Here is a 144,179-nt window from a genome sequence, read left to right as displayed (position 1 = left end):
AAATGAAGTGTTAAGAATAACGAATTACAAAAATAAAGAGTGAAAAAAATAAACGAAAATATAGGCAATAATAAAGTATTGGAGGTTTGGGTTTAAGAAAAAAATAATCTAAATACACTTCAGTTAAAAATAGTATAAATTGGAGGCCGAAAAAGAGGAAAGACGGGTATAGGTGGACACATAAGTGGACACGAGGGTCGGGGGGTGTCGCCCCGTAAAGGGTATTAGGAAGGCAGAAGTAGGTAGAAAGTAATATGGTAAAAGTGAAGTTAGTGAAAAGATATTTCTAAACCACAAAACAAGGATTCTAATTATTTAAAGGTCCACTAGTTGGCAGTCAGAGATTATAGAAACATACTGCATGTAGATAATATGTGCAATGTAACTTTTTTTAAGTTAATGTTTAATTATATTTGCATTTAGATGCAATATCAGCATTAAAATCAACTGTAACCCCGATTCCTGTATTCCCACTCCTTTGTTAAAAAATGAATAAAGACCCTTCTCTACACGATTTAGCTTTTTAAAGTAGAGGTATTTATTATCTGCTACTGTGTTCTATTTCTGTCCTGTAAGCAGGGATAGAAATTAATGTTTTTTAAAAAGGTTTAAAATACTGTATGCAGATTTTCTGAAATACTGCATGCCATTTTCAGTAAATGTGCATCAGTTACTGTTGTAACAGTAGTGCGACAATGAGGCGTTTTCCCAGAATTACTGTAATTTTGGGGGGAAATTGGGAAGCCCGCTCGGAGGCACACGTGTGTCTGGGAGGACACCGAAACCTCTCAGGTCTTTGTTTTCCAGTGTGTCTACCAGTGTGTCTGCTTCGATACAGTTCTAACTGGGTGCCTGATGAGCAAATAGAAGTCGGTTTTAAAACGCTACTGCAAAGGAGTCCTTAGTTTGTTTAGAGGTTAGTATTATGAGTGAAACACATAAGAACAAAGTATTCCTGAAAAATGCTGCCGAAGGAGTTAAACAACAAACCACCCCTGCTTTCTGTGCAGCGCATGCCTCAGCACTCCTTCTCATAAAAGTGTACACTACTCTGCACTAATTCACAATGATGTGACCAGGGACAAATCTTGAGATGGCAATTCATGAGCATCAACACTTTGCACCTAATACCTCAAACTTGATTTGCGAAGCCTAAAACTGGTACAAATCTAATGGGTCTAGAGCATGTTTCATAGGCTGAAGTGCAAATGCAATTCACACAGAATTATTCAAGTGTATTTGAGGGATGCCCCAGGCAGCTCTAGATTTGCTCCCACTTCAGGTTTTTTTAATCAGTTATAAGGCAGTTTTTGGATGTCGATCGAGAAGGCTTGTTCCATGGTTCTTTCTTCTTTGGATTTCTGCTGCTCTAATCTGGCCAGATCCTGACCTCTGGCGATGAGCTGACCAAGAAAGATGGTGACCTTGTCTGCCAGATAGACAGTAGCATGCATACCTTAAACATTGCATAGTTTGGCAATAGTTCATGTAAAATACAATTTTGGAACCTGTGCAATCCATCAGTAGCACAGTATGTTATTCTGTCCAATGCCTGCCTTTAGCATTTCTTTGCTAAAATCTAAAAGTTGATTATTTTCTCAACCAAAAGCTCTGACTGTCAAAATAATCAATAGAGTAAACAAAAATCGAAGGTGGCTAATCAAATAATTGTATGATGGATATGTTGGTGTTCTAGAGTTCAAACGTTGATGTGGTAAACTCAGGTGTTATCATTAAAGGTTGATAGCGGGTGTAGTATTTTACATTGATATTATAAGTCACACTTATTGTCATTCAAAAATTTCTTTCGTACTTTGGGACTAAAATCCCCAAATCCCCACATGCCACCTTTGCCATGCAATCAATAATTCTTTTAACAGTGACTTTTCTCTCGCTTTCAATAGGTCCGTCTGGGATTATTACAGTAAAAACAGACTATAATCTGAATTTTACGTATACAAATGTAGTGCAGCTGTCCCCATGTACCTGGCTGTGAGGCATGCAATTTGCTGTTAATACACAAAGCCCAAAATTGACCTTCATTTCCCAGTTTAGTGGTTACACATAGCCATTCACATTATTCAGAACAGTTATGGGCACAGTCATTAAAAGTGGCGAAATGGTGGTATGGAAAGGCATTGCAAGTAATGAAGCACTATCCTGCCTGAATCCCAGGAGACACATGTGTACCTTTTAGGCCCAAGGTTCTAGCTGTTGTTTCTCTCCAGAGATCCCTGACATGCCACAAGGAATATCATTTAAACCCACAGAATAGATACTACTCCCTTCATTGTTAGTCTTGCAGTAATGGAAACCTGATTACAGCTCATGCAGTATTACAGGGTAATAACACACACAATTTATACTGCTTTCTTATGTGCTAAAATGCCCCATCTAACAGACTCAAGTTTTTATATCCAATCAAATGCATGGCGTAAAAATGTTCAAAACACCCAGGTGAAAAACATGTTTTTTTTCCCGTAGAGAAGGGATACACTTGCATAATTCTTCAACTTCTGGGAAGAAAATCTGTAGTGGTCCCCTCAAGGAGGGGGGTGGAGGGAGTTTGTGCTTCTCTGATTCCCGGGAACCAGTGAATATATTGCAGGGAAAAATAGAGACAATAAATGAAGTGTTAAGAATAACGAATTACAAAAATAAAGAGTGAAAAAAATAAACGAAAATATAGGCAATAATAAAGTATTGGAGGTTTGGGTTTAAGAAAAAAATAATCTAAATACACTTCAGTTAAAAATAGTATAAATTGGAGGCCGAAAAAGAGGAAAGACGGGTATAGGTGGACACATAAGTGGACACGAGGGTCGGGGGGTGTCGCCCCGTAAAGGGTATTAGGAAGGCAGAAGTAGGTAGAAAGTAATATGGTAAAAGTGAAGTTAGTGAAAAGATATTTCTAAACCACAAAACAAGGATTCTAATTATTTAAAGGTCCACTAGTTGGCAGTCAGAGATTATAGAAACATACTGCATGTAGATAATATGTGCAATGTAACTTTTTTTAAGTTAATGTTTAATTATATTTGCATTTAGATGCAATATCAGCATTAAAATCAACTGTAACCCCGATTCCTGTATTCCCACTCCTTTGTTAAAAAATGAATAAAGACCCTTCTCTACACGATTTAGCTTTTTAAAGTAGAGGTATTTATTATCTGCTACTGTGTTCTATTTCTGTCCTGTAAGCAGGGATAGAAATTAATGTTTTTTAAAAAGGTTTAAAATACTGTATGCAGATTTTCTGAAATACTGCATGCCATTTTCAGTAAATGTGCATCAGTTACTGTTGTAACAGTAGTGCGACAATGAGGCGTTTTCCCAGAATTACTGTAATTTTGGGGGGAAATTGGGAAGCCCGCTCGGAGGCACACGTGTGTCTGGGAGGACACCGAAACCTCTCAGGTCTTTGTTTTCCAGTGTGTCTACCAGTGTGTCTGCTTCGATACAGTTCTAACTGGGTGCCTGATGAGCAAATAGAAGTCGGTTTTAAAACGCTACTGCAAAGGAGTCCTTAGTTTGTTTAGAGGTTAGTATTATGAGTGAAACACATAAGAACAAAGTATTCCTGAAAAATGCTGCCGAAGGAGTTAAACAACAAACCACCCCTGCTTTCTGTGCAGCGCATGCCTCAGCACTCCTTCTCATAAAAGTGTACACTACTCTGCACTAATTCACAATGGTGTGACCAGGGACAAATCTTGAGATGGCAATTCATGAGCATCAACACTTTGCACCTAATACCTCAAACTTGATTTGCGAAGCCTAAAACTGGTACAAATCTAATGGGTCTAGAGCATGTTTCATAGGCTGAAGTGCAAATGCAATTCACACAGAATTATTCAAGTGTATTTGAGGGATGCCCCAGGCAGCTCTAGATTTGCTCCCACTTCAGGTTTTTTTAATCAGTTATAAGGCAGTTTTTGGATGTCGATCGAGAAGGCTTGTTCCATGGTTCTTTCTTCTTTGGATTTCTGCTGCTCTAATCTGGCCAGATCCTGACCTCTGGCGATGAGCTGACCAAGAAAGATGGTGACCTTGTCTGCCAGATAGACAGTAGCATGCATACCTTAAACATTGCATAGTTTGGCAATAGTTCATGTAAAATACAATTTTGGAACCTGTGCAATCCATCAGTAGCACAGTATGTTATTCTGTCCAATGCCTGCCTTTAGCATTTCTTTGCTAAAATTTAAAAGTTGATTATTTTCTCAACCAAAAGCTCTGACTGTCAAAATAATCAATAGAGTAAACAAAAATCGAAGGTGGCTAATCAAATAATTGTATGATGGATATGTTGGTGTTCTAGAGTTCAAACGTTGATGTGGTAAACTCAGGTGTTATCATTAAAGGTTGATAGCGGGTGTAGTATTTTACATTGATATTATAAGTCACACTTATTGTCATTCAAAAATTTCTTTCGTACTTTGGGACTAAAATCCCCAAATCCCCACATGCCACCTTTGCCATGCAATCAATAATTCTTTTAACAGTGACTTTTCTCTCGCTTTCAATAGGTCCGTCTGGGATTATTACAGTAAAAACAGACTACAATCTGAATTTTACGTATACAAATGTAGTGCAGCTGTCCCCATGTACCTGGCTGTGAGGCATGCAATTTGCTGTTAATACACAAAGCCCAAAATTGACCTTCATTTCCCAGTTTAGTGGTTACACATAGCCATTCACATTATTCAGAACAGTTATGGGCACAGTCATTAAAAGTGGAGAAATGGTGGTATGGAAAGGCATTGCAAGTAATGAAGCACTATCCTGCCTGAATCCCAGGAGACACATGTGTACCTTTTAGGCCCAAGGTTCTAGCTGTTGTTTCTCTCCAGAGATCCCTGACATGCCACAAGGAATATCATTTAAACCCACAGAATAGATACTACTCCCTTCATTGTTAGTCTTGCAGTAATGGAAACCTGATTACAGCTCATGCAGTATAACAGGGTAATAACACACACAATTTATACTGCTTTCTTATGTGCTAAAATGCCCCATCTAACAGACTCAAGTTTTTATATCCAATCAAATGCATGGCGTAAAAATGTTCAAAACACCCAGGTGAAAAACATGTTTTTTTTTCCCGTAGAGAAGGGATACACTTGCATAATTCTTCAACTTCTGGGAAGAAAATCTGTAGTGGTCCCCTCAAGGAGGGGGGTGGAGGGAGTTTGTGCTTCTCTGATTCCCGGGAACCAGTGAATATATTGCAGGGAAAAATAGAGACAATAAATGAAGTGTTAAGAATAACGAATTACAAAAATAAAGAGTGAAAAAAATAAACGAAAATATAGGCAATAATAAAGTATTGGAGGTTTGGGTTTAAGAAAAAAATAATCTAAATACACTTCAGTTAAAAATAGTATAAATTGGAGGCCGAAAAAGAGGAAAGACGGGTATAGGTGGACACATAAGTGGACACGAGGGTCGGGGGGTGTCGCCCCGTAAAGGGTATTAGGAAGGCAGAAGTAGGTAGAAAGTAATATGGTAAAAGTGAAGTTAGTGAAAAGATATTTCTAAACCACAAAACAAGGATTCTAATTATTTAAAGGTCCACTAGTTGGCAGTCAGAGATTATAGAAACATACTGCATGTAGATAATATGTGCAATGTAACTTTTTTTAAGTTAATGTTTAATTATATTTGCATTTAGATGCAATATCAGCATTAAAATCAACTGTAACCCCGATTCCTGTATTCCCACTCCTTTGTTAAAAAATGAATAAAGACCCTTCTCTACACGATTTAGCTTTTTAAAGTAGAGGTATTTATTATCTGCTACTGTGTTCTATTTCTGTCCTGTAAGCAGGGATAGAAATTAATGTTTTTTAAAAAGGTTTAAAATACTGTATGCAGATTTTCTGAAATACTGCATGCCATTTTCAGTAAATGTGCATCAGTTACTGTTGTAACAGTAGTGCGACAATGAGGCGTTTTCCCAGAATTACTGTAATTTTGGGGGGAAATTGGGAAGCCCGCTCGGAGGCACACGTGTGTCTGGGAGGACACCGAAACCTCTCAGGTCTTTGTTTTCCAGTGTGTCTACCAGTGTGTCTGCTTCGATACAGTTCTAACTGGGTGCCTGATGAGCAAATAGAAGTCGGTTTTAAAACGCTACTGCAAAGGAGTCCTTAGTTTGTTTAGAGGTTAGTATTATGAGTGAAACACATAAGAACAAAGTATTCCTGAAAAATGCTGCCGAAGGAGTTAAACAACAAACCACCCCTGCTTTCTGTGCAGCGCATGCCTCAGCACTCCTTCTCATAAAAGTGTACACTACTCTGCACTAATTCACAATGGTGTGACCAGGGACAAATCTTGAGATGGCAATTCATGAGCATCAACACTTTGCACCTAATACCTCAAACTTGATTTGCGAAGCCTAAAACTGGTACAAATCTAATGGGTCTAGAGCATGTTTCATAGGCTGAAGTGCAAATGCAATTCACACAGAATTATTCAAGTGTATTTGAGGGATGCCCCAGGCAGCTCTAGATTTGCTCCCACTTCAGGTTTTTTTAATCAGTTATAAGGCAGTTTTTGGATGTCGATCGAGAAGGCTTGTTCCATGGTTCTTTCTTCTTTGGATTTCTGCTGCTCTAATCTGGCCAGATCCTGACCTCTGGCGATGAGCTGACCAAGAAAGATGGTGACCTTGTCTGCCAGATAGACAGTAGCATGCATACCTTAAACATTGCATAGTTTGGCAATAGTTCATGTAAAATACAATTTTGGAACCTGTGCAATCCATCAGTAGCACAGTATGTTATTCTGTCCAATGCCTGCCTTTAGCATTTCTTTGCTAAAATTTAAAAGTTGATTATTTTCTCAACCAAAAGCTCTGACTGTCAAAATAATCAATAGAGTAAACAAAAATCGAAGGTGGCTAATCAAATAATTGTATGATGGATATGTTGGTGTTCTAGAGTTCAAACGTTGATGTGGTAAACTCAGGTGTTATCATTAAAGGTTGATAGCGGGTGTAGTATTTTACATTGATATTATAAGTCACACTTATTGTCATTCAAAAATTTCTTTCGTACTTTGGGACTAAAATCCCCAAATCCCCACATGCCACCTTTGCCATGCAATCAATAATTCTTTTAACAGTGACTTTTCTCTCGCTTTCAATAGGTCCGTCTGGGATTATTACAGTAAAAACAGACTACAATCTGAATTTTACGTATACAAATGTAGTGCAGCTGTCCCCATGTACCTGGCTGTGAGGCATGCAATTTGCTGTTAATACACAAAGCCCAAAATTGACCTTCATTTCCCAGTTTAGTGGTTACACATAGCCATTCACATTATTCAGAACAGTTATGGGCACAGTCATTAAAAGTGGAGAAATGGTGGTATGGAAAGGCATTGCAAGTAATGAAGCACTATCCTGCCTGAATCCCAGGAGACACATGTGTACCTTTTAGGCCCAAGGTTCTAGCTGTTGTTTCTCTCCAGAGATCCCTGACATGCCACAAGGAATATCATTTAAACCCACAGAATAGATACTACTCCCTTCATTGTTAGTCTTGCAGTAATGGAAACCTGATTACAGCTCATGCAGTATAACAGGGTAATAACACACACAATTTATACTGCTTTCTTATGTGCTAAAATGCCCCATCTAACAGACTCAAGTTTTTATATCCAATCAAATGCATGGCGTAAAAATGTTCAAAACACCCAGGTGAAAAACATGTTTTTTTTTCCCGTAGAGAAGGGATACACTTGCATAATTCTTCAACTTCTGGGAAGAAAATCTGTAGTGGTCCCCTCAAGGAGGAGGGTGGAGGGAGTTTGTGCTTCTCTGATTCCCGGGAACCAGTGAATATATTGCAGGGAAAAATAGAGACAATAAATGAAGTGTTAAGAATAACGAATTACAAAAATAAAGAGTGAAAAAAATAAACGAAAATATAGGCAATAATAAAGTATTGGAGGTTTGGGTTTAAGAAAAAAATAATCTAAATACACTTCAGTTAAAAATAGTATAAATTGGAGGCCGAAAAAGAGGAAAGACGGGTATAGGTGGACACATAAGTGGACACGAGGGTCGGGGGGTGTCGCCCCGTAAAGGGTATTAGGAAGGCAGAAGTAGGTAGAAAGTAATATGGTAAAAGTGAAGTTAGTGAAAAGATATTTCTAAACCACAAAACAAGGATTCTAATTATTTAAAGGTCCACTAGTTGGCAGTCAGAGATTATAGAAACATACTGCATGTAGATAATATGTGCAATGTAACTTTTTTTAAGTTAATGTTTAATTATATTTGCATTTAGATGCAATATCAGCATTAAAATCAACTGTAACCCCGATTCCTGTATTCCCACTCCTTTGTTAAAAAATGAATAAAGACCCTTCTCTACACGATTTAGCTTTTTAAAGTAGAGGTATTTATTATCTGCTACTGTGTTCTATTTCTGTCCTGTAAGCAGGGATAGAAATTAATGTTTTTTAAAAAGGTTTAAAATACTGTATGCAGATTTTCTGAAATACTGCATGCCATTTTCAGTAAATGTGCATCAGTTACTGTTGTAACAGTAGTGCGACAATGAGGCGTTTTCCCAGAATTACTGTAATTTTGGGGGGAAATTGGGAAGCCCGCTCGGAGGCACACGTGTGTCTGGGAGGACACCGAAACCTCTCAGGTCTTTGTTTTCCAGTGTGTCTACCAGTGTGTCTGCTTCGATACAGTTCTAACTGGGTGCCTGATGAGCAAATAGAAGTCGGTTTTAAAACGCTACTGCAAAGGAGTCCTTAGTTTGTTTAGAGGTTAGTATTATGAGTGAAACACATAAGAACAAAGTATTCCTGAAAAATGCTGCCGAAGGAGTTAAACAACAAACCACCCCTGCTTTCTGTGCAGCGCATGCCTCAGCACTCCTTCTCATAAAAGTGTACACTACTCTGCACTAATTCACAATGATGTGACCAGGGACAAATCTTGAGATGGCAATTCATGAGCATCAACACTTTGCACCTAATACCTCAAACTTGATTTGCGAAGCCTAAAACTGGTACAAATCTAATGGGTCTAGAGCATGTTTCATAGGCTGAAGTGCAAATGCAATTCACACAGATTTATTCAAGTGTATTTGAGGGATGCCCCAGGCAGCTCTAGATTTGCTCCCACTTCAGGTTTTTTTAATCAGTTATAAGGTAGCAGGTCCAAAAACAAGATGCTCAAAGGTATCTCCCAATTGGATGCTCTGCAAATCTTGGGGCCTAACTCATGGAACGTTTAGCATGGTACAAAGTGACTTTGCACTGCACGGTGCAAAGAGTAATTTTGCAGTGCAAAGTGACTTTGCTCTACAAAAATATACGTTGCACCACTATGTACTGTCAACCAATAAGTTGAACTGAGCCTAATTCACAAAGTCACTTTGCACCGTGCTAAACATTTAATGAATTAGGCCCTTAGTGAGTTATGCCCTTGGTCTCTTGAAATACAAAAAAATACACAACAAAACATGAAAAACATGAAGGTTTCTGTAAGTAAGGCACACTCCCTGCAGAGGGTCTTCCGATGTCATGGTGTAGATAACTACCTTGGCTGTACACAAATGATAATATATTTCAACAAAAATGCAAGGTAGCAAGTAATAGTTTATGGGGACTTTAGGCATCACATTTTGGTAAATATACTTAGATCTGAATCTGGTCGGAGCACAGACAGGGAGGAACATTGGAAAGGATACTGTGAGAAACCGAAAGGTGTCTCACCCACTAGTGCACACGAACTTTTCACCCAGGTGGGCAGGACACGGCTATCGCTTTTGGATCCAGTTCATGGGGGTGGACTAGTGCAGGAGTATCACCTGGGTGAGGGATCTTCGGAGAGTGGTGGTGAGACAGCCGATGGTGAGATGCGGTATTCCCCCCTTTTTTGTTCATCTACCCCATCCTCCCAACTCTCCCCCCCTTTTACACAAACACTTGGCTGAGGAAGAGGGTGACTGAGGGTAACCAGACTAACACTCTCACATCGTACTGACATGTCCCGTTAATCTGGTCAGGCAAAATCAGGCACTTTACACATAGTGCATACACCTGATACCAGTTAGCTCTCCTCAGACAAATAAAAGGCAACACCTAAAGACACACAACGAGCAAGGTGGAACACAAGTATGAGCAGAGCAACGGACCAAGAGACGAGAGCAGCGGGCCGAAAACCCCATGGGTTCCCTATTGGAGATCGTTGCCTCCGACAGACAGCGAAAGATACGTACAAAAGGCCAGATCCCACGAGTGAAGATTGCATTGTGTTTCAAGATGCCGGCGACGCTCCTGGGTGAACGGGAGAGCTTGTGGGTCGAGGCCAAGCCTGTGGTACTAACCTTGACTCGTGAATTGACAATAGCAAAACAAGATAGAAGCGCACACTCAGCTGGTGAGTTGGCAAGTGACTTGAGAGACCGGTGTGTGTTAAAACAAATGAAGTAGCAACATTATTTAACAAGTGAAGGCTGCACATGTATGGCTGAGATGCAAAGAAATGCAGACCAGTGAATGAACTTTAAAGTAAAAGGCAGCTGTGAGGTCAGCCACACTAAGTAATGGAGTGGTCCGGCAAAAGGGATGTAGCCCCTTTCGAAAGTCTCTGTGAAAGGTACATTGTTTGAGGCTACAAAGCAGACAAATAGCAAATGTGAATTAAGCGAGAGTAAATGTGAATTTTGAGTTGAAGTGGTACTGCGGTGGTCTGTAAAGAGTCACGTACATTTGAAATTCTTCGACATTCAAAAGGGGTGAGGGCCTGACTGAGGTAGACTTGAAGTAAAATAAGCTTGGGGAAGGGAGCCCCTTGGCAAGTTATGTTGAACTGTGAGGTGAGAGGTCTGAGCCCGACAGAGGGGGACCTACGTGAACCTTACATTGGAATACAATTTTGAAAGTCAAGTAAGACACTTCATGGTGGAAGATCATGCGGGCCTCAATCCATGGTTTGGAACTGCTTAGAGTGTCAAGAAACCGTGCCAGCGTGTGTCAACCTACCTACAGGGACAGCCTTACTCCATGAGGTTTAACGTGAGGAGGAAAGCTGGTTCAACTACCTTTATTCTTTTAAACACTGATTTTTTCCTTTGTATCCATTTGTCCTTTTTACACCTTTTGTACAAGAGGTAGGGCAGGCATTAGGTTTTTGTTAGCATAGCAATACGTTAATAAATAGGTTATTTTGATTTGACATACTCCACTAGGAATGTTTTGTTTATCGTTCGATGGTGGTGAATCCTCTCATCTTAGTTATAGGGCAACATAGTAGTTTCTCCAACCCAACATTTTCAAAGGTTTTGCAAACTGTAGCCATTGTGTCAGTACCATACTAGTGACACCATGCCTTCCCAACATATGGTGTCAGAGATGGGATCTGACTCACTTGATAAAAGTCGAGAACCCATGCTGGTAATTGTCATATTGTCATCCCACCAGAAGGAGAGAATAGGATTATTGAAATCCTTGATTATGATCAAATAGCCATTATTAGGTGACCTTATTCTCCCAACTTCAAATCCCAGTTAGACAACAGGATTTGTTTTAAAAAAAAATGCAGGTACAATTAGACTGCAGGTACTATTGGACATCCTACTGATAGCCCATCATCAAACACAACAGTGGGACTGAATAGTCTTAAAAATAAGACCCTCCCATATATTTATTAGGCCTAGCGCCTTAAACCCACCTTTTCCTGAACATTTTGTTTTTGTTGTCAAACTGCCTTTATAGAAGTCAAGCTGGGAAGGGTCAGAAAACTTCGAAACCTTCTCTGAGGAGGTTGAGACCCTTTTCTTCTCTGAGTCTGAAAGCCCGACAGAGGGAACCCTTACCCCTTCTGAAAATATGACCGATATTGAAGCAGTCATTGCTCAACTGGCTGCCCATCAGATTCAGGCCGAGGTTCCCCTTCAAGAAAATCTGATGACTTTAATACAAGCAAGACCCCCTATTGCCTCAAGGGATATTACAACCCTACCAGGAATTTCTTTTTGAATTTCAAACGATTGGCTGAACAACTGGAATGGGCAGAAAACTTAAAAAATACGATTTGGGACACCTTCTAAAAGGTGAGTTACAAACCGCTCATCAGGTGCTTAATCTAACCTTGGGAGCTACCTGCATATCCATCAAGGAAGGACTCCTTAAAAGAGCAGGTCAGACCAGTAATTTTTAACAACAAAAATTAAGGTCTGTCCCATTAAACCCTGGTGAGACCCTTCTGGAGGTAGGAGAACAAATTAAAAACACAGTCGCACTGTGAGTCAGCAATAAAACACTGGAAGAGTTAGTAGAAATGATCATCTTGGAACAGTTTATCAACTCATTACCTCCTTTCCTACAGAAAGCTGTATTACAATTAAATCAACCAACTCTTAACATGACTATTGAGACTGCCCAAAATCATTCAGATGCAGTAAAACATTTCCATTCATTCCATAAAAATGAAGACAGAAAAGACCAAAAACCACACTACCGTTCTCAAAACCTAACATCAGAATGAGGAGGACTCTCTAAATTTTGAGAGTGGACAACAAAAGAAAAGGTAGAAATAATAGAAACCTGACACTAGGATTAAAGAAGAATTAAGGAGAGAGGAACCCAGAGGTATTAAGCCATCACCACCCATCTGTTTCTCATGTAGCGAAACAGGTAATTTAGCTCAGCATTGTCCCAAAAATCCAAAGGAGGCGCCTATGGAAATAAGATGCCTAAGAGGAGAGGAATGGGAAGAACACGAGGAAGAGCAAGAAACCGTTAGCATATGTTTATGCCGATCCTCGGTGGATTTACGTATTGAAAGGCTCTGGTGAATGGAAGAAAAGTGAAATCATTAGTTGATTCTGGCAGTAAACAGGTAGCCATAAGAGCTGATTTGGTCTCTCCAGAAGATCTAGAACATGCAACCATGGTTAGAGTCACCTCTGTACACAGGGATAACGAGATCTATCCCTGAGTACCGGTGTACATTAAAATCAGAGGAGAGTCATGGCTAGTATCATCAGCCATTATCCATGGACTTCTATAAGAGGTTATTATAGGAATAGATTTTCCAGAATTGTCCATCCTACCTCAAGAGCCTCCTTTCCCACCCAGAAAATGTACGCCACAAAATCAACGGCAGTCTGATTTATATGCCCAGATCTCCCCTGCATGGGAATGGATGGAAGCAGATCCTCATAGAAATATTAGTTGTGTCAAATCTCCTCAATCCCAGTTCATGGGCTACTCACAGGGAACTAAGGTTAACATCCTGGCCCTACAGAACAGCCAAAGAGAAACTACGTGGATATGTGAGAGTCCCTGGTTAACGTTTCCACTTGTCCTCGCCAGAGTCCTCAGACTAGAGAACTTTGGAAAAGAACAAACCTATCCACCTCGCATAGGGGAAGGGTATGTGAGAAACCAAAAGGTGTCTCACCCGCTAGTCCTCAGGGACTTGTCATCCAGGTGGCCAGGACACTGCCATCGCTTTTGGATCCAGTTCCTAGGGTTGGACCAGTACTGGAGGAGAGGGGTCTTCAGGGAGTCGGGGTGAGACAGCCGATGGTGAGATGTGGTATTCCTCCCTTTTTTGTTTATCTACCCCATCCTATTTTGTAGGATTTTCTGAATTTAATTTTTTTCACAAACACTGAGCAGAGGAAGAGGGTAACTGATAGTAACCATACTAACTCTCTTACATCGTAATGGACAGGTCCCGTTAATCGGGTCAGGCACTTTACACTAAGTGCATACACCTGATCCTGATATCAGTTAGCTCTCCTCACACGAATAAAAGGCAACACCTAAAGAAATATTCTGAGCAATGTGCAACACAAATACGAGCAGAACTTCCAGGACAAAGGCACACCTACTGGAGCAGAGCAACAGACCATGGGACGAGAGCAGCAGGCCGAAAACCCCAAGGGTTCCCTGCGGGAGGTCGTTGCCTCCAACAGACTGCGAAAGACATGTGGTGAAGGCCAGATCCCACAAGTGAAGATTGCATTGCGTTTCAAGGAAGCCAGCGACCCTCCCAGGTGCATGGCAGAGTTGGGTAGGCGAGTTTAAGCCTGTGGTACTAACCTTGACTCATGAATTGAAAATGGCAAAACAAGAAAGAAGCGCACAGAGGTGGTGAGTTGCCATGGTAAGTTTTGTGTTAAAATGGATGAAGAAGCAACATATATTACATAACAAGTGAAGGCTGCACGCGTGTGGAAGAGACGTGAAGAAAGGCAGACCTGTGAATGAACTTTGAATAAAAGGCAGCTGTGAGATCAGCGACACTAAGTAATTGAGTGGTCTGATGAAGGAAAGTAGTCTATTCAAAAGTCTCTGTGAAAGGTACATTGTTTGAAGCAATAAAGCGAACAAACAGCAAAAGTGAATTGAATGAGTTTAAACGTGAACTTTGAGTTGAAGTGGTTCTGCAGAGAGCCTTGCACATTCAAAATTTATTCTTTTATTCATTTATTCTTTTGAACAATGATTTTTCCTTTGCATACATTTCTCCTTTTTACACTTTTTGTACAAGAGATAGGGCAGGCATTAGGTTTTTGTTAGCATAGGACATTTTGATTTGACGGACTCCACTAGGACTGTTTTGTTTATCGATTGATGGTCGAGGCTACTCCCATCTTAGTTATAGGGATACATAGGTGTTTCACAAATTGTATCCATTCGGTCAGTGTTATACTTGTGATACCATGCCTTCCTGACAATTCATAATGGAAGTTTTGTTATATAGCTCTTTAAAGCTCATTCTTTTTTTCCCTCTGTTTCTCTCTTCTACCCCCTCTTTTGATGTAATTGTTCATGAGTTTTACATATGCTCATATATAAGGACTAGCTCAATTCTTTTTTTTTTAAAGTGTATGTTACATTGCATTTTATTATATCTTTTATAATGAAAATAAAACTATACGATAAAAAAGGTTTCCCTCGTGTAGATTTTATAGGGGAAAAAGAGACATTTTAAGATCTGTTTGGGTATTGGCAAATGGGAACAGCTCTCTCCTATTGTGGGAAACAGATGAGCATAAACTTTGCTCAAGCGTCCTTTGGGACCCGTTGAGAAAGTTTGAGGCCCATGACTTGCAATTAATTCTATCCGTGTAAAATATCAAGGCCTTTATCAGACGCGTCCCTTTACTTTTAAGCTTTGCAATTAGCTGTTGCTGCTGTGACTTTTCAGTCTGCAGTAGGGAGGAAGATCAAAGCAGAATGCGCTGCATCATGTGCAGGACTCCATGTAGATTTCTTCATTTTTTTTCAATCAATACGGGCATGGAAAAATCCTTTTTTTTAAATGTGCTTCACTGTAACTCTTACTAACTTACATATTGGATGCCATCTGTCACAGACTCGATGAGAAACTAATAAGGCAATGTAGCTGAATGAATGAAAAATTGGAATTGTATTCCTCTTTTTTATCACTTTAATTTGTATGCCATGCAAGCTTGTGCATAGAATATGTAAATGTCTTTCATGACCTTTTTTACAGTGTCTTGCCCTTGTTCATTGAAATGCATTTTTCCTGCGTTTCTAGAAATTGGGCCTCATAACAGGTTAGACAGAACAGCAAAAATGCAGCAGTAACACTATTACAGCTGCATTACCACCCTGTTCAATCCCGAGTTTGGGCGGAAAGCTGAAGATTTACCTCCCGCTCACAGCTGGAGGTAAATCTCCAGCTCTCCGCCCATTTTCAGATCTATTACCGCCAGCGCTATTAATGCTGGCAGTAATGTCACCAAAAAGCCCCATAGAGTCCTATGGACTCTTAACAAAATGAGGAATTACAGCCTTACCACAACTCGGGATCTGGTGCTAATAGCGCTGAACTGAGTTGCGGTAACGCTATTTGCGTTAGCAGTATCTTGGCGCAATTACCGCCGGGATACCACCAAGGCTGTGAGAGGACCATTGCGATTCCCTATCCCAGCATGCAGTCTTGTTTGAAAACATTTCTTAGATATTGGTACTCTCTTTCCTATCATATGACATTTGACAAAAGACAATTGTAAATTTTTGGGACCCTCTTTCCTAGCATGCAGTATTACGTGACATTCAAACAAAAAGCAATGGCTGTTCAGCCCACCCAGGGATTTTATAATTCTCCTTCCCACCAATTTTGTCCAGCAAAGATCGCAGCCTGTCTCAAATGCAAGAGAAGGGTGCATTTTGCATGCATGTGCAAGAATCCTACAGTGAACAATATTGAAAGTATTGCTACTAATGAGAGGCAGAAACAGGAAATACAATATATTGTGCAGAACCAGAGGAGGCACATAGTTGAAATAATGACATTTTCAGAGGAAAAGAAAGACAGTTTTAAGGTGAATAACAAAGCAATGTCAATGAAGTTGGACATTCGGGCTCCATGGACCATACTATGGGCCAGGATGTATGTAGAAACCTTAGAAAGAAGTCTGATCAAGCTGAAGGAGCATGGCATTACACCATATGCCTATGGTGAAGTGGAAATAGACCAATTTGGAAAATCTGTGAGTACAAATGAGAAAAAGTGTTTGGCATGGATATATGTGGCTAATAATGGATCCTCCTTGCTGGGATAGGATGGGCAAGCTGAGTTGGGAATTCACATACAGGCTGGATCGAAAGAACCGGTCACTGTGGTGGAGGTGGGGGACAAACAGGCCAGAGAATTTCCAGAATTATTTTTGTAGGAGTTGGGAGAACCAAACTATTTTTCACATCACATTCGACTTAAGGATAATGCAAACCATTGCTGGTGAAGATGATGGCCCTGCCCAGACTGCTATATCACTTCATCAATGTGCCGTACCTCACCCAAAATAAATTCTTTACAGACCTCAACAAAAAACTGAGCAGCTTTATATGGGGCAAAGGTAGAAGAAGAGTTGCTATGGAGATACTCTGCAAGACTACACAGAAAGTGGAATGCGCCAACCACACTTTGAACTGTCCTATCTAGCGGGCCAGCTGCAACACGTGGCCTGCTGGCTTGAAGACAAAGAGACAGTAGAGCACACCCTCCTGAGCAGCACTGTGTCTCCATACATCCTCAAGGAAGTGCTATGGCTTGACAGAAGCATGATCTCACAACCCTCATACGTTCCTACAACTAGGGAGACAAATATGGAACAAAACCAAAAAATTACTGAAAATAGAAGAACACTATTCTCCCCAGATACCACTAGCAGCACTCAATGGAACCAGCAGAGATCACCTCAAACAAAGCAGAGACTATAGGGAGACGAAAGGAATCAGCACGACCGGAGACATAGCCTCAGAAGGAGTGAAACTAGACTTTCAAGACCTAGCTGAGTCCCATGAATTACAACATGGCCAATATATAACCCATGAAAGACTCATCAAACAACTGGATACAAAATGGCCATCTCCAACAGCAATGCAAACAGAACATCCAGTCCTAGGCCTGCTCTACAATGTCGCAGAGGGAGGACATATATTATCCAGGATATACCAAGCGATCACAGAAGAGCTCCCCAAAGGCACGGACAAGGGACGGCAGACATGGGAAAAAATATTAGACAGGACAATCACGGACAAGGAATGGGCGAAGGTGAAATTCTACCCCAATAAAATATCCAGAAATGCCAGACTAAAACAATTGCAGTTCTGCATACTCCACGGAGCATACCTAACCCCTGAAAAAGTATGACACTTCCGAGGTGCCACTGTACAGAGCTGCTCAAAATACGGAGAGGAAAAAGCAAACCTGGGACACATGTTCTGGCACTGTCCAAAAATCCAGGAATACTGGCAAGAAACTGAGCAGCGCTTAAGAGAGAAAGGGATGAAAGGCCAGGCGTGGACCATCGAAGCCTGTCTCTTGGGCCTCTTCAGTTTCCCAAAAAAAAAAAAGCAATGGAAAAGAAAATTAATCTAGCATGGGCACTAGCTAAGTGACATATAGCGATGAAATGGAAGGCCAGAGATGGACCCAAAATAGAGATGAGGGGGAAAGATTTACAAAGATGGACCATAGCAGAGACGGCAGTCTGGCACGAAGCACTACGAACAGGAAGAAGGGAAAGCTCAATAGACATAGCAACATGGAACACAATAATACAAGAACTGTTCACCACTCCGGATGACAGGCCCCCCTAAAAGCATGGCACTGAACAGAAAGCCAAGTTGCAATGGAAAAAAAAGACTCTGAGAAGTGCAATGATTGTCAAACACACACCACCTCCAGAGATATTGGCGTGGGCACTCACAACCTCGACAGCAACACCCTGTGTCCAAGTTTTCTGTTAAAAAGTTGGGGTAAGGGAGGTACTGAGCGAGGGGCGGCTAAGGGTATTCGAAGAAGCATTAACACACATCATATTGTAATCGATTTTAATGTGCACTGGAAAACCAATAAAACATATATTTTTAAAAAAGGATAGTGCAAACCCAATACTATACAAATTGAGGTCTGTGCATCATCACATGAGGGAAAGCTTAAAGAAAGAGATCACTGCCATGCTTCAGAAGGGGATAGTTGAAAGAATAGAGAGTTCAGAATGGTTGTCTCCGGAGGTTCTTGTAACTAAGAGTAACAGCAAACTCAGGGTCTGTGTGGATCTGAGAGATTTAAATAAAAGCATATGGGTGGCTAGAAATCCGTTGCCCATTATATCAGAGGTATTATATACTTTGGGTAAACCCGTGTTTTTCATTGTTATAGATCTATCGGCTGTGGATCATCAAGTGCTTGTTTAGGGAAATTTAAATGAGGTCATACCATGTTAACAGTGAATTCTAGCAAACTCAAATTGGAGGCTACTTTGTCTCAATATACCATGGGTGGTGGGGAACATGTAGAGGTGTTTGCTTTCAGGCTTTTGAGGGGGGCTGAGAGGAATTACTCTGTGGTGAAAAGGGAGGCATTGGCTGTAAATTGGTCAATTCTGTATTTTAAGTTATTTTGCTTTACAGTGAGATCTGATCAGAAACCTCTTATTTAAATGTTTCCAAGTGTTGAGTGGTGGAATGCATCACCAAGAATTTCAAGATGGTTCTTGGGATTGCAGTTGTTTGATTTCCAGGTATTTTACTTACCAGGGGGAAAGAATGCAGTGGCTGATTGTCTGTCGCATCTATCATTGGACACAGGAGCATTTAGTGAAGAAGGAATAACTACCTTTGAAGAAAACCATCTGTTGCTTCCTCAAGCAAACTAAATATATATTTGGAAGGAAAGCTTTAGGCAAGTCACCAGGCCCTTGTTTTTCAGCTGGCCAAGCCACTACAGAAGGGAGAAAGACCATATGAAAATCATGCTTGGTCCCACCCCAAAAGGGGCAATCCAGCCCGAACTGCTAGGTCACATCCCTTCTGTACAAGATCACAAGCATCCCCAGACATGTTCCACACTCATTATGGAGTCATGAGTGCAGAGTAGCCTAGGTCTTCAGGCCCAGCAGGATTTTCTAGGGGTGATGTTGTGGAGCTGCTGCTTACATTTTAAAATAAAAAATCCTGCAATTACTGTGACCTGCAAAACATTCTCCAAAACGTTCCCCATCTAACAAAAAGAAATGTGGGTTACTTACCAAATAAGCAAAACAGAAAGGTGATGGCTGGACGGTTTAAAATAATTCATAACACTGGCATGGTTCTGGCCAACCATCCAGATCACTGTTTTTCTGCCTCACAAGCCACCACTGGAGGGGAAAGACCTAATGCAAATCCGGCTTGATCGCACAATGAAAGGGGCAGTTCAGCCTGAACTGCTAGGCCACATCCCTTCTGCATGAGACCAGAAGCATAGGTCTATAGGCCCAGTAGGCCTTTCTAGGGGCGATTTTGTGGACCTGCTGCTGCTGTTTAAATTTTAAAATTAAAAATACTGAAATTACTAGAACTAGAACTAGACCTGAGGTTTCTGGTGGGTTGATAGTGTGTGAGCTTATCCTGGAGGAATTCTGGTCCTGTGTTATGGAGGGCGTGATGAGTGATGCACATGGCTTTAAAGGAAGTCTGTCAGCTGACAAGGAGCCAGGGTAGTACTCTGAGTGTGGGGTTTATATGTTCTCTTGGTCAGAGGACAAGGAGGAGACGGGTAGCAGAGTCTTGTATTCTTTGGAGCTTCCTGAGCTGGCAAGCCAGAGTGCCTAGGTAACAGCAGTTTGCATAGTTTAATAGTTTATGCAGGAGAGGATGATGGCAAGGCTTGTAGAGACAGTGTGAGTAGGAGAGGTACGTGAAGATTTGCCTCAGGGTGGGTAGGTGGAAGAGAATGTACTTGATTATTTAGTTGATGAAAATTTAGAATCCGAAAATCACTAAATCAAAATGCCTGTCATGAAATAATCATGTACATTACCCCTGCCTGCTATCCCCCCACCCTCCAACCGCTACCCTTAAACCCTACTTCCTGAGGCACACCTGCCTGCTGTTCCTCTCCACAGCTCTTTCATTGCGACGCAAGCTACGCCTCCCCATTGAGGGGCGGAACTCCTGCCACAGGGTCCATTTGATATATATATTTTTTAAAATCTTTCTTTGACCCGTGTTTTCCTTTTTAGGGAAGCAGGGGACACCCCTGCCACCCCCGAATCCCTTTAATGTCGATCAAGGGGAGCGGGTGACACCCCCCACAACCGCTGCTCCCCTTGTTCGACATTTTGGCTTTTTGTTTTTTTACCATGCCGAATTCGGCATTTTCTCCCATTCGGTTTTTTATTTTTGAGATTTTCTACGGATACTGCTGGAAGAGTCAGGTACTGTGCACACAGTTGATGTGGTGGCAGAGTGATGGATTGGAGTCCAGCATGCATCAGAGGATTTTTGTAGAGGTGGATGTGGCAGGAATGGGTCCTACAGAGTGTGTGGGCAGGGGATCGGTTACGGAAGGAAAGGATTTGCTGGTTTTTGCCAGGGTTGTGGAGGAGGTGGTTTGCCGTCATTCAGAGGTCGATTTCAGAAAGGCAGGAGGAGAAATCTGGGTGGGGGGAGGCTGGTGTCTTAGGGATTTTGAGAATTATCTTGGGAGTCATCTGAATAATTGTAGCAGATAAAGTTATGTTAGCGGATGAGAGCAGGGAGTGGGCTAAGGTAGATATTGAAGAAGAGGGAAGACAGGGAGCCTCCCTGTGGGAACCCTTTCGGAACAGGGTGAGAGAGGGAAGCAAAAGGGGGAGGAACATAATTTGCAAATTGTACCTAACTTATGCTTTGCATTTAGGGAATTTTACTTTACTTGTTCCATTAGTAGGTTATATTGGCTATAACAACTATGCTCTCTGATGATGACATGCATGACTTGGGGTCACTTGATTCATATGTGCATGTATATGGATGTATTTTACTCTCATGCTGCCATAGTGCATGACCTTTTCCACATCTCTGCAATCATACACATGATTTTATTATATCACTGTAAGCCTTAGGAGAGAGTAGTTTGACAAAGATGTTGGTTTGCTAACTGTGCTAACATGGATTAGCTAATTTGTTCCCCTGCCAGCCCCATGGCCTCCAGCCTTCCCTCGTTCAAGCGCTGGTCCCTTACACCCTGCCCACTCCCAGGTTTTCCTGTAAAAAACGTGACAATGGGACATTTTTCATTGTTTGAATTGTGTAATTGAGAAGAAAAGGTTTAGCCAACCACGGTTGTATGTTTTGAATTTTTGTTTCAGCAAAAGTAAGTTTACTTGCATGTAGCAGCTGGGAAAAGGGGGTCAGGAATGGGTTCTGACTCAACCCAGCCATGAGTTGCGGAGTGTGGAACAGACTACTCTCTGCAAGCGAAAAAGAAGGTTTGGAGTAGAATACAGCCACAATTTATCATATGATGTGCTGAAACCTACGCTGTAAATTGAGAAAAGAGCAGTAATAAAGAACATCAAATATTTAAGCTTTACTGGTGGTGAGCACCTCTGTGACCTGGATTTTCCCATCATAGGGAGAACGCAGAAACATGTCTCTAGCCTAGGGACGAGGACACACTTGGCACTGTCCGTATATATCCAGACACAGTTTACCCCTCACTCACAGCCTTCTTCCTCTTTCAAAGGACCCTACATGCCTTCCCTAATTCTGCTCCTTCCTTAAGCCTCTTCTAAGGAGAGCTCAATCGCAGACCGGATGCAGCCATTCTGGGAATGAGGGGGCCGCTATACTAGTCCATCCATCCACCCACCAATCTTTCCAATGACTCACTGGTGAGGTGGAACTGTGCCAAAAGCAAGTAGGGGTAACCCAGCCCCCAAAGAACGCAGGGCAGGCTGAGGCAGCAACATGCCAGTCTCAGACACGGCTGTGGGGGTGACCTGTCTGCAGTGTCATTGTTAGGCAGTATCCTGTGCAGTTCCCTTAGGGAGCGCTACAGAAGATTAGGACTATAGGTGAGAGCAATAAATCCCCTTTGGTATCAGTCTGTACCACAAAGATTTAGTTGGTAGCTGTGGCTGAGCAGTCAGACTTATCTCAAGAGGGAGATGAGCAGTATTCAGAGTTTACAAAATAGGCCTACAGTACTATGGCACAAGGAAACACTGACCAAAGCTTTGTATTAAAAAGTAGATATATATTTATTTTATACACTTCTAGTAAAACACATTTATCACAGTCATCAAGCAAGTTAAAATAAGTCAACGAAAAATATACACACTCCCTAGTTAAATTGTAGACCAAGTGAAACGGAGTGAAAACTGAGCAAAACGGCACAGTAAAAACCACACACAAGGGATACTCTAGCAATTTCTCACAAGGGAGGGAAAGCACAAGTTATACGGAAATATCTTCTTATACACCCTAGCAACACTTCCCATAAGTTTGTGAACCAGTTTAAGCAAGACAGTGCATCAGTATAGAATATACTTAAATGAAAACGGAGCAAAATGGCACTACACAAGGTTTAGAAAGGGGAAGAAAAAGGGGGTTATAAGAAGTAGGTGCACCAATACAGTTCTAGTTGAGAAGCAATGTAGCCAGATTCAAAAGGCCTCTGCCAGAGTCAGTGGTATAGGGCAACGGACCAGGAGCAAAATGTTCTTATAGCTGCAGTCAGGTCTTTGGTTAACGATTTTGAAAAGGTGGATGCAGAAGGTGAAAGACAATGTTAAGAGAGAGGGGTGGCCAACCCAACAGGTAGGTAAAGGATTTAAAACCCCTACCGCGACGAAAGGGTGGCCTGGCGGAACAATGTACCTTTACAATGAAGAAGTGGCTCCTGCGGTGGCGGTTGTTCCTGGTAGTTCCTGCAGTTCGGGGGATCCAGCAGAGGAAGAGAGGCTCTCATCGTGGAGGAATGTTCGAGTTACTGCGCTACCCAGGGATGAAACCAGCCATGGTGCTGCCCGACGAATAAAAGGTACGCTCCTCTAAATCGCGGTCCGGGTGGACTGGTGCCTGGCTATCCGGCCTCAGAGTACAGGGTACTGGCGATTCGACCAAGGCAGATCCAGGAAGGCGATTGGCAAACTGGTTGGCCCCACCAGCTCAAGGGAAGAAGGCTTTTGCAGATGAAGATCTTCCCTCGTCGTGTGGAGAAAAGTGGTGAGACGGTGCAGCAGGGCTTCACCGGTGGTTCAGTCGTTGCAGATGTCTTTGGCTTCTCTCCTCTTCGGCTTCTTAGTTTCACTGGCGACATCTTGCTCTTCCAGTCCTCAGGACCCTGCTTTTATGCAAAAAGAGCCCCATTCATACAGCCTAGCTGTCACTCACACAGTGGAGTGGTCATCCTTGGCGGGAGACCCTCCAGCCTATCAGGATAGAGTGTGACATGGGTTGCTGAGGCAACCCTGTCCAGGGGTCCTACTCCCCCTCCCACACAATGGACCCACCCCAGACTCAGTGGCGCCGAAAGGAGGGCTTCTTGGCAGAAGCCCACCAAAAGGACAAACAAAGGATCCCCGACCTGGGTTAGGAGTTTAGAGAAAGACATGAGAAAGAATTTATATTAAAGTTCTGGAAAATAAAACCTACCGGACTAAAGTTAATATAAAAATAAACCGGCGTTATGTTAGAGGCTGTCAGAAAAAGTGGTAGCCTCGAACAATGGGAAAATCCCATAGGGAAATATTCACGGTCGAATATTTACGGGAGTAACCGCTGCCACCAGCCAGAAACTTTAGAGAGAGGGACTGTACGGTACCCCCTCGAAAATGAACATAGGGGAAAAACTATTAACCCTTTCCAGTACCTCCATAGTAAGATGGGTTGTACTGGTTTAGTTCATAAAACTTGACTAGTAAAGTCAATGGGGACCGTACATGCCCTGGGAGACAGTAGTCAGTCCTAGGGTATGGGGTCTATGTTTGCGGGTCACTACGACACCCCTGTGTCACTGCACAGAGGGTGCTGTGTAACACATGTGAATAAAGATGGTTCCTATGGGGTTGAGAAAATCCCATAGACATTAAACACAATAATAGCCTAGAACACACATAGCAAAAATGCCCAAGAGTCGGAAAAAGAGTCTCACTCTTAGCAGGAGAATAGAAACAAACCCTTCAAATCCAGCAAAGCTGCTGGGGGACTCTATAAGTAAGGGAAATTAACCATGGAATGAGAATTCTCCCTGACAGTCATTTACAGCACAGACATTCACTTCGACAGCTTGCTGCAGAGGGTCTTTCCTGCACTGTAGATGGCAGCACGAGCAAGAATGTGGGGAAAGAGGTGGAAAGGGGGAGGAAGGTGGGCAGAGAAGGGACAGGAGGGGGTGTCAAGGACAACATGGCCCATGCTTGAGGTGAGCATTGCCGGCTGTTGACGGTGGAGGGGAGTGGTGGGTCGAGGACGGGACCTGACAATTTTGTAGGCGGGCAGGGAGGGCAAGTGGGGGTGGGGCTCTCTTCAAGCTACAGAAAGGGGGGGCTAAGTGATTATTTAGTAAGCGAAGCAACCATTCTGCCTTTTGCCTTACTGAAAAGCACACAGAGAGAAGGTTGTCTGGTGTACCTACCTGTGAAGAGAATATTGTTTGAAGATTATAAAAGATACCCATAACGTTTTTAAACCATCTTATTTGGTTTGTGTTGACCCCGCAAATGCTACTTAACACTCTGCTATAATTGCATCTTTGCTTATAGGAGGTTTTTGGGGGATGCTCCCAGCAGCCCAAGTGCAGGCCCCCTTATATGCTCACTATTACGTAACGCCCATTCTGCTCTCAAGTAGAATTCACATACTCATGGCAATTTCCCAAATGGAGAGATTTTATATAATAAATATCCCTAGTTCGCCTAAAATGGGGCCGGGTGTGTGTGTGTGTGATCACTTTTCACCCAAAGTCCCTTACAACTCAGTATATTGCTATCACCCCGTTTTAACACTGAGGGCTACACACCTATGTTTGTATACAGAGGTTTCTTCTCCTGCATGGTTTGCTGCTACACAGTCTGATTGATCGAGCCCCGTAATGTATTGCAGATGTGGGGAATACATTGTAAGGCTTTGGGGTAGAAAGAGCCTTTTTCCTCCCTTTGTTATCCAGAAAGCAATGGGGAGACAGAGTGTTTGGATCAGACCTTGGAGCACACCTGCATAGTCTCCTGGTTAAGCCCGCAGACTCTGGGTTTTTACGCTCTATTCCGGGTCTCTGGGGAAGAGTGAGGAGTCACCAGATTTTTTGGCCCCCCCAGTCACTCTGCCCGTGCCTTCAAGTGATTGGCTGCAAGAAGACTATTAGCGGCACATTACATGGAGATGTGGGCAGGGACACCGTAAGGTGGGCACATCCCACCCATACCTTGCAACTGCCACCATGCAGCAAGTTTGCCTGCTTTTTTAAAACATGTGGGCAGGGCCTGTGGGTAGACTTTGCGAGCATGTGGGCGGGGCATCCAGGGCGAGGCATCCCGTGACGTAGATCTCTGGGTTTTTCATTTTGGTAGAGAGGTCTGCCTTGGAGCTGTGTCTACAGCATTTTGTGAATGCCATCTGAAGACACTGTGAAGACGTTTTTTCCAAAAGTAGAATTGTCCAATCCGGACTTGGGAGACTACTTCATGTGGCTTGTATGTTGTCACACCGCTTGCACTGCCTGAAGTAATTCCACCCCAAAAGCTGCTGACCGCTGCCAGGCAATTTCGTTTATGTGAGGTTCACGACATGGTGGCTATGAATCTTAAGTGGTCTCTGAGGGCTTTTGTGCCTTGATGCCCCTGACCTCACTTGGATTGTCCTTATTTGGGGGGCTAATAATATGAACCCAGTTCAGTTCACGTTGCCCAGGACTTGGAAGCTTCATTCCGTTTCCTGTGTTTCTCCAGAAAAACCTCTTGAAATGGATTCCTCTCACCCGGGATTTGTAGCGAAAGTCAATGAGGGCTTGAGGCTATGAACACGTGTGATCCCTGTATGTTTCAAAGTGCACCAAACTATTTATTTGGTTGCAAAGGCTACCCCGAAACTGATGGGTCTTGGGAGCCTGTGGCTAATGTTCATTCTCATGGTTCGGTGAAATTGTTCCCTGGCAAACCCAAGGCATTGGAAAGGGATAGCCTTGTATTCCCTTCCTTACATGGTGGCCTGCACTGCCAGGGATGCGCAGAGGGTTTGAGTGTACCAGAGTTCCAGAGGTACCCTAGTTTATAGGGCCTGCGATCCTGCTCTCCGTGGTACAGGGATAGTTGGCACAGTGATCATAGTGGTGCTTGGCACCTCCTTATGACTTTCCAGGTGATTCTACTTTTCTAAGCTGGCTGCCATTGTTTATGTTATTTTCTTTTTGGAATTGCGCTGACTGAGATGTTTCCAAAGACATCATGGAGCATGCGTACTTGCTTCCTCTATGTCAGTGGTATTCAAACAATTTTATGCTGAGCCCCCCCTTGAGTACAAATATTGCTGCTGAGCTCCCTTGAGTAAAGATATTGTCGCTCAGCCCCCCAGATACCATATCTGCTATATTTTCTATTATAAGCAGTCACCGCAATCCCTTCTTGATGAGCCCCGTGCCCCCCACCACCCTGGGCAACCTTCGCCCCCCCCCAGGGGGACTATGCCCAGAGTTTGAAGGCCACTCCTCTAGGTGATCACCTGCATCTACAAAAAGAAGCTGGCCAGGGGGAAGTTTCATCATCACTCCTCTTGTTTCCTCACAACTTGGCAAGTTGCATCACTCTCCAGACAAAGAAAGCAAGATGATAAAAACTGGTATAGCATTGTGATGCCTTCTTTAAGATGTGTGTTTGCGCTTTATAAATCCCTTTACCATGCCATACCACCATCATGATGCTGATATGGTGTCTTGCTAGAACTCTTTGCTGTGAGGCATGGGGTGGCGCTGGAAATTCTTCAAAGACCCTACGAGAGGGGTGGCTTGAAGGTCCCTAACTTTGATCTATACTACCTGGCAAGTCAACTTAGGCACGTGATGCAGTGGATGGCAGACGAAACCACCATAGATACTCGACTTCTCCAACCAGCCCTGCCCCGACTGCTACTCCGAGATTTACTATGGGTCGAGAAGGGGGCTCCGCGACATTAACCTTACCTGGTTAGGCTTGGAATCCAGATCTGGAAGCGGGCCTGCAGAACAGTGGGGTCGTCGGACCCTCTCTCTCCGCAGATTCCCATCGCGGCAATCATGGCACTGCACACATGGGGCCAAACAGAAACACATACCCAGTGGGAACCCTGCGGTGTGGCTGTACTGGGTGTCCTTACTCAGGAACAGGAGCTTATGACATTCACCGAACTCAGCGAGGCCACTGGCCTGCCCACAGGTCAATTCTTGCTCCACAGAGCGGTAGTGCAGACCATAAAGAATAGACGGCCAGAGACTGCAGAACAGATCACAGAGAACGAGATCATCGAAACAATGCTTAACACTGCTGAAGGAGGCCATGAAACCTCCAGACTGTATGAAGCCTTGATGCAGGGTACGACCAGGAACGAACTTAAATGCAAAGGGAGGTGGGAGATGGAATTAGGCCTCAAATTCGATGAAAGCATGGGAGGAAATAACCCACTATCACAAGAAAATTTCTAGGAATGCCCATCTGCAACTCATCCAACTATACATCACCAACAGGGTTTACCTTACACCCGAAGCCATATCTAGATTGCGGTGCTGCAACCCAGACTTGCCCCAAATGCAACGTGCCGAAGGCGGTAATGACCCATATGTTCTGGGGCTGTCCGATGATTCGGTGATTTTGGGCCCAGGTGAAGGAAAGAGTGGCGAACGCGGAGATCGAAGTGGAATTTCACGAGCCAGCAACCTGCATACTGGGAAGGTACAAGCGAAGCAGCAAGAACAAGCCCCTAAATAAACCCAGAGACTTGATATACATAACGACGAAAAGACGCATAGCCCTGGGCTGGAAAAGCGCCAGAGGCCCTAGCGTGGCCCTTTGGTGGGGAGACCTCAAAAGATGGATAGCCGCCGAAACTGCTGCATGGGAAACAGCAATCCAGGTACAGAGATTGGACTCCAGCGAGGAACTACTCCGTTGGGTGGTGTTAACTGTGCCATTGCTCCACCCTGTGGCACCAGACAACGCCTCGGACAGCATGGGCAGTCCTGGCCTGGCACATGGCCTAAAAAAGACTGTGGATTCAACTGTGGTCTTGGAGGGAGGGTTGGGAGGGATGGGGACAGTTCTTTGGAATTAAGCATATTGCAATGCTTAACCGATGATTGTTTGTTACACTTTGTTTAAAAACCAATAAAGAGTTTAAAAAAAAATAAAAATATTTGCTGTGGTCTCGTTACTGTAGGCCGCAGGACAGCAGGGCACAGGACTTTTTTTTCTGCTTGGTGCATTTCCGTCAGCGGTTCGCAGTTTTACAGTGGCTAGGCGGAATGGGCACCCATTCCTTTCAGTCGAGAAGGATTCTAGGGTGGGACGGCTCAAAAAGCCTGACAACTAAACCCTTTGCTACTTCTTCAGATTTATTTTCCATTTACTCTTTCATAATCGGGATATAAAGTGATAATCAGCTAAGACAATCATTTCTCATCCTCATACATCAAACTTGTATTTGCATCTTGTAGGAAGAATAGAACCCAATCAGCACGCATAGGACCTACCTGTTCGAGAATATTGCTGATTATCATATTTACAAACTCAATTACCTTTGATCATTTACCAGCCTATAAAAGTCATTTGCACTTTCAAGAGCAGGCACTTGAGCATTTCTGTTTGTCTCATCTTGCTTTGTTTGTCTGGAGAGTGATGTAACTTGCCAAGTACAAACTAATTGCTTTCCTTGAAATATGATGGAAATCCAGTACAGAAATCCACCAATATACATCTCCAGTGCATTCTCTTTGTCAAACTCATTTCTGGGGCGCATGTGCTCTACTTCAGCATAATTATATGTGTCCTTCCTGTATCCTTCCACTACATCGCTTCCGTTGTGTTGCTCTTCAGCGTAAATCCTAAAGTCTTTCCAAATGAATCTGTTATTTCCTATAGTACTTAAATGGTGATTGTTGCAAGCAATCTGTATGAGACTATACGCAGTACCCGGTCAGCTTCCTCGCCACTCTAAACTTCAGGTTAGCTTTGCAGTTCCCCAAGGTCCTTGCGTTCCAGACCAGTAGCTACAATTCAAGACGTTGAGGTCAGATTTTTTTTTTTTTGTAATGCAAGCTCATGGGCTGTGGCCAGCACCATGTGACTCTTTACTTCTGGAGTGGCTGGCTTTCTTAAGGCCCCTTAAAAAAAGAAGAAAAATAAGAAAAGTAGTGCCACAAGTCTAACACTTTCAGCACTGACCCTAAATAAGAAAGGTTAGGAATACCAAATAATGTGTCTTTCTGGAATTCTATACAATACTTGCTAGACTCACCAAAGGTTTATTTCAGGAGCACTTCAGAAGGTGAGTCACTGATTTAGTCTGTTCTTAAACGCCTCAACTCAGCCTTTCATCCTTCTGAGGTCGATAAATGAGTACCATCACAGGTTGGGTGATATTGGGTGTATATTTTTTCTACATAAACCGCTTAAGTGTAAGTGCTATATAGTAATACATCATTATCATTTGGTCATGGACGTCTGCTTGCATTCACAGTAATTTGGTAATATGGGCCTATACACACAGATCTTAACGATACATATGGCGATCCATTCTTGTATGAAATGTACATCACATTATAGTGATATCGTAACTATATTTTTTGTTGTGTACAATGCTATGTGATAGCACTTCCTGTTTTGTCAACGGGTGAAAGGTTGCATTCCATCGCATCCCACAATATCACTTCGGGGTGGGGTCAAATGACATCACTTCCTGTGATGTCACCAGGGGTCAAGGGTCATGTGACGCCACTTCTGCTACCCCTGGCATTTTGGTGCAATGACGTCCCTGTCTGTGCTACATTTACGCAGGCCGGCCCATTCAGAAGGAAATGCTCAATGAAACCTTTCAATATCTCATGGTGAGGTTTTCTCTTTAATTTCCAACCACATCTCCAATGTAGGTTCAAATGTGGCAGCTGCAGTGTTCTGAAGAATTGTGAATGGTACATATCAACAAGTGAGACTATTCAAAGAAATAGGACCAGGAAAAGAACCAGTATACACTTCAGAACCAGGGCTCAAGTCGAGGGTACACACGTCTGAACAGAGTCCCCTGGCTTTTTCCAGGACTCCGCCCACTTTTCTTTCAGAGGGCACCCTGAAATGCACATTTCTGGTGACGCCACATTCAATTGGTATGTTAATGAGTCCCCCTACTTTTCTTTTAGGACTTGGACGCTGTAAGAACCACACAGTCGATGTATTCTTTGTAATTTCCATCGTGTTCAAGTACCCAGACCAGACAGTTCTGACATTGTGGTAGCAGGCAGCTATGATGAAGCCTTTGAAGTGTTCTCAGCAGTCCAGGAGGTGGTGTAATTGTCCACACAGTCTTCAGCTTTGCAGTTCCCCAAAGTCCTTGAATTCCACCAGGCTTAAGTGTAGCTACACACGCTTTGATGCAGCTGTATAGTAGCTACAATTCAAGACTTTGCGGTCAGAAAAAGGAAAAGAAATCATCAAACAGGAGCATTTCCATTCATGAGCAATACGCCAATCTAATGATCATTTTGGTGCTGAACACCGAATGTATCATTTAGACATGACTTTCCCATTTTGTGATAACATACATTTCTTTCATGACTAACATTTGATACTCATTGGATTTCTCAATATCAGTTTTCTTGGGTTTATTTTCTATATAGGGGTGACACTTAGGGAGATCTTGATAAGTGAGCTTCCAGCTCGTGTTTTAGACAGCAGGAAAGCCAACCTAACTCCTGCTTAGACATCCCTGAATTCTCCAGTGGAGATGTGATTTTGGAAAATGAAAAACCCAGGCACACTAGGCTTCAGAAAATGTTGGGTTGTTTCACTTTTATGTGCTGTCTACCAGACAATTGCAAACATTGATGTCTCATGTCCCCTAACGAAGGAGACCTAGAAAATGCAAGTGTTGAAATTTGAACTTCAAATATTGTCTATTTGACTACTTCTACCCATGTACTATATCATGTATACGTTTGATGTTGAATATCCTATGGCTTAATATGTATATGTGTTACCACATATACTGCACACAAATTAAATAACGGCAGTTTTATTGCTCCAAGAATTGTATCAATTCAGATCTTTTGACATTCAGAAGTGACAAGTTCTAATCATTAGTTGGACCACCATGACCTTGCTCATTTGTGTTGTTATACATATCCAGTTTGACCAAAGGGAGTGCCACGGTTTTGTTATTTCCACCAAGTTCCATGAAGGTTTCTTTGGGATTGGCCACCAGGGTATGGATTCCCTTCAGGTCGTTTGTGCTGACCAGGCCAAAAATCTTCTGTCTATCCAGCCTCCTCCCAGCTGCCTAACTCTGTGAGGCGAGAAAGATTTAGGAGGCGCACCAAAGGACAGTTCCACACATAGGGGACAGTTTGCAAGAGCGAGTGAAATGCAGGACCTTGCAACACCTCCCAATTTATTTGGTATGCATAACAACTTGAATCAAGCAGAATGCAATGAAGGCAGTTCCCTCCCCCCTCCACCAGACTGTAGGCCACAGGGACATAAGTTGACAAGAGATCAGATCTGAATGTACGTTATCCCAGGCTGGGCTGTTCAAGATAATGTAATGTGCAAGGACAGCACAGGATGCCTTCCCAGTACAGGACTACGATAGCAAAGGAATCTGGCCTCGGGCCTTCGGGACTGCAGGCAGGTGTAATGTTGACCAGTGGGAGGCACTCATGGAAAGGAGGGGAGCACTGCTGCGGGGCAGAGAAAAAAAAGAGCAGGAGACAGAGTGAGTGAGAAAATAGAAAAGCTTTTCACTGATAGGATGGCAGGAGAAATTACGTTAGGACTCGTGTTTCACCAATCCCTTCCACTGCCTACTGTGCCATCAGATTCCGGGAACAACATCTAAGACTCCTCCATCCGGCCTCCACCTTAACAAGGAATTCGTAGTTACGTTTTTCTAGGATGAACAGAACAATATAAACAGGTTAAATACTACCCTTTGGCAAAAATTGCAGTCGTGGAACACACCTGAAAATGCTTTTTGGGAAGAATTCCAGTACTATCCCGCATGAATGCCTCATCGCTCACTAAATCCCTGCGTACCTGTTACACCTCTGCTTAATTCCAGCTTCAATCTTTCAGTTATTCATTTCCTTCCCTACTATGATTCTTCTTCGTGGCTGAAGCATTCTTCAATCCTTTGACTTTTATTTTGCAGATGTGAGCACTTGTGCTGTGCTAAATAACTTGCACAAATTGCTCAAGATTTTGGCCTCCATTTTTGTTTCGGATTTAATACACCTATTGTGGAATGTTGTCAAGTACCAGATGTGGGCCTCCCCAAAAGCGCACGAATGTCTCTGTTGTTTATTCCTCCTATAGTGAAAGTGGAACACTTTGTCTCCAACTTTGTATTCTCTCCGAGAAGCTCTTTGGTCATTGTAAATTGTTGTACTGTTGGCTGATATTTCCATGTTTGGCTGATATGATATGATAGGTTATTTATAACGGGCTTAATACCCAGAGGTTTCTAAGCGCGGACCCGGGGATCGAACCTGTGTTGCTCCATGTCGTCTTGCTTCCAAGGCGAGCATGTTGCCCCTGAGTTATCCTCCCGAGACATGAGGCTGAGCTGACGCAAATCATGCTGGTGGAGGCTACCCCTGGTGGCTGGGGAGTGGGGGTGGTGGGAGACATGAGTGGGGGCCTGGTGGAGGCTGCCCCTGCACTGCTGGGGGGTGGGGGTGGTGGGAGACATGAGTGGGGGCCTGGTGGAGGCTGCCCCTGGTGGCTGGGGGGTGGGGTGATGGGAGACATGAGTGGGGGCCTGGTGGAGGCTGCCCCTGGTGGCTGGGGGGTGGGGGTGATGGGAGACATGAGTGGGGGCCTGGTGGAGGCTGCCCCTGGTGGCTGGGGGGTGGGGGTGCAGGGAGACATGAGTGGGGGCCTGGTGGAGGCTGCCCCTGCACTGCTGGGGGGTGGGGGTGATAGGGGACATGAGTGGGGGCCTGGTGGAGGCTGCCCCTGGTGGCTGGTGGGTGGGGGTGCAGGGAGACATGAGTGGGGGCCTGGTGGAGGCTGCCCCTGCACTGCTGGGGGGTGGGGGTGATAGGGGACATGAGTGGGGGCCTGGTGGAGGCTGCCCCTGGTGGCTGGGGGGTGGGGGTGATGGGAGACATGAGTGGGGGCCTGGTGGAGGCTGCCCCTGGGGGGTGGGGATGGTGGGAGACATGAGTGGGGGTCTGGTGGAGGCTGCCCCTGGTGGCTGGGGGGTGGGGGTGCAGGGAGACATGAGTTGGACATGAGTGGGGGCCTGGTGGAGGCTGCCCCTGCACTGCTGGGGGGTGGGGGTGATGGTAGACATGAGTGGTGGCCTGGTGGAGGCTGCCCCTGCACTGCTGGGGGGTGAGGGTGGTGGGAGACATGAGTGGGGGCCTGGTGGAGGCTGCCCCTGCACTGCTGGGGGGTGGGGGTGGTGGGAGACATGAGTGGGGGCCTGGTGGAGGCTGCCCCTGGTGGCTGGGAGGTGGGGGTGATGGGAGACATGAGTGGGGGCCTGGTGGAGGCTGCCCCTGGTGGCTGGGGGGTGGGAGTGCAGGGAGACATGAGTGGGGGCCTGGGGGTGGGGGTGCAGGGAGACATGAGTGGGGGCCTGGTGGAGGCTGCCCCTGCACTGCTGGGAGGTGGGGTGATGGTAGACATGAGTGGGGGCCTGGTGGAGGGTGCCCCTGGTGGCTGGGGGGTGGGGGTGGTGGGAGACATGAGTTGGACATGAGTGTGGGCCTGGTGGAGGCTGCCCCTGCACTGCTGGGGGGTGGGGGTGGTGGGAGACATGAGTGGGGGCCTGGTGGAGGCTGCCCCTGCACTGCTGGGGGTTGGGGGTGGTGGGAGACATGAGTTGGACATGAGTGGGGGCCTGGTGGAGGCTGTCCCTGCACTGCTGGGGGGTGGGGGTGGTGGGAGACATGAGTGGGGGCCTGGTGGAGGCTGCCCCTGCACTGCTGGGGGGTGGGGGTGGTGGGAGACATGAGTGGGGGCCTGGTGGAGGCTGCCCCTGGTGGCTGGGGGGTGGGGGTGATGGGAAACATGAGTGGGGGCCTGGTGGAGGTCGGCCCTGGTGGCTGGGGGGTGGGGGTGATGGGAGACATGAGTGGGGGCCTGGTGGAGGCTGCCCCTGGTGGCTGGGGGGTGGGAGTGCAGGGAGACATGAGTGGGGGCCTGGTGGAGGCTGCCCCTGGGGGGTGGGGGTGCAGGGAGACATGAGTGGGGGCCTGGTGGAGGGTGCCCCTGGTGGCTGGGGGGTGGGGGTGGTGGGAGACATGAGTTGGACATGAGTGGGGGCCTGGTGGAGGCTGCCACTGCACTGCTGGGGGGTGGGGGTGGTGGGAGACATGAGTGGGGGCCTGGTGGAGGCTGCCCCTGCACTGCTGGGGGTTGGGGGTGATGGGAGACATGAGTGGGGGCCTGGTGGAGGCTGCCCCTGCACTGCTGGGGGGTGGGGGTGATAGGGGACATGAGTGGGGGCCTGGTGGAGGCTGCCCCTGGTGGCTGGGGGGTGGAGGTGATGGGAGACATGAGTGGGGGCCTGGTGGAGGCTGCCCCTGGTGTCTGGGGGGTGGGGGCGCAGGGAGACATGAGTTGGCCATGAGTGGGGGCCTGGTGGAGGCTGCCCCTGCACTGCTGGGGGGTGGGGGTGATGGTAGACATGAGTTGGACATGAGTGGGGGCCTGGTGGAGGCTGCCCCTGGGGCTGGGGGGTGGAGGTGGTGGGAGACATGAGTTGGGCATGAGTGGGGGCCTGGTGGAGGCTGCCCCTGCACTGCTGGGGGGTGGGGGTGGTGGGAGACATGAGTGGGGGCCTGGTGGAGGCTGAACCTGCACTGCTGGGGGTTGGGGGTGGTGGGAGACATGAGTTGGACATGAGTGGGGGCCTGGTGGAGGCTGCCCCTGGTGGCTGGGGGGTGGGGGTGGTGGGAGACATGAGTTGGACATGAGTGGGGGCCTGGTGGAGGCTGCCCCTGCACTGCTGGGGGGTGGGGGTGGTGGGAGACATGAGTGGGGGCCTGGTGGAGGCTGCCCCTGCACTGCTGGGGGTTGGGGGTGGTGGGAGACATGAGTTGGACATGAGTGGGGGCCTGGTGGAGGCTGCCCCTGCACTGCTGGGGGGTGGGGGTGGTGGGAGACATGAGTGGGGGCCTGGTGGAGGCTGCCCCTGCACTGCTGGGGGGTGGGGGTGGTGGGAGACATGAGTGGGGGCCTGGTGGAGGCTGCCCCTGGTGGCTGGGGGGTGGGGGTGATGGGAGACATGAGTGGGGGCCTGGTGGAGGCTGCCCCTGGTGGCTGGGGGGTGGGGGTGATGGGAGACATGAGTGGGGGCCTGGTGGAGGCTGCCCCTGGTGGCTGGGGGGTGGGAGTGCAGGGAGACATGAGTGGGGGCCTGGTGGAGGCTGCCCCTGGTGGCTGGGGGGTGGGGGTGCAGGGAGACATGAGTGGGGGCCTGGTGGAGGCTGCCCCTGCACTGCTGGGAGTTGGGGTGATGGTAGACATGAGTGGGGGCCTGGTGGAGGGTGCCCCTGGTGGCTGGGGGGTGGGGGTGGTGGGAGACATGAGTTGGACATGAGTGGGGGCCTGGTGGAGGCTGCCCCTGCACTGCTGGGGGGTGGGGGTGGTGGGAGACATGAGTGGGGGCCTGGTGGAGGCTGCCCCTGCACTGCTGGGGGTTGGGGGTGATGGGAGACATGAGTGGGGGCCTGGTGGAGGCTGCCCCTGCACTGCTGGGGGGTGGGGGTGATAGGGGACATGAGTGGGGGCCTGGTGGAGGCTGCCCCTGGTGGCTGGGGGGTGGAGGTGATGGGAGACATGAGTGGGGGCCTGGTGGAGGCTGCCCCTGGTGTCTGGGGGGTGGGGGTGCAGGGAGACATGAGTTGGACATGAGTGGGGGCCTGGTGGAGGCTGCCCCTGCACTGCTGGTGGGGTGGGGGTGATGGTAGACATGAGTTTGACATGAGTGGGGGCCTGGTGGAGGCTGCCCCTGCACTGCTGGGGGGTGGGGGTGGTGGGAGACATGAGTGGGGGCCTGGTGGAGGCTGCCCCTGCACTGCTGGGGGTTGGGGGTGATGGGAGACATGAGTGGGGGCCTGGTGGAGGCTGCCCCTGCACTGCTGGGGGGTGGGGGTGATAGGGGACATGAGTGGGGGCCTGGTGGAGGCTGCCCCTGGTGGCTGGGGGGTGGGGGTGATGGGAGATATGAGTGGGGGCCTGGTGGAGGCTGCCCCTGGTGGCTGGGGGGTGGTGGGAGACATGAGTGGGGGCCTGGTGGAGGCTGCCCCTGGTGGCTGGGGGGTGGGGGTGCAGGGAGACATGAGTTGGACATGAGTGGGGGCCTGGTGGAGGCTGCCCCTACACTGCTGGGGGGTGGGGGTGATGGTAGACATGAGTGGGGGCCTGGTGGAGGCTGCCCCTGCACTGCTGGGGGGTGGGGGTGGTGGGAGACATGAGTGGGGGCCTGGTGGAGGCTGCCCCTGCACTGCTGGGGGGTGGGGGTGGTGGGAGACATGAGTGGGGGCCTGGTGGAGGCTGCCCCTGCACTGCTGGGGGGTGGGGGTGGTGGGAGACATGAGTGGGGGCCTGGTGGAGGCTGCCCCTGGTGGCTGGGGGTGATGGGAGACATGAGTGGGGGCCTGGTGGAGGCTGCCCCTGGTGGCTGGGGGGTGGGGGTGATGGGAGACATGAGTGGGGGCCTGGTGGAGGCTGCCCCTGGTGGCTGGGGGGTGGGGGTGCAGGGAGACATGAGTGGGGGCCTGGTGGAGGCTGCCCCTGCACTGCTGGGAGGTGGGGTGATGGTAGACATGAGTGGGGGCCTGGTGGAGGGTGCCCCTGGTGGCTGGGGGGTGCGGGTGGTGGGAGACATGAGTTGGACATGAGTGGGGGCCTGGTGGAGGCTTCCCCTGCACTGCTGGGGGGTCGGGGTGGTGGGAGACATGAGTGGGGGCCTGGTAGAGGCTGCCCCTGCACTGCTGGGGGTTAGGGGTGATGGTAGACATGAGTGGGGGTCTGGTGGAGGGTGCCCCTGGTGGCTGGGGGGTGGGGGTGGTGGGAGACATGAGTTGGACATGAGTGGGGGCCTGGTGGAGGCTGCCCCTGCACTGCTGGGGGGTGGGGGTGGTGGGAGACATGAGTGGGGGCCTGGTGGAGGCTGCCCCTGCACTGCTGGGGGGTGGGGGTGATGGTAGACATGAGTGGGGGTCTGGTGGAGGGTGCCCTTGGTGGCTGTGGGGTGGGGGTGGTGGGAGACATGAGTTGGACATGAGTGGGGGCCTGGTGGAGGCTGCCCCTGCACTGCTGGGGGGTGGGGGTGGTGGGAGACATGAGTGGGGGCCTGGTGGAGGCTGCCCCTGCACTGCTGGGGGGTGGGGGTGGTGGGAGACATGAGTGGGGGCCTGGTGGAGGCTGCCCTTGCACTGCTGGGGGGTGGGGGTGGTGGGAGACATGACTGGGGCCTGTTGGAGGCTGCCCCTGGTGGCTGGGGGGTGGGGGTGGTGGGAGACATGAGTTGGACATGAGTGGGGGCCTGGTGGAGGCTGCCCCTGCACTGCTGGGGGGTGGGGGTGGTGGGAGACATGAGTGGGGGCCTGGTGGAGGCTGCCCCTGCACTGCTGGGGGGTGGGGGTGATAGGGGACATGAGTGGGGGCCTGGTGGAGGCTGCCCCTGGTGGCTGGGGGGTGGGGGTGGTGGGAGACATGAGTGGGGGCCTGGTGGAGGCTGCCCCTGCACTGCTGGGGTGGTGGGGGTGATAGACATGAGTGGGGGCCTGGTGGAGGCTGTCCCTGCACTGCTGGGGGGTGGGGGTGGTGGGAGACATGAGTGGGGGCCTGGTGAAGGCTGCCCCTGCACTGCTGGGGGGTGGGGGTGGTGGGAGACATGAGTGGGGGCCTGGTGGAGGGTGCCCCTGGTGGCTGGGGGGTGGGGTGGTGGTAGACATGAGTGGGGGCCTGGTGGAGGGTGCCCCTGGTGGCTGGGGGGTGGGGGTGGTGGTAGACATGAGTGGGGGCCTGGTGGAGGCTGCCCCTGCACTGCTGGGGGGTGAGGGTGATAGGGGACATGTGTGGGGGCCTGGTGGAGGCTGCCCCTGGTGGCTGGGGGGTCGGGGTGCAGGGAGACATGAGTTGGACATGAGTGGGGGCCTGGTGGAGGGTGCCCCTGGTGGCTGGGGGGTGGGGGTGGTGGGAGACATGAGTGGGGGCCTGGTGGAAGCTGCCCCTGGTGGCTGGGGGTGATGGGAGACATGAGTGGGGGCCTGGTGGAGGCTGCCCCTGGTGGCTGGGGGGTGGGGGTGATGGGAGACATGAGTGGGGGCCTGGTGGAGGCTGCCCCTGGTGGCTGGGGGGCGGGGGAGCAGGGAGACATGAGTGGGAGCCTGGTGGAGGCTGCCCCTGGTGGCTGGGGGGTGGGGGTGCAGGGAGACGTGAGTGGGGGCCTGGTGGAGGCTGCCCCTGCACTGCTGGGGGGTGGGGGTGATAGGGGACATGAGTGGGGGCCTGGTGGAGGCTGCCCCTGCACTGCTGGGGGGTGGGGGTGATAGGGGACATGAGTGGGGGCCTGGTGGAGGCTGCCCCTGGTGGCTGGGGGGTGGAGGTGGTGGTAGACATGAGTGGGGGCCTGGTGGAGGCTGCCCCTGCACTGCTGGGGGGTGGGGGTGATAGGGGACATGAGTGGGGGCCTGGTGGAGGCTGCCCCTGCACTGCTGGGGGGTGGGGGTGATAGGGGACATGAGTGGGGGCCTGGTGGAGGCTGCCCCTGGTGGCTGGGGGGTGGGGGTGGTGGTAGACATGAGTGGGGGCCTGGTGGAGGGTGCCCCTGGTGGCTGGGAGTGGTGGTAGACATGAGTGGGGGCCTGGTGGAGGGTGCCCCTGGTGGCTGGGGGGTGGGGGTGGTGGGAGACATGAGTGGGGGCCTGGTGGAGGCTGCCCCTGCACTGCTGGGGGGTGGAGGTGATGGTAGACATGAGTGGGGGCCTGGTGGAGGCTGCCCCTCCACTGCTGGGGGGTGGGGGTAGTGGTAGACATGAGTGGGGGCCTGGTGGAGGCTGCCCCTGGTGGCTGGGGGGTGGGGGTGATGGGAGACATGAGTGGGGGCCTGGTGGAGGCTGCCCCTGGTGGCTGGGAGTGGTGGTAGACATGAGTGGGGGCCTGGTGGAGGGTGCCCCTGGTGGCTGGGGGTGGTGGGAGACATGAGTGGGGGCCTGGTGGAGGCTGCCCCTGCACTGCTGGGGGGTGGGGGTGATGGTAGACATGAGTGGGGGCCTGGTGGAGGCTGCCCCTGCACTGCTGGGGGGTGGGGGTGGTGGTAGACATGAGTGGAGGCCTGGTGGAGGCTGCCCCTGGTGGCTGGGGGGTGGGGGTGATGGGAGACATGAGTGGGGGCCTGGTGGAGGCTGCCCCTGGTGGCTGGGGGGTGAAGGTGCAGGGAGACATGAGTGGGGGCCTGGTGGAGGCTGCCCCTGCACTGCTGGGGGTGGTGGTAGACATGAGTGGGGGCCTGGTGGAGGCTGCCCCTGCACTGCTGGGGTGTGGGGGTGATAGGGGACATGAGTGGGGGCCTGGTGGAGGCTGCCCCTGGTGGCTGGGCGTGATGGGAGACATGAGTGGGGGCCTGGTGGAGGGTGCCCCTGGTGGCTGGGGGTGCAGGGGGACATGCGTTGGTGGACAGTAGTGCAAGGTGACATGTGGGTTGGCTGGGGGGCATGGCCATGGTGGATGGGGTGCCTGCAGGACATGTGCAGGGTAGGCCCCTGTGGTGTGGGCCACCTGCAGGGGCCGTGGAGGGTGTAGAGGGAACACCTGGGAGGACCCACACGTGCAATTCACGTGTGGTGCTCCCCGCGCACCCCTGTAATGCACCACACACGTACCCTGATGGAATCGCGTGTGATACTTCCTGCGCAACCCAGAAATACACGTACCCTGCTGCTTTTGCGTGTGATACTTCCCGCGCACCCCTGGAATACACGTACCCTGATGGAATCGCGTGATACTTCCTGCGCACCCCTGAAATACACGTACCCTGCTGCTTTTGCGTGTGATACTTCCCGTGCACCCCTGGAATACACGTACCCTGCTGTTTTTGCATGTGATACTTCCCGCGCACCCCTGGAATACACGTACCCTGATGGAATCGTGTGTGATACTTCCCGCGCACCCCTGAGATACACGTACCCTGCTGCTTTTGCGTGTGATACTTCCCGCGCACCCCTGAAATACACGTACCCTGCTGCTTTTGCGTGTGTTACTTCCCGCGCACCCCTGGAATACACGTACCCTGATGGAATCGCGTGTGATACTTCCCGCGCACCCCTGAAATACACGTACCCCGCTGATTTTGCGTGTGATACTTCCCGCGCACCCCTGAAATACACGTACCCTGCTGCTTTTGCGTGTGATACTTCCCGTGCACCCCTGGAATACACGTACCCTGCTGTTTTTGCGTGTGATACTTCCCGCGCACCCCTGAAATACACGTACCCTGCTGCTTTTGCGTGTGTTACTTCCCACGCACCCCTGATGCACACGTACACAGGACAATCGCGTGTGGAACTTCCCGCGAACCACTGAAATACACGTTCCCAGCTTGGCGTTTGCTGTTTGCCAGCCCTGTGAACTGGTCCAGGGTTAGCGCAGCCCTTTGCGATGATTTGGGGATTTTGAAGGCTTTTCCTTGCGCGAGGGCGTTCTTGGGGGCGTAACTGGCACTGCTGCAGGGTTGCTGCGCCACTCTGCGCCACGGCTGGTTTCAAAGGCTAAAATCCATGAATACGCTGTGCGATGAAAAGGATTTTTTCGCACGCGGCTGGCGCAGTGTATCGCACGGGGACACTGTGCGCCAGCCGCGTGCGCCATTTCTGTGCGTATTTCTATGAATTACCCTGATGGTCTGTCAGGGTAAAAACAAACAAAAATAGTATAAGCTCTAAATGCTGCTAATCTATTCTGGTTCATAGCTTGAACCTTGAACCTAAATTACAGGTGGTGGTTACCTGAAACAGTTTTGTGGAGGCGAACAATACTCGTAGTTATTGTTATAAAGACTTGTCAGTAGTCTTGCTTCTGGCAATCTGCGAAAATAAAGCATAGTTATGATGCCTTTTAGTAGCTATTTCAACTATTGTGCTACTTTTTCTTTACCATCACTCGGTTAAAGACCTAATACTGTTCGGATGGTTTAGAAGTGCATAGTTAGTATGGTGGTGGCGTATTTTTAGGTCCCACTGGTCCCATTGGAATGTATCCGCATGTTCATACTGTTAAAAAAAAATCTTTTTTGTTAAACAATGTTTTATTGGTTATGCATTAGTAAAACTAACCTTGCGCTCTCCCTTGGTCGGCGTGGGGGTGTCTTATTATCGAGTCATCTTTCGTGTAGTTAGCCCTAGAGTTTCTGTTATTACTGGGCTCTCGGTCTTCTAAGCAAGCCCTGTCAAGTGACAGAAAGTATGAAAAATCATACGGTTTGTTGTAGCACGCTAGTGTGGTGTGCGGCAGTATATGCTGCTGCGTTATAAAGTGTGTTACTGTACCTTGGTATGTGGACCATGCATCGAGGTTATCTGTCTCTTCTTAGTGTCTCGATGGAACAATCTGTCCTGTTCTTTCTTGCAGTGAGGATGCGTCTGGTTGCCATAGTAATGCAACTTCTTGGCAATGCGTTAGACTGAGTCTGTTGTTGTTTATCTGTGGTTCTAAGGATTCCGCCATCTTGTCATGGTGTATATCTTCTTGTGTAGCGCTGTTATGTTCACTTTGATTAATGTGTCACAGCCCCTGGTGTGCAGTTTGGTCCAACATTGTAATAATGTGATTACTCACAAACTTGTACCATGGACAAACTCCTGTTACTTCTTCTCTTCAGTCTGCGACGTGAGGATACCGTTTTTTTGGTCTAATTAATGTCCTTGGTTACTAGCAGGCCGATTCATGGAATAATTAGCGCGGCGCAAGTGGCCAAAAACGTGCGATTCGCAGTGGAATAGCGAAAATCGCAGTGGAATAGCGAAAATCGCACGAAAAGCAGCACACATCGATTCATGGAAGGCCGTGCGCGAGAAAACCATCGGACGTGCGATAAGAAAGTGCGCGGCGCACGTTGGCGCACAGGCCATCTAACGGCATGCGCCAGGTCACAGCGAAAATCGCACAGTCCACAGCGAAAATCGCACATAGCGCGGCGCACGCAACAAAAGTAGGCGGAACACGGGGCGTAACACTCGGAATGGGGAACAACTTGCCAAAATGTGGGCGTCACGGGGGAAGCACAGGGTAAAAGTGCGCAGAACGCCCACACGCTCGCCTACAACACGTATTCATGGAATAGAATAGGTCAAAAAAGCGCACGCTCAAACCAGCGCACAGGCACAAACACGACCGCCACAAGAAAGCAGGCGGTAGCGTCTCAGCGGCTGTAAGAAATGTGCGCCAAAAGGTGCGCCAACAAATAGCACCCATATACTGCCATGATGAATGTCCTATACTGTGGCCCTACAGGACAAATGAGGTGCAAAGGGGTACCCACAAACACGGACACGCTGACAAAAAATACGTGTGCGCGGGAAGTCTCACACGCGATTTGGCCGGGTACGTGGATTTCAGGGGTGCGCGGGAAGGTCCACACGCGATTACAGCAGGGTATGTGCATTTCAGGGGTGCGCGGGAATTTCCACACGCGAATAGCCTGGCTGCGTGTATTTCAGGGGTGCGCGGGAAGTTCCACACGCGATTACAGCAGGGTACGTGTATTTCAGGGGTGCGCGGGAATTTCCACACGCGAATAGCCTGGCCGCGTGTATTTCAGGGGTGCGCGGGAAGACCCACACGCGATTACAGCAGGGTACGTGTATTTCAGGGGTGCGCGGGAAGTTCCACACGCGAATAGCCTGGCCGCGTGTATTTCAGGGGTGCGCGGGAAGTCCCACACGCGATTACAGCAGGGTACGTGTATTTCAGGGGTGCGCGGGAAGTTCCACACGCGAATAGCCTGGCCGCGTGTATTTCAGGGGTGCGCGGGAAGTTCCACACGCGAATAGCCTGGGCGCGTGTATTTCAGGGGTGCGCGGGAATTTCCACACGCAAATAGGCTGGGCGCGTGTATTACAGGGGTGCGCGGGAAGTCCCACACGCGATTACAGCAGGGTACGTGTATTTCAGGGGTGCGCGGGAAGTTCCACACGCGAATAGCCTGGCCGCGTGTATTTCAGGGGTGCGCGGGAAGTTCCACACGCGAATAGCCTGGCCGCGTGTATTTCAGGGGTGCGCGGGAGGTTCCACACGCGAATAGCCTGGGCACGTGTATTTCAGGGGTGCGCGGGAATTTCCACACGCGAATAGGCTGGGCGCGTGTATTACAGGGGTGCGCGGGAAGTCCCACACGCGATTACAGCAGGGTACGTGTATTTCAGGGGTGCGCGGGAAGTTCCACACGCGAATAGCCTGGCCGCGTGTATTTCAGGGGTGCGCGGGAAGTTCCACACGCGAATAGCCTGGGCGCGTGTATTTCAGGGGTGCGCGGGAATTTCCACACGCGAATAGGCTGGGCGCGTGTATTACAGGGGTGCGCGGGAAGTCCCACACGCGATTACAGCAGGGTACGTGTATTTCAGGGGTGCGCGGGAATTTCCACACGCGAATAGCCTGGGCGCGTGTATTTCAGGGGTGCGCGGGAATTATCACACGCGATTTGGCTTGGTACGTGTATTACAGGGGTGCGTGCGAAGTTACACACGCGATTAGGCTGGGTGGGTCCTGTCACCCTCGACGGCCCCTGCAGGCAGCCCACAAAACAGGGGACTACCCTGCACACCTGCTCATGTCTCCCACCACCCCCACCCCCCCAGTCACCAGGGGTACCCTCCACCAGGCCCCCACCCATGCCTCCCACCACCCCCCCCCCCCCCCCCCCGCCACCAGGGGCACCCTCCACCAGTCCCCCACTCATGTCACCCACCACCCCCACCCCCCCAGTCACCAGGGGCACCTTCCACCAGGCCCCCACTCATGTCCCCTATCACCCCCACCCCCCAGCAGTGCAGGGGCAGCCTCCACCAGGCCCCCACCCATGTCTCCCACCACCCCCACCCTCCCGCCACCAGGGGCAGCCTCCACCAGGCCCCCACCCATGCCTCCCACCACCCCCACCCCCCCGCCACCAGGGGCACCCTCCACCAGGCCCCCACTCATGTCACCCACCACCCCCACCCCCCCGCCACCAGGGGCACCCTCCACCAGGCCCCCACTCATGTCACCCACCACCCCCACCCCCCCAGTCACCAGGGGCACCCTCCACCAGGCCCCCACTCATGTCCCCTATCACCCCCACCCCCCAGCAGTGCAGGGGCACCCTCCACCAGGCCCCCACTCATGTCTCCCACAACCCCCAGCCCCCACCATCCAGGGGCACCCTCCACTAGGCCCCCACTCATGTCTCCCACCACCCCCACCCCCCAGCAGTGCAGGGGCAGCCTCCACCAGGCCCCCACCCATGTCTCCCACCACCCCCACCCCCCAGCAGTGCAGGGGCACCCTCCACCAGGCCCCCACTCATGTCTCCCACCACCCCCACCCCCCAGCAGTGCAGGGGCAGCCTCCACCAGGCCCCCACCCATGTCTCCCACCACCCCCACCCCCCAGCAGTGCAGGGGCACCCTCCACCAGGCCCCCACTCATGTCTCCCACCACCCCCACCCCCCACCATCCAGGGGCACCCTCCACCAGGCCCCCAATCATGTCACCCACCACCCCCACCCCCCCAGTCACCAGGGGCACCCTCCACCAGGCCCCCACTCATGTCTCCCACCACCCCCACCCCCCCGCCACCAGGGGCACCCTCCACCAGGCCCCCACTCATGTCTCCCACCACCCCCACCCCCCCGCCACCAGGGGCACCCTCCACCAGGCCCCCACTCATGTCTCCCACCACCCCCACCCCCCAGCACTGTGGGGAACCTGCCAGCAGGCCCCCACACATGTCCCCCTGGCCCCAGGTCCTGACGATACACAATCATGGCAGTAATGGCCAGCATACCCAGCACAAACACCCAGGCAAGGATTGCATCCACCCACATAGTGAATGCAATCACATGACACAACCCCAATGCCAAGTATGCAAAAGAACACATGTCCGTCACACACACATACACAATGGGTGCAAGTGAATGTCAAAACCCATATCATGACATGTAACAAACCAATGAGAAAATAACACAAGTGTAAGAAAATATAAAAAATGTATTAAATACCAAAAATAAGTGAACTTTTCAAACATACAACGATGTGGCTAAGTAAATAAATGGTCCATGTCCGAGAACAAAAGTGATAAACAAAAAAACAAAGGAATAAAAAATTAAAATGAATTTGTCCAAAGCAATATCATGTCATAGGAAATTAATGAAAAACCATTACGTCATGGTGAAAACAATAAGAAATTAAAAAAATGTATCTCCCAAAAAAACAAACTATATACAGGAATGTTCCAGGGTCCATGAGCCCAACACCAAAAATGAAACCTACCACTAACTAATGAAAAATATATGTACAAAAAAGTGGCCATTGTCCGAGCGGTCCAAAATAATAAAAATAAATAAAGGAAACTTAGCACTAACTAACTAAATAACTATATACAAAGGCAGCGGGCAAGTCCTGCGGCTCACTTGGTGATGTTGCTGGCCAGGGCATCATCGAACTCCATGTCGATGTCCTGGAGGCGGGACTCTGTCCTGGCCCCGAGGTCTCGCAGGGGCAACCCCATGTCCACCTCAAACTCCCTGCGAGCTTCCTCCAGGCACTCAGCCCGCCTCAATGCCCGACGCATGGAGAACTCCGCCCTGACCATGGCGAGCCGCTCCTCTTCCGCCCGCTGCCGCTCCGCACCTATCCGCTGGCCAAACTCCTCCCACACGGAACACACCACCATCCCAGGGTTGCCCTGCCCTCCGGCCGATGCCTGCCCCTCTGATCTTGATGGCCCCGAGCCATGATGCCTCCCACGTCGAGCCCGCTGCTGCCTCCGACGCCACTGCCTCTGCCAGCACGACGGCATCCAGGCTGATGGAAACCACCGACGCCGTCGTGCACGTGCCCTGCCCGATGATGCCGTCACATCTTCCATCTGCTGGGGTCCACTTGCTGTGTTGTCCACCCCTGCTGGACCTCCCACTCCCAACTGTGGCAGGGATGGGATCCCCACCGAGCTGGCTGCATTGGTCGGGGCAGGTCCACAGGGGGCCCTGGTGGCATCTGGGCCGGAAGACGGCAAGGAGAACGACCGGTGGATAGCCTGCACAGAGGAGGAGAGGGCCGTCAGATTGGCCAACACATGCAGGAAACCCCCGAACATGGCCGATCCCAATTGGGCCACGTCGGCACGGTGCACTTCGTGATGACGTGCGTGCTCCTCCCGGGAAGCACGCACGTCATCACGAATCACAGCCGTGCGCATCGCGACCCCAATCAGGACCTTCTCCACGCGGCCAGGGGTTACCACATCCGCAGGTGGAGGGGAGTCAGGTGACATGGACATCCCCTCTACCTGCGGACGGGCCTGGGACGGGGCATCCCTGCTGGTGCATGGTGGTGCACTCACAGGGTCAGGGACAGTGACATGCACAGGCCCCTCCACGGTGACCTGTGCTGCCTCCTGCCCCTGGCCCTGGACTGCACCACTTGCACCAGCAGGGATGCTCCCACCAGGCCCCATGTGTGCACCAGTGTCGGCCTCCTCCTCCTCTGTGCAAACCACCAACCTGGATGGCTCCTCACCGTCTCCCGCCGTAGCAGGCCCCTGTGGGGGCTCACCCACCCCTTCCGCTGCAGCCGTGGGGGCATCCCCGCCGCCTTGCTCCACAGCGCCGTCTCGGCCCTCTTCTTCACTAGCCGCTGCGTAGAGGGAGACAAAGGACACAAGCATCAGGCTACTGTACAATGGTCCCCTAGACAGGAAGCAATAGCAGATGAGCACCACTGTCAAAGTACACTTCCATCATGTCCCTCCACAACACATGGGTCAGTCCAGGCAAAACACACACAGTAACAGGCATGGTGCATGCCATGGACATTTCCATGCATGTCCAATGGACTCTAGAAACATTCAATGATATGTAACTCACATGCATCATGGCTCATGCATATCACATGCACACACTTCACCTCAGTCACATCCATCTGGCCCCAAACACACCGAACACAGGCGAAACAAGGGTAAGTTGGGTGCGTCACTGAATCTGTGCATTGTCACACACATGTGTCATGCATCCATGGCATGCACAAGTCACAGACACGCAGGTCAGGCACACAGACATGGCTACCATATATGTACCTGGCATCAGCACCCATCCTTCACCCCCATCCATGTCCAGGTACAGAGACTGGCATGCTCTCATGTCCAAAATCTGCATAGGGCTCCCCATGCCGCATTTCAACACATGCAACAACCATGTGGGTCACACATCACTGGTCGCACATGCATTACCATGATGTCCCTGCACACATACATGCATACATGGCCCATGGCACACATACAGGCAAGTATCATAGAACCAGCACACCGCAACATGCCCTGTCTCACACAGTAATGCTTGGACACATACCGCTCAACTCCAGACGGGCCTCCCTCTCAAGGACCTGGGCGTGGAGCGCTGGGCGTACGCGTTCCAGGACCCTCTTCTGGATGGAACTCATGCGGCCCCGGCCCCCCTCCACGAGGCGCCGGGCCTTCACAAGGGTCCTGGACCTCAAGTCCTCCCAGCGCTTCTTGATCTTCTGGACGTTGCGGGTTGCCACCCCCTCCGCGTTGATGGCAACCACACAGTCGGCCCAGATCCTCTCCCGTCCTTCCTTGCTGGCGCGGGACGATCCAAAGAGGGCATCATACTGCCCCAGGACATGCTCTACCAGGACACCAACTTCGGTGGCAGTGAAGCTGGTGCCCCTCTGCCCCTCTGGCCTGGGGTTGCCACTGGTGCCAGATGTGGAAGTGCCCGACATGGCAACCCCAGAGGCAGGTGTGGGTGGGCAACTGGGTCCTGGGGCTGGGCTGTGGAGCGATGTAATCCCAGTTGGGAGTCTTCAGTTCCAGCAGGGGTGGACACAGCAACTGGACCCCTGCAGATGGCTGATGTGCAGGCACCAAATGGCAGGGCACGGTGGCAGCAGGCAGGCAGGCAGGCAGCAGCAGATAGCACGTGGGAGGCTGCGCGGGGCACTGGGGGGCAGTAACTCGGCCTTCTGGGCAGGAGCGTGGTGTTCCGTGTGTTTTCGGGTGGCCAGCTTGATACGGAGTGATTTGGCACGTGAAAATCCTGCACGTCAGCGTGAAATCCGAGGAAAGGCCCTTAGCGCGTAAGCACGCATACGCGATTCTATTGGACCAGAGTCCCTCAGCGCGTAAGCGCGTCTGACGTGACCCGCACGGGCGTTCCCCACTCAGCACGTGATGACGGAACACACGTGGAAATACTGCACGTCAGAGTGTCATCGCGTGATTGGCCTATGTACGTGTATTTCATTGCGTGTAATTGGACAAAAGTGCGCGTACACGCGATTGGCCTATGTACGTGTATTTCAGGGGTGCGCGGGCACTTACACACGCAAGTACGTCAGCGCACTTGTATGGCTGCTGCGTGGGAATTTCCACACGCTATTGGAGTGGGAACTAGATTCCAGGGGTGCGCGGGTCACACGCTCGCCTAGAACACGCGCAAAGCATTAATTTGCGCACTTTTCAAATAACAAGCCAGATGCCAGGATGAACATACCGTTCCTAGCAGCAGTGGCAGTGGGCTACCAAAGGAGGAGGAGGAGGAGAGTCAGGGCCAGAATATTCACACCCGGAACCAGCCTTTTCGGGATGCCTGATGACCAGGTGTATGGAAGGTACAGGTTTCCACCACACATAATACTGGACCTGGTGAGTGAGTGGGAGGATGACCTCACATCACCCACCCTGTGCTCTCAAGCACTCAGCCCCCTGGAGAAGGTCCTCAATGTACTGCACTTCTTAGCCACTGGATCATTTCAGCGGACAAGTGCCATAGTGGGTGGGGTGTCACAGGCCACCCAGTCACGCTGCCTACACCAGGTCTTGGACATCATCACTGCACGCCCATCAGTCTGCAGGCACATATACCTGCCCAGAACACCTGCTGAAAGGCATGCTGCCGCCCTGGATTTTTACGGAGTGGCACGATTCCCCAAAGTGCTAGGTGCCATCGACTGCACCCATGTGGCTCTACGTCCCCCCAGGGCATCAGAGCACATCTATAGGAACCGCAAGCACTGGCATTCCATCAACGTGCAGGTAGTATGTAATGCCAAGGGAATCATCACCTCAGTATATGCCAACTATCCCGGGTCCACCCACGACAGCTTCATTTACCGAATGTCCACCCTATGCCGGGACATAGATGCTGGGCGGCATGGCGATACATGGCTTCTCGGTGAGTATGTATGCCACTGCACATGCATGCATGTTGGATACTGAGCAAGGTCACAACCCCACCAATGATACCAATCACCACCTCCACAGGGGACAGTGCCTACCCTCTCAGCCCCCACATGATGACGCCAATTCGGAACCCCACCACGCCACCCGAGGTAAGATATAACACAGCCCACTTTACAACCCGGGGCATAGTGGAGCGCACATTCGGAGTGCTAAAGTCACGCTTTCGCTCCCTTGACCGTTCTGGCGGGCAGCTGTTATACGCTCCCCCAGTAGTGTGCAGGATCATAGTGGCAACATGTGTCCTGCACAACGTTGCAACACGCCGGGGCCTGCCCGTGGACATGGTGGTGGCCCCACATCCCCAACCACATGCACAGCCGCTGCGCATGGGAGGGGAAAGGGCACGAGGGGAGGCAGCCCGTACACAGCTAGTGGCTAATTACTTCACATAGTATTCACTCCCCTGTGGAGTGCACACTGGCCTGGCACATTCCATCTGACAATCAATGATGACTCAACCTGACACTGATCCTGAATGTCTGGAGATTCAACCGTGAAAAGCATATCAGCCTGAGATTGTTCACCTGGAAGTGTTACAATGTGTGCATCCCTACCCACACACAACACCAATGCAGTTTTGTGAAGGAACACATTCAAGCAGCCAAAATTAATACCCACTTGCTAAATGCAACAAGAGGACAGTGCCATGTCACCCAACCCATCCCCAGCACCGCCACACAACACACCGTGCCATGTCATGCTATGTGCAGGTAAACAAAGTAATCCCCACAACGTGACAAGTGTTGCGATGTACAGTGTCCCCAATTGAAACTTCCTACACCTGAAATGCTCACTGTAATGCAGGAAAAACAACATACTTGAGCACGTACTACCATAAACATGACTTCAGTAATGTAATAAATCAGTTGTCTCACCACCTGGATATGCCTGCACTCCCAACTGAACAGTGTTGGTGCCATGTAGAGTTGTAGGTGCACTGCTGCCAACAAGGACCCCATCTCCAGACTAGAGGGCCTTATGTAGACATGAGGAAGGGACCTGCAAATTGGGAGGCAGACACAGATGATGAGTTACACATCAATGCAACATGCAGTGTACAACACAACAGCAATATGCACTAGGAATGTATACACAGTATTGACTAGACTACCCACACATGTAGTGGGAGTCCAATGTCACCATGTACTTCAATGTCACTTGGGCACACCCTTTGCAAGCCCATGGAAACGGGAAGCTGGAGGGGTGTGTGTGACTCAAACCCAGGCATCTGAACCTAATACATGACAAGCCTGCATGTGCCCAGCCACAATGCAGCGTATGCCCACAGGAACCACGGAAGCCAACAATGTGTCCCCAAAAAATTGGGAAAAATATAAAAATAAAAATAAAAATTTAAAAAATAAAAAATAAAAAGAAAATCAAAAACGGCCATTAAAGGGCCCGGGGGGGTTGGGGAGGCCACCCAGGAGGACCGAGGTCAGGGTGCACACCAGAAACCACCTGTGTGGATCCTGGGAAAAAAAACACCTCCATGGGCTCATGGCCCACACGGCTACCCTATTGTGGGAGTATCACTGCTGCCGCTATTATCACCCTGTGCAGCTGCATCCGGAGGTGGTTGCACTATGGGAGGCAGCCCACGCAAGGCCCTACTCTGTTCCTCCATGGCTGCAAGCATGCGGGTGTGGTAGGTCTCGTTCTGGAGGATGAGGGTGCGGAGGTCCCCATGCAACAACTCACGGGATGCCCGGACCTCCGCCCTCGTTGCTTGCATCTCAGCTGAGAGCGTACGGGTGAGACGCTCCAGCTGCTGTTCTGTCCTTTGGTGTGTTGAAGCCTCTAGCTCAACAAGAGTCGTCCTGAGTTGATGTAGCTCCTGCCTCAGGGCTTCCCTGTGGCCCTGGGACTCTATGGAGATGGCCTCCTGCAGAGTCGCCAGTGCCGCCCGCCTGTCCCTGTTGGACGCCAACATGTCCTCCCTGTGTGACTGGCAGATGGAGTCGGTTGCCTGCTCTAGTCGCTCCATCAGCCTTTCAGGGGGGACAATGGAAGTGGCCACCCTATCCATGGCCTGAGCCATCATCTCGGGTGATGCTGCCTGTTGGATAGCCATACCGTAAATGGATTGCTCCCATACGGTATTGCCAGGTGGCGTACGGCCACCACGTCGGCGGGCACCACACCTGTCTGGGGCAAGGCGGACTGCGCCTTGCTGTGCCGGCACTGCCTGAGGCTGCAGGACTGCATTCCCCCTCTGATCTGCTGGCCCAGGAACAGGACCAGATGTCGCGGAGTGTGACCCTGCATCCGTAACCACCAAAGGCCTAGCTGCCAACACTGACATCCCCATTGAGGGTTCTGACCCTGGTGCAGGTGGGTGGGGCAGAACAGATTCCCTCCCTGGAACACTCACCTGCGACGGCACGTAGGTCTCATCATCCGAGTCAACAGCTGAGTACAGCTCGGGGGAGGTGCAGCCAGAGACACCCCTTGAGAGCACGACCTGCAGCACTTGTGCGTTTTCACCCACCAGCACACCACGTCCCTCACTGGTGGTTGGTCGGCCCTCGGACCCCTCCTGGCTCTGCACCATCTCCACAACCCCAGCAGTATCAGGTGCGTCTTCCCCTGCAATGACATAATGACAAAGAAATGGAAACCCGCATTAGCACCATGGCACACAATGAGGGCTGTGAAACAAGAGAACCAGTACTTGATTGACACATGTCCCACATGACTAAGACCCTCCCATGCATGCACCCTCACTGCGTATGAAGGGCAGGCAAATGGCACACACTCATTACACAAAGATGGAAGATGAACACATTTCATGCATGCTGCCTGGCAGTGGCATCACACATTGCCCTGTGATTGCCAGGTGACACACACATGCCATCACACAGATGGCATGTGCCATTGCTATTGAGTGTAGATGGAGAGGAGGGCAGCACTTATTCATTCTGTCCAGTTCCCACATGCAATAGCTTTTCTAATTCTGACAGGTCTGCTTTATCACCTGGAGCTGCCAGTCCAATATGGTCCAATTGCACAGGGACATGTGTGAACATATGATATCCAGGTAACAAAGTAACTCCACTTTACCATGGCCATGCCATACATGTGACTAGAGGACTGAGGAATGCCTAGTATAAGTGGTGGAATGCATACAATCTGTCTGATTGAACATAGGAAAATAATCAACAATGTAGTGGCAAGGTGACACTTCAAGGCCAACTTGGGTGCTGTTGGGCTAGATGTCTACTGTTGGCAGAAGGGATACTGCAATGGCGAAATGCAGCTGCCCAGGATGTCTTGCATGAAGCACATGGCTGACCCACTCGACTCAGGCGCACACACTCTCACCTGGCACACAAACAGATGCCCTCACACACACACCATGCACATGGATGACACACACATGCATGTGCACTCACCGGACAATGCCTCGTAATCAGGCAGATCTCCCACGCCTTGGATCTGTTCCTCCGTGACGTAGGTCCCAGCGACTGACTTATGTGGAGTGAGTTCCATGTCTTCTACTGGAGACCCACCTCCATTCACTAGAGTTGCGGCATGACTTGAGGCCAGCTTCTTCTTTGCCCTGCGCTTTAGGTCATTCCAGCGCTTGTAGCAATCATTGGCTGTGCGCCTCACGATTCCAATGGCACTTACGATGTCCGCAATGGTCTGCCAGTGTGCCTGGCGTTGTGCAGGTGTGGTCTTGGATCCTGCAACAATGACCATCTCGTTATCATGTCCGGACACATACTCGACAAGTGCATTCAGTTCCACATCCGTGAAGCTGGGCTTCCTCGACGGACCGGACTGTGTAGCCGTGTCGGGGGCATCAGCCTGTGCCGGACGAGCACTCTTCCTCTTCCGCTTGGAAGGTGGTGGTGATCCCGAGTGTCCTGCGCCGCTCTGGACACTAGGGGCAGGAGCCCTGGTGGGCTCTGTATCAGGTGTGTGGGATTGCACACTCAGCATGGGAGTTGATGCAGGCATTGGCTCAAGTGTAATGGTGTCATGGGGAATGTCAGCAGAATGGACTAGGACGGACACTGTCCTGGCTGGGTGTGTGAGAGCTGGGGTGGATGGAGCTGCAGCTGCCCCTGCAGCCTCTCCGCCCTGCCTACTTGGGGCAGCAGATGACCTTGCTGCCCCAGATCCACGTGGCATGATAGCATCAACGTGCACCAGCGCACGTGTCGTAGCCCTGCTGACCTGGAAGTCAGCCATGGAGTCAGCCAGGTCTGGTGCCACAATGGGCTGGTCCAACAAGGGCTGAGCATGGATGGTGTCAGCCACTTCAGCCTCAACGGGAGGGGGGGAGGGGGGGAGGGGGGGGGGGGGATGATAGGTGCCCTTGACTGGTCCTCCACACATGGGGGGACAGGCTCACCCTGCAAGTTACGACCACGTCCCCTACCGGATCCACCACGGCCACCACTTGTGGCTCTTCCACCTTTGCCACCCTTACGGAATCCTCGCCTCCCAGCCATGGCACTGATATTAATTTGCGTATGGGAGTGGCTGTAGACAATTGTCCTGGGCAATTGGGGGTCAAAGGGGTTGGGTACCAGATGGTAATTGTACCCTAGTGCTCTAGCACGGCTGATTGTAACCCCTGGGGAAAGATGACGGGTCACGCAACGCACAGGAGGCCCAAAAAAGGGAGATGACGTGCACGCAACCCCTCCTAGACCACGTGTGCAGAAAGAAAAACCTGCACTACGCTGTGGCACCCAGTAACACAAGAATGAACGTATGCGTGTCACACGCAGCCTAGAATGACCTCTGAAGGGGTAGGCTACACACGGGGCAAGCACAGAAGTTGGATACGTGCGTGACTCACCATCTGCCAGGTAAAAGAGCGTGAAAAATGAGCGCGTTTGGCTGGCTAAACCCCCGCCAAAAGAAGATGTGTACGCTGTCTGAGAAGACAGGACAACAGTAGAAGGGGACACTGTTTGAGGGAACAGGCCCAGGTAAACCAGTACAAGAGGAAAAATAGAGAAAAAGCTGTCAGAGGTAACAGGGAGTACGAACTGGAAACGCGGTGAAGTAAATCGCGTGTGAAACGACAAGAAGTACAGAATTCACCCACTCGCTCTCCACGAAAAGCACGTACAAGGAAATGGTGTTCTACATGTACCTTATATACAGGCCCACACGTACAGCGTCACTTACGCGGCGTGTACGTTCACCAATCACACGCTTTGTCACTCCTGCGTGTAGATCCATTTTCACCAATCACACGCTTTGTCACTTCTGCGTGTAGATCCATTTTCACCAATCACACGCTTTGTCACTTCTGCGTGTAGATCCATTTTCACCAATCACACGCTTTGTCACTTCTGCGTGTAGATCCATTTTCACCAATCACACGCTTTGACACTGGGACGTGTCACGCAACAATTTCCTGCACGTGCAGGCGACTATAGGCGCGCATATGCTGTTGACGGGTTTACGCGCTAAGGGCCTTTCCTCGATTCACACGCTGACGTGTGGGATTTCACTCCCTATCAGGCTGTCCACGCGTTCACACACGAGAGACCACGCTCCTGGCCAGGAGGCCAAATTACTGCCCCCCAGAGCCCTGAGCACGCTCCCACCTGCCATCTGCTGCTGCCTGACTGCCTGCTGGCCACCTGCCCCACAGTGCTGGTGGGTGGGGGTGTTGGGAGACATGGGTGGGGGCCTGGTGGAGGCTGCCCCTGGTGGCGGGGGGGTGGGGGTGGTGGGGGGCATGGGTGGGGGCCTGGTGGAGGCTGCCCCTGCACTGCTGGGGGTTGGGGGTGGTGGGAGGCATGGGTGGGGGCCTGGTGGAGGCTGCCCCTGGTGGCGGGAGGGTGGGGGTGGTGGGAGACATGAGTGGGGGCCTGGTGGAGGCTGCCCCTGGTGGCGGGGGGGTGGGGGTGGTGGGGGGCATGGGTGGGGGCCTGGTGGAGGGTGCCCCTGGTGGCGGGGGGGTGGGGGTGGTGGGAGACATGGGTGGGGGCCTGGTGGAGGCTGCCCCTGCACTGCTGGGGGTTGGGGGTGGTGGGAGGCATGGGGGGGGCCTGGTGGAGGCTGCCCCTGGTGGCGGGGGGGTGGGGGTGGTGGGAGACATGGGTGGGGGCCTGGTGGAGGCTGCCTCTGCACTGCTGGGGGTTGGGGGTGGTGGGAGGCATGGGTGGGGGCCTGGTGGAGGCTGCCCCTGCACTGCCGGGGGTTGGGGGTGGTGGGAGGCATGGGTGGGGGCCTGGTGGAGGCTGCCCCTGCACTGCTGGGGGTTGGGGGTGGTGGGAGGCATGGGTGGGGGCCTGGTGTAGGCTGCCCCTGGTGGCGGGGGGGTGGGGGTGGTGGGAGACATGGGTGGGGGCCTGGTGGAGGCTGCCCCTGGTGGCGGGAGGGTGGGGGTGGTGGGAGACATGGGTGGGGGCCTGGTGGAGGCTGCCCCTGCACTGCTGGGGGTTGGGGGTGGTGGGAGGCATGGGTGGGAGCCTGGTGGAGGCTGCCCCTGCACTGCTGGGGGTTGGGGGTGGTGGGAGGCATGGGTGGGGGCCTGGTGGAGGCTGCCCCTGCACTGCTGGGGGTTGGGGGTGGTGGGAGGCATGGGTGGGGGCCTGGTGGAGGCTGCCCCTGGTGGCAGGGGGGTGGGGGTGGTGGGAGACATGGGTGGGGGCCTGGTGGAGGCTGCCCCTGCACTGCTGGGGGTTGGGGGTGGTGGGAGGCATGGGTGGGGGCCTGGTGGAGGCTGCCCCTGAACTGCTGGGGGTTGGGGGTGGTGGGAGGCATGGGTGGGGGCCTGGTGGAGGCTGCCCCTGGTGGCGGGGGGGTGGGGGTGGTGGGAGACATGGGTGGGGGCCTGGTGGAGGCTGCCCCTGCACTTCTGGGGGTTGGGGGTGGTGGGAGGCATGGGTGGGGGCCTGGTGGAGGCTGCCCCTGCACTGCCGGGGGTTGGGGTGGTGGGAGGCATGGATGGGGGCCTGGTGGAGGCTGCCCCTGCACTGCTGGGGGTTGGGGGTGGTGGGAGGCATGGGTGGGGGCCTGGTGGAGGCTGCCCCTGTTGGCGGGGGGGTTGGGGTGGTGGGAGACATGGGTGGGGGCCTGGTGGAGGCTGCCCCTGCACTGCTGGGGGTTGGGGGTGGTGGGAGGCATGGGTGGGGGCCTGGTGGAGGCTGCCCCTGCACTGCTGGGGGTTGGGGGTGGTGGGAGGCATGGGTGGGGGCCTGGTGGAGGCTGCCCCTGGTGGCGGGGGGGTGGGGGTGGTGGGAGACATGGGTGGGGGCCTGGTGGAGGCTGCCCCTGCACTGCTGGGGGTTGGGGGTGGTGGGAGGCATGGGTGGGGGCCTGGTGGAGGCTGCCCCTGCACTGCTGAGGGTTGGGGGTGGTGGGAGGCATGGGTGGGGGCCTGGTGGAGGCTGCCCCTGCACTGCTGGGGGTTGGGGGTGGTGGGAGGCATGGGTGGGGGCCTGGTGGAGGCTGCCCCTGGTGGCGGGGGGTGGGGGTGGTGGGAGACATGGGTGGGGGCCTGGTGGAGGCTGCCCCTGCACTGCTGGGGGTTGGGGGTGGTGGGAGGCATGGGTGGGGGCCTGGTGGAGGCTGCCCCTGCACTGCTGGGGGTTGGGGGTGGTGGGAGGCATGGGTGGGGGCCTGGTGGAGGCTGCCCCTGCACTGCTGGGGGTTGGGGGTGGTGGGAGGCATGGGTGGGGGCCTGGTGGAGGCTGCCCCTGGTGGCGGGGGGGTGGGGGTGGTGGGAGACATGGGTGGGGGCCTGGTGGAGGCTGCCCCTGCACTGCTGGGGGTTGGGGGTGGTGGGAGGCATGGGTGGGGGCCTGGTGGAGGCTGCCCCTGCACTGCTGGGGGTTGGGGGTGGTGGGAGGCATGGGTGGGGGCCTGGTGGAGGCTGCCCCTGGTGGCGGGAGGGTGGGGGTGGTGGGAGACATGAGTGGGGGCCTGGTGGAGGCTGCCCCTGGTGGCGGGGGGGTGGGGGTGGTGGGGGGCATGGGTGGGGGCCTGGTGGAGGCTGCCCCTGCACTGCTGGGGGTTGGGGGTGGTGGGAGGCATGGGTGGGGGCCTGGTGGAGGCTGCCCCTGGTGGCGGGGGGGTGGGGGTGGTGGGAGACATGGGTGGGGGCCTGGTGGAGGCTGCCCCTGCACTGCTGGGGGTTGGGGGTGGTGGGAGGCATGGGTGGGGGCCTGGTGGAGGCTGCCCCTGCACTGCTGGGGGTTGGGGGTGGTGGGAGGCATGGGTGGGGGCCTGGTGTAGGCTGCCCCTGGTGGCGGGGGGGTGGGGGTGGTGGGAGACATGGGTGGGGGCCTGGTGGAGGCTGCCCCTGGTGGCGGGAGGGTGGGGGTGGTGGGAGACATGGGTGGGGGCCTGGTGGAGGCTGCCCCTGCACTGCCGGGGGTTGGGGGTGGTGGGAGGCATGGGTGGGGGCCTGGTGGAGGCTGCCCCTGCACTGCTGGGGGTTGGGGGTGGTGGGAGGCATGGGTGGGGGCCTGGTGGAGGCTGCCCCTGCACTGCTGGGGGTTGGGGGTGGTGGGAGGCATGGGTGGGGGCCTGGTGGAGGCTGCCCCTGGTGGCAGGGGGGTGGGGGTGGTGGGAGACATGGGTGGGGGCCTGGTGGAGGCTGCCCCTGCACTGCTGGGGGTTGGGGATGGTGGGAGGCATGGGTGGGGGCCTGGTGGAGGCTGCCCCTGAACTGCTGGGGGTTGGGGGTGGTGGGAGGCATGGGTGGGGGCCTGGTGGAGGCTGCCCCTGGTGGCGGGGGGGTGGGGGTGGTGGGAGACATGGGTGGGGGCCTGGTGGAGGCTGCCCCTGCACTTCTGGGGGTTGGGGGTGGTGGGAGGCATGGGTGGGGGCCTGGTGGAGGCTGCCCCTGCACTGCTGGGGGTTGGGGTGGTGGGAGGCATGGATGGGGGCCTGGTGGAGGCTGCCCCTGCACTGCTGGGGGTTGGGGGTGGTGGGAGGCATGGGTGGGGGCCTGGTGGAGGCTGCCCCTGGTGGCGGGGGGGTTGGGGTGGTGGGAGACATGGGTGGGGGCCTGGTGGAGGCTGCCCCTGCACTGCTGGGGGTTGGGGGTGGTGGGAGGCATGGGTGGGGGCCTGGTGGAGGCTGCCCCTGCACTGCTGGGGGTTGGGGGTGGTGGGAGGCATGGGTGGGGGCCTGGTGGAGGCTGCCCCTGGTGGCGGGGGGGTGGGGGTGGTGGGAGACATGGGTGGGGGCCTGGTGGAGGCTGCCCCTGCACTGCTGGGGGTTGGGGGTGGTGGGAGGCATGGGTGGGGGCCTGGTGGAGGCTGCCCCTGCACTGCTGAGGGTTGGGGGTGGTGGGAGGCATGGGTGGGGGCCTGGTGGAGGCTGCCCCTGCACTGCTGGGGGTTGGGGGTGGTGGGAGGCATGGGTGGGGGCCTGGTGGAGGCTGCCCCTGGTGGCGGGGGGTGGGGGTGGTGGGAGACATGGGTGGGGGCCTGGTGGAGGCTGCCCCTGCACTGCTGGGGGTTGGGGGTGGTGGGAGGCATGGGTGGGGGCCTGGTGGAGGCTGCCCCTGCACTGCTGGGGGTTGGGGGTGGTGGGAGGCATGGGTGGGGGCCTGGTGGAGGCTGCCCCTGCACTGCTGGGGGTTGGGGGTGGTGGGAGGCATGGGTGGGGGCCTGGTGGAGGCTGCCCCTGGTGGCGGGGGGGTGGGGGTGGTGGGAGACATGGGTGGGGGCCTGGTGGAGGCTGCCCCTGCACTGCTGGGGGTTGGGGGTGGTGGGAGGCATGGGTGGGGGCCTGGTGGAGGCTGCCCCTGCACTGCTGGGGGTTGGGGGTGGTGGGAGGCATGGGTGGGGGCCTGGTGGAGGCTGCCCCTGGTGGCGGGAGGGTGGGGGTGGTGGGAGACATGAGTGGGGGCCTGGTGGAGGCTGCCCCTGGTGGCGGGGGGGTGGGGGTGGTGGGGGGCATGGGTGGGGGCCTGGTGGAGGCTGCCCCTGCACTGCTGGGGGTTGGGGGTGGTGGGAGGCATGGGTGGGGGCCTGGTGGAGGCTGCCCCTGGTGGCGGGGGGGTGGGGGTGGTGGGAGACATGGGTGGGGGCCTGGTGGAGGCTGCCCCTGCACTGCTGGGGGTTGGGGGTGGTGGGAGGCATGGGTGGGGGCCTGGTGGAGGCTGCCCCTGCACTGCTGGGGGTTGGGGGTGGTGGGAGGCATGGGTGGGGGCCTGGTGGAGGCTGCCCCTGGTGGCGGGAGGGTGGGGGTGGTGGGAGACATGAGTGGGGGCCTGGTGGAGGCTGCCCCTGGTGGCGGGGGGGTGGGGGTGGTGGGGGGCATGGGTGGGGGCCTGGTGGAGGCTGCCCCTGCACTGCTGGGGGTTGGGGGTGGTGGGAGGCATGGGTGGGGGCCTGGTGGAGGCTGCCCCTGGTGGCGGGAGGGTGGGGGTGGTGGGAGACATGAGTGGGGGCCTGGTGGAGGCTGCCCCTGGTGGCGGGGGGGTGGGGGTGGGCATGGGTGGGGGCCTGGTGGAGGCTGCCCCTGGTGGCGGGGGGGGGGTGGGGGTGGTGGGAGACATGGGTGGGGGCCTGGTGGAGGGTGCCCCTGGTGGCGGGGGGGTGGGGGTGGTGGGAGACATGGGTGGGGGCCTGGTGGAGGCTGCCCCTGCACTGCTGGGGGTTGGGGGTGGTGGGAGGCATGGGTGGGGGCCTGGTGGAGGCTGCCCCTGGTGGCGGGGGGGTGGGGGTGGTGGGAGACATGGGTGGGGGCCTGGTGGAGGCTGCCCCTGCACTGCTGGGGGTTGGGGGTGGTGGGAGGCATGGGTGGGGGCCTGGTGGAGGCTGCCCCTGCACTGCTGGGGGTTGGGGGTGGTGGGAGGCATGGGTGGGGGCCTGGTGGAGGCTGCCCCTGCACTGCTGGGGGTTGGGGGTGGTGGGAGGCATGGGTGGGGGCCTGGTGGAGGCTGCCCCTGGTGGCGGGGGGGTGGGGGTGGTGGGATTGGTCCAATTGCACAGGGACATGTGTGAACATATGATATCCAGGTAACAAAGTAACTCCACTTTACCATGGCCATGCCATACATGTGACTAGAGGACTGAGGAATGCCTAGTATAAGTGGTGGAATGCATACAATCTGTCTGATTGAACATAGGAAAATAATCAACAATGTAGTGGCAAGGTGACACTTCAAGGCCAACTTGGGTGCTGTTGGGCTAGATGTCTACTGTTGGCAGAAGGGATACTGCAATGGCGAAATGCAGCTGCCCAGGATGTCTTGCATGAAGCACATGGCTGACCCATTCGACTCAGGCGCACACACTCTCACCTGGCACACAAACAGATGCCCTCACACACACACCATGCACATGGATGACACACACATGCATGTGCACTCACCGGACAATGCCTCGTAATCAGGCAGATCTCCCACGCCTTGGATCTGTTCCTCCGCGTAGGTCCCAGCGACTGACTCATGTGGAGTGAGTTCCATGTCTTCTACTGGAGACCCACCTCCAGTCACTAGAGTTGCGGCATTACTTGAGGCCAGCTTCTTCTTTGCCCTGCGCTTTAGGTCATTCCAGCGCTTGTAGCAATCATTGGCTGTGCGCCTCACGATTCCAAGGGCACTTACGATGTCCGCAATGGTCTGCCAGTGTGCCTGGCGTTGTGCAGGTGTGGTCTTGGATCCTGCAACAATGACCATCTCGTTATCATGTCCGGACACATACTCGACAAGTGCATTCAGTTCCACATCCGTGAAGCTGGGCTTCCTCGACGGACCGGACTGTGTAGCCGTGTCGGGGGCATCAGCCTGTGCCGGACGAGCACTCTTCCTCTTCCGCTTGGAAGGTGGTGGTGATCCTGAGTGTCCTGCGCCGCTCTGGACACTAGGGGCAGGAGCCCTGGTGGGCTCTGTATCAGGTGTGTGGGATTGCACACTCAGCATGGGAGTTGGTGCAGGCATTGGCTCAAGTGTAATGGTGTCATGGGGAATGTCAGCAGAATGGACTAGGACGGACACTGTCCTGGCTGGGTGTGTGAGAGCTGGGGTGGATGGAGCTGCAGCTGCCCCTGCAGCCTCTCCGCCCTGCCTACTTGGGGCAGCAGATGACCTTGCTGCCCCAGATCCACGTGGCATGATAGCATCAACGTGCACCAGCGCACATGTCGTAGCCCTGCAGACCTGGAAGTCAGCCATGGAGTCAGCCAGGTCTGGTGCCACAATGGGCTGGTCCAACAAGGGCTGAGCATGGATGGTGTCAGCCACTTCAGCCTCAACGGGAGGGGGGGAGGGGGGGAGGGGGGGATGATGGGTGCCCTTGACTGGTCCTCCACACATGGGGGGACAGGCTCACCCTGCAAGTTACGACCACGTCCCCTACCGGATCCACCACGGCCACCACTTGTGGCTCTTCCACCTTTGCCACCCTTACGGAATCCTCGCCTCCCAGCCATGGCACTGATATTAATTTGCGTATGGGAGTGGCTGTAGACAATTGTCCTGGGCAATTGGGGGTCAAAGGGGTTGGGTACCAGATGGTAATTGTACCCTAGTGCTCTAGCACGGCTGATTGTAACCCCTGGGGAAAGATGACGGGTCACGCAACGCACAGGAGGCCCAAAAAAGGGAGATGACGTGCACGCAACCCCTCCTAGACCACGTGTGCAGAAAGAAAAACCTGCACTACGCTGTGGCACCCAGTAACACAAGAATGAACGTATGCGTGTCACACGCAGCCTAGAATGACCTCTGAAGGGGTAGGCTACACACGGGGCAAGCACAGAAGTTGGATACGTGCGTGACTCACCATCTGCCAGGTAAAAGAGCGTGAAAAATGAGCGCGTTTGGCTGGCTAAACCCCCGCCAAAAGAAGATGTGTACGCTGTCTGAGAAGACAGGACAACAGTAGAAGGGGACACTGTTTGAGGGAACAGGCCCAGGTAAACCAGTACAAGAGGAAAAATAGAGAAAAAGCTGTCAGAGGTAACAGGGAGTACGAACTGGAAACGCCGTGAAGTAAATCGCGTGTGAAACGACAAGAAGTACAGAATTCACCCACTCGCTCTCCACGAAAAGCACGTACAAGGAAATGGTGTTCTACATGTACCTTATATACAGGCCCACACGTACAGCGTCACTTACGCGGCGTGTACGTTCACCAATCACACGCTTTGTCACTCCTGCGTGTAGATCCATTTTCACCAATCACACGCTTTGTCACTTCTGCGTGTAGATCCATTTTCACCAATCACACGCTTTGTCACTTCTGCGTGTAGATCCATTTTCACCAATCACACGCTTTGTCACTTCTGCGTGTAGATCCATTTTCACCAATCACACGCTTTGACACTGGGACGTGTCACGCAACAATTTCCTGCACGTGCAGGTGACTATAGGCGCGCATATGCTGTTGACGGGTTTACGCGCTAAGGGCCTTTCCTCGATGCACACGCTGACGTGTGGGATTTCACTCCCTATCAGGCTGTCCACGCGTTCACACACGAGAGACAACGCTCCTGGCCAGGAGGCCAAATTACTGCCCCCCAGAGCCCTGAGCACGCTCCCACCTGCCATCTGCTGCTGCCTGACTGCCTGCTGGCCACATGCCCCACAGTGCTGGTGGGTGGGGGTGTTGGGAGACATGGGTGGGGGCCTGGTGGAGGCTGCCCCTGGTGGCGGGGGGGTGGGGGTGGTGGGGGGCATGGGTGGGGGCCTGGTGGAGGCTGCCCCTGCACTGCTGGGGGTTGGGGGTGGTGGGAGGCATGGGTGGGGGCCTGGTGGAGGCTGCCCCTGGTGGCGGGAGGGTGGGGGTGGTGGGAGACATGAGTGGGGGCCTGGTGGAGGCTGCCCCTGGTGGCAGGGGGGTGGTGGGGGGCATGGGTGGGGGCCTGGTGGAGGCTGCCCCTGGTGGCGGGGGGGGTGGGGGTGGTGGGAGACATGGGTGGGGGCCTGGTGGAGGGTGCCCCTGGTGGCGGGGGGGTGGGGGTGGTGGGAGACATGGGTGGGGGCCTGGTGGAGGCTGCCCCTGCACTGCTGGGGGTTGGGGGTGGTGGGAGGCATGGGTGGGGGCCTGGTGGAGGCTGCCCCTAGTGGCGGGGGGGTGGGGGTGGTGGGAGACATGGGTGGGGGCCTGGTGGAGGCTGCCCCTGCACTGCTGGGGGTTGGGGGTGGTGGGAGACATGGGTGGGGGCCTGGTGGAGGCTGCCCCTGCACTGCTGGGGGTTGGGGGTGGTGGGAGGCATGGGTGGGGGCCTGGTGGAGGCTGCCCCTGCACTGCTGGGGGTTGGGGGTGGTGGGAGGCATGGGTGGGGGCCTGGTGGAGGCTGCCCCTGGTGGCGGGGGGTGGGGGTGGTGGGAGACATGGGTGGGGGCCTGGTGGAGGCTGCCCCTGGTGGCGGGAGGGAGGGGGTGGTGGGAGACATGGGTGGGGGCCTGGTGGAGGCTGCCCCTGCACTGCTGGGGGTTGGGGGTGGTGGGAGGCATGGGTGGGGGCCTGGTGGAGGCTGCCCCTGCACTGCTGGGGGTTGGGGGTGGTGGGAGGCATGGGTGGGGGCCTGGTGGAGGCTGCCCCTGCACTGCTGGGGGTTGGGGGTGGTGGGAGGCATGGGTGGGGGCCTGGTGGAGGCTGCCCCTGGTGGCGGGGGGGTGGGGGTGGTGGAAGACATGGGTGGGGGCCTGGTGGAGGCTGCCCCTGCACTGCTGGGGGTTGGGGGTGGTGGGAGGCATGGGTGGGGGCCTGGTGGAGGCTGCCCCTGCACTGCTGGGGGTTGGGGGTGGTGGGAGGCATGGGTGGGGGCCTGGTGGAGGCTGCCCCTGGTGGCAGGGGGGTGGGGGTGGTGGGAGACATGGGTGGGGGCCTGGTGGAGGCTGCCCCTGCACTGCTGGGGGTTGGGGGTGGTGGGAGGCATGGGTGGGGGCCTGGTGGAGGCTGCCCCTGCACTGCTGGGGGTTGGGGGTGGTGGGAGGCATGGGTGGGGGCCTGGTGGAGGCTGCCCCTGCACTGCTGGGGGTGGTGGGAGGCATGGGTGGGGGCCTGGTGGAGGCTGCCCCTGGTGGCGGGGGGTGGGGGTGGTGGGAGACATGGGTGGGGGCCTGGTGGAGGCTGCCCCTGCACTGCTGGGGGTTGGGGGTGGTGGGAGGCATGGGTGGGGGCCTGGTGGAGGCTGCCCCTGCACTGCTGGGGGTTGGGGGTGGTGGGAGGCATGGGTGGGGGCCTGGTGGAGGCTGCCCCTGGTGGCGGGGGGGTGTGGGGGTGGGACGACATGGGTGGGGGCCTGGTGGAGGCTGCCCCTGCACTGCTGGGGGTTGGGGGTGGTGGGAGGCATGGGTGGGGGCCTGGTGGAGGCTGCCCCTGCACTGCTGGGGGTTGGGGGTGGTGGGAGGCATGGGTGGGGGCCTGGTGGAGGCTGCCCCTGCACTGCTGGGGGTTGGGGGTGGTGGGAGGCATGGGTGGGGGCCTGGTGGAGGCTGCCCCTGGTGGCGGGGGGGTGGGGGTGGTGGGAGACATGGGTGGGGGCCTGGTGGAGGCTGACCCTGCACTGCTGGGGGTTGGGGGTGGTGGGAGGCATGGGTGGGGGCCTGGTGGAGGCTGCCCCTGCACTGCTGGGGGTTGGGGGTGGTGGGAGGCATGGGTGGGGGCCTGGTGGAGGCTGCCCCTGCACTGCTGGGGGTTGGGGGTGGTGGGAGGCATGGGTGGGGGCCTGGTGGAGGCTGCCCCTGGTGGCGGGGGGGTGGGGGTGGTGGGAGACATGGGTGGGGGCCTGGTGGAGGCTGCCCCTGCACTGCTGGGGGGTGGGGGTGCAGGGGGACATGAGCAGGTGTGCAGGGTAGTCCCCTGTTTTGTAGGCTGCCTGCAGGGGCCGTGGAGGGTGTACAGGGAACACCTGTGAGGACCCACCCAGCCTAATCGCGTGTGACTTCCCACGCACCCCTGTAATACACGTACCCAGCCAAATCGCATGTGATAATTCCCTGCGTACCCCTGTGATACACGTGCCCTGGCTAATCGCGTGTAAAACTTCCCGCGTACCCCTGTAATACACGTACCCTGGCTAATCGCATGTAAAACTTCCCGCATACCCCTGTAATACACGTACCCTGGCCAATCGCGTGTGAAACTTCCCGCGTACCCCTGTAATACACGTACCCTGGCTAATCGCGTGTATAACTTCCCGCCTACCCCTGTAATACACGTACCCTGGCCAATCGCGTGTTACACTTCCCGCGTACCCCTGTAATACACGTACCCTGGCTAATCGCGTGTATAACTTCACGCGTACCCCTGATATGCACGTTACCCGCTTTGCGTTCCTTGTTTGGCAGCCCTGTAAACTGGTCCAGGGTTAGCGCAGCCCTTTGCGATGATTTTGCGATTTTGATGGCTTTTCCTTGCGCGAGGGCGTTCTTGGGGGCGTTACTGGCGCTGCTGCAGGGTCGCTGCGATACTCTGCGCCACGGCTGGTTTGGGAGCCTAAAATCCATGAATACGCTGTGCGCGGAAATCGGTTTTAGCGCACGTGCCTGGCGAAGTCAATCGCACGCGGACACTCTGCGCCAGCCGCTTGCGACACTTTTCTGCGAAATTCTATGAATTACCCTGTAGATGTGTTAGCCAGTATAGATAAAAGATGGTATTCTGATGTGGTCACCGGTGCTATACCCTCCTCATGGTTTTTCTCTAGCTGTGTCAAACATCATTATATACATTTGTCCTCATCCACTAAAGAGGTCTTACACCTTCACAGGATCAAGATTGATGTATTAATAAACTCGTAATAAAAGGAGGTTGTTGGTTGTTTTTATGTTTATACAGTACTCAAATACCAACAAAGTTGCCTATTGTTTTTTCTAAGGTAACACTCCTAGGATAACAAGAGGCCCTGCTTATTCTACGAAGTAGCATATAAAGGGCTACACAGCCACCTGTAGTCTTTTCAGTAAGCAATTAATGGGCGCTGTTTACTGTAAGACAACCCTGCGTTATATAGTGCCTATAAAAGATGAAATCGCAATCTATGATACTGGGTTCCAGAGATTACGGCTGTCTCAACAGAGGAAGGTATGCATCCCATTTTAACTTGGTGAACCCTTAGGGCCCGTACTTATGGCCGCGGGCGAATTGTGCAGGAAGTACACAACCATTACCAGTTCCATGTGCTGATTGGCAGCTGCCATAACAACATGGTAGTCGTCATTATGAGGATTCCTAACGACTCTCTGCTTTCAGAACATGCTAAAAAGCAGGCGAATCCAACAGGAATGAAACTGGTGAAGTCCTTAGACATGATATCAAATATATTTCAAAAATATCTCTTACCTTACTAACACATTTTACATGAAAAAAATGAAACTCTATGACTTTAAACTTTGGCAAGTATTATCGTAAACATAATAATTCAAATCATTCAAGTTCTTTGAAAATAATTAACAAAAAATAACATATGCATTTTTATATATACCACCAACACGTTTTTCGCGCGTACATAAACGTTTATAAGGCTTTAACACAATGGGACTTCTCTCACTTAAATGAGTGTCCAGTTCTCAAATAAAGTTCTCTGTTGTCATATAACCTTCCCTAATTTTTTTCTTACTGTACTTTTCAAGCGCTAAAATTCTCATTTATGTATTTATCACCGTTGAGTGGCTGAAGTCACAGGGACGTTATTATTTAAGCTGCATGCGCGAAACACTGGTTGGTTGTGCGTATGGAAAATGCAGCTGTTTTTTTTTCTTTCTTTTTTAATCTTGAAAAAAAAATGGAATGATTGGCATGTATTATGCTAAACAAAATAATTCAAAAGTGTATAGTTAGGTAGGTAACGTTTGGTTAGGTAACGTTTGGTTTTGGGGAATTATATTTGTATAGTATATTGAGTGCATACTAAGGACTCGGTCAGTTTCTTTTACAAAAGATGTAGCATCTTCTTGTGTTTAAGACTCCCCAGCTGGAGTCTTAGTCCTGGATTGATATGCAGCTTGCATGTGCACTTTGCATTAATGAGCACAGGGAAACATTCCTTCGGCTGCTTCTTTGTTGTTGGTAAAGTCCATAGGAACCCCAGCCTCTCTGTGGGCATCAGCATGCTGATGGATGCGCAGTGGCATGCTGATTCCCCGCATAAAAAGGAAAAACGCTCCAGAGGAGATTCCCCAGTGGGGTTCTGACTCTCTGCAGGAAGACACAAGTAAACAGTACTTCGGTGCGTTTCCCTCTATCTGCCTCCTTCTGCAGATCAACAAGAAGGTGGCTGTTAGTTTTAACCCTTGGGCAGATTTTCATGGTCTGCTAGTGGACCTGTGAACGGGGACTTGAGGGCTAATCGTGTACAAAATGGTGATACAGTCGTTCTACAGCACCAACCCTTGCAGGGCCATTTGGATTACAATGGTGCGAATACCCAACTATTAATGCCAGTAACTGCCAATGAGGTCGGTGGACACAGGAAGACAAAGATGGATATGTGATGGTAATACCGGCGAGGACCCAGGGCTGTCGCATGGAATAGTGAGGCTGGGGAAAAAATGTGGTGAGGCCCGTTTGGTAGAATTTCCTTTTTGGATGCAATTCTCCCCACTTGTGAGTCCCCCAGCACTTTTTGCTGGACTCTTGGATTTTTATCAGTTCTCCTGAATAAGTGGGATCCTTTTTCCACATTCACTCAGTCTTTTACTTTACATTTGGGAATCTTAGTCAACCCTTTTGGTTGAATTGTTCGGGAATTATGCTTACCTGCAACTTTTTAAGCATCTGTAATTATTGCAGCACACACAAGCAGTGTTGCTTGGAGCTCTTTGAGATGCCCTTTTTATTTATTTTCCTTGTGAAAATGGCCATTACCAAGGACAGAGGGACACTTTTTATCCTACCTGACTTTTATTTTATGGAATCAGCACACCCTACCGTGTGTGGAGCAACGAGGGGACACATTGTGTTGCTTTTTTCAACTTTTCCTGTAACTTTCTAATTACAGGGACAGGTTCATCTGAGTAGCTGGTGGTAGTGGAGGTTTTCTACTGATTTGTGTTAACCTTATAAGCAGGCTGTTGTCGTAGCTGAGGTGAGGGACACATGGGTCACCATTGACCTAAAATGGTGGCTTTACTTTCTTTTTGCCAACTCTACATGATTTGTCCTTTCTTGAGAAAGTGGGGGAAGGAGACCAAAACTCCCCTGGTCTTTGTCCTACAGTGTGTCTGCTTGGATACAGTTTGCACTGGGAGTCTGGCTGTCCTTTTGGACAAGCCAGCCCCCAGATTTGCATGAAGGCTTGAATGGCGATTGGTGAATCCCAATGGTTTTCCTACATAAAAAGGCGATAGTCCTGGAGCAGAAAGCAGAGTTGACCAATGGAAACAAGAAATCAAAGAAGACGAAGATGAAGTATGCCTGAAGCCATTTCCAATGACTGCCAGAGCTGACTGAGTGGCTACTGACACTCCAGCCCTCTATTCTGATCGACAGAGAGGATCTAGACCAGATGACTTCCTGCCATGGACTGGTGAGCCTAACCACACTCGAGACCACCTGTTTCGGGCCAGCCCATGAAGACCTGAGACCGTCCTGGGCTGCAATTTCCCAATACCCTGGAACTTGGACCTTTTTGCTTTGCATCATCACCGGAAGCGCAGTTTCAGCTACAACTTTGTGGGCATCCTTCTGGACCTAGTGACTCTTTCCTGCTCCTAGAAGTCTTCTCAACCAAGATGGTGACCGAGGAAATGGATAGAAATCTGCCGTGTGACATACATTGATGAACCAAAGCCTGTGTAGAGTTCCAACAAACTAGTATCATGAAGAATTTCTGCTGGGCATCCCAACCAAAGACATTGACCATCTGCTCCTGCCAAAAGTTATTTCTTCAGCCTCCAGACCAAGAATCCGAACAGGAGATGCTGTTTCCTCACCTTGGGGACCCGCTGGTGACATCGTTGTTCTTCATCAAAAAAGGTACTGTCCCGCTCCCAGATGATTACCTGCATTCTTAAGGTGTTGAATTGGACTCTTCTTGAGCTTTCTGAGATACTTTGGGGTGGACAATCCAATAGTGTACGCCCAGGCCTAAGGACTGGTCCTTTGGGCTAAAATACTCCAGGGGATCTAGCTGACCTCCCTGAACCTTCTTTTAACTAAATATTTTACCTACTTGCAACTGTGAAGACTCCTACTAAATTTGACAACTGTGACAGTGTCTGGCTTCCTTTGTTCTTCCGTCCATGGGCCCTGGTCACCCATTGTCCCAGCAAACTTTGCGACTCTCATACGCAGATAGGGCTGGAGTTTCTAAAGTGTAGGCTGCCTAAAGGTTACTTATCAGTATTCTTGTTGTGCTGTTGGGTTAAATAATTAATTTGCTAACATGTATGCTACTCTGACTACCTACCGGTATATCATCTAAGAATCTACTATTGTACTGAGTAATGCTTAACAAAGGTCTTACTGTATATAAGTGTACTTACCTGTAACTCTAGCATTGTGTTAGTGATCTTAGTGTTTATAATAAGTAAATATATGGTTTATAAAACAGCAGTGTGTAAGTGTATTCTTGACTATAGGAGTGCCCTGAGGTCTTGTACTTAACTACAGCCCTTCCCTCCTAGACTAAGCATGGCTACTAGACCACAGCTATCAAACCTTTTGGGGAGTTCAGGTCAAACCTAAGAATTGGAGCCCTATACACCTAAGAATGAGTCTTCATCAGTCCTACCAGAGGTGGACTTTAGTAAAACTCCCTAACAAACCCCCTTGCTATTTTCTGTACTGTACCGGTGGCACCACAAATAGGGGATGTGAAAACTCTCCTTTTGAATTTATGTGTGGAGGTCATAGATATGTTGATGTGGCAGACTCTATGTAACTGGGCTAAGCTAAAATCTTGCTGCTGTACCATGCACTTACCATTAAACGGTGTGTTGGGTAACTGTGGAGAATGAAAGCCGCGAAAATCTCACAAAATTCATGTCATGGTCACCGAACATATTTGAACTTCCACCAGTATCTAGTGACATGAACCACGAGCCTCCCTTGTACACTCTAGTCACATAAACTCTGTGCGCTTTGCTCCTAACGTGAGCTGCAGTATGACATTTCCATCAAAATTCCCTGCTGGCAGAATATTCATCATTTCATGTGTGTTTTGGGTTTCTTCAATTTGCAATATTCGCAAAGGTGCAACTGGAGAGTAGTATTTTTCTATATGTGCCAGTGAGACTGGATACCATAGACCCGCAGCTTCTTATTAAGAGTGCACTCTTGATAGTTTTGTTTCAGAGGCCTATAATTTTGTGCAAAAATACTTCACGTTTTGATGTCACTGTGGCCTAGATATTCCTGTATCCAGGTGTAATAGTTGTTATTAAATATTATTATTTACAGCGCTTGATGTCTGACTCCTCCTTCATCTAATCGCTGGACAATAGGTGTGTACTTAATGTATTAGTACTTAATTTATCAACCTCAGAAGAATTAAGGGATGATTTAGTCCAGCTGCAATATGAACTTGGAAAGTGCAGGCTGGTACATGTCAGAGCTGAGCTTTTAACTCGCTGAGCTATCCAATTGCGACACATTTATCCTGCTTATACAACTTTACATTTAAAAAGAAACATTTATTAAGATACATACCTACTAACCTCTTCTGTCCCTTACAGTCCTTTAAAAAAATGCATACAAAACATTGCTATTATCACATTAAGTAATGGGCCATGGGATATTCCTCCTGCTTCTAAGCACTGTAATAAGTGTTTTATTAATAAGAAAGGAAACCCTGAGAGCCAATGCATCATCAAATGCTGTGGTATGCACATTGAAGGTGAATTAGCTGGTAAGATACCTCAGCAGGTTAAGTGCTCACTGCTGGATCTATATGTGATCTGCAAGTCATGGGTTTGAATCCTAGCAAAGTTTAACCCAATCTGTATCCTTCTGAGGTTGACAAATGAGTTAATGTCGGTGGCCAAGTAATAATAATTATAAATGAGTGTTTTATGCAAAATGCTTTGGTGAAAAAGGCTATATAAGACATTAAGACATTATTATGAATACCTAAATTTTAACTTCATTCAATCCAAGCATAGGCTTAGAATATAGTCTTAAATTAGTGGTGTTCTAGTTTTAAGTGTGACTTCTGCGACTCATATTCAACTTTATACATGCCTGTAAAGAAATCATTCCCCATGCTTCTTTGCTTCCTTGAGAGATGTGTGAATCTTATTTTATGATGGCATGTCTGACGCTGAATGACAATGGGTTATAAATGCATTGGCGGTCAGATGATGGTGCCTTCACACAGCTTGCGGGGAACACAAATCTAGTTTATATCATTCACAGCAATGGTCTGTGTAGGCTGCCAAAATAACTCCTCAGGGCAGGCTTCCTCCAGAAAACTTGATAAGGCAGTTAGAGTGGGGGAGGGTCACAGACAGGAAAAAAGCCAGGGATTATGCAGGAGCAGACCCCTGTGGGGGTGAAATAGCCCTAAAATGCCATAACTACAGGCCAAAGTCAGAGGGGGAGATGTGCCCCTCAGCAAAAGACCTGCGCTGTAGTGCATGCAAAATGAGGCCCTTACCCAAACACAAAGGAGAAATGTAGGCATCTAAGCATGGGGATGCATGAAAATATTCCTTGCTACACAGGAGGGGGCAGAACTCATGATACTGTTGAGGAAGGTCTGGAAAGGATGAGACCCCCTTGGCAAAGACGGCGACATCCAGCATGTAAATGAAAGGGCCAAAATGTGTGCAAGCCTGCACAACAGACTGGGGTTTTTACTGTAACAAGAATGATTGTCTTCAAAACTCTGTTTTTCCTTCTCATGTTCAATTAAAGACCTGCTCTTCAAAATATGTGCAGGAATGCCATCAAGGAACTGTAAGTTTGTTCACCATGAGCCCATCACAGAAAATCTTTTGCGTAACCAGAATCTACACAGAAATGTTCAACTACAACAGCATGAAAGGTTTCACGGCTAAAACTGACCCCAGTGACATTGCAATTGGGTCTTCAAAATCAACACATTAAGTATTCAAATGTACAATTAAAGTATTTAAACATATTATGTTGCCTTCTCTATTATGTAAAATACTGGGAAAAGGCAACTCTTAAGTTTCACTTCCTAAGGAAATAAACCCTAGGTGTGAAACCAGCCTTCCCAAGCTGTGTTACCATGGGAATGAGCTGAGGCATTCTGTGGATCTTCAAGTTTTACGAACGAAAGCACTCAGGCTGTCAGAAACTTAGCAATTAGCCTTTGAAGCTGTAGGCTAACCCCAACAAGAGGGTCCCTCTTGAAGTCAGAGCTAAGAACCAGATTTCTGCTTACACAGGGGGCAGAGTGAAGGCGGAGCTTCACACCCATTGCACACAATGAGAGATATGTCATCTTTGGAATAACTTGGGAAGTACTAATAGTACATTTTTCATGTTCAGATTTATGAAAAGCTGTCAGTGAGCTGCTTCTGGTGGGTCCAAAACGATTTTGGTGACACCAACCTATCACAAGTTATCAAACAAATATTAATTGTGTTCTTTGTATAAATCTGACAATCATAAAAATTAGAGAAAAGGTGTAGTAGGTACTCCGGCCATCGAATGCCATATTTTTCAGTAATGTAGTTTGGGCGTAAACGAGAAAATACAATAGCTGTGCCCCAATATGTCCCACAGTCATCAAACGAGGTATATGCGATTCATGAAAGAATGTAATGCCTGAATATGCTGGCATCTGTGGCGTAATCTGAAGAGAAAGCGTATTTTTCAAAATGTGAGATTTCTAGGTACAAAAGCCAGATCCAAGCCCATGCCTGTATCATATGATTGTTGGGGTATACTCCCCTGACTGCTCAAATCACGCATACTTTCTCTGAGCCTACCGGCTTATAGAGGGGGAGGGGAACCCTTGACCATTGCCTAATCAGTTGTGCGAGAAGGATGACACAGTAGTGATATCATTTGGCTTATAAATGGGTTACTCCTCCTCCTCAATGGCGATTCCCTCTACAAAATTCGAGCTGTGCAGCTGACCGGAGATCTGGAACTATACTTGCAGAAATTGGGCCTAATCCTGGAGTGAAGCAGGGATTTTGAGTAACTGGTTGGGATCACAGAGTGAGGTCTTTATTGACACCAGTGATGGTCCTGGCAGTGGAGCCCTGGCGCCACTGATGACTGTAGAATCCTTTTCTTCTCTAAGTAAAGATCTCTCCATAAGGAAAAATCCTCTATTCTGTTTGTGAAATGTAGCCATTATTCTATTGAAAATCATTTTAATTTTTCTGTGCAATTTGGTAACTCTCCCCTTGACAAATACTGCGTTCCTCTGTGCCTTCATTTTTCCTATGGAACAAAATTATCCCTTGTGTATCTGTTGATCATAGTTCTCTTTCCCCTGTAAGGTCCTTTGTTTGTTTGTATTGTTAAGTAATTATTTCCCTAGTATTTGGCTCAGTAAATCAATTAATCCCCCACTGAAATTCACAAAGCAAGATTGTTGCAATTCGAAACCAACCATCTTGTACCCAGTAAGGTTAATTAATTGTTGTAGTCATTAAAGTGTTGCCTCAAAAGAATTATTCCCATTATGAGCTAAAACCCGAATTTGTCCATGTTTAAATTGTGTGTCTAAAACAAATCCCCATTGGCATCTTTCATAATCAACCCAAACTTGTGTTCCCACTGTGAGAATTTCGCTGCCCAAACATCCCTGACGTGGTTTCTATGTGCCTTTCTCATTGTTGAAAGCGTGTGTCTCATTTCCAGCTCCAGCCAAATTCATGGTGATTTACAATTTCGTATTTTCAAAACCTTCTTTTCCTCCTTTAAAAAGTGATTTTCCTACTCAATCCTTCTTTCCCTTTCATGTTCTGAGATCGGATTTAGCATTGCCTTTCCTTTATTTCATGGTTGTGAACTTGCTTGTCACTTCCAGCCCCAGTACAAATTAGCATGATCTGCATTTTCGTTTTTTTAAAATCTTTCTTTTCACCTTTGAAAAATGTTTTCCCTACTCAATCCTTCTTTCCCTATCATACCCTGATCTCGGATTCCAATACTGTTCCCCTTTATTTTTTACTTTTATGTTCATGTGCTGCCTGTATAAAAATCGAATTTCCTATGTGTGCTAGCTAGCCTGTTTTGAAACCCTATTTGTTCTCTAGTGTAAGCAGCCCGAAATACCTTTGTGTGCTGTGCCATGGTAGCAGTATTGAATCATTGAAAAACCCAGTTTTCCATTGTAACATGGGGGAGCGCTTAACCTTCCTGCCATCCGTTGAGGGAAATTAGTTGGCATTGCTTTTCACAACACAAATTTGGTGTGGCATTGAAGTCTATCATAATCTGGTGTTGTTCTCTCATCCTGTGCATTGTGTTGCCACCTCAATAGTGGCTGCTGTCATATTTTGTTCTGATTGAATATTAAAATAATAAATTAATAAAATGTTAATTGACAACACACCAGTCTGGTTCTTGGTCTATTGGGACAAACGGTGCTGGTGGAGGTTGGGTGTGAGACGGGTTGGAGGCCTCCTTAAAAAAACATTTGGGGATTGTAAAATTTAAAAACAGTTTGATAGTGCACACGCCCATTGCAAGGGAATAAGTTCTCTGTCTTGCTTGTGCTGCATAATATATTGTGACACCCTCCAGGTCATTCAAGGCAGCTGCAGAGTCCAGGTGGTAGGCAGAGGATCTTGGAGTGCATAAGACAGCAGAGAAAAGGCCACAATAAGAGCTGCAATTATGCTCCTTTTAAATGCAGCCTACGCCCTGCCATGTGCCTGATGGGAGGGTGAGGAGAGGCGTTAAAGTAGAGGGTGTGGACAGTAGGCTGATGGCGCCAGCAAGTTGACACCTACCTTTGAATGTATCCAAACAAAAAAGCAGAGCTTTTCTGGGCTAGTTGTTAACGAATGTACTGAGGTCCTTTCGCTCTCAGGTCCTCGCTGACCCCTTGCATTTGAGAGTATTGATTTGGTGGGATTTGTATACTTTCTGCTGTAGCCGTTAAAGACCTCTGCTGATTCAATTACTATAATGAGGAACCTTCTCCTCTGAGTGCCTGTAGGTGCTCAGGTTTGCTGCCCATGTCTTGGGTGTTGTTGGAGCATGGGGGACCACCCTGCACAACCTAATTTCCTGCCTATCACTTATATTGGCTAAGCAGCTTCTTGCATATCCTAGAGCTCGGAAGAGCATACCCTCAGCATTGCATCTTTCCATGATTTTGGTATTGATAGGCATAGGTATACTTAAGAAAAAGTGTCTTATGGCTCCATCTATGCAAGCTGTAATGCTCATTGAAAATACATTTTCCTGTGCATGGTTTCGGGGCGTGGAGGAGCTGGTGCGGGGAGGGGGCGGGTCACAAACCTCTATTCAAGTTTTTGTTAATGAGTAGTCCTTCCCTTCCTTCCCTTCCTTCCCTCCCTTCCTTCCTCTGCATTTTCCCAAGAAAAGAAAAAATGCACAGGGAAGAAAGGGAGCGAAAAGGCTGGGAAGACACCAACGGGGCAGAGGAAAAATAAACACAGGTAGGCAGGTCCATGAGAGAAATTAACAGGGTAATTCATGGAATTTCGCAGAAAAGTGTCGCAAGCGGCTGGCGCAGAGTGTCCGCGTGCGATTGTCTGCGCCAGGCGCGTGCGCCAAAACCGATTTCTGCGCACAGCCTATTCATGGATTTCAGGCTCCCAAACCGGCCGTGGCGCAGAGTATCGCAGCGACCCTGCAGCAGCGCCAGTAACGCCCCCAAGAACGCCCTTGCGCAAGGAAAAGCCATCAAAATCGCTAAATCATCGCAAAGGGCTGCGCTAACCCTGGACCAGTTTACAGGGTTGCCAAACAAGGAACGCAAAGCAGGTAACGTTCATATCAGGGGTACGCGGGAAGTCTTACATGCAATTAGCCAGGGTACGTGTATGACAGGGGTACGCGTGAAGTTAAACACGCGATTAGCCTGGGTACGTGTATTACAGGGGTACGCGGGAATTTACACACGCGATTTGGCTGGGTACGTGTATGACAGGGGTACGCGTGAAGTTTTACACGCGATTAGCCAGGGTACGTGTATTACAGGGGTGCGCGGGAATAATCACACGCGATTTGGCTGGGTACGTGTATTACAGGGGTGCGCGGGAATTATCACACGCGATTAGCCAGGGTACGTGTATTACAGGGGTGCGCGGGAATAATCACACGCGATTTGGCTGGGTACGTGTATTACAGGGGTGCGCGGGAATTATCACACGCGATTTGGCTGTGTACATGTATTACAGGGGTGCGCGGGAATAATCACACACGATTAGGCTGGGTGGGTCCTCACAGGTGTTTCCTGTACACCCTCCACGGCCCCTGCAGGCAGCCCAAAAAACAGGGGACTACCCTGCACACCTGCTCATGTCTCCCACCCCCCACCCTCCCCAGCAGTGTGGGGCACCCTCCACCAGGCCCCCACCCATGTCTCCCACCCACCCCCACCCCCCAGCCACCATGGGCAGCCCCCACCAGGCCCCCACTCATGTCTCCCACCCACCCGCACCCCCCATGGGTAGCCCCCACCAGGCCCCCACTCATGTCTCCCACCCACCCCCACCCCCCAGCCACCATGGACAGCCCCCACCAGGCCCCCACTCATGTCCCCTATCACCCCCACCCCCCAGCCACCATGGGCAGCCCCCACCAGGCCCCCACTCATGTCCCCTATCACCCCACCCCCCAGCAGTGCAGGGGCAGCCTCCACCAGGCCCCCACTCATGTCTCCCACCCACCCCCACCCCCCAGCCACCATGGGCAGCCCCCACCAGGCCCGAACTCATGTCCCCTATCACCCCCACCCCCCAGCCACCATGGGCAGCCCCCACCAGGCCCCCACTCATGTCCCCCTATCACCCCACCCCCCAGCAGTGCAGGGGCACCCTCCACCAGGCCCCCACTCATGTCTCCCACCACCCCCACCCCCCAGCCACCATGGGCAGCCTCCACCAGGCCCCCACTCATGTCCCCTATCACCCCCACCCCACAGCCACCATGGGCAGTCCCCACCAGGCCCCCCCTCATGTCTCCCACCCATCCCCCACCCCCCCAGCAGTGTGGGGCACCCTCCACCAGGCCCCCACCCATGTCTCCCACCACCCCCACCCCCCAGCCACCATGGGCATCCACCACCAGGCCCCCACTCATGTCTACCACCACCCCCACCCCCCAGCCACCATGGGCAGCCTCCACCAGGCCCCCACTCATGTCTCCCACCCACCCCCACCCCCCAGCCACCATGGGCAGCCTCCACCAGGCCCCCACACATGTCCCCTATCACCCCCACCCCCCGGCCACCATGGGCAGCCCCCACCAGGACCCCACTCATGTCTCCCACCCACCCCCACCCCCCAGCCACCATGGGCAGCCCCCACCAGGCCCCCACTCATGTCTACCACCGACCCCCACCCCCCCAGCAGTGTGGGGCACCCTCCACCAGGCCCCCACCCATGTCTCCCACCACCCCCACCCCACAGCCACCATGGGCATCCCCCACCAGGCCCCCACTCATGTCTCCCACCCACGCCCACCCCCCAGCCACCATGGGCAGCCCCCACCAGGCCCCCACTCATGTCCCCTATCACCCCCACCCCCCAGCAGTGCAGGGGCAGCCTCCACCAGGCTCCCACCCATGTCCCCTATCACCCCCACCCCCCAGCAGTGCAGGGGCAGCCTCCACCAGGCCCCCACTCATGTCTCCCACCACCCCCACCCCCCAGCCACCATGGGCAGCCTCCACCAGGCCCCCACTCATGTCCCCCATCACCCACACCCCCCAGCCACCATGGGCAGCCCCCACCAGGCCCCGACTCATGTCTCCCACCCACCCCCACCCCCCCAGCAGTGTGGGGCACCCTCCACCAGGCCCCCACCCATGTCTCCCACCACCCCCACCCCCCAGCCACCATGGGCATCCCCCACCAGGCCCCCACTCATGTCTCCCACCCACCCCACCCCCCCAGCCACCATGGGCAGCCCCCACCAGGCCCCCACTCATGTCCCCTATCACCCCCACCCCCCCAGCAGTGTGGGGCACCCTCCGCCAGGCCCCCACCCATGTCTCCGACCACCCCCACCCCCCAGCCACCATGGGAATCCCCCACCAGGCCCCCACTCATGTCTCCCACCCACCCCCACCCCCAGCCACCATGGGCAGCCCCCACCAGGCCCCCACTCATGTCCCCTATCACCCCCACCCCCCAGCCACCATGGGCAGCCCCCACCAGGCCCCCACTCATGTCCCCTATCACCCCCACCCCCAGCAGTGCAGGGGCAGCCTCCACCAGGCTCCCACCCATATCCCCTATCACCCCCACCCCCCAGCAGTGCAGGGGCAGCCTCCACCAGGCCCCCACTCATGTCTCCCACCACCCCCACCCCCCAGCCACCATGGGCAGCCTCCACCAGGCCCCCACCCATGTCTCCCACCACCCCCAGCCACCATGGGCATCTCCCACCAGGCCCCCACTCATGTCTCCCACCACCCCCACCCCCTCAGCAGTGTGGGGCACCCTCCACCAGGCCCCCACTCATGTCCAACTCATGTCTCCCACCACCCCCACCCCCCAGCAGTGCAGGGGCAGCCTCCACCAGGCCCCCACTCATGTCTCCCACCACCCCCATCCCCCAGCCACCATGGGCAGCCTCCACCAGGCCCCCACTCATGTCCCCTATCACCCCCACGCTACCATGGGCAGCCCTCACCAGGCCCCCACTCATGTCTCCCACCCACCCCCACAACAGTGTGGGGCACCCTCCACCAGGCCCCCACCCATGTCTCCCACCACCCCCACCCCCCAGCCACCAGCCACCATGGGCATCCCCCACCAGGCCCCCACTCATGTCTCCCACCACCCCCACCCCCCAGCCACCATGGGCAGCCTCCACCAGGCCCCCACTCATGTCTCCCACCACCCCCACCCCCCATGGGCAGCCTCCACCAGGCCCCCACTCATGTCTCCCACCACCCCCACCCCCCAGCAGTGTGGGGCACCCTCCACCAGGCTCCCACCACCCCCACCCCCCAGCCACCATGGGCAGCCCCCACCAGGCCCCCACTCATGTCTCCCACCCACCCCCACCCCCAGCCACCATGGGCAGCCCCCACCAGGCCCCCACTCATGTCCCCTATCACCCCCACCCCCCAGCCACCATGGGCAGCCCCCACCAGGCCCCCACTCTTGTCCCCCATCACCCCCACCACCAGCAGTGCAGGGGCAGCCTCCACCAGGCTACCACCCATGTCCCCTATCACCCCAACCCACCAGCAGTGCAGGGGCAGCCTCCACCAGGCCCCCACTCATGTCTCCCACCGCCCCCACCCCCCAGCCACCATGGGCAGCCTCCACCAGGCCCCCACCCATGTCTCTCACCACCCCCAACCCCCAGCCACCATGGGCAGCCCCCACCAGGCCCCCACTCATGTCCCCTATCACCCCCACCCCCCAGCAGTGCAGGGGCAGCCTCCACCAGGCTCCCACCCATGTCCCCTATCACCCCCACCCCCCAGCAGTGCAGGGGCACCCTCCACCAGGCCCCCACTCATGTCCCCCTGCACCCCCACCCCCCAGCCACCATGGGCAGCCTCCACCAGGCCCCCACTCATGTCTCCCACCCACCCCCACCCCCCAGCCACCATGGGCAGCCCCCACCAGGCCCCGACTCATGTCTCCCACCCACCCCCACCCCCCCAGCAGTGTGGGGCACCCTCCACCAGGCCCCCACCCATGTCTCCCACCACCCCCACCCCCCAGCCACCATGGGCATCCCCCACCAGGCCCCCACTCATGTCAATCACCCACCCCCACCCCCCAGCCACCATGGGCAGCCCCCACCAGGCCCCCACTCATGTCCCCCATCAGCCCCACCCCCAGCCACCATGGGCATCCCCAACCAGGCCCCCACTCATGTCTCCCACCCACCCCCACCCCCCAGCCACCATGGGCAGCCCCCACCAGGCCCCCACTCATGTCTCCCACCCACCCCCACCCCCCAGCCACCATGGGCAGCCCCCACCAGGCCCCCACTCATGTCCCCTATCGCCCCCACCCACCAGCAGTGCAGGGGCAGCCTCCACCAGGCTCCCACCCATGTCCCCTATCACCCCCACCCCCCAGCAGTGCAGGGGCAGCCTCCACCAGGCCCCCACTCATGTCTCCCACCACCCCCACCCCCCAGCCACCATGGGCAGCCTCCACCAGGCCCCCACTCATGTCTCCTATCACCCCCTCGCTACCATGGGCAGCCCCCACCAGGCCCCCACTCATGTCTCCCACCCACCCCCACCCCCCCACCAGTGTGGGGCACCCTCCACCAGGCCCCCACCCATGTCTCCCACCACCCCCACACCCCAGCCACCATGGGCATCCCAAACCAGGCCCCCACTCATGTCTCCCACCACCCCCACCCCCCAGCCACCATGGGCAGCCTCCACCAGGCCCCCACTCATGTCTCCCACCACCCCCACCCCCCAGCCACCATGGGCAGCCTCCACCAGGCCCCCACTCATGTCTCCCACCCCCCCCCACCCCCCCAGCAGTGTGGGGCACCCTCCACCAGGCTCCCACCCATGTCTCCCACCACCCCCACCCCCCAGCCACCATGGGCAGCCACCACCAGGCCCCCACTCATGTCTCCCACCCACCCCCACCCCCCCCCAGCAGTGTGGGGCACCCTCCACCAGGCCCCCACCCATGTCTCCCAAACACCCCCACCCCAGCCACCATGGGCAGCCCCCACCAGGCCCCCACTCTTGTCCCCTATCACCCCCACCACCAGCAGTGCAGGGGCAGCCTCCACCAGGCTCCCACCCATGTCCCCGATCACCCCCACCCCCCAGCAGTGCAGGGGCAGCCTCCACCCGGCCCCCACTCATGTCTCCCACCGCCCCCACCCCCCAGCCACCATGGGCAGCCTCCACCAGGCCCCCACCCATGTCTCCCACCACCCCCACCCCCCAGCCACCATGGGCATCCCCCACCAGGCCCCCACTCATGTCTCTCACCACCCCCACCCCCCCAAGCAGTGTGGGGCACCCACCACCAGGCCCCCACTCATGTCCAACTCATGTCTCCCACCCCCCAGCAGTGCAGGGGCACCCTCCACCAGGCCCCCACTCATGTCCCCCTGCACCCCCACCCTCCAGCCACCATGGGCAGCCTCCACCAGGCCCCCACTCATGTCTCCCACCCACCCCCACCCCCCCAGCAGTGTGGGGCACCCTCCAACAGGCCCCCACCCATGTCGCCCACCACCCCCACCCCCCAGCCACCATGGGCATCCCCCACCAGGCCCCCACTCATGTCTCCCACCCACCCCCACCCCCCAGCCACCATGGGCAGCCCCCACCAGGCCCCCAACCATGTCCCCTATCACCCCCCCCCAGCCACCATGGGCAGCCCCCACCATGCCCCCACTCATGTCTCCCACCACCCCCACCCCCCAGCAGTGTGGGGCACCCTCCACCAGGCCCCCACTCATGTCTCCCACCACCCCCACCCCCCAGCATCCAGGGGCACCCTCCACCAGGCCCCCACTCATGGCCCCTAGCACCCCCACCTCCCAGCATCCAGGGGCACCCTCCACCAGGCACCCACTCATGTCTCCCACCACCCCCACCCCCCAGGAGTGTGGGACACCCTCCACCAGGCCCCCACCCATGTCTCCCACCACCCCCACCCCCCAGCCACCATGGGCATCCCCCACCAGGCCCCCACTCATGTCTCCCACCACCCCCAGCCCCCCAGCAGTGTGGGGCACCCTCCACCAGGCCCCCACCCATGTCTCCCACCACCCCCACCCACCATGGGCAGCCCCCACCAGGCCCCCACTCATGTCCCCCTGCCCACAGGCCCTGACAATACTCAAGCATGGGCCTCATGGCCAGCCACCACAGCCCAAAGACACAACCAAGTATTACATGCGCCCATGATACTACTCCAATGGAAACAATGTAAATCAACACATGTGTCTCACACACACACAATGGTTGCAAGTGAACCTGAAAACCCATATCATGACATGCATGAAAACAATGAGATGAAACCACACATTGAAGAATGAAAAAATCCAAATAATGTATTAATAACAACAGTAATGGCAAACAAAATTAAACAAAATACACAAGTAAAAAAAAAAAAAATTAAGCTGGCTGTCCCTTTTCAAATTAAAATCAATAAATGATAATCCAAAAAAATGACTTCCAAAGTTCAACTCCATAAAAAGGAAATGAAGGGAAAAAAGAAATAGAAGAAAACCATTGCTCCATGGGAAAAAATATTCATAGTAAAAAAAATGTCCAAATCCAAAGTCCAACTATGTACAAAGTATTCAGGGTCCATCATCCCAACAGAAGAAATGAAACCTACCAAAAAACCTATCTAAAATGGGACTATATACAAAAGATGGAGCAGTAATAAAAATAAACTATAAAGGAAACCTATCACTAAATAACTATATACAATGGCGGCGGGCCAGTCCAGCGGCTCACTTAGTGGTGTTCCGGGCCAGGGCATCATCGAACTCCTCGTCTATGTCCCGGAGGCGGTCCTGTTCCATGGCCCCGAGGGTCCGCAGGGACGCCGACATGTTCACCTCCAACTCCCTGCGGATTGCCTCGAGGCACTCGGCCCGCCTCAGGGCCCTCCGCATGGAGTTCTCCGCCCTGACCATCGTGAGCCGCGCCTCTTCCGTCCGCCGCCGCTCCGCATCTATGGCGTGGCCCAACCGCTGCCACACGGAAGACACATCCCGTTCAGGGTCCTCCTGCCCTCCGGCCGATGCCTGCCCCTCCGATGTTGAAGGCCCGAGCTATCGTGGCTCCCACCTACAGCCTCCTGCTGCTGCAGCTGCTGCTGTCCATGTGCCCTGTCCGATGGTGCCTGCACATCCTCCTCCAGCTGGGGTGCAGTCGTTGATGTGGCCACCCCTGCTGGACGTCCGACTCCCGACTATGGCAGGGATCTTTTGTCCACCAGCCTGGCCGCACGGTCGGAGGCAGCTCCACAGGGCACCCAGGTGACACATGGGTGGGAAGATGGCATGGAGGACAACTGGGGCATAGGGGGTTCCGTGGAGGAGGGGGTCGGAACAAGGTCCAGTAAAACGGAGGAATCCAGCCCTGGTGAGCTGTCCCAGTGGGTCAACGCAGTCAACGAGCCATGCAAGAAGACGTGCAGATTCATCATGAAAAGACTGCAGGTCAGCTCGCATGGCCCGTTGACGCAACGCCACCCCACCCTGGACAGGCTCAACCTGGTGCAGGATAGCCACATCCGCAGGGAGAGGAAGGCCAGGTGTTGTAAGCCAAACCCCTCCCTGAGAACGGGTCTGGAGGTAGGCATCCCCGCTGGTGCAAGATGATGCAGTGACAGGAGCAGGGACAGGATTGCACACAGGCACCTCCGCGGCGGCCTGTGCTGCCTCCTGTCCCAGATCCTGCACTGCACCACTAGCACCAGTGGAATCCCCACCTCCAGACCCCGCCTCTGTCGCTTGCACGGCCTCCTCCTCCTCCAAACCCCCCACCAACCTGGATGACTCCGTGCCATCTTCCTACGTTGGGCCCTGTGGGGTCCCAGCTGCCCCTTCTGCTGCCGAGGAGTCCAACTCCAACCTCCGCCTCTTGGACCTCCCCTCGGCAGCTGCGGCCTGGGACACGGCACCGGACTCCTCACTCCCCGACGAGATCAGAACCTGGGAGGGGATCCGGGCCTTGCGTCTCCGGCTGGTGGTGCGACCCCTGCCGCTGTGCTCCACAGCACCTTCTCCGCCCTCTTCATCAGTTGACGCTGTAGACAGGGAGAAAGAAAACACAGGCATCAGGGCACTGTCCAATGGACTCATACACACATGACAGTCATACATGAGTGGCATTGGTAAACCTCAGACATGGCATCACAATCCCCAACACACATGTCATTTCAACCTGCACACATGAGCCATACCACAGCCATATTGCAACAGCCAGCACCATCCATTCACATACAACAGCATGAGCAGCCAAAGGTCATCCACACATCACATGCAACATAGGGAGTACACTACACATGCACACACACCACCAAACTTGCATGCATGTGTACACCTCCACCAACTGTCGCAGTGTTCCGATCGACATCCATGTCACACCTGACAATCATTCCTCCACATCCTGTGCCATGCAAGCCCACACACACAAGCACCATCCATGTGTCACACATGAGACCCCTCGCATGTGTCACCCTCACGGCCCTGTACGCCCCCCCCTACTTGCCCACATAAAAATACATGTTCAACCTGCACACTCCTGGCACACCACACGCACAGCTTACAATCAGTATGCATGTACACTTACCGCTCGACTCCAGACGGGTCTGCCTCTCAAGGACCTGGGCGTGGAGCGCTGGGGATATGCGTTCCAGGACCCTCATCTGATCTTCCGACAAGTGGCCCCGGCGCCCCTTAGCATCCGCTGCCTTCAGGCGGCGCCGGGCCTTGTTGAGGGTCCTGGACCTGAAGTCCTCCCAGCGCTTCCTGACACGTTCGTAGTCGCGGACTGCCACCTCCTCCACGTTGATGGCAATCACGATGTCCATCCAGATCCGAGTCCGTCCTTCCTTGTCGGCGCGCAACCTTCCGAAGAGGGCATCATACTGCCCCAGGACATGCTCCACCAGGACACCAACTTCGGTGGCAGTGAAGCTGGTGCCCCTCTGCCTCCTTGGCCGGGGGTTGCCACTGGTGCCAGATGTTGCAGTGCCCAACATGGCAACCCCAGAGGCAGGAGTGGGTGGGCAACTGGGTCCTGGGGCTGGGCTGTGGGGCGATGGAAAAGAAGTCGGGAGTCTTCGGTTCCAGCAGGGGTGGTCACAGCAACAGCACCCCTGGCTGATGTGCAGGCAGCAAATGGCAGGGCACGTGGGCAGCAGGCAGGCAGGCAGCAGCAGATGGCAGGTGGGAGCGTGCTCAGGGCTCTGGGGGGCAGTAATTCAGCCTTCTGGGCAGGAGCGCGGTCTTCCGTGTGTGAACGCGTGGCCAGCTTGATACGGAGTGATTTTGCACGTGAAAATCCAGCACGTCTGCGTGTAATTCGAGGAAAGGCCCTTAGCGCGTAAGCGCGTCAGCACACGTCTGTACATTCATTGGCCCAAAGGCCACCAGCGTATGCGCGTCTATGAAGTCACATGCACGTTGAATATGGCACACGTTTGAAATGTTGCGTGTTAAAAAAATGAAAGACACGTCCGAGTGTCAAAGCGTGTAATTGGTGGAAATGGCCTTAGCGCGTACACGCGGAAGTGACAAAGCGTGTAATTGGTGGAAATGGCCCTACATGCGGAAGTGACAAAGCGTGTAATTGGTGGAAATGGCCCTAGCGCGTACACGCGGAAGTGACGCTGGACGTGTGGGCCTGCATAAAAGGTACGTGTAGAACACCATTTCCTTGTACGTGCTTTTCGTGGAGAGCGAGTGGGTGAAATCTGTACTTCTTGTCGTTTCACGCGCGATTTACTTCACGGCGTTTCAAGTTCGTACTCTCTGTTACCTCTGACAGCTTTTTCTCTTTTTTCTCTTTTTCTGGTTTTCCTGGGCCTGTTCCCTCAAACAGCGTTCCCTTCTACTGTTGTCCCGTCTCCTCAGACAGCGTACAATTCTTCTTTTGGCGGGGGTGTTGCCAACGCGCAAACAAGCTTCTTTTTCACGCTCTTTTTGCTGGCAGACGGTGAGTCACGCACGTATCTAACATCTGTGCTTGCCCCGTGTGTAGCCTACCCCTTCAGAGGTCATTCTAGGCTGCGTGTGACACGCATACGTTCATTCTTGTGTTAATGGGTGCCACAGCGTACTGCAGGGGTTTTTTTCCGCACACGTGGTCTAGGAGGGGTTGCGTGCACGTCATCTCCCTTTTTTGGGCTTCCTGTGCGTTGCGTGACCCGTCATCTTTCCCCAGGGGTCACATTTAGCCTTGCTAGAGCACTAGGGTACAATTACCATCTGGTACCCAACCCCTTTGACCCCCAATTGCCCAGGACAATAGTTTACAGCCACTCCCAAATGCACATTAACATCAGTGCCATGGTTGGGAGGCGAGGAATCCGTAAGGGTGGCAAAGGTGGACGAGCCACAAGTGGTGGCCGTGGTGGATCCGGTAGGGGATGTGGTTGTTACTTGCAGGGTGACCCTGTCCCCCCATGTGTGGAGGACCAGTCAAGGGCACCCATAATCCCCCCCACCCCCCCTGGTTGAGGCTGATGTGGCTGACACCATCTATGCTCAGCCCTTGTTAGACCAGCCCATTGTGGCACCAGACCTGGCTGACTCCATGGCTGACTTCCAGGTCAGCAGGCCCATGACACGTGCGCTGGTGCATGTTGATGTCATCAGGCCATGTGGATCAGGGGCAGCAAGGTCATCTGCTGCCCCAAGTAGGCAGGGTGGAGAGGCTGCAGGGGCAGCTGCGGCTCCATCCACGCCAGCTCTCACACACCAAGCCAGGACAGTGTCGGTCCTAGTCCATCCTGCTGACATTCCCCTGACACCATTACACTTGAGCCAATGCCTGCACCAACTCCCATGCTGAGTGTGCAATCCCACACTCCTGATACAGAGTCCACCAGGGCTCCTGCCCCTAGTGTCCAGAGCGGCGTAGGACACTCAGGATCACCACCACCTTCCAAGCTGAAGAGGAAGAGTGCTCGTCGGGCACAGGCTGATGCCCCAGACACGGCTACACAGTCCGGCCCGTCGAGGAAGCCCAGCTTCACGGATGCCGAACTGAATGCACTTGTCGAGTATGTGTCCGCACATGATAACGAGATGGTCATTGTTGCAGGATCCAAGACCACACCTGCACAACGCCAGGCACACTGGCAGACCGTTGCGGACATCGTAAGTGCCCTTGGAATCTTGAGGCGCACAGCCAATGATTGCTATAAGGGCTGGAATGACCTAAAGCGCAGGGCAAAGAATAAGCTGGCCTCAAGTCATGCCGCAACTCTAGTGACTGGAGGTTGGTCTCCAGTAGAAGACATGGAACTCACTCCACATGAGTCAGTCGCTGGGACCTACGTCACGGAGGAACAGATCCAAGGCGTGGGAGATCTGCCTGATTATGAGGCATTGTCCGGTGAGTGCACATGCATGTGTGTGTCATCCATGTGCATGGTGTGTGTGTGAGCACTTCTGTTTGTGTGCCAGTTGAGGGTGTGTGCACCCGAGTCGTTTGGGTCACCCATGTGCTTCATGCAATACATTCTGCGCAGCAGCATTTGGCCATAGCAGTATCCCTTCTGCCAACAGTAGACATCTAGCCCAACAGCACGCCAGTTGCCCTTGAAGTGTCACCTTGCCACAACATTGTTGCTTATTTTTCTCTGTTCATTCAGGCAGATTGTTTGCATTCCACCACTTTTACTAGGCATTTCTCAGTCCTCTAGTCACATGTCTGACATGGCTATGGTATAGTGGAGTGACTTTGTTACCTGGATATCATTTGTTTAGACATGTCCCTGTGCAATCGGACCATTTTGGACTGGCAGCTCCAGGTGAAAAATCAGACCTGTTTGAATTAGAAAAGCTATTACATGAGGGAACTGGACTGAATGAATAAGTGCTGCCCTCCTCTCCATCTTCACTCAATAGCAATGGTACATGCCATTTGTGTGATGGCATGTGTATTTCACCTGGCAATCACAGGCAAATGTGTGATGCCACTGCCAGGCAGCATGCAGAAAATGTGTTCATCTTCCATCTTGGTGTCATCAGTGTGTGCCATTTGCCTGCCCTTCATACGCAGTGAGGGTGCATGCATGGGAGGGTTTTAGTCATGTGGGACATGTGTCAATCAAGTACTGGTTCTGTTGCTTCTCAGCCCTCATTGTGTGCCATGGTGCTAATGCCTGTTTCCATTTGTTTGCTTTTATGTCTTTGCACGGGAAGACGCACCTGATACTGCTGGGGTTGTGGAGATGGTGCAGACCCAGGAGGGGTCTGAGGGCCGACCGACCACCAGTGAGGGACGTGGTGTGGTGGTGGGTGAGAACCCACAACTGCTGCAGGTCGTGCTCTCAAGGGGTGTCTCTGGCTGCACCTCCCCCGAGCTGTACTCAGGTGTTGATTCGGATGATGAGACCTACGTGCCGTCGCAGGTGAGTGTTCCTGGGAGGGATTCTGTTCTGTCCCACCCACCTGCACCAGGGTCAGAACCCTCAATGGGATGTCAGTGTTGGCAGCTACGCCTTTGGTGGTTACGGATGCAGGGTCACACTCCGCGACATCTGATCCTGTTCCTGGGCCAGCAGATCAGAGGGGGAATGTAGTCCTGCAGCCTCAGGCAGTGCCGGCACAGCAAGGCGCAGTTCGCCTTGCCCCAGACAGGTGTGGTGCCCGCCGACGTGGTGGCCGTACGCCACCTGGCAATACCGCATGGGAGCAATCCATTTACGGTATGGCAACCCAACAGGCAGCATCATCAGAGATGATGGCTCAGGCCATGGATAGGGTGGCCACTTCCATTGTCCCCCCCGAAAGGCAGATGGAGCGACTACAGCAGGCAACCGACTCCATCTGCCAGTCACACAGGGAGGACATGTTGGCATCCAACAGGGACAGGCGGGCGGCACTGGCGACTCTGCAGGAAGCCATCTCCATAGAGTCCCAGGGCCACAGGGAAGCCCTGAGGCTGGAACTCCTTCACCTCAGGACGACTCTTGTTGAGCTTGAGGCTTCAACAAACCGAAGGACAGAACAGCAGCTGGAGCGTCTCACCCGTACGCTCTCAGCTGAGATGCAGGCAACTAGGGCGGAGGTCCGGGCATCCCGTGAGTTGTTGCATGGGGACGTCCGCACACTCATCCTCCAGAACGAGACCTACCACACCCGCATGCTTGCAGCCATGGAGGAACAGACTAGGGCCTTGCGTGGGCTGCCTCCCATAGTGCCACCACCTCCGGATGCAGCTGCACAGGGTGATAATAGCGACAGCAGTGATACTCCCACAATAGGGTAGCTGTGTGGGCCATGAGCCCATGGAGGTGTTTTTTTTTCGCAAGATCCACACAGGTGGGTTTTGGTGTGCATCCTGTCCTCGGACCTCCTGGGTGGCCTCCCCAACCCCCCCGGGGCCATTAATGGCCATTTTTTATTTTTTTTTATTTTTTTTGGGACAGTGTGTTGCCTTGTGTGGCTCCCGTGGGCATACGCTGCATTGTGGCTGCGCACATGCAGGCTTGTCATGTATTTGGTTCAGATGCTTGGGTTTTTGTCACACACACCCCTCCTGCTTCCCGTTTCCATGGGCTTGCAAAGGGTGTGCCCAAGTGACATTGACGTACATGGTGACATTGGACTCCCACTACATGTGTGGGTAGTCTAGTCAATACTGTGTATACATTCCTAGTGCATATTGCTGTTGTGTTGTACACTGCATGTTGCATTGATGTGTAACTCATCATCCGTGTCTACCTCCTAATTTGCAGGTCCTTTCCTCATGTCTACACAAGGCCCTCTACTTTGGAGATGGGGTCCATGTTGGCAGCAGTGCACCTACAACTCTACATGGCGGCAACACTGTACAGTTGGAAGTGGTGGGAGTGCAGGCATTTCCAGGTGGTGAGACTACTAATTCCTTACATTCGTAATGTCATGTTAATGGTAGTTTTGAGGGTCAGCAGCTGATAAGTGTTATTGCTAAATACCTGCTCAAGTGTGTTGTTGGTCCTGCATTACTGTGAGCATTTCAGGTGTCGCGAGTTTCAATTAGGGACACTGTACATTGTGACACTTGTGTCATGTTGTGGGGATTACTTTGTTTACCTGCACATAGCATGACATGGCACGGTGTGTCGTGTGGCGGTGCTGGGGATGGGTTGGGTGACATGGCACTGTCCTCATGTTGCATTTTGCAAGTGGGTATTAATTTTAGCTGCATGAATGTGTTTTTTCACGAAACTGCATTGGTGGTGTCTGTGTAGGTAGGGATGCACACATTGTAACACTTCCAGGTGAACAATCTCAGGCTGATATGGTTTTGACGGTTGATTCTCCAGACATTCAGGATCAGTGTCAGGTTGAGTCATCATTGATTGTCAGATGGTATGTGCCAGGGCAGTGTGCACTCCACAGGGGTTGATTTCTATGTGAAGTAATTAGCCACTAGCTGTGTACGGGCTGCCTCCCCCCGTGCCCTTTCCCCTCCCATGCGCAGCGGGTGTGCATGTGGTTGGAGATGTGGGGGCACCACCATGTCCACGGCCAGGCCCCGGTGTGTTGCAACGTTGTGCAGGACACATGCTGCCACTATGATCCTGCACACTACTGGGGGAGCGTATAACAGCTGCCTGCCAGAACGGTCAAGGGAGCGAAAGCGTGACTTAAGCACTCCGAATGTGCGCTCCACTATGCCCCGGGTTGCAATGTGGGCTGTGTTATATCTTACCTCGGGTGGCGTGGTGGGGTTCCGAATTGGCGTCATCATGTGGGGGCTGAGAGGGTAGGCACTGTCCCCTGTGGAGGTGGTGATTGGTATCATTGGTGGGGTTGTGACCTTGCTCAGTATCTGACATGCATGCATGTGCAGTGGCATTCATACTCACCAAGCAGCCATGTATCGCCATGCTGCCCAGCTTCTAGGTCCCGGTTTAGGGTGGACATTCGGTAAATGAAGCTGTCGTGGGTGGACCCGGGATAGTTGGCATATACTGAGGTGATGATTCCCTTGGCATTACATACTACCTGCACGTTGATGGAATGCCAGTGCTTGCGGTTCCTATAGATGGCCTCAGATGCCCTGGGGGGACGTAGAGCCACATGGGTGCAGTCGATGGCACCTAGCACTTTGGGGAATCGTGCCACACCGTAAAAATCCAGGGTGGCAGCATGCCTTTCTGCAGGTGTTCTGGGCAGGTATATGTGCCTGCGGACTGATGGGCATGCAGTGATGATGTTCAAGACCTGGTGTAGGCAGCGTGATTGCGTGGACTGTGACACCCCACCCACTATGGCACTTGTCCGCTGAAATGATCCAGTGGCTAAGATGTGCAGTACATTGAGGACCTTCTCCAGGGGGCTGAGTGCTTGGGAGCACAGGGTGGGTGATGCGAGGTCATCCTCCCACTCACTCACCAGGTCCAGTATTATGTGTGGTGGAAACCTGTACCTCCCATACACCTGGTCATCAAGCATCCCGAAAAGGCTGGTTCTGGGTGTGAATATTCTGGCCCTGACTATCCTCCTCCTCCTCCTTTGGTAGCCCACGGCCACTGCTGCTAGGAACGGTATATTCATCCTGGCGTCTGAGCTTGTTATTTTTTTGCGCGCAAATGTATGCGTTGCGGGTCGACGTATGCCTGCTTCCTACTGGCGTATGTGTTTCTTTGCGTGTGTTGTAGGCGAGCGTGTGAAACTTCCCGCGCACCCCTGAAATCCAGTACCCAGGCCAATAGCGTGTGGAAATTCCCGCGCACCCCGGAATACACGTGCGCTGATGTACTCGCGTGTGAAACTTCCCGCGCACCCCTGAAATCCAGTACCCAGGCCAATAGCGTGTGGAAATTCCTGCGCACCCCGGAATACACGTGCGCTGATGTACTCGCGTGTGTAAGTGCCCGCGCACCCCTGAAATACACGTACATAGGCCAATCGCGTGTACGCGCACTTTTGTCCAATTACACGCAATGACACTCTGACGTGCAGTCTTTCCACGTGTGCTCCGTCATCACGTGCTATGAGGGAAACACCTGTGCGGGTCACGTCACAGACACGCTTACGCGCTGAGGGCCTTTGGTCCAATAGAATCGCGTATGCGTGCTGACGCGCTTACGCGCTAAGGGCCTTTCCTCGAATTTCACGCTGACGTGAAGGATTTTCACGTGCCAAATCACTCCGTATCAAGCTGGCCACGCGAAAACACACGGAAGACCACGCTCCTGCCCAGAAGGCCGAATTACTGCCCCTCAGTGCCCCGAGCAGCCTCCCACGTGCCATCTGCTGCTGCTGCCTGCCTGCCTGCCTGCTGCCACCGTGCCCTGCCATTTGGTACCTGCACATCAGCCATCTGCAGGGGTCCAGTTGCTGTGTCCCCCCCTGCTGGAACAGAAGACTCCCGACTGGGATAACATCGCTCCACAGCCCAGCCCCAGGACCCAGGAGCCCACCCACTCCTGCCTCTGGGGTTGCCATGTCGGGCACTTCCACATCTGGCACCAGTGGCAACCCCGGGGCAGAGAGGCACCAGCTTCACTGCCACCGAAGTTGGTGTCCTGGTGGAGCATGTCCTGGGGCAGTATGATGCCCTCTTTGGATCGTCCCGCGCCAGCAAGGAAGGACGGGAGAGGATCTGGGCCGACTGTGTGGTTGCCATCAACGCGGAGGGGGTGGCAACCTGCGACGTCCAGAAGATCAAGAAGCGCTGGGAGGACTTGAGGTCCAGGACCCTCGTGAAGGCCCGGCGCCTCGTGGAGGGGGGCCAGGGCCGCATGAGTTCCATCCAGATGAGGGTCCTGGAACGCGTACGCCCAGCGCTCCACGTCCAGATCCTTCAGAGGGAGACCCGTCTGGAGTTGAGCGGTAAGTGGCCAAGCATTGCTGTGTGAGACAGGGCATGTTGCGGTGTGCTGGTTGTCTGATACTTGCCTGTATGTGTGACATAGGCCATGTATGCATGTATGTGTGCAGGGACATCATGGTAATGCATGTGCGACCAGTGATGTGTGAACCACATGGTTGTTGCATGTGTTTAAATGCGACATGGGGAGCCCTATGCAGATTTTACACATGAGAGCATGCCAGTCTCTGTTCCTGGACATGGGTGGGGGTGAGGGATGGGTGCTGATGCCAGGTACATACATGGTAGCCATGTCTGTGTGCCTGACCTGCGTGTCTGTGACTTGTGAATGCCATGGATGCATGACACATGTGTGTGACAATGCACAGATTCACTGATGCAGCCTAGTTATCCTTGTATCCGCTGTGTTTGGGGTGTATGAGGCCAGATGGATGTGACTGAGGTGAAGTGTGTGCATGTGATAGGCATGACCCATGATGCATGTGAGTTCCATATCATTGTATGTTTCAAGAGTCCACTGGACATGTATGGAAATGTCCATGGCATGCACCATGCCTGATACTGTGTGTGTTTTGCCTGGACTGACCCATGTGTTGTGGAGGGACATGATGGAAGTGTACTTTGACAGTGGTACTCATCTGCTATTGCTTCCTGTCTAGGGGACCATTGAACAGTACCCTGATGCTTGTGTTCTATGTCTCCCTCTATGCAGCGGCTAGTGAAGAAGAGGGCGGAGACGGCGCTATGGAGCAAGGCGGCGGGGATGCCCCCACGGCTGCAGCAGAAGGGGTGGGTGAGCCCCCACAGGGGCCGGCTATGGCGGAAGACGGTGAGGAGCCATCCAGGTTGGTGGTTTCCACAGAGGAGGAGGAGGCCGCCACTGAGGCACACATGGGGCCTGGTGGGGGCATCCCTGCTGGTGCAAGTGGTGCAGTCCAGGGGCAGGAGGCAGCACAGGTCACCGTGGAGGGGCCTGTGCATGTCGCTGTCCCTGACCCTGTGAGTGCACCACCATGCACCAGCAGGGTTGCCCCGTACCAGGCCAGTCCGCAGGTAGAGGGGATGTCCATGTCACCTGACTCCCCTCCACCTGTGGACGAGGGGACCCGTGGCCGTATGGAGAAGGTCTTGATTGGGGTCGCGATGCGCGCGGGTGCAATTCGTGATGACGTGCGTGCTTCCCGGGAGGAGCACGCACGTCATCACGAAGAGCACCGTGCCGACGTGGCCCAATTGGGATCTTCCATGTTCGGGGGTTTCCTGCATGTGTCGGCCAATCTGGCGGCCCTCTCCTCCTCTGTGGAGGCTATAAGCCGGTCGTTCTCCTTGCCATCTTCCAGCCCAGATGCCACCAGGGCCCCCTGTGGACCTGCCCTGACCAATGCAGCCAGCTCAGTGGGGATCCCATCCCTGCCACAGTCGGGAGTCGGAGGTCCAGCAGGGGTGGAAACCACAGCAACTGTACCCCAGCAGATGGAGGATGTGCCGGCATCATCAGGCAGGGCACGTGCACAACGGCGTCGGTGGATTCCATCAGCCTGAATGCCGTCGTCCTGGCAGAGGCAGTTGCGTCGGAGGCAGCAGCAGAGTCAACGTGGGAGGCATCATGGCTCGGGGCCATCAACATCGGAGGGGCAGGCATCGGCCGGAGGCAGGAGGACCCAGGACAGGAAGTGTCTTCCGTGTGGCTGCGGTTGGGCCAGCAGATAGGTGCGGAGCGGCGGCGGGCGGAAGAGGCGCGGCTCACGATGGTCAGGGCGGAGAACTCCATGCGGAGGGCCCTGAGGCGGGCCGAGTGCCTCGAGGCAATCCGCAAGGGGTTGGAGGAGCAGATGGCGTCGTCCCTGCGGACCCTCGGGGCCATGGAACAGGACCGCCTCCGGGACATAGACGAGGAGTTTGATGATGCCCTGGCCCGGAACACCACGGAGTGAGCCGCTGGACTTGCCCGCCGCCTTTGTATATAGTTCTTTAGTTTTAGGTTTTCTTTGTTTCTTCTTATGATTTGGAGTCGACGGACACTGCTCGACTTTTTGTATATAGTTGCATTTTAGTTAGGGTTTTTTGTAGGTTTCCTTTGTTCAGTTGGGCTCATGGACCCTTGGATGTTTTGTACATAGTTCTTCATTGGATTGTTTTTTTTTATTTATTCACCATGGAGCAATGGTCTTTGCATTTATTTTTCTCTCTCGGATTGATTTTATTTTTAATGTGACTTTGGACAACATTTTTTTGGATTTGGATTTGTAGTTTTGATTTTTTTGGACGGACATGCAGCTTAACTTTTTTTCATTGCCATTGCAGTTTGTTTCATTTCATTTGCATTCAATATTTTTTAATACAATTTTGTTTTCATACTTCACTGTGTGGTATCATCTCATTGGTTTCATGCATGTCATGTTGGGTGTTTTCCCATTCAATTGCAACCATTGTGTGTGACGGACATGGGTTCATTTGCTTTATGAACATTGGGGGTGTAACATGTAATTTCCATTTCCATGTGGGTGAATGGGTTACTTGGTAGGGCCTTTTGGCTGTGGAGGCTGACCATAACGCACATGATTGGGGATTGTGAGGACCTGGGTGCAGGGGGACATGAGTGGGGGCCTGGTGGAGGGTGCCCCACACTGCTGGGGGGTGGGGGTGGTGGGAGACATGAGTGGGGGCCTGGTGGGGGATGCCCATGGTGGCTGGGGGTGGTGGGAGACATGGGTGGGGGCCTGGTGGAGGGTGCCCCACACTGCTGGGGGGTGGGGGTGGTGGGAGACATGAGTGGGGGCCTGGTGGAGGGTGCCCCTGGATGCTGGGGGGTGGGGGTGCAGGGGGCCATGAGTGGGGGCCTGGTGGAGGGTGCCCCTGGATGGTGGGGGTGGGGGTCATAGGGGCCATGAGTGGGGGCCTGGTGGAGGGTGCCCCTGGATGCTGGGGGGTGGGGGTGGTGGGAGACATGAGTTGGACATGAGTGGGGGCCTGGTGGTGCTGCCCCTGCACTGCTGGGGGGTGGGGGTGATAGGGGCCATGAGTGGGGGCCTGGTGGAGGGTGCCCCTGGATGCTGGGGGGTGGGGGTGCAGGGGGACATGAGTGGGGGCCTGGTGGAGGGTGCCCCTGGATGCTGGGGGGTGGGGGTGCAGGGGGACATGAGTGGGGGCCTGGTGGAGGGTGCCCATGGTGGCTGGGGGGTGGGGGTGGGTGGGAGACAAGAGTGGGGGCCTGGTGGGGGCTGGCCATGGTGGCTGGGGGGTGGGGGTGGGTGGGAGACATGAGTGGGGGCCTGGTGGGGGATGCCCATGGTGGCTGGGGGGTGGGGGTGGTGGGAGACATGGGTGGGGGCCTGGTGGAGGGTGCCCCACACTGCTGGGGGGTGGGGGTGGTGGGAGACATGAGTTGGACATGAGTGGGGGCCTGGTGGTGCTGCCCCTGCACTGCTGGGGGGTGGGGGTGATAGGGGCCATGAGTGGGGGCCTCGTGGAGGGTGCCCCTGGATGCTGGGGGGTGGGGGTGATAGGGGCCATGAGTGGGGGCCTGGTGGAGGGTGCCCCTGGATGCTGGGGGGTGGGGGTGCAGGGGGACATGAGTGGGGGCCTGGTGGAGGGTGCCCCTGCACTGCTGGGGGGTGGGGGTGGTGGGAGACATGAGTTGGACATGAGTGGGGGCCTGGTGGTGCTGCCCCTGCACTGCTGGGGGGTGGGGGTGATAGGGGCCATGAGTGGGGGCCTCGTGGAGGGTGCCCCTGGATGCTGGGGGTGATAGGGGCCATGAGTGGGGGCCTGGTGGAGGGTGCCCCTGGATGCTGGGGGGTGGGAGTGCAGGGGGACATGAGTGGGGGCCTGGTGGAGGGTGCCCCTGCACTGCTGGGGGGTGGGGGTGGTGGGAGACATGAGTGGGGGCCTGGTGGAGGGTGCCCCTGGATGCTTGGGGGTGGGGGTGATAGGGGCCATGAGTGGGTGCCTGGTGGAGGGTGCCCCTGGATGCTGGGGGGTGGGGGTGCAGGGGGCCATGAGTGGGGGCCTGGTGGAGGGTGCCCCTGGATGCTGGTGGGTGGGGGTGCAGGGGGACATGAGTGGGGGCCTGGTGGAGGATGCCCCTGGATGCTGGGGGGTGGGGGTGCAGGGGGACATGAGTGGGGGCCTGGTGGAGGGTGCCCCTGGATGCTGGGGGGTGGGGTGGTGGGAGACATGAGTTGGACATGAGTGGGGGCCTGGTGGTGCTGCCCCTGCACTGCTGGGAGGTGGGGGTGATAGGGGCCATGAGTGGGGGCCTGGTGGAGGGTGCCCCTGAATGCTGGAGGGTGGGGGTGCAGGGGGACATGAGTGGGGGCCTGGTGGAGGGTGCCCCTGGATGCTGGGGGGTGGGAGTGCAGGGGGACATGAGTGGGGGCCTGGTGGAGGGTGCCCATGGTGGCTGGGGGGTGGGGGTGGTGGGAGACATGAGTGGGGGCCTGGTGGAGGGTGCCCCTGGATGCTGGGGGGTGGGGGTGATAGGGGCCATGAGTGGGTGCCTGGTGGAGGGTGCCCCTGGATGCTGGGGGGTGGGGGTGCAGGGGGCCATGAGTGGGGGCCTGGTGGAGGGTGCCCCTGGATGCTGGGGGGTGGGGGTGCAGGGGGACATGAGTGGGGGCCTGGTGGAGGGTGCCCCTGGATGCTGGGGGGTGGGGGTGCAGGGGGACATGAGTGGGGGCCTGGTGGAGGGTGCCCATGGTGGCTGGGGGGTGGGGGTGGGTGGGAGACAAGAGTGGGGGCCTGGTGGGGGCTGGCCATGGTGGCTGGGGGGTGGGGGTGGGTGGGAGACATGAGTGGGGGCCTGGTGGGGGATGCCCATGGTGGCTGGGGGGTGGGGGTGGTGGGAGACATGGGTGGGGGCCTGGTGGAGGGTGCCCCACACTGCTGGGGGGTGGGGGTGGTGGGAGACATGAGTTGGACATGAGTGGGGGCCTGGTGGTGCTGCCCCTGCACTGCTGGGGGGTGGGGGTGATAGGGGCCATGAGTGGGGGCCTCGTGGAGGGTGCCCCTGGATGCTGGGGGGTGGGGGTGATAGGGGCCATGAGTGGGGGCCTGGTGGAGGGTGCCCCTGGATGCTGGGGGGTGGGGGTGCAGGGGGACATGAGTGGGGGCCTGGTGGAGGGTGCCCCTGCACTGCTGGGGGGTGGGGGTGGTGGGAGACATGAGTTGGACATGAGTGGGGGCCTGGTGGTGCTGCCCCTGCACTGCTGGGGGGTGGGGGTGATAGGGGCCATGAGTGGGGGCCTCGTGGAGGGTGCCCCTGGATGCTGGGGGTGATAGGGGCCATGAGTGGGGGCCTGGTGGAGGGTGCCCCTGGATGCTGGGGGGTGGGAGTGCAGGGGGACATGAGTGGGGGCCTGGTGGAGGGTGCCCCTGCACTGCTGGGGGGTGGGGGTGGTGGGAGACATGAGTGGGGGCCTGGTGGAGGGTGCCCCTGGATGCTTGGGGGTGGGGGTGATAGGGGCCATGAGTGGGTGCCTGGTGGAGGGTGCCCCTGGATGCTGGGGGGTGGGGGTGCAGGGGGCCATGAGTGGGGGCCTGGTGGAGGGTGCCCCTGGATGCTGGTGGGTGGGGGTGCAGGGGGACATGAGTGGGGGCCTGGTGGAGGATGCCCCTGGATGCTGGGGGGTGGGGGTGCAGGGGGACATGAGTGGGGGCCTGGTGGAGGGTGCCCCTGGATGCTGGGGGGTGGGGGTGGTGGGAGACATGAGTTGGACATGAGTGGGGGCCTGGTGGTGCTGCCCCTGCACTGCTGGGAGGTGGGGGTGATAGGGGCCATGAGTGGGGGCCTGGTGGAGGGTGCCCCTGAATGCTGGAGGGTGGGGGTGCAGGGGGACATGAGTGGGGGCCTGGTGGAGGGTGCCCCTGGATGCTGGGGGGTGGGAGTGCAGGGGGACATGAGTGGGGGCCTGGTGGAGGGTGCCCATGGTGGCTGGGGGGTGGGGGTGGTGGGAGACATGAGTGGGGGCCTGGTGGAGGGTGCCCCTGGATGCTGGGGGGTGGGGGTGATAGGGGCCATGAGTGGGTGCCTGGTGGAGGGTGCCCCTGGATGCTGGGGGGTGGGGGTGCAGGGGGCCATGAGTGGGGGCCTGGTGGAGGGTGCCCCTGGATTCTGGTGGGTGGGGGTGCAGGGGGACATGAGTGGGGGCCTGGTGGAGGGTGCCCCTGGATGCTGGGGGGTGGGGGTGCAGGGGGACATGAGTGGGGGCCTGGTCGAGGGTGCCCCTGGATGCTGGGGGGTGAGGGTGGTGGGAGACATGAGTTGGACATGAGTGGGGGCCTGGTGGTGCTGCCCCTGCACTGCTGGGAGGTGGGGGTGATAGGGGCCATGAGTGGGGGCCTGGTGGAGGGTGCCCCTGAATGCTGGGGGGTGGGGGTGCAGGGGGACATGAGTGGGGGCCTGGTGGAGGGTGCCCCTGGATGCTGGGGGTGGGAGTGCAGGGGGACATGAGTGGGGGCCTGGTGGAGGGTGCCCATGGTGGCTGGGGGGTGGGGGTGGTGGGAGACATGAGTGGGGGCCTGGTGGAGGGTGCCCCTGGATGCTGGGGGGTGGGGGTGATAGGGGCCATGAGTGGGTGCCTGGTGGAGGGTGCCCCTGGATGCTGGGGGGTGGGGGTGCAGGGGGCCATGAGTGGGGGCCTGGTGGAGGGTGCCCCTGGATGCTGGTGGGTGGGGGTGCAGGGGGACATGAGTGGGGGCCTGGTGGAGGGTGCCCCTGGATGCTGGGGGGTGGGGGTGCAGGGGGACATGAGTGGGGGCCTGGTGGAGGGTGCCCCTGGATGCTGGGGGGTGGGGTGGTGGGAGACATGAGTTGGACATGAGTGGGGGCCTGGTGGTGCTGCCCCTGCACTGCTGGGAGGTGGGGGTGATAGGGGCCATGAGTGGGGGCCTGGTGGAGGGTGCCCCTGAATGCTGGGGGGTGGGGGTGCAGGGGGACATGAGTGGGGGCCTGGTGGAGGGTGCCCCTGGATGCTGGGGGGTGGGAGTGCAGGGGGACATGAGTGGGGGCCTGGTGGAGGGTGCCCATGGTGGCTGGGGGTGGGTGGGAGACATGAGTGGGGGCCTGGTGGGGGCTGCCCATGGTGGCTGGGGGTGATGGGAGACATGGGTGGGGGCCTGGTGGAGGGTGCCCCACACTGCTGGGTGGGTGGGTGGGAGACATGAGTGGGGGCCTGGTGGGGGATGCCCATGGTGGCTGGGGGGGGTGGGGGTGGTGGGAGACATGGACGGGGGCCTGGTGGAGGGTGCCCCACACTGCTGGGGGGTGGGGGTGGTGGGAGACATGAGTTGGACATGAGTGGGGGCCTGGTGGAGGGTGCCCCTGGATGCTGGGGGGTGGGGGTGATAGGGGCCATGAGTGGGGGCCTGGTGGAGGGTGCCCCTGGATGCTGGGGGGTGGGGGTGCTGGGTGACATGAGCAGGTGTGCAGGGTAGTCCCCTGTGATGTCGGCTGCCTGCAGGGGCCGTGGAGGGTGTTCAGGGAATACCTGGGAGCACACAGCCAAATCGCGTGTAGAATTTCTCGCGTACCCCTGAAATACACGTACCCAGCCAAATCGTGTGTGGAAATTCACGTGCACGTTCCCGGCCAAATCGCGTGTGGAACTTCCCGCGCACCTCTGAAGTCCACGTACCCTGCCAAATCGCGTGTGGGACTTCCCGCGCACCCCTGAGATCCACGTACCCAGCCAAGTCGTGTGTGGAAATTCCCGCGCACGTACTCGGCCAAATCGCGTGTGGAACTTCCCGCGCACCCCTGAAATCCACGTACCCTGCCAAGTCGCGTTTGGGACTTCCCGCGCACCCATGAGATCCACGTACCCAGCCAAGTCGCGTGTGGAAATTCCCGCGCACGTGCCCGGCCGAATCGCGTGTGGAACTTCCCGCGCACCCCTGAAATCCACGTACCCTGCCAAATCGCGTGTGAGACTTCCCGCGCACTCCGGAATACGTGCACACGTTATTTTTCAGTCAGCGGGTAAATGATCTTAACAAACTAGACTATTTTTCTATACAAGGCATTCATTGGTCAGATTAACTAATTGTACCAATTTAAACAAGAGTAGACTAGAGGTTATGATACCAATTGAACATGGAGAGTTATAAAACAAGTCTGTAAAGAGTAACTAATATGGAGATAAGAATATAAATATGGGGAGACGTACTAGGAGACATATAGGAGACTTACAGGAAACAGGTGGGAAAGGATGAGGGGGAGGGAGAATGGGTATAACAAATTCTTTCATAAAACTGATCTATTCATTTCAGTAATAATATATAACAAGCATTTGAATACACGTATAGTCATCAGGTTAATGCAGTATATGTGAGGATATATGTTCATGAGCAGTTGCGTTGAAACAGTTAAGATAACAGGTGAAATAGTACCATTTAGCATTGTATTTAGGAATTGTATTTTGATTGTTAGCCATGCACATTTCTAATTTATGAGTGTTGAGAGAAAAATTGGGCGGAACCCTCTTTTTTGTGAAGGGGGCCTGACTCCTGAGGGTGGGTATACTAGAAAAAGAGGAAATGGAGTCAAAAAGGCTACCCTGACCCAAGACGGGAAAGGAGGTCACAAGATTTGCAGCGAAGCTGGGTAATGGCTAGCTTATTAAGACAAACACCCTTAAAGACGGCGAGAGTATCAAGAAAAAACAAGTTTATTTAACACTAACACGATAAACATATTTTCAGAAAACGAGACATATTTTCAAAAAGGGTCAGGGTAGCCTTTTTGACTCCATTTCCTCTTTTTCTAATTTATGAGTGTGACAAATAGCGTTCCACCATACTTTAGTAGAGAGAAAGCTGAAGTCTTTCCAGTTAGCTGTGATGCATTTTAAGGCTATGCGTATAATCTGGCTGAGTCAGGTGGAATGTATGTTGTAATAGCCAAGCTTCCTAAAAATATATTCACAGAAGAGAACGGAACATCTACATAGAAGATACATTTAATAAGCTTCCAGATATTATGCCAAAATTTGACAATATATGAACATTCAATGAACATATGCATATATGTGGCGGGAGAAAAGCCACATGACCAACATTTAGCATCATAATTCGGGTTAGCTTTAGCTAATTTAGCCGGAGTAATGAATGCTTTATGAATGAAGAAGTAATAGTGTTGTGTAATATTTGCGGACACCGATAATTGTTTAATTTTAGAAAACAGGTGGAGCCATATGTGATCTTCAAACATATAACCTAAGTCCAATTCCCATTTCAGACGGATTGGGAAAACATTGAATGTTGAGGTGAGCAAATTATATATTTTTGAGGCTCTAACTTCGCTAGTCATGGTTAGCTGCAATAGTCTGAGGGCATCTGGAGTAAGAGTCTCATAAGAAAAGTGACCGAGTGCATCAAGACAGGAGTTGATTAATAAATTGTAAAACTGGAAATCTGTCTTGGGTATGGTAAATATGGTAGAGAATTGCTGAAAGGGGAGAATAGAAGGACCGTCTATAATGTGTTGGATGAATCTGATTCCTTTTTTAATCCATGCTTTGCGATTGAGGATCTTTTTGTTTATTACTATATTCTTGTTATGCCATAGTAACAGGGAAAGATACTTATTAGGAGTTTTAGTATGGGGGAAGAGATAAGTTTGTAGGGCTAAAACGGATGCTTTAATAGGTTCCAAGATGTTTGAGGTATGTTTAAAAATGTATACATAATCAGTAATGTTGTGTGGATGAACTGTGGGTTTTTCTAATGTACACCATGTCGGGGTGTCGACAAATTCAGGATCTGTGAACCTATTAGAAATGCAGAGTGGTATAACTTAGTCAGGGAATCTCACTACTCCCATTTCATAGGGTGCTTTAAGTTTAGTTAGCACAATTCTTTTACTTTTTCTCACTCCCCAAAGAAAATTTAGTAGTATGGAATAAATGGATTTGAAAACGGAAAGGGATAGTGGAACGGAGAGAAGCTGATGGTAATATAAAACTATAGGAGTTAGCATCATTTTAATTGTATCTAAACACCCCCATCAGGAAAGGTAAAGGGGGGCCATTTGGATGTAAGGTCCTTAAGAGTATCCAGTAATGTTTTAGTGTTGAGCTTAATGGTTTCTTGGATTGTGGGGGCAAAACAAAGTCCTAAATATTTGATGGAACCACTGCACCATTTAAGACCAAAAGTGTCGATGTCATGTTTGAGACAGTAGGGATTTAAAGGCATAATTTCTAATTTTTGTCTATTTAGTTTGTATCCTGATACATGACCAAACTGAGTTAGAACATCCAAGAGGTTAGGAATATGAAGTTTGGGGTTTTTGATTAAGATAAGAATATCATCAGCGTATGCGGCTATTTTGGTAATTCAGGCACCTACTTGAATTCCCGGGATATCCTTATTAGTTCTAGTAGCGGTTCAAGTGAAAGGATATATAGTAATGGTGAAAAGAGGCTGACCTGCCGCGTGCCTCTGAGCAAGGGAAAGAATGAGGATGTTTGACCATTTAAGTAGATAGCGGATTTGGGGGCTGAATAAAGGAGTTTAACAAAGGAGATACATTTTTCACCACAACCGTGCCAGCGTAGGGTTTGGAACATAAAATTCCAATCTACACGATCAAAAGCTTTCTCTGCGTCTAATGCAATGGCAGCGTATCCTTGATTGTCTTTTTTGTCTTTGGCTGCTAGGTTAATGGCATTAAGTAGAAGTCTGGCATTAGAAGATGTGTTACGTCCTTTTACATAACCAGTTTGATCTGCTTTAACCAGATTTGGGAGGGGCTAGTATTTTAGCAAAAAGTTTGCTTTCTATGTTGATAAGGGAAATGGGTTGAAGATTACTGGGAAGGGTAGTGTCTTTATCAGGTTTGGGGAAGATGATAAGTAAAGCTTCAGAGAAGGAACCCGAGGAAGATTTTTGTGATATAAAGTATGAAAAAAGTGTTTTAAGTTTTGGGGTTAATACTTGAGATAAATTGATATAGAATTCAGTGGATAGTCCATCGGGGCCGGGTGCCTTGCCTTTACCAATGCTGTGAATAGCTTTAGTGATTTCTGAGGAGGTAATATCATTTTCAAGATGAGACCGGTCTGATCTGGGGCATGAGGTACGACTAATATTATTCAGAAAGGAATCAATATTATCTTTGGGAATAGGGCTTTCTGGAGTATAGAGATCAGTATAAAATGTTCTAAAGCATTCAAGTATTTCATCAGAACGGTGACGAGATATGCCTTCAGTGTCATTGATGTGAGAGATCTGCGTTTTTTCTTTTTTGGTTTTTAAATAAGAAGCAAGCATTTTGCCCGCTTTTCTAGACGTTTGATATATCTTTGTTTTGTATTTAGGTATGGTTCCTGCTGCAAGCTCTGTGATTTCTTTATTGATTTCAAAGCGTATTTTAATTACTTGTTGTAGGTTTGTTGAATTAGTGTCAATATAGTAGCGTTGCTCTGCCAGGGTGAGTTTAGAATAAAGGTCATCTAGGTGTTTTTTCCCGAGTTTTTTATTCATACCTGAAAGGGCCATTATGTGACCTCTTAAGGCAGCTTTGAATGCATCCCAATTGTTAACAACAGAGGTATCACAGTCTTGATTGTTATTGAAATATTGCTGAATGAAAGCTTGAACGGATTGAATAAACTGTGAATCATTTAAAAAGAAAAAGTTTCCATCCGGTAGCAACTTTGTTCACTTCTGTAAGGCCAAAAGATGTGATAACCGGTGTGTGGTCTGATATAATATTAGAGATTTTAGAATCTATAATGGATCCAGAGAGGGTTTTAGTTGCAAACATATAGTCAAGGCGTGATAATGTATTGTGTGGAGGGGAATGGAAGGTATAATCCAATTGTGTGGGATGAGATAGCCTCCATGTGTCAATTAATCCCGTCTCTGCTAGGCAATTAACAAAGGATGTGGGTTTTATTGGATTTAAACATGCAGCTGGATTTGCGGTCTAAAAAAGGATCTAGGACCTGATTGACATCTCCGCACATTATCAAATTGGTAAAGTTATTTTTAAGTATCATTTGTTTTATAGCAATCCAAAAGGGGGGATTTGGTATTGTGGTCCCATAGATGTTTAAAATTGATACTTGTGTGGAATCAATTAAAAGTTTGACCCAAACCCATCTGCCAATGGTGTCAGCGTCTTGGGCAAGAATTTTGAAGGGTTATTTTTTGTTAATTAATATAGCAACTCAATTTTTCTTGGAAATAGCAGGACTGGAGATAACTTCCTTAACCCAGAGAGACTCGAGTTTCATTGTTTCTTTGTAGGATAAATGAGTTTCTTGTAGGCAAGCCACCGTTGGTTTAAATTTGTTCAAATGAGATATAACTTTACATCTTTTGATGGGATTTTTACTTCCCTTGATGTTCCATGTTATGCACTTAAAGATCATTTAGTCAGAAACAAATTGATAGACATGCAATTTATAGCTGTAGTACAATAATAGAAACATATCTTTAGTCATGTGGTTTAAATCACATATACCCAAATAGTTATACAGGAGGATAGAACATTAAGGGTTAGGGAGGGGAGCAAGGGGTCTGATCCAACATTGAGGGGACTCAGACAATGTGATACAAGTGGTTTTAGAGATCAAACAGGACATAGGAGAAGGATCAGGGAAGAAAGATATACAGGGATAGGTAACGCCAACTGGGTCTCCAAAAGGAAAAGAGCGACCATCAGTGGAAGAGGGACACCAAAAGAGCGCCCGCCCCACTTAATTAATGTAACTGGATAATCATTGCATTAGGTAAATAATAAAAAGAATATATAAGTTGTGAAGGCTGGGTTTTAAGTAGTAGGTGATGTTGAGGCCATTACAGGAGAGGGGGTGTCCATAGCGTCATTTTTAATGGATTGTATGAAGGACCTCAAATCAGCTGGATCATCAAAAACTGCTGTACGCCCCTCATGTGTTACTTTAGAGGAGCATGGGTGGAATAAACCATAGCGGATATTTAGTTGTTTTAGAGCAGGACGGGAGGATAGAAAAACTTGTCTTCTTTGCGCCGTGCTTCTGGCCACATCCTGTGAAATAAATAACTTGCTGACATGCCAAATGAGAGATTTGTGTTGTTTTGCTGTGGAGATAATAAGTTGTAGTTCAGAGTATTTCAAAAGGTAAAATATAAGTGTCCTTGGCATCGGACGAGATGTGGAAGAGACTGTAGGTTGCCCAATTCTATGGGCCCGTTGTATGTTAAATGTAGTTTCCAAGGGCAAATGTAGGATGGCTGGTAGGAATTTATTTAGGAAAACAATGGGGTTGGTTCCTTCAGCTCCCTCTGGTGAGCCTGAGATGCTTAGGTTATTGCACCTGCTACGATTTTCCAAATCTTCATTATGATTTTGGAGTTCTTTAATAGATTTTTCTAATTGCGCAACCCTTGGGGATATATCTTCAAGATCGCCAACTCTTTTCTCCACCTCTTCCACTCTATTGTTGACTCCCATCCATCTTTCATCTAATTGCTGTAGTTTACTGTTTGTGGTTTCTATAAAGGGTTTAAGTGCCCTAATTTCGGCAAGCATGGCTTCCATAGCAGGATCTGAAATACCTAGTGGAGGTGGTGAGTCAATTTTAGGTCTTTTAAGATTTGTTGAAGAGGAGGAGGCATCTTTAGTAGAGGAAACATTTTTTTGGTTAGCTTTGTTGGTTGCTATAGTTAAAATTGTTGACTGATGCTTGTTATTCAGGCATTTAACTCTTTGTAGACATTTTCTATGATGTCTCGTAGTGTACAATTATTACATCCATATTATTCTTCATGTTTTACTCTTAGATAAAGAGACCAAGATGGAAAAACTGAATAATAAGGCATACACTACGGAAGCTTAAAAGAATGAAGAGATCCTGTAGGGATTTGCGCTATCCTAAAGTAATCCAAACGCAGTTTTGCAGAGCAGTCTACAATAAAGAGAGGAGCAAGCCTGTAAAACTGAGGAGGAGTGCAGGTTGGGTGTTAAAAGTCCAATCTGTATATTCAGTAGAAAAATATTGCTGGCAAGAAGACGTGGCAATTATTATAATATTTAAAGGAGAGGAGTGTTTATGCAAGAGGAATTCAAAATATAGTGCAGAGTACTTTAATTTCAGCCATATGTCTTTATTATTTTTCCACCCTTCCCCTTCTCTTATCTTGCTATCTGCTCATGTTCTTGAAAACTTATATCGCCATTCCCTTTTTGCAGCCCCCTAGCACTTCCCTCTCACATTTAATACTTGTTGGTGATTTTCTTTCTTCTGTGTTCCTATAAGTGCTGTTAAAATGTTTATTATTTATTTCCTACTTACTTTTCCTTTTTTTCCCCACCTTCTTTTGTCCAGTAGCTGGCGAGTTGGTGTGGAGGAGCCCGTATTCCGGGCCCGAGCTGGCACGTCTCTTAATGCGCGACACCGCACCTCTCCACACGAGGGGCGGCACGCGTTCAGACGTGCTCTCGCTGTTTGTCCTGTGAGAGCGGCCCACTACTGAAGGAGCAGTTCTCTGCGTCGGAGCTGAGCTGAAAATGCAGCGAGCCCTCTCGAGGTGACAGCGACGCAATGTGCACCGGATTCAAGGTACCTTTTTGAAAGAATAAAAAGACCTAATGCACTGTACATTTTTTTATGAGGCGGAGCTGCACCTCTAGGCGGCCATCTTTCCTCAGCGCCTAGCCACGCCCCGGCAGTGTCCATTTCTAACTACTGCCTGTATAAAAGCCTTAACTGTTGACTTTGCCTAGGGCCTCATTAGGAGTTGGTTGTATTCCAGTGGTAAATCCACCAGAATACCACCCAACGCAATTACTGCTACCGCCACTTGGTCTGGTGGATTTATCGCTCCATTACAAGTGGCAGTGGTGATGTTAGTCCCCATTAATTTGGAGTCCATAGGACTCCATGGGGGATTTTGGCAGAATTGCTGCTGCGGTAATTCTGACAATTTTGCTGATTTTTGGCGGAAAGTGGGAGGTTTTACCTCCAATATGATGATGAAGGTGAATTCCCCCATTCCAGGGCCAAACTAGTATGGTGGAGCGGGAAAAGTGGTGGTAATTCTGTTACTGTCAAATTTAACCCTCACCGCCATACTCGTAACAAGTCCATAGAGAACCGGCTAAAAACTTAGAATTAATACCTTGCCGCTTGAAGAACTGAAAAGGAACAGGACTCAGTTTACACACAGGATGCCAATATTTAGAATGCATTAGTAAGAACTGTGAAAACATATAATATACATTACATTAAAACACGAATGGACACGACTGCTCTACCAAAACCTCTTTCCCTAAACATGTTTTGAACGATTGTTGTAAACGAGTTTCAGTTTGCTGGAAACATAATGAAACACTGCCATCTATTGGTTGTTTTAAGTTTTTTTCTGAAATCATCAGAAAAGTCCAATGGCATAACACAGACATAAGTTAATGGCCTAATGTAACTAAGAGATGCAAATTAATTTTGATCCGTCACAAAATGCACCCGTCACGAAATGAAGAACAATCTATACAGAAGTGTTTAATATAATGAATCACAAGTAACACAAATCTATAAAAGTACAAATATTCAATTTACGAAAACTAAATTAAATACTATACTAAATACTAAAATAGATGAATGCGGTAACATCAATACCATTAAGCCAGCGCAGTTGGTGGACTAGTGAACCTGCCGCACCTGCTTCAGAGCTCGACGTCTGACTTGTAGAGATCTATGTGGAAATTGTAGATCACACATTCAAAATTGACCAAAAACAGTACCTCTGAAATGGGCAATAGTATTTTCAATCCACATAATCTTCTTTTCAATGTTCTCATATTGTGACGCCACAGTGTGTGTGTCGATGGATATGCATCCTGCTCCCGGCCCTCACTCCCCAAATCCCAGCAACAGATCAACGTGCCTACCAACATTACAGTGGACACTTGAGCGATGGCGAGGACCAGGTTCCCATTAGCAACTGAAATGCATTTTCTGGGGTAGATTTGTAGGAGGAACAACGTCAATCATAGTGGACCATATTCTCCAAAATGTTTGTGGTGCAAATGACGAGATGCACGAGCACATTACACCATCTGCTCCCAAAAATATGGTCACTAGCCTCAGACGGCACTTTAATGTGCACCTCTGTAGCGGTACAGTAACAACAGGCACTGGGTATGGTTTAAAGGTTTAATGATGTTTCTCACACAATGAGGAAATGTAACCCTGTAACTAGGTGGCAAGGGTCTTTATGAGAAGCACCACAGTTGCTTCACTGCTGCATCTCTCAAGTCAGTATCTTTCTATGCTGGCAGGCCAGAAGCCTACTACAGGAGGAGCGCTGGGGAGCTGCCGTCTTTACTCCTGGAGGCTCCTATCGCTTCAGTCTCCTGAGCATGCGTGCTGAGGCTGTCTTGCGAGGTCACGGCAGGTGCCATGATCTCATGAGGCTGCTCCTCACATACCTCCTTTTGTCAAGCAGCTTGGTCCTGCTCCATCACAAAGTCCTGGTACCTAGCGGGTCTCCTCTTGCTCAGGACGACTCTCAGCGGCCGGTGAGCTCAGAGTTGTGATCTCAGCTTCTCTTGCTCCTTCTTGGACCTGTGGCCACATGACTCTCACTGTGCTGCACTCCTTCTTATTGTGGGATATCTCTGTTGCTGCCCTCTTCTTGACTCTCGGCCATACTGTTCTCCGTTTCTACTGTCTCTTACTCCCTGTATGGTTCTTGGTCTCCATCTCTTGGTTCCTCCCCAGATTGTTCACTCCTTTTAGGTGTGCATCTTTTGAACACAGCGACCCTCTCTAGATTCCACCTCTTTCCATCTCGGGTGTAGATGTGGCTTGCTCCTTTTCTTGCAACTTCTATGGGTTGACCATACTTGGATCTGATCGACAGGGACGATCTAGACCAGATGACTTCCTCCCATGGAATGGTGGACCTAACCAGTCCCAAGACCACCTTTATTTCGGGCCATCCTTTGAAGAGCTGTGACCATCCTGGGCTGCAATCTCCCAATACAATGGGACCTGGACAATTTTGCTGTGCATCATCTCCTGAAGCGCGGTTTCAGCTGCAACTTTATGGGCATACTTCTGGACCTAGAGTGACTCTTTCCTGCTCCTAAAAGTCCGATCAACCAAGATGGTGACTGATAAACAGAGAGAAGTCTGCTGTGTGACTACCATTGCTGAACCAAAACCTGTGTCGAGTCCCAACAAACTAGTATTATGAAGATTGTCTGCTGGGCATCCCATCCAAAGAAGGTGACCATCTGCTCCCGCCAAAAGTTCTTTCTTCAGGGTCCAGGCCAAGAATCAGAACAGGAGCTGCTGTCACCTCAATTGGGGACCCGCTGATGATATTGTTCTTCATCAGACAAGGTAATGTCCCGCTCCTAGATGATTACCTGGGTACTAATTGTGTTGAATTGGACTCTTTTTGAGCTTTCTGAGACACTTTTGGGTGGACAACCCAATAGTGTTCACCCAGGCCTAAGGACATCGGTCCTTAGGGCTAAAATACTCCAGGAGTTCTAGCTGACCTCCCTGAACCTTCTTTTAACTAAACATTTTATCTACTTGCAGAATCCTACTAAATTTCACGACTTTGACAGTGTCTGGCTTCCTTTGTTCTTCTGTCCATGGGCCCTGGTCACCCATTGTCCCAGCAAACTCTGAGACTCTCATCCGCAGATAGAGCTGAACTTTCTAAAGTGTAGGATGCCTAAAAGTTACTTACCATTATTCTTGTTCTGCTACCTTAAGTGTTGGTTAAATAATTGACTTGCTAACTTGTATGCTACTCTGAATACTTACCTGTATATCATCTAAATATATATATATATATATATATATATATATATATATATATATATATATATATATATATATATATATATATATATATATATATATATATAATTAAGTGTACTTACCTGTAACTCTAGCATTGTGTTGCTGATCTTAGTGTTTAAAATAAATAAATATATGGTTTATGAAACAGCAGTGTGCAAGTATATTCTTGACTATAGGTGTGTACTTACCTACAGACCTTCCCTCCTAGACTAATCATGGCTACTCAACCATAGCTATTAAACCTTTTGGGCAGTTCAGGACAAACCTAAGAATTGGAGCCCTATACACCTAGGAATGAGTCGTCATCAGTCCTACTATAGGTGGACTTTAGTAAAACTCCCCAACAAACACCCCTTGCTAGTTTTGCACTGTACCAGTGGCACCACAAATAGGGGACGTGAAAACTCTTGTTTTGAGTTTATGTGTGGAGGTCATAGATATGTTGATGAGGCAGTCTGGATGCAGCTCGGCTAAGCTAAAATCTTTTTGTTGGACCATGCACTTCCCATCAAACGATGTGTTGGTTAAATGTGGAGAATGAACACCCTGAAAATCTCGCAAAATTCATGTCATGGTCACCAAACATATGTCAACTTCCACCAGAGCCTACCTTGTAGACTCTAGTCACATAAACTCTATGCGCATTGCTGCTAATGTGAGCTGCGGTATGACATTTACGTCACAATTCCATGCTGTCAGAATATTAATTATTTCATGTGTGTTTTGGGTTTCTCTAATTTTCTATATTCGCAAAGGTGCAACTGGAGAGAAGTATTTTTCTATATGGGTCAGTCAGACTGGATGTCACAGACCCAGAGCTTCTTATTAAGAGTCCACTCTTGGTAGTTTTATGTTTCTGAGGCCTATAATTTTGTGCAAAAATACTTCCCATTTTGATGTCACTGTGGCCTAGATTTTCCTGTATCCAGTTGTAATAGTTATTATATCATATTAGTATGTACAGTGCTTCATTTCTGACTCCTCCTGCTTCTAATTTGCCCGAACAATAGGGGTGTACTAAATGTAATAGTACTTAATGTATCAACCTCAGAAGAATAAAGGGATGATTCAGTCCAGCTGCAATATTAACTTGGAAAGTGCAGGCTAGTACATATCAGAGCTGAGCTTTTAACTTGCTGAGCTATTCAATTGCGACACATTTATGCTGTTTAATCAACTTTACATTTAAAAAGAAACATTAATTAAGATACCTACCTACTAACATCTGCTGTCCCTTACAGTCCTTTAAAAAAAAATGCATACAAAACATTGCTATTATCCCATTAAGTAGTGGGCCATGGGATATTCCTCCTGCTCCTAAGCACTGTAATAAGTGTTTTATTAATAAGAAATGAAACCCTGAGAGCCAATGCATCACCAAATGCTGTGGTATGCACATTGAAGGTGAATTCGCACGTGAGATACCTCAGCAGGTTAAGTGCTCACTGTTGGATCTATATGTGTTCTGCAAGTCACGGGTTTAAATCCTAGTAAAGTCTAATCAAATTTGTATCCTTCTGAGGTTGACAAATTAGTGTTCATTTTCGGTGGCCAAGTAATAATAATTGTAAACAAGGGTTTTATGCAAGGTTTATGATGGCATATCTGAAGCTGAATGACAATGGGTTATAAATGCATTGGCGGTCAGATGATGGTGCCTTCACACAGCTTGCAGGGAACACAAATCTGGTTTGTATCATTCACAGCAATGGTCTGTCCCTGATCCATCTGGTGCCCATGAAACACACTGGAAATAGCTGCAAAATAACTCTACAGGGCACGCTTCCTCCTGAAGATTGGATAAGGCAGTTCTAGTGGGGGAGGGTCACAGACAGGAAAAAGGCCAGAGATCATGCAGTAACCAGACCCTTCAGGTCGTTCAAGCACGCTGCAGAGTCCAGGTGTTAGGCAGGGGATCTCGGAGTACATAACACAGCGGAGGAAAGGCCACAATAGGAGCTGCAGTTAAGCTCCTTTTAAAGCCAGCCTGCACCCTGCCATGTGCCTGATGGGAGGGTGATGAGGCGTCAAAGCGGAGGGTGTGGACAGTAGCCTGATGGCACTAGCAAGTTGACACCTACCTTTGAATGTATCCAAACCCAAGAGCAGATGCTTTCAGGGGTAGGTGTTAATGCATGTGTGGAGTTCCTTTCACTTTGAGATGTCAATTGCTCCCTATCCGGATCCTCGCTGACCCCTTGCACTCGAGAGTATTGATTTGGTGGGATTTGTATAATTTCTGCTGTAGACGATAATGACCTCTGCTGATTCAATTCCTATAACAAGTAACATTTCTTCTCTGAGTGCCTGTAGGAGCTCAGGTTTGCTGCCCATCTCAGGGTTGGGGGAAGGCGGAAGCACCCTGCACAACCTCATTTCCTGCCTATAACTTTCATAGGCTAAGCAGCTTCTTGCAGATCCTAGAGCTTGGCATAGCGACATTGCATACCCTCAGCATCGTATCGTTCCATCGTTAAATGATTTTGGTAGCAATAGACATAGGTATACATAAGAAAAAGTGTTTTATGGCTCCATGCATGTTCACGAGAAAAGAAAAAATGTACTGGGAAGAAAGGGAGCGAATAGGGTGGGCAGACACTGTAGGGGAGGATTGGTCCAAAAGACCCCCCTTGCCTGCATCCCCTCCCCAGGTGAGGGCCATGACTCATCGGGCGTCCCCTCCTTACCACCAGCGCCCAGGTGGTGGATGGCTCACCTGCTGAAGATATTGCCCAAACGTATTGAATTTAGCTAGGCCCAGAAACCATTTTGTCTAATAAAGATGGTGTGAGCTTGGCGCACTGTAGTGCGGCCCCCACCTTTGGAGAGTTTCAATTATCCCTGTGGCCGCAGCTCCCTGGCAGATCCGCTGTGAGCCCGTTCCCACGAACGAGACGGACATGAGCTAGTGTAAGATACCAACACTGTAACATTTCACCTTCCGCAGTGTATCGCTGCTCCCAGCATGACAGCATGACCCGGCCAGCAGAGCCTGGGTGGAAAGAGAACTGAAAAATGGTCCTTTAATAAAGCAAAAGTTCCCAAATACTAATGCCAAAACTACTTGCAATACGTGCATTTTCTCCACAAACCCCTTTGATTAGAAAATTTGTAAACGTACAGATATGGCAGAATACATGTTCACATGGCATAAGCAATGAAGCACCCCCACCACTGCAGTTGTGTGCAAATAATAAAAGTGTCCCGGGGGGTTATTTGTTATGTGCCTCATTTAAAAGCTTACACCCCACGTCCCGCGCCACAACCGAACTAATGCTGCTAGAGTGCAAAGAAAGACAAATGCAACCATACTGAGGGCTCATGTGAAGGACACGCGAGAATGCACCCTCCATGTGTGTAAGTCCAAGCCCCTTATGTGCCACTACCGTCATGTACGGTGGCAAGTCATTTCCTATGTGCTCCACCAACCTCACTACTACCTCACTAACTGCAAATGTATATGCATATAACACAATGTTGTAGTTGTTAAAACATAGTGTACAAATAATGTGCTCGGACTGGCTAAATTCGAGAGGCATTAGCAATGTTAAGATGTGAGCTTTGAAATGACTCAATCAGTATTGTATGTTATTTGAATGTTTATGATGCTTTCACCGCAAATCAGCAACACACAAGGAAGATGCCTTTGTGAGTTTATGCAAGGCCATTCCCCCTCCCACCCAGTGGAGCCTGCCAGACAAGAGGGCAGAGGCCCGCGCCGCGCTGCTCCACCTCCCCCAACTAGGCTGGAGCCGCTTCAAAGATTTCTAGTCCCCTCTGCAGCACCCAAGGCCACGGCCCACCACCTGCATTATTTACAGCCCAGTAGTAAACCTCCGCCTGAATACACAAATCCAAAGGCGCCCTCTCTTAAACCCCCACAACCCACCGGATCACCTTAGGCTTATGGCCCCTGTAAAATTAGGACACCCAATACTATGGCAACATACAGCAGCACATTCATAACGACTTCTAACAAGACAAAAAGAGATGTACCGCCTGTCCCATGCCCTGAGACCTAGCCCCATGACCTATGGTACCCAGTCAACAGGACACTGGTAACCATGTACTGATGAATCGTCATCAAACCCCTCTCAAGGTGCATTCCTCCTGTGTTGCATTAACCTGTAGAATAACCTATTGAAAGATTTACTAAAGAAGATAATATTGCAATAATTGAATGACTGCGGTGTGCATGGCCTAGGGCAAATAAGTCAGGAAAAGACATTCATCTCTGACACTGGCCACAATTGCACAACAACACCACCCGGATGAACTCAGCCGACCCGCCAGGCCCAGCCCAACCCACGAGGCTGACCAGTGACGTCCTCCAGCCAAGGCCAACCACATCGCAGCAGCGCCTATAGCTAGTCATCACCACCCAATCCCATTGAACTTGTGCCCCTTATAGTATGTAGGTTCTGATGACGTGTTTTGTAAATATATACGCCTGTCTTTGCTATTCTCAGACAGAGCGCTCTCGGAGTTTGCAGAGTTCTTTGCATGCCCTATTCTGATTGATAAACTCCCATTTACGCTCACCCGCACTTTGCCTTGGCCTTATTCCCATCCTGGGAGAGTCCTTCATTGTCTCTCATTGCGGGGAGGATCGTGCTGGTTGGGGACACTTGCCTTCAGTGGTGACCCCGAAAGCGTGATTATTATTTTTCTCCCAACATATCCCTCCGGTCGAAAAGGGATACGCACGGTGCGCCGGCTCCGGGAGGCTACCCGCCAACGGTGACCGGTACGCTCAGAAGTGCGCACTCAACAGAGAGAGGGTACGGGATCCCGGTTGAAAAATCCCCTTTGAGTACCGCTCGCCGCTGTTGAGCATACGGCAGCACTGCCTGGACGGACCCGGTTTCGGAGACTCTCGGTTCAAGACGGGCACGTGAGTATTGAGTGCGAGAGATCATAAAGGGAGTAGAGGGGGAAATTTAGGACAGGGAACAAGGCGGGGTAAAAAGGGGCACATTGGGTCTACTAAGAACCATCTTAAACTTTCTTTGCTTTTTCTATGCATATGGCCATTAGGATTAAGAGGTGATTAAGAGATAAAAAGTGACGGGAACCTAGCTCCGAGAGGGGGTGGAAGGCGGCGCCGCATAGTGCTATCTTGACTAGTACTGGGAATATATGAAGAAGTGGAAAATAAGATAAAGGTGTCTGGCAAAGGGAGACACGGAGAATATATTAGTGACTGCTATTCTTTCTATTCTTTTCTTTAGGGTTACGGGAAAAATAAAAGTGGGTTAGTACAAAACCAAAGAGATAAAGTAAGAGACAGAGTTTTACTGTAAAATTGAAGATCAAACCTATATACATATATACATATATCTGAATAAGACGGACAGGGACAGCCGGCCAGGGAGGTAAGGGAGGGCAAATTGAACTGTGAATAGAGTGTTACAGAGGGGTGTGCGCACATCGTATGTGTCAGGAGATAATTTGGTGTGATGGGTGTGTAAAAATGGTCATAAATGTATAGCCCTTGAGTGGTCATGGTAAGTGTGGCCAGACAAAACATTATAAAGACAAGAGTAATAAGGTGAAGTGAGTGTGTACCTTTCTGATTTCTGGGTTAACATTGTTGAGATTACAATTTAGTTTGCTCTTGTACGTGACCCCCCCCCCCAAAGAGAATAGAATAGAGGCTGTGTGCAGCCATTCTTATGGTGTGCAGGCGGGGGGGAGAAACACGAAGGCCCCCACGATTCAGTAAGACATAAAATACGAGGACTCACATGGCGATACGTTTATATTGAGATATCAAGATACATAGAGACACACAAGTACTAGGAGGGCACAAAGTATGGGGGCAGAAACACCCTTATCACATATTTGTAAGAACCTACCTGGGTACGCGGAGCGGATTAAGAATTATCATGACCAATGGATCACAGAGTTGAAGGGAGAGGGGTTGCCCCAAATATGGCCTGAAGGGGGATCATTTGACAAGAGTGTCCTAGATATGGTAGCCACATGTATTTGTTTGAAATACAAGGGGAAGCAGTTGCATAATAGGAGAGAAATATTAGATCTCTGGAGGCTGTTTGAAGAGATACCGCCGCCTAAGGCAAGAGAATTAAATCCTGATCTACCATCTACCACTGACAATCCACTAATGATACACAAAGATGATAAAGCATTGCCAGACGAAGAGCCACCAATAGAGATAATAAGTTTGTACCCAATACTAAACAAGCCAGTGCCCGCAGAGGGGTACAGTGACCCCACTTATGTGCCTCCCCTGACAACTACTACAACCCAAAGGCCAACGGCACCCCCGCCATACGAGAGTACTAGGGAACGAGCACAGGTGAGCACACCAAGGGTGGACATAGAAAAACTAACAGACGATCTAGAATCAAGGCTCTCTATAGCCAAAGATGAGCTCTCGAGGATAAAAAGCATATGTGAGCGGACCACACTTAATGCGGCCGGTTCAGAGCGTGCGTCTAGAGCACAAAGCCGGAGTAGAACTTTTGAAGAAGGGTGGAAAAAAGGTGAGATACTGTTCAGAATACAGGAAGAACCCACTCGAATAATTGAACTAGAGGAAAGAGAGGGATGTACTGACAATGAAGAGAGGCCTATAGGGGACAGGGAGGAGCTACTATGTGATATAAGGGATGATTTGGAAGAAAGCGAAAGGTTAAGTATGGCAATGGGAGGGGGAAGCGAAGGATTGGATGGTGCATGCTCAATGAGAACACTGGATGAGGAGTGGACAGGGCGATTAAGGAACCGAGTGGGGAAAATGGCATCACTAGGAAAATCGGGAATGAAGGGGAGTACAGATACGACGACAAAGGGCAAGTTGCAGCTCCCACTGATACATAGGGGAGGAGGGAGGCCGAATTACATACCCTGGGCTCAGATGGATAAGGCTAACTTACTAAAGTTATTGCCCCCGTTGTCAGGAGGGGCGAGCAAGTGGATATATGCCTTTGAGAAACACACAGCCGGGGTACCTCTAGCAATAGGGGACGTGAAGAGCTTGCTAGTATCAGCAGTAGGGCATCAGGCTGACAGAGTATGGGTCAAAGCTGGTTTCCCGGGAGTAACGTTAGACTGCGATCGCCATGATGGTGCCTCCTTTAACACAGTGCGTGCAAGGGTATGGGATGCTTTGAGGGAAACGTTTCCAGATACACCAGACTTACAGTCAGTCATGCAGTGTACAATGAATGACGGGGAAGATGCTATGGATTATATTTTTCGGGTCCAAGAGATGTGGAGGGCAGAAACGGGCACGCCCTGGTATCAATCGACATCGTTATTTTACTTCATTATAAAGAGGGTGCTCTCAAAAGAGGTGCAAAAGGCGCTCAACAAGATAGCAGGTATTGAAGCGAAAGGATGGCCTGAAATTCAGAGCATAATAGTTCACCACTGTAAGAGAATAAAAGAAAGAGAAAATGAGGTGGCGCAGAAAAGATTGGCAGACGAAGCGAAACTAGTGCAGACCAAGGTGGTGAAGGTCGCAGCAGCAGTAGCAGCGCTCCCACACAGCAGGGAGGGAGATGAGGAAGAGGAGGGGCTGGTAGCAATACAGGGAAGGATGGCAACTAATTGGGCAGGAGCAGGACAGCGGCAGTGGAACGAGCAGGAGCAGGGCAGAGGTCCGCAGTGGCAAGAGTGGGCCCCTCGAGGGGGACGAGGTGGGTACAGGGGCCGAAGAGGAGGTGGACCGGGGTACGGGGGAATGGGAGGAAATGGATGGCAGGGTCCCAGAGGAGCGCAAGGGAGTTGTTGGAACTGCGGGAGGTGGGGACATTACTCTAGGGAGTGCAGAAGTAGACCAAGCAACGGATTTCCAGAGGCAGAACATTATGGTCATCCCCATCCGGGGAGCCCATATGGTCTCCCAATGGGACGACAACAACAAAGAAACGCCGGCCAGGGGTACAATGAGCAACAACAGGGACACCAATACAGAACACAGAATCACCCACAAAACAATGACAATATGCACTACACACCAGGCAACCCTTTCGCAACAACATCAAATGGAGCACCAGCACCAGCCCCCTATAGTGGCGTGTCAGTGGTTTCAGGGAGCGTGTTCAACCAAGGGGGGGGCAATGAGACACCCCGCATAGGACAGCCCACAGAGAACACTTGCGTGTCCAGTTCTATCTACCACCTACAATGCAGCAGAGGAACCATTGGTAGGGGCGCAGATAGGAGACAAGCAGTTCATATTCATGGTGGATTCGGGAGCGGAGAAATCATGTATTAGAGAGGGCCGGTTCCCGTTATCTAACCGGAAGTTAGAGACGCAGGGGTTCTCTGGGGCTGTAATTGAAGTTCCTTACACAGAAGCAGTGGACGTGACGGTGGGGGGTAAAACTGTAAAAACACCCTTACTGTATTATGAACATGCGCCAATAAATTTACTAGGGAGGGATCTTCTTAGCAAACTCAACATGACGATATCATTTACGGAAAGAGGTATAGTGTGTTCAACACCAGGAATATGCCCATTACGTGTAATGCTGGTAGTACAGGCTCACACAACCACACCAGAAATACCTGGCTTGCCAGTGGACGAGGAAATGTTTATTGAAGGACTAAAGACACTGGCCCTCATAATTCCCGAGTTAAGAAAAATGGATTGGAGGATTCCAGCGGAGTTCCTCTTCCGCCCAATAGTGTACCCTGACACAGCACCAGGATCAGTGGTATCATTAGACTTGCACGCGGTACAGGTATCTGCGAAAAGGATTTCTGTGATTGGAATAGATATAGAAGGATGTGAGTGGCGTACAGTACTGTGTACCAATGCCAATATTGCCATAAGAGACTTGACTGATGAGGATCTCTTTTCAGATTCGGAAGGGGATGGTGAAATAGTAATGGAAATAGCAATGCCCTGTGACATCTTGATTCAAGCTAGAGAAATCCCTGTCCAGCTGATGGCAGTGGTGGGAGCACCACTGTCATTCTTCGATGATGACATGAGGCTCGTACCAAATAATTTGTGGACAACAGGCCCCCATGACGTAGGGTTGTTGCATGGAGTACAGCCAGTGATAATAAAGCTCAAACAAGGAGCAATTCTACCCCGAGTAAAGCAATATCCATTGTCCTGTGAAGCTGAAGAAGGGATAAAAGAGACAATAAATGCGCTACTGGCACAAGGGATAATAGTGCCTTCAAACTCCCCATGTAACACATGCATTTACCCAATTAAAAAAGCAAAAGGAGGGTCTTGGAGGATGATCCAGGATTTACGCCCCCTAAATGATGTAATACAGAAAGAGTTCCCTTTGGTCCCGAACCCTGCATCAATATTATGCAGCGTCCCAAAAACGGCATCCCATTTCACGGTGGTGGATTTGAAAAACGCATTTTTCTCCATCCCCCTGGCTGAAGAGAGCAGGTACCTGACAGCATTTACCCTAGGGGGGAAGAGATATGAACATTGTAGATTACCACAGGGATACTGTGAGAGCCCAAGTATATTCAACCGCATACTACATGAAGACTTAGGAAACTTATCAGTTGAGAGCACAATTATTCAGTACGTAGACGATTTACTCGTCTGTGCACAGGATGAAGAAGCATGCCGAAAAGATTCAATAACACTGCTGACCCTGTTGGCCAATAAGGGGTACAAAGTAGACAAGGAAAAGCTACAATATTGTCTGACAGAAGTTCTATACTTGGGACAGCTTATATCAAAAGATGGAAAAAGAATAATCCTCGACAGGGTAGAAGCAATAAGATCAGTAGGAGAACCCACAACAGTGAAGGAAATGCAGAAATTCCTGGGAATGTGCAACTATTGCTGAGCATGGATATTAGATTATGCAGCATACACCAGACCCTTACTGCAAGCACTCAAGGAGGCCCAACAGGAGAACAAGAAAATAGAATGGTCAGAAGAAATGAGCGCCTCCTTCAAATCATTAAAAGAGTTGATTTCAAGCGCTCCAGTGCTCGCAAATCCTGATTATGGGCGCAAGTTTTACCTGTTCTCACACTACAAGGGGACACTCATGACAGCTGTATTGACACAGAAGACGTCACTAGGACACAAACCTTTGGCTTACTATAGTGGCAGTTTGGATGCTGTCATGCAAGGACACTTCGCGTGCGAGCAATCGCTCGCAGCGGCCGCGTTCGCAATTGAGAAAAGTGCCACAATAGTAATGGGATGCCCTGTGACGTTGTTTGTGGAGCATTCATTATTTGCAATACTGGAAAGGTCAAAAAGCACACTGACAACACAGCGGGCAACCGCCTATGAAATAATATTGTCCAGCGCCAACATCCATGTGGTGCGATGCAGGACAGTGAATCCAGCAACATTCATTACGGAAGCGTGCACACTAGAGGACATGCAGCAACACGATTGTGCAACCTACACAGGAGAAAGAGGGGAGGACACAGTGGTATGCGAGAATGCTCTGAGCGAGGGGGAAGTGTACTTTGTTGACGGGTCAGCATCAATTGACGTGGACACGGGAGAGAAACATGTGGGTATGGCAGTGGTGAGATTAGAAGACGGTGAGTATGAGACACTAGTGCAGTACCGCCTTCCATCACATTACTCAGCACAAGCAGCAGAACTGATTGCCCTAATAGAAGCACTACATGCAGCTAAAGGGTGCGTGGTGACAATTTACACAGATTCAGCTTATATGACGACAACAGTACATGGAGGTCTGGCCAGATGGGGGCGGAGGGGGTTTCGACGAGCAGATGGGACTCCCGTGCAACATGCAGACTTACTGAAAGAGTTAATTGAAGCCCTACGAGCCCCCACAGTGGTAGCAATAGTGAAATGCCAAGCCCATACGTCAAACACAGATGTTGTGTCTTTAGGAAACGCGGCAGCGGACGCGGCGGCCAAAGAAGCCTCTTACTTTCGAAAATATGAAGCAGGTGAGTACATGCTACAGCACAAGACAAACGAGGAGCTTCCAGAAGGGTACAATGTAATGCCGATATCACAAATACTAGAGTTACAGGAAGGAGCAAGTGCAGATGAAAAGGTGATGTGGGTGAAACGAGGGTGCAGCCAATCAGCAACAGACTTACTGTGGCGACAAAATAACTCAGGAAAAGTGGTAATGCCAGTAAAGTTATTGGAAATAGCGTTCCAACAACTACACTTCCCAGCACACAACACGAAACAGCACATTGCAGCAGAGATACAGGAAGAGTGGTTTGTGCCCTGTCTTCAGGAGCACTTATCTCGATTGACACTGGAGTGCACAACATGTCAGATATACAATTCAGGAATGACATTACGTACGTTTAGGGGAACAATTCCAAAACCGATTGGGCCATTCAGAGAGTTACATATCGATTACGCGGACATGGGAGAAAGGCGTAATGGGGCACGTTACATGATTGTGGTTGTATGCCCATTTTCAAGGTGGGTAAAAGCAGGCCCATGTGCACGACCTGATGCTAAAAGCGCTGCGAAGTTCCTAGTGAGGGAAGTCTTTCCGCGCTGGGGAATTTGTGACGTGATTCGCTCAGACAACGGCACTCACTTTGTAAATGAGCTCTTCAAGGAAGTAACAACACTGTTGGGAATAAAGCATAAATTGTGCTTGATTTATCATCCTCAAAGTAATGGCGTAGCGGAGAAGATGAACGGCCTGTTAAAAGGAAGGTTATCGAAACTATGCTTTTCATTAAAAAAGAACTGGATTTACTGTTTACCCCTTGCGCTGTTTGAGCTGAGAAATCAGCCAAGCAAGGACCACCATTTGTCCCCGCACGAAATAGTGACTGGGAGACGAATGCACACAGCACACTCGCCACTGCGCGAACACTCAGATGCACACAGAAGCGCTGCGATATTGGGAGACGAGTTCACAGACTATTTGAAAAAATTAACAAGGGCAGCGCGCGCAATATCAAAGCAGCTCTCTCCACCTTTCACGAGAGAGGAGGGAAACACAACAGGGTCTATTACGGAGCCTGAAACACAGCTACAGCTGATGCCGGGTGAATTCATTTATGTCAGGAGTTTTGTGCGCCGGTGGAACGCACCACGGTTTCATGGCCCATACGAAGTAGTGTTTTCCACGCCCACAGCTGTAAAAGTGAAGGGCCTGAAGTATTGGATACATTTGACAGATGTACGAAAGGCATATAATAATGTGCAGGAAGAGGTGGATGAGGAGGCACAGACAACAGCAAACAATGCAAATGAGGAGAATGTCTGATTATGAACCTGTGTGTGTGGCACAGATGCACCTGAATGAGAAAGTGGCTGACAGGTATACTTGCATTTTAAGGGTATTACAAAAAAAAAAAAAAAACATTTTTCTTTTGTGTACTTATATGTAATTAATGATGCGATAAAATTATGCAGTGTCTACTCCCTTGTCTGTGTATCCCCACCCCTACAACCCTACCCGCTTCCATTCCCTTTCAATATATACTGGCACTGGTAGTGCCAACAAAATGTTTACATTCATGCACTTAATGCACTTTTATATCTCAAACAGGAGCTACCATGGCATCTAACGGGCAGCCTGCAACGGACAGATTTATTAGATATAGAGAGTTGTTAACTGAGAGATGCAGATGTTCGTATGAGTGTGGATTATCTGTGTGCATTACATTGTTTTTTACAATCATGTTTGGCCTGGTTACATATTGGTTCATAGCGTTCATCTCTATCGAGATGAACGAGGGGGGAGGGATTAACAGCACTAATGTGACCAATGCAACAGCAAGTGCAAATACTAAAGAAGGTGATTTTTTGGTATGGGACGGAACTAAACTTGTATGGGGATATTATACCACACCATCCAATGTTGTCATCTCAAAAAATGAAGGGCTAAAGGGTGAAATGCGAAATAACACAGTGTCTCCGCCGAAAATATCTAATTACAATGCCCGCAGTTTAAATGACCGAAACCCCTCCGCCATATCCTGGTTGTATAACACCCCCACCAGCCAGCCTGCCCCCGTAGCCAAGAACACATTGTCAGATAACAGAAAGGAAGAAAATGAAAGAATGACAGCAACACATGAAATATGATATGATGATTGGGTAAAGGGGGCGGGAAGGAGAAAGGGGGGCCCACCTTGTCATCGCTCATGAAGCTGGAAAGTACATGAGGAACAAAAATAACAGACGAAAAAGGGAAGCGGGAGGAGGAAGTATGAGTACTATGGGTTAGGACTAGATAAAATGGAAGACCCACGACACCCCCACCAAACAAACAAATGGCATGCGGACATGAGTGCAACAGCTAAACAAACAACAAATGAAAGCTGTTATGTCTGCTCCCTCATCCCCCATGCTTCAGGCACGCCCAAAGTATTGTTACCCAAAGAGTTGCCTATTGTAGATGCCCAATGTCTCCTTCATCTCACGTTGTGCAGGATTAAGAACACCTTCCAGGCCCATGAAGTTACTTTTAGAATGCTGCAGAACGAGAAAACTTGTTACCCAAAGACGGTAGGAGTGGTATGTCTGGAAGAACCATTTTTTGTGATACAAGGGACACTTTTTTCAGACAACAAGTGGAAGGACGAAGAAGTAATGTGTAAAGCTGAAGCGCTGAGGGGTGTGGCACCAGAGAAATTGCAGTGGATAGAAGCAACGTGCACACCAATATGGAAGGAACACATTTCAAAACTAACTTGGGTAACAGCCATTGAAAAACCCTTCAAGCTGCAGAAGGAAATAGACTATGAGCTGTGTTTTAAAGGAGAGGGGAAAGCCTCCATGGGGACAAACAAGAACTGTAACAAGACCCTCACCATCCCAGATTTAAGAAAAGGGACAGCGGCCCTGATGGACACATATTGGGTATGTGGCAACCAGGCATACCTGCACCTCCCACAATCATGGAGTGGCAGCTGCTCAATTGCCACTCTACACTCAGCATTAATGGTAATACCAGAAAGCCACATTGATGGGAGCAAAAAGATGCGAGAAAACACCCAACAGAGCGCAGCCCAGCCCACTGCAGAGTCACAAATCTATGTCCTGTCTTCCGAGAACAAGGAAGAGGTGCTGTCCCGAAACAGACGAGCATCAAACTACATATCAAAAGCATCATCAGAGTTGCTGGCACAGATCCCAGACAGATACAGATTATTCAGCTCGGCAGAAACATTCTTTGCCTCACTGATCCCAAGTATCCAGGCAAGAGCAAACGCAAAATGGCTCCAGATAACACGTTGGGAGCTGATCCAGCTGGCAAATGACACTGAAGAAGGGTTCAACGTAATAAAAGTGGAACTAAGAGCATTACGGCTGATGACCATGCAAAACAGGTATGTCTTGGACCTGTTGACAGCGATGGATGGAGGTGTTTGCCGAAAAATCGGAAGTGCCTGCTGCACTTTCGTACCTTCTGAAGACGCAGACAACGGCTCCCTGTCCCATGTGATCGAAGCAGTACACAACCTAGGAGAAAGAATGAAAATGGAAGTTGGAGCAGAAGAAAGCACGTGGTTCGACAATATCTTCTTCTGGGTTCCATCATGGCTGGGAATGACTGTGAAATTCTTGATGCCGGCTGTGGTGTTCCTCCTCTTTATTTTTTGCCTGTGCCAGGTGTGTCTTCGATGTTGTGCTAACGCAGTACCGAATGGTGCAATGATGATGGTACCAATGGGCGACACCCATAGTACAATACAAACTATGCAGGAAGTGCAGGTACAAACAGGAACAGATGACACACCAAGATATCAGCTAGTGCCTAGGTATCACGACAAGGATATAGTGGACAACTTGTGGCATACTACCATTAGAGAGCCTCGTATACTAGAATGGTACGAGGAGGTATGGGTAGATTTGGAAGGAGAGAGCGGATGTATATACCTGACCTGTACCCCAGATGAGTATGCTAGGAGAGGTGAGAGCTTAAGGGGGGTGTGCAGAGCGTGGATGCCCATAAAAGGCACACCTGCATGGGATGACGCAATAATTGACGAAGAGGAGTGCAGCAGATTGGAAGATTTAAAGAATTTGTTACTTAAGTAACGAAAGGGGGGAAATGTAGGGGAGGATTGGTCCAAAAGACCCCCCCTTGCCTACATCCCCTCCCGAGGTGAGGGCCATGACTCATCGGGCGTCCCCTCCTTACCACCAGGGCCCAGGTGGTGGATGGCTCACCTGCTGAAGACATTGCCCAAACGTATTGAATTTAGCTAGGCCCAGAAACCATTTTGTCTAATAAAGATGGTGTGAGCTCGGCGCACTGTAGCGCGGCCCCCACCTTTGGCAGATCCGCTGTGAGCCCGTTCCCACGAACGAGACGGACATGAGCTAGTGTAAGATACCAACACTGTAACATTTCACCTTCCGCAGTGTATCGCTGCTCCCAGCATGACAGCATGACCCGGCCAGCAGAGCCTGGGTGGAAAGAGAACGAAAAATGGTCCTTTAATAAAGCAAAAGTTCCCAAGTACTAATGCCAAAACTACTTGCAATACGTGCATTTTCTCCACAAACCCCTTTGATTAGAAAATTTGTAAAACGTACAGATATGGCAGAATACATGTTCACATGGCATAAGCAATGAAGCACCCCCACCACTGCAGTTGTGTGCAAATAATAAAAGTGTCCCGGGGGGTTATTTGTTATGTGCCTCATTTAAAAGCTTACACCCCACGTCCCGCGCCACAACCGAACTAATGCTGCTAGAGTGCAAAGAAAGACAAATGCAACCATACTGAGGGCTCATGTGAAGGACACGCGAGAATGCACCCTCCATGTGTGTAAGTCCAAGCCCCTTATGTGCCACTACCGTCATGTACGGTGGCAAGTCATTTCCTATGTGCTCCACCAACCTCACTACTACCTCACTAACTGCAAATGTATATGCATATAACACAATGTTGTAGTTGTTAAAACATAGTGTACAAATAATGTGCTCGGACTGGCTAAATTCGAGAGGCATTAGCAATGTTAAGATGTGAGCTTTGAAATGACTCAATCAGTATTGTATGTTATTTGAATGTTTATAATGCTTTCACCGCAAATCGGCAACACACGAGGAAGATGCCTTTGTGAGTTTATGCAAGGCCATTCCCCCTCCCACCCAGTGGAACCTGCCAGATGAGAGGGCAGAGGCCCGCGCCGCGCTGCTCCACCTCCCCCAACTAGGCTGGAGCCGCTTCAAAGATTTGTAGTCCCCTCTGCAGCACCCAAGGCCACGGCCTGCCACCTGCATTATTTACAGCCCAGTAGTAAACCTCCGCCTGAATACACAAATCCAAAGGCGCCCTCTCTTAAACCCCACAACCCACCGGATCACCTTAGGTTTATGGCCCCTGTAAAATTAGGACACCCAATACTATGGCAACATACAGCAGCACATTCATAACGACTTCTAACATGACAAAAAGACATGTACCGCCTGTCCCATGTCCTGAGACCTAGCCCCACGACCTATGGTACCCAGTCAACAAGACACTGGTAACCATGTACTGATGAATCGTCATCAAACCCCTCTCAAGGTGCATTCCTCCTGTGTTGCATTAACCTGTAGAATAACCTATTGAAAGATTTACTAAAGAAGATAATATTGCAATAACTGAATGACTGCGGTGTGCATGGCCTAGGGCAAATAAGTCAGGAAAAGACATTCATCTCTGACACTGGCCACAGTGGCACAACGACACCGCCCGGATGAACCCAGCAGACCTGCCAGGCCCAGCCCAACCCACGAGGCTGACCAGTGACGTCCTCCAGCCAAGGCCAACCACATCACAGCAGCACCTATAGCTAGTCGTCGCCACCCAATCCCATTGAACTTGTGCCCCCTATAGAATGTAGGTTCTGATGACGTTTTTTGTAAATATATATGCCTGTCTTTGCTATTGTCAGACAGAGCGCTCTCGGAGTTTGCAGAGTTCTTTGCATGCCCTATTCTGATTGATAAACTCCCATTTACGCTCACCCGCACTTTGCCTTGGCCTTATTCCCATCCTGGGAGAGTCCTTCATTGTCTCTCATTGCTGGGAGGATCGTGCTGGTTGGGGACGCTTGCCTTCAACACCAACGGGGCAGAAAAATAATAAACACAGGTAGGCAGGTCAGTGCGAGTAATAATATGTGCGTAGGTGACACTTTTTAATAGCTTTGAAGTGGCAGCAGCTGACTCTCAGTGGTACCTCCCTAAGCGATGAAGCTTACAGGAGCCGCCTTCGCATTATCCTGCTAAACTATCTATCTTATTACTTATGCACGTCAGGCCTCATTACGAGTTGGGTGGTATTCTGGTGGTAAATTGGCCAGAGCACCGCTCAACAGAATTACTGTTACCACCACTTGGTCCACCTCATTTACCGCTGCATTGCAAGTGGTAGTGGCAGTGTTAGTCCCCATTATTTAGGAGTCCATAGGACTCCCTAGAGCAGAGGTCTTCAAACTGTGGGAGGAACTTTAGATTGGAGGAAATGGGAAGGGGCAGCTCACATGGTCAGACTGGGCCATAAAACGGTCTTGGGCACCAATGAAAAAATGGCCAGCTTGCAAATGGATATTCATTGTTTAGTCACAGGCTGTTTGAATAGTACCCAAGGGGTTGCTTTTTGTTCAAATGTAAACAAATGGCGATATTTAAAGAATATTTATTCAGCAACAATGGTCAAAACTACTAGCTGCATAGTGAAGTAACTCCTCAAACTGGCCCACATTGGCCAAAAAAGTGGCCCATTTTTACTGGCCTACACTAGCATTTTGCATTTTTGGTACGGTCATCGCCCTATTGCCCTATAGGCCAGTCCAAGCCTGCCGGCTCATCCATAATGGGTGAAGGGGCGTCCACCCACTGGCCACCTCATCCATCATGGAGGAGCCGAAGTGCCAGCCCAGTGAAACACTGAGCACTCCCTCAGCAGCTTTTTCCAGCTGAGGGAGTGCTTCTGGGCTGGCTGAACTGTCAAAGGGAAACTCTGTGTTCACTGAGCCATGCAACGCTGGGGGGGTTTTGCTTCGCCAGCCTTGCATAGCTCCTTGGAAATGCTGGCTGATGCATTGTATGTATGTGTGAGGGGGTGCTCCTGCGCCTCCTCGCACATACGGGCAGAGCAACCTGGAGCGGGGCATTTTAGCAACCACGCGAGGTACGTTTATGGCAATTTATTTTTTATTTAAATGTGTATGGATGTGTGTATGCTTGTGTTAGGGGACTGTGGTGGGAGCAGGATGGGCGGCAGCACTGGGATAGTGATGGGAGTAGGGTGGGGAGAGCCCAGGGTCTGTACTGGGAGTAAGGTGCGGTGACGGCACGCAAAAGTTCATTGCAATTTCTACATACTGTCCATCTGGCACTTTTGGCCCGGCTTGCCCAAACTTTCCTCAGGGGGGGCCCGGGTCAGAAAAGTTTGAAGACCACTGCCCTAGAGGATTTTGGTGGAATTACTGTGGGGATAATTCCGCCAGTAGTAATTCTGATTGCAGATTTATCAGCGGAAAGTGACAGGATTTACCTCCAGCATGATGCTGGAGGTGAATCCCCCACATCAGGGCCAAACTCATAGTGTGGCAAAGCAATATTTCCCCACACCGCCATACTTGTAATCAGCCCAATAGACAACCTACTAAATACTTAGGGCCTCATCACGGCTTTGGCGGTATTCCGGTGGTAACACCACCGGGATACTGCCAACACAAATAGCACTACCATTACTCGGTCCAGCGCTATTAGTGCCGGATCACAAGTATCCGTATGTCGGTAAAACCCCATTCTCCATTGTGTCCACTGGGCCCAATGGGGTTTTCCAGCACAATTAGCGCTGCGCGAACAGTGCCGAAAACAGTCAGAAAGTTATTTTTCCCTCCAGAAAAAAGCTGGAGGTAGCACTCCAACTTTCTGCCCGACTCATGACTGGGCCAACCCTTAAATGCAGCGGTAATATCATTGCCGCCGCATTTAAGGGCTACCGCCCAACTCGTGATGAGGCCCTTAGAATTAATACCTTGCCCCCTGAGGAACTGAAAAGGAACACGACTCAGTTGACACACTGGATGCCAATGTTTAGAATGTATTAGTAAGAAATGAGAAAACATAATATACATTACATTAAAACACAAATGGAAGCGACTGCTTTTCCAAACCCTCACTCCTAAAACGTTTTAAAAGATTGTAGAAAGCAAGTTTCAGTATGTTGAAAACAAAATGAACAGTGCCATCTACTGGATGTCATGAGTTTTTTTTAAAAAAATCTGTAATAGCATAAGACAGACATTAATGGCTTATGTAACTAAGTAATGCAAATTAATGTTAATCCGTCACAAAATGCACCCGTCACGAATTGGAGAACAATCCATAAAGACGTGTTTAATTTAATTAAGCACGAGTAACACAAATCTATTAAAATACAAAAATTCAATTTAAGAAAACTAAATGAAACTAAAATAGATGAATGCGGTAACATCAATACCATTAAGCCAGTGCAGTTGGTGGACTAGTGAACCTGCAGCACCTGCTTCAGAGCTCCACGTCTGATTTGTAGAGATCTATGTGTAAATAGTAGATCAGAGATTGAAAGTGGACCAAAAACAGTACTTCTGAAATGTGTAATAGCTTATTTCAAAATCCACAAGGCCCTCATTACGAGTCTGGCACAGAATCTGCAGTAATTACCGTTACTGCTGTGGTGTGATGCAGAATTTCCACTGTAGCACAACATGGCAGGTGAATGTACCCACCATTGGAGGAAACGGTTTTGCTTTGGTCATTCTGCCAATAATCAATAGAATTACTGTTACTGCCGGCCAAATCAGCAGAATTCATCATTGCATGAAAAGGAAGCTCTTGGGTGGTCATTTTGAAAGATGTAATCTGTCAAAGACCAGTTCGTAGGAGTGCCATCCAGACCCAGAGAAAACTGAAAACATGTCAGCAGGGAAGGGCAAATCCAGGGTGCCGGATATGCGCATGGGGAAGCCAAAAATCACAGACCAGGAGCTCTCTGTTCTGGCGGAGCAGGTAGTTGCACATTCGGAAGAACTATATGGTGCCCAACACAGGAAGACCAGCAAGCAGAGAAAAAATGCTATCTGGTCACAAATCCGTGACAAGGTGGTGGCCGTTGGACATGTCTAACAGGACTCAGAGGATGTGAAAAAATGCTGGAATTACCTGAAGTCCGAATTCTGATAGCAAACCATCGCAGAGAGAGGGCTGCCAGGCAGTGGAGGATGTGTCGAACCACTACAGCTGACCCCATGGGAGGAAATGGTCAACTGCATCCTCCACATGGTGGGCATAGAGGGTATGGGCTCTGATAATCAATGTCTGCTTGTGGCTGCATGTTGCTTGGATGCGTGTTGGGGGAAGTTGTGGTCCCTTTATACTACTCCTAAGTGGTTCTGGTGCACCTGTGCCTTGATTTCTATCACATGTATCCATTTACCTCCACCTTTTTGGTCGAGGTAACTGTGCTGTGTTTTTTGCTGAATTACCGCTGATTTTTGGAGGTAGTTCCACTGATTTTCACTTTGTTATTCGGCGGAAATAGGTTTTTAGTTTTTGGCAGTAATTCCACTGACAGAATTAGCCCTGGCTGGAGGTAATTCCGCATGAGGTAATTCTGCTGGTGGAATTAACACCAATTTTCTGTGAGTCAGAATTGGGCATAGTGGTAAAGTTGGTAACAGATTTACTGCCAATGTGACCACTTACCGCCATACTTGTAATGAGGGCCAATGATCCGCTTTTCAACTTTCTTGGATGGATATGTATCCTGCTCCCTGTCCTCACTGCCCAAAATCCCATCAACAGATCAACATGTCACCCAACATTAGAGTGGACACGTGAGCAATGGCGAGGACCAGGTTCCCATTAGCAACTCAAATGCATTTTCTTGTGCATTTTTAGGAGGAACAACGTCAAACAGTGGGCCATCGTCTCCAAAATTGTTGTGGTGCAAATGATGAGATGCACTAGCAGATCTCGCCATTTGCTCTAAAAAAAAAAATGCTCACTATTCTTTAAGGGCACTTTAATGTGTGTCTCGCAGACGTACACATTCAGATGTCCTCTTTTAAACCCTTGGGACATCTGCACAAATCAGGGGGAGTTTCTGAGCATTTTATAGCACACCCTGTATTCAAAAATGGGTTTGGGGGCAGAATCTCAAAAACGACCAAAAATAAAAGAGCAGAGGATGTGTGTTATGAACGGTCGACGGACCTGGTCGGTGTTGCGTCGCATTTCCTCAGTTGGTCAGAGTACTCCCAAGATGGCGTCCCATACTGAGGGTATCGTTCCAGGCCAGCCGAAAGGAATACGAGAGACTCCTCCCTCATACCCGGATGCAGTATTTCTGAAGCAGAAGCCAGGACCGCAGTGCGTTGCTACTGCTTATTGTGGTTGCGCTACGTGAGTTATCGAGTATATACTCTGACCATTCTATTGCATCTTTACCTTTCATCTCAGTATCTTTCGTTCCTTACCTTTCTTTTCTTTGTACCTGCAGACAATCCCCTTCCGCGCGTCCACCAAGCTCGGACACAAACATTGCAGTTCTAGCGAGACCGTGGATCCCCACTCCGAACGTAGGTGCTGTTCTTTCCTCAGATTCAATCTGAAGCTAGCCCGTCTATTTCATTTGCTCATTTCTTCTCTCTTGTATAGTACCCCCCCTTACCAAAAGAAGACTCGTAGTTACAGAACTACAATACCCAGCAGTCAATCCGCTCGCGTCGTGGACGTTCTCCTTAGCGCTCTTGGTAGGTGGATGTTTCCGGACAGATTAGTTATCGACTCGAGTTCCCTCTGTCTTAGACCTAACCTCTTCCCATTTCTTGTCCAAAAGGAATCGAGCATTTAAAATACCAGCAAGACTCCCTACCATTCTTCATTCCTTTCAACTATTTTCGTTCACCGGAAAGGTATCCTCGTTTCTCTAGCCTTACATACTACTCAGTAGCTATTTTGCCACACTAACACTCCTTTTTTCGTTATAGTTCCATTCCCAAGAATTAGAGAGGCATCTAGTTCTACATCCTTCAGTTCCAAGGGGGAAATCAACGCTCACTAGCGACGATCCCTATTCCTCCTGATCATCGCTCTCAAGCCACACAGGGTTTTCTCCCTTTCAAGGGTTTCCCTGCCGCGGTCTCTTGCTGCTTCACCTGTAAATGTATAGAGAGTGTGGCAGGTGAACTTCTCATCTCTACTAGCGTTTTTCTTTTAAGACAAGGTAAGCCACATTTCGGATTGTACGGTCTATCTGTCAACTTTGAGAGGGAAGAGTTTTGATACTTAATGCACCATTAATGTTGATATAACATTGTGCTTGTTTTATATGCAGTATTGTGAGAAATTAGTACACAACTTTTTTGTCAAAGGTACTTTTTACTTTTTGTGCGCATTTCCGGGGACTATTTCATGCATTAGTGTTGCTTGCCCGCTTCTGATACTAATGTATTAAAGGCTCTGCACACCCACGTGAGTGCTAGAGAACATTTTACTGTGCAATGCTAAAAAAAAAGTTTAAAGCATTTATATCCCTGTGTAAGGGATGACAATTATCAGTTGAACAGGTTGTATACAAATTGACCTTTTCACAATTGACCTTGGTAGAATTGGCCTAAGTTAGAAGGTCAATTAGGACATATATGTGGGGGGGAACCCCCCGCAGCTCCCCACCCAATCCAAAACCCCCTGCAATCCCCCACCCAATACCCTTACATTATTTATAATTCAAAACCAACCCAATACATATATAAAATAACAAATAATAAAAAGGTCAATTGTACAGAAGGTCAATTAGGACCACTATAATTAGGTCAATTGTGCAAAAGGTCAATTGTAAAAGCTCTATTTGGGTAATACCGTTGAACACCAATGGTCGATATGGGTGCTGTTCCACATAACAAAATGCACAATATAAAATAAAGCAGCAATTGCTCACATTTTGTATTGATAGGTTTTAGTTCCTGTGGAACCAACAAAAAGTACAAATGAGGTTTCAGAATATAAATATACACATTATTGAGACACCATTGACTTCAAAGTACATGTTGGTAAGATCACATTTTTAGCCCTGAAAATGTCTTTCAAATGAGACATTAGAATCAGTGATATTAAAATAACAGGTATTTAAGATTGTATGCACTTCATGGGTTGGCGTCTTGATGACGTCATCAATCCTATACACCACGCACATAGAGTTACACCATAGAAATTAATAATCATCTATAGGTACTTTCTGATGGCACAAGTCCAGTCCCAATTTTTCCTCACTAAAGCTGCGAACAACGTTGCAAATGCTCTAAAATGATTAAGGCAACCAGAGGTTACAGCCTTTAACACTATCTATGCTCTTCTTCAGGTTATGAAAAACAATATATTACAATCACTTTGCTAAGCACATTTTTGAGTGCTGTGAAGGCAATAAACTCGACTGGGGATTGTGCCATTCGAACTACAACCATGGGTTGAGTGCATCAGTCACAGTTTCGTCTCACTGATCTTTGCGAAAAAACTACATGCAAACAATTCTCCTGTCAACGAACGTTGCTTTTGTCATGTGCTTTTTTGGGTGCCCCACAGATATCAATATATTGAAACAAAAATACAGAGACAACAAATGGTCTATGGTAAATATTAAGAGTTTGAAAGAGAAAAAAAAAGGATTGGCCATTAAGAAGCTGAAACCCTACATGTTTGGGTCACATTTTACTATACAGACAGACCACCAGCCTATTCAATGGATAATGGCCATGCAAGGGGAGAATTCTAAGCTTTAACATAGGGCCATATCCCTACAGGGATTAGATTTGGACATCCAGCACAAGCCAGGCTCCCAGCATGGAAATGCAGATGGGTTAGGCCGGTGCTTTCGCCATCATGAAGAACCAGACCCTCAGTAGCGTGGTGGTGGTTCACATGTTGAGACTGGGGGGGCATGTGAGAAATACGGCCATCCGCACGGCGGGTGTGCACTCGCTTGGCCTTTTTTGATATTTTATTAATTGAATGATGGGAGATCAACCTCGGAAAATGTGTGGGGCTAAACCGCACACATGTTCCTATGCTCACTGCACAACAAACACATAGATCTGTGTACTCTGGGGGGACACAGCCTACAGGCAGTGTCCTCCCTGTCAAATTTATTTGGAATGTGACAGCCAGGAGTACATGAAAGCATCAAGAGGAGGAGGGCAACACCTTCCTCCAGCCATCGCCCGCCTAATTAAATATCAAAGACACCATGGATCCGCCCTGCCCATTGTCAGTCTGCTGGTGTCAGCGCATACTGATGAGAGTTAAATGAAGCAGGCCTGCAAGAGGCCTGGTCGCAGAGCTGACAAAGGGGGCAGGAAACCCAACACCTTTTTTATATGCATCTGTGTCAACCTGAAGTCAGCTCCCACCCCTTAGTATGAAGGGCAGTGAATGTCATGTCTGGGACACCAGTTTACATTAGGCAACCCCTGCAGGGGGACTCAGTTTCAGAAGGGAAAGGTATGTGATTTGAGGGAGACAGAAAGTCTGTTCTCACCACAAACTTCAAGGATGACCTGCGCTTTGATCAGGAGCCACATAGAGCTCAATTAACCAGAAAGACCCTTTGATCCACAACAGACAGGACGATGGATGGGACTTAGGAGTACATGTTTTCAACCCTTTACTTTTCCTGTTCAAAGCATTCTGGATATGACCCCACGCATAACAGAAGATTGTTGGTGGGGACCCAGGATAGGTTCATTAAGGTACCAATAACTGGGGCCTTTTGGCTTTAAATTCAAAAGGAGCAAGAAGAGATACCAAACTCAGAGGACACGTCCAGCAGCTCCACTGCTTGGTTCTGCCAGCAAGCTTCCTAGGTGGGAAGTGCCAGAGAGTTTCTGAACAAAGGACAAGACTGTTGCCTCCAACACTCTCCTCAGCTCTAAGCCGTCCACCTTAAATGACGACACAAGCCCAGCGAAGAAGGTAGAAGTGCACTGACAAGCATCAACCAGCGTCCACTTTTAAGGAACTTTTTTGAGGCAGTCGAGCCCCTTGAGCTGCAACCAACTGCACCGCTGACTATTGCCACGCTGCAGTTGCTCACGCCGTTCAAGACGCCTCCACCAGTGCTTCAGACCCGTCAAGCAGCACTGAGACAATTCCTGATCCTGAGCAGCCACGTAGGCCAGCCGAACTGCCTGCCGCCTGACAGCCGCAGCGGTCTCCCATCTTGAACTCTGTCGCAGAAGCTGCAAAGTGCCCTGAAATTGACTTGACGCTGTCGAGCGCCAAAAACTTCTACAAGCACACAGTAAATTCTGGTTCTGTCCCCCTGTTCCTTCTGCGAAGGCCCCTAGTGACAGTTTACGACCCGTTGCTCCCTTTGTGCTGAGACCACGTATCATTAACCATTGTGATTAATTAATTTACTGACTACCCTCCTGACAGTATCCAGAGTGAGTCTCCTTTCCTTCTTGAGACTGTCTGTCCTCTGTATTACTTTACAGGGTGGGTTGTATTTGTAGTGTGCTAGAACTGTATGTTGTGATGATAATAAAGCAGATATATTTATACAGTCTTGACTGGACAGTCACTTTTATCATTGGGTAATAATTCTATTTTTGCTGTTTTGCAACTAACCAACGGTCCACGACCTTGCGGACATAAGCCTTACCAAAATTGGACAAGGAGGTTTATAATTGACTTGTGCTTCCAATCGATTTGGATCCCTTCTGGTGTACTAGAGGTGTGGGGCTGATTGATGGTTTAGAAACCGATATATATATCCCTGGATCACTGGTGGCCCGGAAGTTGATTTGCCACATTGGTAGCAAGCGGTCGGATCAGTTGGAGCCTTACGCACAGCTTAGTCACCCAACAATGAAAGTATTGTTGCATGCAACGTTTAGACACTGCAAGGTATTAGTAATAGTCATGGAGACTGTAAAAGCCATGGCCAAGTATGTCCTGTGCATCTTACTTCAAGAGAGGGGACTTCCCCACAGCACTAAGGTTAATAAACCCGAGTTGCTGACCAGCATCCAAGCTTGGGTAGAAGCGAGGGCGGTTGGGGAGAAGACCCCAGGGGACGGGCTAGGCCCTGTGTGCACAAACAAGACCTTCCTGAGGGGGAAAATGACAAGGTCAACCGCATGAGCACTGTCTTTCGCCAATCATCCCGTCTGGGGCCAAGTGTGGTTTCTCAACACTCAAAGAGTGTCAGTGTGGACAGGCGCTAGTGCGCCATCCCGCAAGTCCCAGGCCTCCACACAGTCTCTAAGTGGCCCCGTAATATTTTCAGGCTATTAATGAAGTAGCGACTAGAAAGCTCCTACTTGAGGAGAGGAGACTAGCACTAGAGGAAAAGACACAGCGGGACAAGGTCCCCATAGAGCTGTGCAAGCTGGCACTTGAAGAGAAAAAGGAGCCCAACAGATCCAATTTAGCGAAAGCAGCAGCAGTGGCTCAAACCAGAGTGCCCGAAATAAGCTCCAACAACAAATCCCCAAAGACGCAGTGCAGGTTTATGAAGTGGGAAAGGATATTTTTGACTGGTTTGAAATGCTCGAGCTGGCTTTCCAGCTACAGGAGGTGGATGAGGGCCTGTGGGGAGCAGCCCTGATGAGAAGCTTACCAACACCAGGGAGTGATGCAATTCTTCATTTTACTCCAGAGCAAAGGCCCGTTTATGAGAGCATGAAGGCAGCCCTCCTCAGGAAGTTCTGTATCTCAAGAGCTTCAGAGAGCTCAGAAAGAAACGTGGGCAGACATTGAAGCATTCACACACTTGTCGTTGAAATATCTGAGCGGGTGGGTGACTGGTCACAAAGTTGACACATTTAAAGGGATGTACAATTTGATTGTGTGGTAGCATGTACTGAAAAATTAATTGCGAGGTTGACCTACACCAGCATCTTGTAGCAAGACTATCACAGACCCTAGGGAGCTTGCAAAGGCTGCTGACAGGTTTGTGAGTACTCGAGTCCAGAAAAAAGGCTCAGGCGAGCACACACAAACCGGAAGAGAAATTGGTGGGAGAAATCGGCGGACAAAAAAGTAAACAAGGATGGGAAGGACAGAGGTTCAACCCAATCCTATCTGAAGTGAAGTCCCCAAAATTACGAAGAAACACCCCAAAACTCTAGTTCAGCCGTGCACACCGAAAAGAAAAGTGCAGGCACTCCTAACACTGGGACACCTGCGTTTTCACCACCCAAAGGTTGTTTTGTGTTTAAGGAGCTGGGCCATAGGAAAGGGGATCCTGCTTGCAAGGGCTTAACCCAAGCAGGCCAAAGTGAATGTTGGACTCGTGGAAGAGGGCTTCATTAGTGTGGGCCTCTTAGAGGCAGACTTCTCAATAGGGCAGGGAGTGGCTGAATGTGGATTGGTTACACTGAGTGGGAATGGTACTGAGTGTCCAGAAGAGATCCTAGTTCCGAATAATACTCAACTCTATCGAGAACATGTGTACCTCAATGGACACAAAACTCCTGCGGTCCGAGACACTTCGGCTAGCATTACTGCCGTCACCCCGGCAGTGGATACAGCCAGGCCAGTATATTGATGGATTGGATTGTAGAGTTGGTGGGTTTGACAAAAAGAGTATGTGCCCTTTGGTGAGTTCAGCTGGGGGAACGACCCAGCACTGTGTAGCAGTAAAAGACTCCACCCCCCTGTCCCAGGTCTGTTGGGTAATGATCATCCTGATCCCGAGATAGTCGTGTTGGGAAATTGATTGAAAATGTTTGAACTTTGCACGCCATACCACTGACTAGGGGGCGGACACGACATCTGTCACTTTTCGCAAATTGCTACAAATATTACAATATCTATGGTAAATGGGATAAGTGTTACACTTAGGTTAGTTTGTGTTATTTTGTGTAGAGGTGATACATTTGTTGATTTGCATGCATGCAGAAACATAACAATAAAACATTGTCACACAGAGGGCCCCACTCAGGTGAAGTAGGCGATCAATATGTGCACATGGAGTTTAGCTGTATGAATGGCGGTCATGAGAGGAGATCATAACTGTATAAAATGCACACATAATGGTACACATGTATGGGACGTATTTGTATAGAATATATGAGGTGTGGTTGCTCTGTGCATCATGGATCTTTGTATTGTGGATTCATTAGAAGGGTGTTTTCGCAAGTGTTAGGGAGAATGTTCAGAAATGTGCTTATTCCCTTCTACCCTAGAGACCCCCCAGCTCTTTTGAGACTTTTAATTTCTAACCTGGAGAGAGTGAGACCTTTTTCCCACTCTCTCATGTATTTTTCTCTGATTTGGACTCTTCTTTTGACTTTGGAGTCTGACAAAGTCCATAGGCATCATCTTTACATTATGACACACAGCACCTTCAGTGCAGTGGCACAGGGAAGTGTCTTAGATTTCCCAAAGGTTTAACTACCTTCTCTTGGTAAAACTACTGTTTCCAAGAACAGTGAAGTGAAATGGACTTTACTTACATTGTGTATCTTTCTAGACCCAGCGCACACTATCTTACAATAGGGTGCTAGATGGGTTACTTAGTATCCCCTTTGTCTAGCTTCTCATGTAACACTTTTATGTTACACTTTCTACAATTAATGTCTGGTGGCAGTGGTTTTCTTTTTTCTACCATTGTGTGTTTTTACCGCGGGCTTCAATTGCAGCTGCAGTAAGACACCCATGGGTGCCCATTTTGTCAAAATGGCCCGGTCTATTTGTTTTGCCATTTCTTGTTGGAAAGGTCCTTCTTGAGATTTACTTGGCGCGTCAAAACAGGTTTGGTCCCTTTGTTTGTTTTGTCTTTGGCAGGATTCACAAGTGAAGCCCGCCTCTGGATCCAGCATGTCTGGCAGGGGCAGGAAGTGCGGGAGATGCCCGAAACTACCTGTGCTTAGTCTCCTTGGTTACAGGAATGCACCCAAGGGTGATTGGCTGGAGGGCTGTCCTCGGAGGACAGCCACCCTCCAGTGTGATTTATAGATAGGCTGCGAATGATGGGAGAAACCTGCATAAAAGGCAAGGCTTTTTGGCTTGGAAGGCTGAGTCAACCACTGGACAAAGGAATCCGAAGAAGAACTTGGAAGAGATGCCTGCTGCAACTCCTGGACCATTGGTTTGGCTGGTGAAGCCCTGCTGCTGTGCTGAAGCTCCAAATTTGCCTCGACTAGAGATGCCCTGCAAAGGACAACTTCTCCCCTTGGGTTGGTGGGACCAATCGACCCCAAGAGAAGTTCATTTGGGAATCCTCTCAGAGCTGGCTGTACTTCCATTGCTGCTGTAGGAACCAAAGTGCCGGGGAGAGGAAGACCAGAATTGAGTGAGTGTCTTTAAGTCAGACCCGAGCTCCAGGAAGATCCTCCGGACTCCCAGGAAGCAGGACTGACCAAGACCGAGCCACCTCAACAGAGTGCTGGACCCCAGATGCGACGAAAGTCTGAAGTGGTATCCGAGAACTGTGGTGTTGCTATTTGACAGACGCGAGGAGCTGAAACCGCAAAGTGGTGCTGAATTGAAGTTTGCCCATTGCTGCCGCTGACCTTCCCATTGCAGTGCAGGAGTCCCCAGACGTCCTCCCTCTTGTCCCCATGACTGAGGCCCAGGACCAACAGGATCTGCAGAGCTGTACAGGAACAGAAGCCAACTGGAAGCATTTCTTCTAACCAAAGGTACTGTAACACTAAGGGGACTTACCTCTTGTTGTGTAGACTTACTTGTTCTCAGTTGAGACTTGTCTTGGTTGCTTTTGCAGAGTTGCTTGCAGCTTTGCCCCTCACAAGCCTACCAGCGTGTGGCCCTTCTGTGATTCTTTATTTCTACAAAGACTTCTAAAACATTGTGCAAGACTGAAAAAGTGCTTCAGTTCACCTAGACGTTTGCTCAATTGACATTGGCTGGCTTGTCTCCCTGAAAGACTCTTATCTCTGACTTAATGGTTTACCTTTCCTCCAGGAAAGGGTTAACTTACTTTGCATTGGGGGTAAAAAGTACTTACCTGCTTCAGAATATTTGTGTAACCTTTGTTTTATTCCCAAAGCCTTCTCTTTGGCACCAACTCACTATTGCTCTAAATGTACCAGTGATATATTAATGTCCACAGTGTCCTAATTATTTACGTCACTTCAGGGTGTAGGAACCAGCTGTGTGCCATCCCAAATGGGTACTTGCTGATTTAGAGACACTAAGAGTGTGTATTCTGAAGAAGGCTTATTGAACTGATTTTTGATGTTAAATAAATTAATAATTGTTTAATCAAGAAACCTTGAGTGTAAGAGTTTGCTCGACCACTTGTCACTGTGAATCTCTGTGTAAAAACCCTACTGCTCACATTGACCCCTCTTGAGGTAAGCCTGGCTGCTCAGCTACACTACCAACTTGTGTAGTACAGACTTATACCAAAGGTTGGGTTCCTATTGCCAGGAGGTCAAGGTTGCTGTAGTCTCCCAAAGGGTACTGCACACAATCGTGCGCAACAGCAATCGTGGCAAAGTCTGCAAAGGTCCATCAGCAGTCAGGGAACAGGTTTCGTAAGTTGGTCAACGGGGTAGATGCAGTCAGTTTGCAGATGGCTCAAGTGCTGAAGGGCAAAGGGAAGATATGATCTCTGGTAAACAGGAGAGCTCATTGTTGTAAGGGATAGGCATTTGTGAAACTCGCTGGGTTGTATAAACAGGTAGCTTCTCCTTGCAAGATCAGTAGTAATACATTTCAGGAGAGCGATTGTGTTGTCAGAGAGTGGGCAGAACTCATGTGAATAGGAGAGGTCAGTACTCATAAAAATCGGACACAGGACAGGTTTGGGCAATGCGGTTAGAAAACATGTATAGGTCAAAAGGGAATCTACGTGTCTCACAACTTCATGTGCTTCGGTATTTTTAGGGCAGGTCTGTGTGCATCATTAATAGAAATTCTGTTGTTCAGTAACTAAGTGGCAAGGCTGCCACCAAATACGGAGAGGTTTTTGGGAAGGGGTGCGTTGAAAATGTAAACCTTGTAATTATACATTTTTAGGCGATTGTGTTATAATGTCTGTGTCCAATGAACTGTGTAGGTTTTAGATTTCTCTGTACAGGGCAACCAATCATGTTTGGAGGGATGCCTTTTTAACGGTATCTGGGGGAGTGTATTAACTGCTGGAAATTGTATATATGTGTTCTTTGTGTGGTTCAGGGAGACCTGGGTTAGTGTGACTGTTAGAGGTCATCTAAGCCCCCCCCCTCGTCTATACAATAAACTTGCTTTATGGACAAAAGGTGCGTTTACTAATTCTAGGAGGTGGGGATAATTTGGGTAAAGGGGCAGAGCTAAAGTTCCACGCCTACAGTCAAAGTGGCTACCCAATCGAGGGCCACAGAGATTGCCAGATTGAACACTCTCGGAGCCTTAGGGTACTTCCAGAGAGCTTGCTGGAATGACCCACATGGTCGGTAGCCCCTAGTCTAGTTCCACAGACTGCTGAGTCACCTACTCCTGCGGGAGAGAGGCCAGTAGCCCCCGAGAACCCTGCTTTGGTAGCAGGGGCTCAGTGACTTCAGGAGTTGCATGGCGCAGCGCAGGAACCTGATGCGAAAGACCAACTGGGCTCAGATCTGAAGGGCCTGACCAAGCTGGATGAGTTTGCACCAGCTGGGGCCTCGATCAGACTGACTTCTTCACAGACCAGAAAGAGTGTCCCACTCTGGTGGGTGTGCAGAAGCAGGTGGAGGACCAGTATATGGACGAGGCCCCTGGATTGTTCAAAGTGTACTGGAAGGATGGATTCCTGTACAGTGAGCCAAACGACTATGAGGGCGAGGTCACCAAGAGCTTGCAGACTCCCCAAATTTCTTGGGAGTGACTAAAACATCAGACTGGTTGTCTGCGCACTTTTACTGGCCGCAGTTTGTTGCAAAAGGTAAGGAATGTGTCCAGTCCTGCCCGACTTGTCAAGCTTCTGGCAAGACAGGTGGTTTCAAAAGGCTGCCTTAATTCCACTACCTATGGTTGGCCGGGCCTACATTCGAGAATAGGCATGGACATTGTGGGTCCTTTGGATCCTCAAACCAGCTCACGAAACACATACATCTTGGTGGTGGTATACCACGTCACAAGGTACCCTGAGGCTGTCCCTATGAGGAGCCTCAAAGCCCCTGTGGTTGCGAAGGCTCCGATTGGAATATTCTCCCATGTTGGATTCCCCAAGAAAATCATTACGGACAGGGATCAGACTTTATATCAGTGTATATGAAGGCTATGTGGGTAGAGTGTGGAGTCACCTATAGGTTCTCTACATTCTTCCATCCACAAACAAATGGGTTTGCTGAGCGGTTCAACAAGACCCTGAAAGGCTTGATAGGTGGCTTGGAAGAGCAAATGAGGAGAACACTGTATATTCTCCTGCCATGCCTTGTGTTCGCCAACCGGGAGGTGCCACAGAACGGAGTAGGGTTTAGCCCCTTTGAGCTTCTGTTTGGACACCCTGTATGAGGTCCCATAAGTCTAGTGAAAGAGATGGGAAAGCAAACCCTCATCCCCTACACAAGATGTGGTGGACTATGTAGCGTTCTCTCATTTCCTTGACCAAAGAGGTATTTTCAGAAGCGGACAGTGGTTTCGATCTATTCCGTAGCGATGGGATCACGCTAATTAAAAACACGTATCTGAAGAGAATTGCAAGTGGTCATAACGACACGGATTAGTGAAGTTCTATAAGACGGTTAACACAATTAATTTTGTCATAAATCGCATGTGACTTCCACCCACTCCCGTACTCGACTACTCAATGCCGACCAACGCCTTGGACTTGACGCCTGTGACATCAACTCTAGCTAGTAATTGCGAAGGGGGCAGTTGCAGTCGTAACCATTAAATTGTGACAATTCAAGGCACACGAAACCAGTGTACATTCAACGATCAAGCACTGCTTTCTTCTTGAAGACTCCATGCCATCCAACCCCTGCTGAATTTCCGCAAACTTAATTGATTTTGGATTGGGAAAGAATCATGTTGG

This window comes from Ambystoma mexicanum, chromosome 7q (genome assembly GCF_040938575.1).
Source record: "Ambystoma mexicanum isolate Mex_15411 chromosome 7q, UKY_AmexF1_1, whole genome shotgun sequence".
NCBI classification, from domain to species: Eukaryota; Metazoa; Chordata; class Amphibia; order Caudata; family Ambystomatidae; genus Ambystoma; species Ambystoma mexicanum.
This window is presented reverse-complemented; position numbering follows the sequence as displayed.